The sequence below is a fragment of the Melospiza georgiana genome, chromosome 15 (assembly GCF_028018845.1).
Source record: "Melospiza georgiana isolate bMelGeo1 chromosome 15, bMelGeo1.pri, whole genome shotgun sequence".
Classification (NCBI taxonomy): domain Eukaryota; kingdom Metazoa; phylum Chordata; class Aves; order Passeriformes; family Passerellidae; genus Melospiza; species Melospiza georgiana.
In genome coordinates, this window is record NC_080444.1 from 1,834,858 (window position 1) to 1,964,515 (window position 129,658).

Here is a 129,658-nt window from a genome sequence, read left to right on the forward strand (position 1 = left end):
CCACATTTCCTTGGGAAGCCTCTCGGAGGAGAACACCCTTGATGTTTGGAGCAGTTTTCCTGCTGGTTTTCAGCCAGCTCCATCCAAAGCAGCGCTGGATGAAGCTCAGCTGGACATTCCCATCAGCATTACCTGACCTGGGCTGTCTTTAACTCAGGAACCATAAAATCCCTGCTGGAATTGCATGTGCTGACCACTGAGGCACACCCAGCTGGGAGCTCCCAAAACCCCTGGGAGAAGCTTCCAGAGGGTTATTTTCTCTGGATATGTCCTCCAGAGCCAGCTCCTGTGTCCCTGCTGCTGCTCAGGGTGCTGCTCCCCTATTTGGGAGCTTTGCCTTGTTTTTCCAATTCTGCAGCCCCACAGGGCTTGGGGGTTTTTGCCAGCCTGAGGAGCTGCTGGAGCTGGGGACAGCAGGGTTGGGGACAGCAGGGATGGGACAGCAGGGTTGGGGACAGCAGGGATGGGACAGCAGGGATGGGAGAGCAGGGATGGGAGAGCAGGGATGGGACAGCAGGGATGGGACATCAGGGATGGGGACAGCAGGGATGGGACAGCAGGGATGGGGACATCAGGAATGGGACAGCAGGGATGGGGACAGCAGGGATGGGGACAGCAGGGATGGGACAGCAGGGATGGGAGAGCAGGGATGGGAGAGCAGGGATGGGACAGCAGGGATGGGGACAGCAGGGATGGGAGAGCAGGGATGGGAGAGCAGGGTTGGGACAGCAGGGTTGGGACAGCAGAGTTGGGGACAGCAGGGTTGGGACAGCAGGGTTGGGACATCAGGGTTGGGGACAGCAGGGTTGGGGACAGCAGAGCTGGGGACAGCAGAGTTGGGGACAGGGTAGCTGGGACAGCAGGGTTAGGGACAGCAGGGATGGGACAGCAGGGATGGGGACAGCAGGGCTGCCATCGCGTTTCCCCGTGCTGCATGCAGCGGAGCGGTTCCTGCTGCCATCTAATGGCTCTGGCAATGAACACCCAGCAGGGAGGGCCCGGCTCAGGCGGCGCCGCTGCCTGGGGAGTCCCCGAGCTCTCCCGAGGGCTGCAGGAGGCCACACCGAGCCCACAACACCGCACGATGTCCCTGAGGGGACACTGGGCACGGGGAGAAGGGCAGGGACACACATTCCTATTGCAAAGCTCAGGACAAGCTCCTTTGGGATGATGCTTCTGGCACCAGCAGCTCTGCCCTTCCTGGGGCAGGGTGAATGCCCCTCACACCCTCAAATGCATGGAAATGGGAATATCCTGAGCTTCCAGGACCTGTAGGATCAGCAGTGCAACTCCTCACCCAAAATCCCACTGTGAGCATCCCTGGAGCTCTGTCCAAACCCTCCTGGAGCTCTGGCAGCCTCAGGCTGTGCCCATCCCTGGGGAGCCTGGGCAGTGCCAGCACCCTCCTCTGCTCCTCCCTTCCTCCTTCCATGTCCCGTGCACGGCCTCACTTCCCTGGCTGTGTCTGGGACAGTCTGAGGCTGCCTGGCTGTGGCACTGAGCTGCTGCCCTGCAGTGACGGTGACAGGAGCAGGGAGGGCTCCTGGATTCCCACCCCAGGGCCAGGGAGGAGACCTCAAACCACAGCTCCTGGTGTGGCAGAGGCTCCAGACCCACACGGATCCATCCAACACGCACTGAGCCAGTTTTCCCACTTTCCCAGTTTTCCCATTTTCCACTTCCCCAGTTTTCCTATTTTCCTGTTTTCCCATTTCCCACTTTCCCAGTTTTCCCATTTTCCACTTTCCCAGTTTCCCCTTTCCCAGTTTTCCCATTTTCCGTTTTCCCAGTTTTCCCATTTTCCTGTTTTCCCATTTTCCACTTTCCCAGTTTTGCAGTTTCCCAGTTTTGCAGTTTTCCAGGAGGGTTCATTTCCTCCCCTGGCTGAAAACAATGCGAGGGGAGTAGGACTCAGCATTTCTGAACACTGAAGCGCTGAGTTCAGCTCAGTTCAGCCCCAGAGCCCTCTTAACCCTTTCGCTGTGGGATGGAGCAGAATTCCCAGGGCAGCAGCAGCAGCTTTGGATTGAGCGAGTTCAGAAAGGGCTTGGAGGTGGAAGAAAATTCCTGAGGGAGGGCAATCAATGAGGAGAAAAGTCTCAAGGCCAGGCCAGTCTGGCTGCACTCAGGGACTGGCCACACCAGTTTGGCTGTGAAAGCCTTGAGATTTCCGTGTGTCCTGCATGACCCCCCCTTCCCCAGTGCCCCAAATGCCAAAAAAGCTGGGAAAATGCTGTCCCAAAGCCACCCAGGGATGGAGGGCATGAGGCAGGTTCTCCAGGCCAAGGGGTTTTGGATTCTGAGAGAACCTGGAGGCGCAGGTGCTTATCGCTGCTCTGGGCCATTCGCACAGGGTGACAGCAAAGGCAGAGCTGTGGAATGAGGAAATGTCCCTGAGGAATTGTCCCCTGTGCTCCTGCCAGCTCCCAGCCCTCCCCCACCGGGATTTCAGAGGGAGGGGAGGAAAGCTCTGCTCCATCTCACACCAAAGTGGCTACCAGAGGATCAAACCACGAACCAGGAGCTCCTTTGGCCTCAAACAAAACCTTTCATCTTTTTCTGTTTGCTTTTTCCTCCAGCGAAGCCGGCTCTGGGCTGACTTCCTTTGCTTTCAGCTCCAGTGTGGAATAACAAGCTGAAAAGCCACGAGGCTTCGTTTTTGAACCTGCCGAGGAATGGCCGACTTCAGAAGGAGCAGGAACGTCGGGAAAGCTCGGTGTTAACTGTTTCATGATTTCCACATCGAGAAATGTCGGTGTTAACTGTTCCATCCCCTGCACGTCAGGAAATCTCCGTGTTAAGTGTTTCAGGAATGCTCCGTGTTAACTGTTCCATCCCTTCCACGTCGGGAAATCTCGGTGTTAAGTGTTTCGTGATTTCCACACTGGGAAACCTCCGTGTTAACTGTTTCATGATTTCTACACTGGGAAACCTCCGTGTTAACTGTTTCATGGTTTCCGCGCTGGGAAATCTCGGTGTTAACTATTTTCATCGCTTCCAAGAGGAAAAACCTCCCCGTGATTGCCGTGCCGCGGACTTTAGCACCAATACTGCTGGGTGCACAGATCTCTTGTTCTGTGAGCCGGTATTTGCATTTTGCCAGGGGGGTCGGAGCTGGGATTCCCCAGGGAATGCCTCTCCCGGGACTCTGCTGCGAGCAGGGCACAGGTGAGGCCGGGAGAGGCTGCTCCTGCCCGGGAAGGGAGGTCCCAGCCCTTGGCACGGGCACACGGTGCCCATGGAGCCCCCCTGGAATTGTTTCCTGCCCGGCCGGGCGAAGGAGGCGCCTGGGAATTGCGGGAGCCGCGGTTCCTAACCCAGCCCCGGGTAACTCATTGACCTCTGCCGGGAAGCGGAGGTTCCCAGGATGATAAGGAGCTCTTGGAAGGAATTCCTCCCCTCGTGTGAGGGAGTGGCAGCGCTGGGCACGCTCGCAAACACGTCCGCAGCCCCGGCAGCTCCATCCCGGCAGCGCAGCAGCGTTCCCTGGGGCTCGGAGAGGCTGGAATTGGATGCGGGAGCTCCAGAGAGGCTGGAATTGGATGCGGGAGCTCCAGAGGGGCTGGAATTGGATGCGGGAGCTCTCCGGGAGGGAAGCGGAGCTGGGAGCAGGTCAGTGGAGCCGCTGTGTGTCTGTCCCGGGGCTGTCCCCTGCCCTCTGGCCCAGCTGGGCAAAGCCAGCCGGGAGCTGGTGCGGGTGGATGGAGCGATCCAGAGCCTCTGGAATTCCGGGTTGGAGCGATCCAGGGCCTCTGGAATTCCAGACTGGAGCGATCCAGAGCCTTTGGAATTCCCGGTTGGATCCAGCCCCTCTGGAATTCCAGGCTGGGGCGATCCACAGCCTCTGGAATTCCCGGCTGGAGTGATCCAGCGCCTCTGGAATTCCCGATGGAGCAATCCAGAGCCTCTGGAATTCCAGACTGGAGCAATCCAGCGCCTCTGGAATTCCAGGCTGGGGCAATCCAGAGCCTCTGGAATTCCCGGCTGGAGTGATCCAGCACCTCTGGAATTCCCGGTTGGATCCAGCCCCTCTGGAATTCCAGACTGGAGCAATCCAGCGCCTCTGGAATTCCAGGCTGGGGCAATCCAGAGCCTCTGGGATTCCCGATGGAGCAATCCAGAGCCTCTGGAATTCCCGGCTGGAGCACAGGGTTCGGGGCTTTGGCGCTGCCTGGGTCAGGGGCTCAGGAAGGGACAAGAGGGTTTGGGTACTTTGGCACCAGGGGCTCAGGGATGGGTCCGGAGGGAGGGACGGGAGGGTTTGGGTGCTTTGGGAACTGAGCAATGGCTTTGGGAAAGGGGCTTTGGCGCCAGGGTGTCAGCCCCTGCAGAGCTCTGGGGCTTGCGGCAGCTCTGTCCCCGAGCCGAGGGTGCCTGCACAGCCACTCTGACCCTGTTCTGTGCCCAGGGCAGGGAGCGGGGCTGGCACTGGGATTGCAGAGGGAGCAGCGCCCCTGGAGAGCGGGCACAGGCAGAGAACCCCTCTGGAACAGGCTGAGATCCCAGGAAATATTCCAGACTTGTCCCTGGCTTTTCCAGGGAGGCCAGGCTGCAGCAGCAGCAGCAATGGGGGCTCTCCAGGGCAGATCCAGCATTTATTTGTTGGGAAGCAGAAGGGTAGGAAGTGGAGTGAGAGGTTTTCAGCTTGCTGGCCAAAAGGCAAATTCCAGCTCAGGTCAAACAGGAGGTGACACCTTTGCTTGTACAGGGATGGGTTTGGTTGTTAAGTTGTCAAGGTAGACTTAAAAACAAAAAGACATTTCACAACCACAAAGGAAGACATTTGCGTTAAAAAAATTAAAATGTTAAATCCTCCCATTAAATCCCTTCCACTGCACCAGTGTACTCACAGCCTCATCCAGCCTGGCCTAATTATTCCCACCTATAATAATTAATGTAATAATTAATCCCTGGATTAATTATCCCCTGCTCTGGAGAAGTCCATGGCCTGGGATGCAGCCTGGGAGAGCCAGCAATGCTCCTGCAGCACCCCCAGCACACAGATCCCTGCAGTGGTGGCTCTGCCTGGTCGCTGCAGTACAAACCCATCCCTAAAACCCCTCCCAACCTGCAAGTTCTCTCCCTCAGCCCTTGTGGGTTTTATTTTGCAGGGGCTGTGTTGCTGTGGCCCAAAGATGCTCTGCAGACCCTGCTCAGCTCAGTGAGCCCTCCCAGGCACCCCAAATCCCGACCCTGAGGGCTGGGGAAGCTCTGAGGATGTGAGTGAGGGGGGAATGAGGCTCACCCTCATCCTGGGATGCCCAAGGGATCCTGCAGGGCAGCCAAGCCCTTCCTGCTGCTGTTGGAGCTGGGGTTTGCACAGCGCTGCCCCCGAGGTGCCCACGTTGCCGGGGCTGCAGGACTCACCTGGCTGTGGGTGCCAGAGATGCCCATGGTGCTGCCAGCTGCCCCCAGGGTGACACAGGAGAAGCATCAGGCAGGAAGGAGGAGCAGGATCACAGCCAGACCCGCATGGAGGAGCCTGGATGGGCCCCAGGTGGACACCCCCAAAGGTGAGGGAGCAGCTCTGCCTCTGGGAATGGGGGAGAGCAGCTGGGAGCTGGGGCAGGCTTGGCAGAGCGAGGGGAGGAATGGCAGGAATGTGCCATGTGGGACGGGCACTGCCCTCCTGGAGGCAGAGAGCAGGAAAGGAGGCTCAGGGGGCCCTGCTGGCTCTGCACAGCTGTGACAGGAGGGGACAGGGACAGGAGGAGAGGAAATGGTCCCAAATCGCACCAGGGTTGGATATCAGGGAGAGTTTCTCCATGGAAAGGCTCGACAAGTGCTGGCACAGCCCGTCCAGGGCATGGTGGAGTCCCCATTTAAGGGACATAGCTGTGGCACTTGGGGACACGGTTTAGTGGTGCCCTTGGCACTATTAGGTGTGTGGCCAGACCTGATGCCCTTAAAGCCCTTTCCAAAGCTCACTGATGCCCTAAAGGCCTTTCCAAAGCTCTCTGATGCCCTAAAGGTGTTTCCAAAGCTCACTGATGCCCTAAAGGTGTTTCCAAAGCTCACTGATGCCCTAAAGCCCTTTCCAAAGCTCTCTGATGCCCTTAAGGGCCTTTCCAAAGCTAACTGATGCCCTAAAGGTGTTACCAAAACTCTCTGATGCCCTAAAGCCCTTTCCAAAGCTCTCTGATGCCCTTAAGGGCCTTTCCAAAGCCAGCTGCTGCAGTGAGTCCCTCCTGTGCCCCCCCGAGCCCGTGCCCGCCGCCCCCGCGGTGGCAGTGCCCTCTCAAAGGGGACATTGTGCATTGTGGCCGTGCCCAGCCCCGTGCCGGGCGGGCAGCGAGCAGCCCTGCCCCTGCCAGCCCTGTGCCAGCCCTGTGCCAGCCCTGTGCTGCTGTCATTGCAGCCACACATGGGCTGCTGCCTGGGGACCCCCTGGCACCTGGAGCTGGCGCTGGGATGCACAGGTAAGGTGCCCGTGGGGCTGCAGGGCTCCTGCCATGGGCTAGGAGCCTTGGGGACACCTGGCACTGAGCACTGGCCCCTCTGCCACCTGCCTTTCCTCTGGGATGGCTCCTGTGCTCTCTCCTCTTGGATCGGGGTGTGTGGGGGGTGAGGCAGGACGGTTTGGCCAGGGAGGGGACAGGGTGACTCTGGGGCTGCTTTATTCCCATGTTGTTGGTGCTCCCCCTCGCTGCCCAGGAGCTCTCCAGGCACAGCCGGTGGGTGCTGGCATCCCCCAGGGCACCATTCCCATTCCAGGGTGCCCCAGTGAGCTGCAGGAGCCCTCCAAGCACAGCCCGTGGGTGCTGGCATCCCCAGGGCACCATTCCCATCCCAGGGTGCCCCAGTGAGCTGCAGGAGGGACATGGCTCAGGATCAGCCAGAAGGTGCCCTGAGCACCAGCCCTGGAGCCAGGAGTGCAGCCCTGAGTGCTGGGACCTGCCTGGGGTTGGAGCTGTTTGCTGCCCACTGGCACAGAATATTTTGGCACTGAGGAGGCCAGTGAGTCACTGGCACGGCTGGGAACAACTCCCCAGCTGCAGTTTCAATTGGTCTCTTGAAAAGAAAGCTCCCAGTTCCCTTTCTGAGCTGGCTCAAATGAAAATAAACACTGAAGCCGCGAGAGCAACCGGAGCGAGCCCCGGGGCCCATGGACGGGCTGTGTCCTGCTGCTGGCAGGGGTGGCACGAGCAGTGTGCCACCCGTCACACCCCAGGGACACCTCTCGGGCCGGGAGGCTCCTGCCAGGGGTGCGGACGCCTCTGCCCCCCCTGCAGGTGAGGAGTGTGAGTCCTGCTGGCCCCCCGAGCTCCTGCCCCGCGGGGACAGCCCGCACCGCCGGGGACAATGGTGGAGGGACACGGACACGGACACAGCACCAGGGACACGGCCCCGGGACATGGCACCAGGTACCCAACCCCATCCCGAGGGAATGGCATCAGGGACACGGCCCCGGGACATGGCAACAGGTACCCAACCCCATCCCGAGGGAATGGCATCAGGGACACGGCCCCGGGACATGGCACCAGGTACCCAACCCCATCCCCAGGGAATGGCATCAGGGACACGGCCCCGGGACATGGCAACAGGTACCCAGCCACAGGGAATGGCATCAGGGACACGGCCCCGGGACATGGCACCAGGTACCCAACCCCATCCCCAGGGAATGGCATCAGGGACACGGCCCCGGGACATGGCAACAGGTACCCAGCCACAGGGAATGGCATCAGGGACATGGCCCCGGGACATGGCACCAGGTACCCAACCTCATCCCCAGGGAATGGCATCAGGGACACAGCCCCGGGACATGGCACCAGGTACCCAACCCCATCCCCAGGGAATGGCATCAGGGACACGGCCCCGGGACATGGCAACAGGTACCCAACCCCATCCCGAGGGAATGGCATCAGGGACACGGCCCCGGGACATGGCAACAGGTACCCAACCCCATCCCCAGGGAATGGCATCAGGGACACGGCCCCGGGACATGGCAACAGGTACCCAGCCACAGGGAATGGCATCAGGGACACGGCCCCGGGACATGGCACCAGGTACCCCCCCAGGCCCTGCCAGGCTCGGTGGGCACAGAGAGGGGAGGAAGGCAGCCAGGAGTGGAGCAATGGCAGGAGCCAGCTCAGATCGAGTTCTGCCTCCCTTCACTTCCCCTTCTCCATTTCCTCACGTGGAGCTGCCACATGAAATGTTGAGACTTTGTTCAATGTAGACCCTTTTCTTTCAAAGCAAAACTCATTCATGGCCTGTCCAGCCTTGGGCTGTTCTTTTCTACTTGCTAGCTCTACATGAGAATTCTATTTCTTTAAATAAGAATTCTATTTCTGCATGCAAATACCAGTTTATTTGAGTGGCTGGCAAAGCTGGCTCAGTGAAAAGAACTGTAGGGCAGAGTTCTGGTCAAAGGAATGACTTTAAAAAGCTGCTGCACATTCCAGCTCCACATCTCCAGGTACATGTTTATCTTACAAATCCTGTCTGATTGCTGACAAAAATTGGGGTTTAATCTGGTTATCCCTCCGCTACCAATGCAGCTGTGGAGAGCAGGGCTGGAGCTGTGTGTGCCTCAGCTTTCATTAACATAATTAGCAGCTCACATAGCAGGCCCTGAATCCTTTATGGCAATAGCTGATGATGTGTGGAGCAGGGAGAATGCTGCTTGGGTTTTGGATACCCGGCAGAGCAGGCAGGGGAGAAAATCTCATTTTGATTTTTGAATTTTTGAACAAAGAGTTTTGCAAGGCCTTGGCTCTCCTGTGCTGGGGAGTGGAGGCCTCCTCCAAAAAAATTTCTGCTGGGGATTCACCCTTTTAACAGATCTGCTCATCTGAGGGTCTGGCCAGGAGAAAGAAGGGAAATCTCCTCACTCCAGAGCCTCTCCAGCACTGGAAAAAAAAAACAACATCAAGGGAATGATGGAGTTAGACCCCATCACTCCCATGGATCTCTCCAACCTTGAGCACGACTTGAGGCTGGTTCCAGAGTCACCCAGTCCCCAGCAGAGGTGCAGGGCTGTGCTCCCAGGAGCTCTCAGCTGAGGCAGGACATCCCAGAGCGTTTCCAGCAGCTCTGCTGTTCCCTCCTCTCCAGGTAAGGCTGGGCTGGCAGAGAGGAGCAGCCCCACTCCCGAGGCAGAACACGGCTCCCCGGAGCCCCCGGTGGCGCTGCTGGCTCTCAGGAACACTTGTCCCCCAGGTAAGGAGCTCCTGGGGCACCTCACAGATTCCCTGGCTCCCCACAGTGCCTTGGGTCTCACCTTGGTGCTGAGGGATGAGGATGGGCTGGGCTTGCGTTGTATGAGCATCACACCCAGGCTACATGTGCAAACCCAGGGCACACAGGGAATATTCCTCTGTCTGCTCTGGGTGCCCTGACCCCCAGGGCAGCCCTGACTCTGACCCTCATCCATGGAGAAAGTTTCCTAAACTCCAGAGTAGACTAGAACCCACAAAAGTGTGAAATAGGTGATAGAGAGCAGTGTAGGTGTGTCACTGGGTGAGAAATTGAGGTTTTGGGATTTTTAGTGTGTTGTGGATGGAAGCAAGATGGAGGGCACAGGGTGTCCTCCTGGGTTTCTTCTTCATGCTTTTTCTTCCTCCTTCTCCATGGGTTTGGGTAGCATTTTGTAATTGGGCAGAAAAGTCCCCATTGCAGCTCTTTGGGATCAGTTATTGGGTTAAAATGGAAACTAATCATGGTGTCAGTTCTTAATTGGATAGTTTAGTCTTAAAAGACCTTGGAACAAGAGATTGTTGGTAATGTTGTGCCTTCTAATGAAAAGCTGCAGAACTCACAGTGGTGAGACCGTTTTACTGATAAGAAATAATAAACACCTGAGTGTGAACATGAACTATCATCTCAAGTGCCTTCAATGCAGCCCCAGAGAAACCCCCAGCTGGAGGCTCTGGTGGCCCGGGCAGGGTGGCAGGGGTGGCTCTGGGTTGCACAGAGCTCCTCCTGCCCTTCCATCCCTCCTCTTTTCCCTTCCCAGAGCTCTCTCTCTCCTTCTCCGTGGAGAGCCGCTCCTGCGGGCGCTGCAATGCCCAGCTCCAGGAGGCTGCCAGGAGGAGGCTGTGGGCTCTGGACAGCGATGACAGAAGTGTCTGTGCCCTCTTCAAGGTACAAACCCCGTGCCAGCGTGCTGGCATGCTCCTGGAATGGTGGGAGGTGTGCTGGGGTGCCAAACCCAGCTGTGGAGTTCCTCCAAGGCCACTGCAGGGCACTCTGGAGGGGACTGGAATGATGGGGAATATGAACTGATGGCAAGGGAGGGGCAAATCTGAGCCTTGTGTTGTTTTGGGGATCTGAGCCTAAATAGGAATTCCCAGGGCTGGGATCACCAAAGCCATGTCCTGCTCTGGACAGGCACAGAGTTCCCAGGCTGGATTTTATACAAACAAATCCCAGCTGCAGAGAGGATGCCCGGACTGAACTCTCCTTCCCTGCTGGGTTTCAAGGCTCCAGGAGTGTCCCTTGATCTGCTTTGTCTCCCTGTGCAGGAGCTGTCCGCCAGGCTGGTCTGCACACAGGCACACGAGGATCGCTTCCTCCTCACCTTCAAAACCCCCGAGGAAGTCTGGAAGTTTTCCACCTATCTGACTTTAGGTAACGTTCCCAAGGTCTAAACAGACAGTGTGAGGAGGGTTTTTGGAGAAGGCATTGCCTGACACTACAGAATTGCAATGTTCAGGGTGGACAGTGAGAAATGAATTAGAAAACTTTGCAATCTGTTGTTAATGACATTGGGAAATTTTGGAAGCAAAATTAGAAACTTTTGCCTGACAATTGGAAATCCCCAAGACCCTTCCTGCTGCCCAGAGAGGGAGGTGCTGATGCTGATGCCCCTGTTGGCTTCTCAGGGTTCGTGGGGTCCTGCCTGGAGCAGCTGCTCCTTGCCCAGGAGTTCTGGCTGGACTGTGACCTGGTGGAGGACACCGAGCTCAGGGTCACCGTGGATGAGGAGCACCTGGCCGCCATCTACATGGATCTACTCCTCCAGGAAGGTGTGATGGGAATGCACGTGGGGGAATTCCTGCAAATCCCCCAGCAGGGCTGGGCTGGAGCCCCTGGCGCACTGATCCCACCTCTGACTCTCTCTCTGCAGGGAACTTTTTCTGCAGGGCAGTGCCTGGGGTCTGCAAGCTGGAGCAGGAGGGAGAGGAGGGTCTGCAGCTCTGCAGGAACGAGCTTGTCCATGTGAAGAGTGCTGGACAGGATTCCAGATGGGAAGGGATGTCCCTGCTGACGGGACAGCGAGGCGTGGTGCCCGTGACTGCTCTGGAGCCAATAGCTCAACCCTTTTACCAGTAAGTGCTGAATGAAAGGGCTCAGACCAGGATTCTTTCCTGATCCTGATCCATCACTGGCACCAAGGCTGGCTGGGAAGCTCCTCTTGCCTCTGGCAAAGGACAAGAGCCTCACAATTCTGTGACGATATTTCCAGGAGGGTCCACATTAGGCATAAAGACTGGAATTAATGCAGGTGCAGTCAATGGGACACAGCAAGGACACGCTCCTACTTCAGATGTGATTTTTGTAAGATATTGATTGAGGTCATACATGAGGTTATCTCTGATTAACAGATGAAGAAGTGGCAGAAAAAATTCAGGCAATGCCAGCCAAAGTGGGGCTTCACACTGGTCGCCAGGCTGAGCCTTTCACTTGGAGAAACCTTTCCTAAAGATGGCAAATTTACCCTGCTCCTCCCCTGTGGTGGGACACCATCCCTGGGCTGGCCTGAGCTCAGGAGCGCTCACCAGGACCACTGAGGTCCCCTTTGCCTTGCAGGTGGTTCCTGAGGAATTATGCTGTGAGCTTTGGCCTCTCCCGGGAGATCAGCGGGACGAGCTCTCGGGCCATTGGTGAGTGGCACCTGGGCACAAAAGCTGGGTTTGGCCACAAATGGCCACAGATCCATCTGTTCTTCTGGGACTGACCCCACCACAGGGGCTCTGAGGGAATGCTGCATCTCTGGGCCCTCTGGAATGCAGATCAGAACTTGCAAACCACATTCTGAGGAGCACAGAGAGCAGAGAGCTGCTGGTGACACCCCCTGCCACTGGCTTTTCCCTGTCCTACTTCAATTTTATGTTTCTTTTCATTCTTTCAAAGTGAGGTTTCAAATGATGAGGTTCCCACCCAGTGCTCACATGAAACCTGTGCCCTCCACTCAGCCCTTAACCCCAGTCCAGTCTGGTTCAGAGCAAGCTGGACACAGGAGGTCCCTGCAGCTGTGACTTTGTCATGTAGGGATGGACATTGGCACTGTCCAGGATTTGGCAGAATTGAGATAGGGCAGGGATTTTTCTGTGAAAATCTGTATTTCCAGCCACCTTCCAGGCTGCAGCTCGAGAAGGGTGGAGTTTATTCATCCCTCTTTTATTTTGTATTATAACCCACTTCTCAAGGAGAAAAGGCAGAGAGCTGGACCCAAGATCACAATAAATCTTAGGGGAGAGAGGGGCAGCCCTTTCCAGCTGGAATCATGGCCTCTCCCTGCCCAGGCCTTTTCCAGTGAGGAGGGTTTAGCAGGGATCCCACTGAAATTCCCTTTTTTGCCTTGGTTTCCCAGTCAGAGGCAGGTGCATCGCCACCAAGGACCACAGAGGAGCAGCGTGGGATGAGCTGAGCTTCTCCAAAGGAGATGCCATAGAAATCATTGGATTCTTCATCCCTGGGCTGCCATGGTTTGTGGGCAAATCTCTCAGCACCAGGAGCATCGGCTTCGTTCCCACCCGACACGTAAACCCCGAGCCTTGCGAACCCCTGTGAGTTTATTTAAATTAAATTCTGGAGAAAAGAGAAGGGGGGCTCAAATCCCACCTCAGGGCTGTGTGAGAGCCTAGGGCAGGTGATTCCCCTTGCAGGACCTTCACAGAGGGTGGGTTTGAGGTGTGAGCAGAAGCTTTGGCCAGGCTCTGCTGCAGCCCAGACACAAAAATTGCATTTCACCTGCCTCAGGTGGTTCTTGGAGAGGAACAGATCCAGCCCTGGGCTAATCTGGCTTCCCAGTTTGTCCTAGAAATGTTCAGTTTGTAGCTCTGAGGGGCTGGGAGCCTGGCAAGGGTGGGGAGAGCATTCCCTGCCCAGGAAACAAATCCTGCTCTCCTTCCTCCTGCCCTGGGTGTGGAGGCAGAACTGGCACAGAGCAGAACTGCACACCCACCACACAGAGACACAGAGAGAGCTGTCCAGGGAGGGAGGGTGCTAAATCCCACCCTGACTCTGCAGCTGGCTCTGGTGGTGGCTTCCATCGCAAAAGTATGGGTAGGAGGACAAGGTTTTAACCAGGGTCTGCTGGGCTTTCCCCTCTCAGAGTCTCTCCAGGTGAGTTCTAGCACTTTTCTCTGACACTCCAGAAGGGAAAGAGCAGATCAGGTGGTGTCCTGTGGATTCTGGATTCCAAAGCAGTCCAATAGGTCCTTTCCTCTGGTGCCTTTCTGTTCCTTCATGGAGAACCTTGATGGGGAAGGTGTCCAGAATCCTGTGTTCATCTGCAACACACCTTCTGTGGTGGGAGGAAGAGAAGGCATGGGAAAGCTTCCCATCCCATCCCATCCCATCCCATCCCATCCCATCCCATCCCATCCCATCCCATCCCATCCCATCCCATCCCACCCCAGCTGCAGTGTCAGGGGCTGGGGCTGGGCACACGCTGACTCTTTTCTCCTGCCCCACCCCAGGGGAAAGGGCTTTGTGTTTCTGAGTGAAGAGGAGAAGTCCCCAGTGCTGCACATCCCCTGCAATGGTGACGAGGAGCACTTTGCCGCCCTCCTGGGGGACCTGGCACACACTGACATTACCTCTGTGTACAGGCTGGGTGAGTGTCCCCTCTCTTTATATCCCAGTCCTGCATCCCCAGGGAGGGCTGGGCAGGCCTGGAGAGCCCCAAGACCGTGGGGATGCAGTGGAGGCACCTTCTGGGGTGGAGGCAGCACAAACCTGTGGGGTGGTGTTCACAGGGGTGCCAGGACGAGGGAAGAAACAAAGATCTGACTCCATGTTTCAGAAGGCTTGATTTATTATTTTATGATATATATTATATTAAAACTATACTAAAAGAATAGAAGAAAGGATTTCATCAGAAGGCTTGAAGGAAAGGAAAAAGAATGGAATGATAATAAAATCTTGTCACTGACTGAGACAGTCCATACATCCGGACTGTGATTGGCCATTAATTAAAAACAACCACATGAGACCAATCCCAGATGCACCTGTTGCATTCCACAGCAGCAGATAACCATTGTTTACATTTTGTTCCTGAGGCCTCTCAGCTTCTCAAGAGAAAAAGATCCTAAGGAAAGGATTTTCCATAAAAAGTGTCTGTGACACCTGTGCTTAGTCTGGTGACAGAGGCTGGAGGTGTCCTCAGGAGGTGACCCTGCCATGCTGGAGTCTGCAGGGCCCTTCTGTGCTGCCAGGGCAGCTCCTGGGCTGGGATTCACCCTGGCAGGTGCTGCTCTCCACTGAGCCTGGCCTGCAGCACCAGGGTTGGGGTTTCTGGGGGCTCTCACTTTCTCTGTTCTGGCTGGGTGGCTTTGGGACTTCAGCTGATTTCTGCACACTGACACTGACCAAGGATTTGGGGTTTGTTTTCTGTTTGTCTCTTTGTACAGCTGGGTTTGAACCCACAGCCGTGTTCCCACAAGTGCCAGCAGGTGAGTACGAGCAGGGGACAGAGGGGGAGGCTTTGGTGATGGCTGCTGAGGGTGAACTTGGACAGGAGGAAACATCAGAGAATGGTTTGGGTTGGGAGGAACATTAAAGGTCATCCTGCCATGGTCAGGAACACCTTCCACTATCCCAGATTTCTCCAAGCCCTGTCCAACCTGCCCTTGGACACTTCCAGGGGTGAGGCAGCCCCAGAGAAGAATTTCCTCCTGATCCCTCTGTGGTTTCCCTGTCCCTTCCAGAGGCTGCTCTCCATGGCAGTAAAGAAATCCAGGTGCTCCAGTCCTGGGAGGAGATCAATGACTGGGCCACCAGCAGCACCTCAGAGCTGTCCAGCCCAGGCAGTGAAACAGCCCCTGCCACTCTGGAAGATGTTCTCCTGGAGAAGCTGGATGACTTGGATTATCCCAAATTCTTCATCGACCTCAACGCTGGCCACATGGAGGATGCTGATGTCTTTGACCCCATACTGACCTTCCTCAACCAAGACAGTTTCGTGCCCGGTTTCCAAAGCTTTTATGATCTCAGCTTTTCCTTTCTCCACTCCACTTTTTATGGTTTCTCTGATGAGGATGAACTGGTCCTGTACCTCGAAACTTCCCGCAACTGGGCCAAGAGGACTCGCTCAGTTTGGGCTCATGTCAGGCTTTGTTTCCTCTTGGGAAAGCTCTGCATCAAAAAGCTCAAGCTCTCCCAGGCCCGGGTGTACTTTGAGGAAGCCATGAGTGTCCTTGACAGGGGCTTTGGGGACCTGCCCCTGCTGGCAGCGCTGCATGGGAGCCTCGCCTCCATCTACCTGAAGCAGAACATGAAGCACAAGTTCTCCTCCCTGCTGGGGAAGACGGTGACCCTGCTCGTGTGCCTGCCTGGCCGCTCCTTCAGCTCGGAGAACGAGCTGGAGCTCCTCACCTACATCCTGAGGGAATCCATCGCCGTGGGCAATGCCCCACTGGAGGCCCGGATCTGCTTCCTCATTGTCAAACTCTTCCTGCAGCTGGGCAGGACCGAGGAGGTGCTGCCCTTTCTGGAGCATCTCCAGTGCCTCAGCACCACCTGGCTCAGCCCAGGCAGCCGTGCTGGGCCCCTGGATGCCACTGCCACCCTGGGCTACCTCTATGACAAGAAGTGCCTGCCGAACATCGCGCTGGCCTCCGTCAGGTCCTTTGTTCCCAGCAGCACCAAGGGCACACCAACCCCCGTCTGGCGAGCCGGCTTCATCCTCCAAAACGCTTCCAAGCTCCTGGGGAGGCAGCAGCAGGACAGGAGCAGCATCCCAGCAGTGGCTTGTGTGTACCTCAGGCAGGCTCTGCAGTTCTGCTGCGAGAGCAGGGCCGTGCCCATGCAGAGGACGCTCTGCGCCGTGCTGTCCAGGATGTACCTCCAGCACGGCCTGCTGGATGGAGCCATCCCTTACGCAGCCAGAGCAGCAGATCTGGCCAGACTGCTGGGGGAGGAGGAGGCGTTTGAGTCCTCGCTGTGCCTGGCCTGGCTGTACGTGCTGCAGCGGCAGCCGGGCCCGGCGGGGCAGCTCCTGCGGCGGCTGCGGCGCGGCCTGTGCGGCGCGGCCTGCGAGACCCCGCATGGCGCCGTGCACAACCTGCTGGCCATGGCCCTCACCGCCCAGGGCCGCCTCCAGGAGGCCGCAGAGAACTTCCTGAGGGCCCTGCACAAGGCCAAGGAGGCGGGGAGCTGCAGGAACCAGGCGGTGGCCCTGGCTAACTTGGGCCAGCTGAGCCTGTCGTGCGGGGCGACCCAGCTGGCCGAGCTGTACCTGCTGTGGGCAGTGCGGCTCTACAGCGAGCTCCAGGGCCACCAAGAGATGGACACGGAGCTGGCACAGGTGCTGCTGTGGCTGGCACAGACCATGGTGGACAGGCAGAGGAGGGAAGATGCCAAACTGTGCTATGAGCTGGCGCTGGGCTTTGCCCTGAAGTGGCAGAACCTGAGGAGTGAGTATAGAGAGGAGCCAGGAAATGTTTGACCCTGCTAGGTCCCCAATGCGGTTCCCTGAGCTGTCCTTCTCCCTTTCCCTGTCCCACACAGGTCAGCTGTCCCCTGAGCTGTCCTTCTCCCTTTCCCTGTCCCACACAGGTCAGGTGTCCCCTGAGCTGTCCTTCTCCTTTTCCCTGTGCCACACAGGTCAGCTGTCCCCTGAGCTGTCCTTCTCCCTTTCCCTGTGCCACACAGGTCAGGTGTCCCCTGAGCTGTCCTTCTCCTTTTCCCTGTGCCACACAGGTCAGCTGTCCCCTGAGCTGTCCTTCTCCCTTTCCCTGTCCCACACAGGTCAGCTGCACGTCACGGAGCGTCTGTGCCATTTCTACAGCAGAGTGTGCCCTGACCTGCAGGCCTCCATCACCTACCACGAGCACTGGGCATCCCTGGCACGGCAGCTGCAGGACAGGGAGCTGGAGGCCAGTGCCAGGCAGGCCCTCAGCCAGCTCTACCAGGCTCTGGGCACACCTCAGTGAGTGCCTGGGCTGTGGGATGCTGCCAGAGTGTGCTGCCTTTCCTGGCGTGCCCCTCAAGCAGGGTGGTGGTGGCTCCACCTGCCCCACAGTTCAGATTCTGAGGTTTATGAGCTGTCACTGTGCTCTGAGAGGGAGCAGCTCAATGTCAACCAGAGCTGGGCAAACGTTGTCCCAGACAGAGCTGGAGTGTGGCCAAACACAGTTTTCCAGGACTCATCCAGGCTTCAGCAGAGTGACAGGGAATTCATTGCTTCCATTGGAAGCTTATCCCAGTGATTAATCACCACTCCCCAGCAAGAACAGGCTCCTTATCTGCTCTTTGAGTAAGTCTGGTTTCAGCCTCTAGCTGCCAGGGCTGCCCTTCCTACATCTGCTGTGATATTGTCCCCTGGGAGGGCCTAAAGACCCACAGGAGGTGCTTAAAACCAGTATCAGCTCACCTTTAATCCCTGCCCAACAGTGTGTGGGACTGGGAGAGGAGAGGAGAGGAGAGGAGAGGAGAGGAGAGGAGAGGAGAGGAGAGGAGAGGAGAGGAGAGGAGAGGAGAGGAGAGGAGAGGAGAGGAGAGGAGAGGAGAGGAGAGGAGAGGAGAGGAGAGGAGAGGAGAGGAGAGGAGAGGAGAGGAGAGGAGAGGAGAGGAGAGGAGAGGAGAGGAGAGGAGAGGAGAGGAGAGGAGAGGAGAGGAGAGGAGAGGAGAGGCTGGGACAGGCCACAGACCTTGAAGGCAATCAGATCAAAGAGTGGAGAGGCAGTTCCCAGTCCCAGAAGGAGAAATGGGCAGGGCTGTCCCCAGCTGGGATGTTCACCTCGCAGGCAGGTCAGGGTGAGTGCAGGGGGAAGGTATTCAGGGAGCAGATGCCTGTCATGTGAACGGTGCTATTTAGGATCACAAAGCACCCCATTGCCTGGGCTCCCAGGACAGCTGGGGCCTGCCTGCCAGCAAACAAACTGCCCTGGACACTGCTGGCTCTCCCTTCCCACAGCTGAGTCAATGTCCAGCCCTCTGGCTCATGCCACTGCCTGGCCCTGTGTCCTCCAGTGACCAGGGGCTGGGAAAGGGGCTTGGACATGTAGCCAGAGATCTCCCAAGGGACAAACACCAGGCAGAGGTGTGGGTTTGGGTGCCAGGTGCTGTCTGGGACATGTAGGTACAAGCCTTCCCTGCCTGTGCTCCCATGTGGAGCTGGGAGTCACTTTGGGACTCGGTTTAGGGAGGCAGGTTGGGTTTGGAGGTGACCTGGATGAAACTCTCAATCACCCAGGGATGAGGAGCAGCCTGAGTGGGACCACTGGTGTCCTGAATTGTGCTAAGGTGGCCAAGTGCCCATTAAACCTGACCATTAAAGCATGGAGGCATCCATGATCCTACCAGGACACCTTGCTCAGAGCTGACCATGTCCTTCTGTCCCCAGGCTTTGGTAACTCCAGGAGGAGAGGGCAGGGGGTCAGAGCCATGGGGAGGTGGCCTGGGGACAGCTCTGTGACTCCTCTGAGGTGGCTTTTTGCCTGTTGCCATCGCAGGGCTTTGAGACAATCCCTGGACTGCACCAAGCAGAGCCTGAGGATCTTCATCGACCTGCAGGAGGCTGTGAAGGCAGCAGAGGCCTGGCTGCAGGCAGGAAAACTCTATTACCTCCTGCAGGAGGATGAGCTGGTGGAAATGTACTTCCAGGTATGGGGGAGGTGGCTGGAGCTGTGCCTTGCATTCCCATCACAGCCTTTTGGGGCTGGGAAACCTGGAAGGGAAAGTTCTGAGCACTGTGAACCTGCGGCTGGAAGGAAGGAGGAGCTCTTGCCTTGCCCTCAGGCACTGAATTTCCTCTCTCTCTTTCCATCCACTGAGTTTACAGGATTTGGGGGTGAAAAGAAGTGAGTTCATTGAGTCAGAAAGTGATGGGAGAGTGCCAAAAGAAGCTGGAGGTGCCAAGTGAGCAGTTCCCATTGAAATATCCATAAATAAGGGACAAAAGCCAGGGAAGTCCTTGGGGTTGAAGACTTCTGACACCTCTCCATCCCCAGCGTTATTTTATCAGCTGAGCTGCAAAGTGGAAGAGCAGCTCCTTAAATCTGAGGTTTATTTAATCACACCAATGTCTCCGCCTTTCCAAATGTCACCCCAGCCCCTTTTTCCTTGCAGGCAGCCATCCAGACTGCTCTGAAAGGGGACAACTTCTCCTTGGCCATGGACCTCTATGAGAAAGCAGGTGACACCTTCTTCAATGGCAGCCGGAACAGGGCCCGGGCAGTGGAGTTTTACAGGGTATGGAGTCCCCTGAGCATTCTGTCCCTTTGTCCCCCTGTGGTGGCTGGGGGGGCTTTGCCCCAAGGATGGAGGGTGCAGAGGGATGGGGCCATCCCAAGGGTGCCAGAGTGGGAGGCTTGGAGCACAAATTTGCAAAGAAACCCCAAAATTATTTGGGATTGGGAATGGGCTCCTTCCATTACAAATCCTGGTGGTGTTAAGTGTGAGCTGGTCACTCCTGGGTACACCCAGTCAGAATTCCAGACACCCAAGGAGGGGCAGGGATGTAAGGGTCAGGCTTTGAGAACCACTGGGATTTAAAACTCATGTTCAAGGGACTAAAACCCAAACCTGCAGCGCCCATCCCCAGCCTTGGTCCCTGTCCTGCTGCTCTGTCACCCCTCTCAGGCAGTGCTGATCCTCCAGGAACATCCTGAGCTCACCATTCTCTCTCCTTAGGGAGGAGCTGTGCCCTTGGCCAGGAAACTCAAGGCCACCCAGACAGAGCTGAGGCTGTTCAACAAGCTGGCAGAGCTGCAGATCAGCCTGCAGGGCTATGAGAAGGCTCTGGAGTTTGCCACGCTGGCAGCCAGGCTCAGCCTCAGGGTCGGTGAGTGATTTACACCCTAAAGTTACTGGCAGTTACTGGGAAGTTGATGATTTATTGGGGAGCCGCTGAATCTTGTGGATGAGAACCAGATCCATGTGAAAAGGGGATCTCCTGCTTTCCTAACACTGCTGGACCTGTTCTTACCAAAAATCATGGCAGCTTTTTGAGGCCACTTCCTCTTTTTTCAGCTGTGTGAGAGCAGAGGGTTTGTGTTACCCCAGAGCACAGGAAGTCTGGTGAAAGCACACACTCAGCAGTTCCTCTCTGCCCTGCTGCTAAAAACCTCACCCCTTCCCATTACATAAATAGTTTGGATGGGCAAAATGCCAGCTAAAATGTCTGGGATAGGACCAGTCTTGTACCAGCCCCTTCCAGTACCCTAAGCAATCCCCTGGCTGGATGATACTCCTGGGCCAATCCGTCCAGCTGTGGCATCAACCACCCCGCCCATGGCTCTGCTTTCTCTCAGAGGTATCCATGCCCCAGGCTGCGGAGAAAATGCATCCAGAGTGGCTCAGCAGGGCTGGCGATGGATTGAGCTGGATCAGCAACTTTTCCAGGAGATCCGTGGCAGGAGCTGGTTGATCCCACACCTCTCTTTTGCAGGAGATCCAATGGCAGGAGCTAGTTAGTCCCTCCGCTTTTCCAGGGGATCAGCTGCAGGAGCTGGTTGATCCCACACCTCTATTTTCCCAAGGGATCAGATCCCATCCCTCTCTTTCCCAGGGGATCAGCTGCAGGAGCTGGCTGATCTCACCTCTCTTTCAGCTGCAGGAGCTGGTTGATCCCATCTCTCTCTCCCAGGGGATCAGCTGCAGGAGCTGGTTGATCCCATCTCTCTCTCCCAGGGGATCAGCTGCAGGAGCTGGTTGCCTTCCACCGCCTGGCCACAGCCTATGACCTGCTGTGCATGCACGAGATGGCCGAGGATTGCTACCTGAAGACCCTGGCCATGCGTCCCCCCGTGCTGCAGAGCTCAGCAGAGGCCCTGTACTACTGCAAGGTCTACTGGCACCTGGGCAACCTGGCCCTGCACAAGCTGAAGGTAAGAAAGGAGCCCTCCCGTGCCTTGCATGGAGGGCTGAGGGTGGAGATCACACCTGGTTTTGAAGGGAGGAAGGGAATTTGGAAATAAGTGCTGGCACTTAGCACCATTCCATGAAATCAGGTGTTTCTGGGTCCTGCTGGACCCCCAGGCTCTGCTCCAGCTCCAGTGAAGTGTTGTTATAGAGCACAACAAGGCACAAAGTACCACAGCTCCATCAGAAGGGTGCAAGAGAGATTTATTACAGTAATAAAGTTGCTTTAATACTTATTCAAGATATTTACATTCATCCAACATACACATTCACTGCCCATTGGTTATAGGAAAGAAACAAAGTACTCAGTGGGTGACTAAGGAGCCACATCATTCTGTCAGCCAGCTGGAGTCTGCATCTCTTAACTTTCTCTCCTTCATCACATCTCCATGGTGACAACCTTGGTGTCTTTCTCCGGAGAGATCTGGGGCTTTCCCTTCTCTTTAGGAGGCCTTTGCTGGCCCACAAGAACAGCACAAAATGTCTTTCCTACAGTGAAGCCCCTTCCTAACTCCTGTCCTGTGTTTTCTCTCAGGATGAACAGGATGCAGCCTCCTACTTCCTGCTGGCCCTGGCTGCAGCCACCGAGCTGGGGGACCAGGAGCTGCAGGCCCTGCTCCGTGCCAAGCTGGGTGCCATCCCCGGAGCCCCAGGGGGACCTGAGGGCACCCCAGGCTGTGCCACAGACCGGCCCCGGTGGCTGAGCCAAGGTGGCCACGTGGTGTGACCCGTGTGCCACCCTGGGGACACCAGTGGAGCCATCCAGCAGCACCATGCAAGGTCTGTGTGCCCACCAGGACCAGCCCAGGAGAGTCCTGCACCACGTCCTGAGGGGCTGGAGGGGTTTGGGCTCCTCCTCCCAAGCACTGGGACCCTGCCCTTGTTTGCCAGGAGCAGGGCTGTGCCCAGAGCAGAGGTGGCACAGCCAGGGCAGGTGGCACAGCAGTGGTGCCGGAGCTGAGGGTGTAGCAGAGCTGAGCTCCTGGGGGGTTCAGGAGTGCCCTGCCCAGGATGGGGACTGGGGGGTGCTGCCATGTGCCTGAACCCACACCTTACAGCAGCTCAGCCCGGCCCAAACTTGTTTGGAACAGCAACTCCTTTATTTACACCTGGATTTATCCTCATCTGCTCCACGAGGTCTGGGCTGGCATCTCTGCCAAGCCCCTCTCCTGTAAAAGGCACCACCAAAGCTTTTGGCAGTGAGGGACAGAATCAGGGAAGTGAGGAGGAATAAAGGGGCTGGTCCAGCCTCATCTGGGGGCAGAAACAAACTGCTCAGGGGGAGGCAGAGCCACCCTGACCCCAGCCCTGCCACCCAACCTCCGGGTGCAGAGCAGGAGCTCAGGAACGGGGAGCTGCTGGCGTCCCCATCCCTGGAAGTGTCCAAACACGGATGTGGCATTTGGGGACACGGGTTAGTGCTGGGGAAGGGTCGGGCTCGATGATCCTAGAGGGATTTCCCGACCTTGGAGGGGTTTCCCGAGCCGAGCAGATGCCAGGCGCAGGAGGATGCAGAGCTCTGCCGCTCAGCCCGGCTCGCCAGCAGAGAGCAATAAATGCCCATTTTTGCAGCGGGAGCGGCTTCCCCGCACAGCCCGAGCGCGGCTCTGGAGCTCAGGGAAGAGGGAGAGCTTTTCCCAGCGGATCTCTTTGCTTTGGCAACCAGCGGCCATCTGGGCTTCACAGCCGGACCCTGCCCGTGCTGCCCTGCTCGGATTGTTAAATACAGAATATTTATTTCCTCCCTCGCCGCTCTCTACAAACGCCGGGTTCAGCTGCCTCCCGCAGTCCCTTCGAGGCGTTTGTCACCGGGGCAATGGTTATTTACCTCCTGTTTACCGAGCATTGCTGCGGGGCTGCGGGGCAGCCTCACACCCAGCCCCGAGCAGCGGAATCTCCATCCTGGGTGAGATCCAGCCGGCTCAGGGCTCCCCAAACCTCCCTGCCCACCCCACTGATGGGCTGCCTGGTCTCACTGCAGCTGCTTGGGGCTCGCCATGCCAGGGCAAGATGTTTTCTGCAGTTTTTCAGTCAGTTCTCCTTTTTCTTTTGGACCATTCCAACCCCTCAGCATCCTCTGGATGTTTTCACATGCGGGGAAAAGCAGGGTGTCACACCTTTGTGCCAGGAGAAGATGGACAGGTGGAAATCAGGGTGTGGAGAGGAGCTGGAATGGCTCTGGAAGCACTGAGGGTTTTATTTAAACTCTCAAGCTCAGTGTCTGAGCTGGCCTGACTCAGCTGAGCTCCAGGAGTCAAACAGAGACTCTGGAGCAGCTTTGGAACAAAATGTGTCCTCCTTAAATCACAGCAAAACAAATTTGTGGTGCCTGTGGGGGGAAAAAAGTCTTTGTCCTTGGGAGCATCCTGTAAAATATCATTTTCCCTGTCCCTCACCTGCCTGCCTGCTCCCACATGCAGTGGGATGAGAGCTCAGGGGGGCCAGGGCTAATTAAAATTCACAGTTCAGTGAAATTAAAAGCTGCTGTTCATGTGCACCAAGTCCAGGGTCGGTGCCCAAGGAAAGATGAGGATATTCCATCCCTCCAGCCACCAGTTTTGTGGGCAGAGAATTTGGGGACGTTGTGCCAGAGGAGGTCACCAGTGGTGGCTCAGCTCCTGCAGCTCCTGTCCTCCTGCAGCCTGCCCAGGATGGGGATGTTGTCCTCCAGCCTGGGGCATTCTGTGGGACCCTGCAGGAGGGGTGCAGAGCCTGCCCGGGGCTGTGCTGCTGCTCCAGGAGAAGGCTCTGGAAGGAAGAGAAGGAATGTGGGAACACAGAATTGTCCTGCAGAAAGCATCGACCGCAGCGTCCTGCCCCGACACCGCGGAAATAGGGGAAAGGGAAGGGATGGATCAAATCTCCTGTGACACCAGCGGGGCCGTGGCTCGTGACTCCTGCCCCAGCCACATGTGACTGCCTGCTCCATGCCCAGGCCAGGAGTTTTCCTTCCTCCCTGCAGCCAGACAGGCTGGAAATAGGCCTGGAGGGAGCCACGTGCAGCAGCACGAGCTGCTCGGAGCAGCACCTTCCTTCCCAGAGCTTCCAGAGGGTGCTGGGACATCCCTGCCTTGGATTTGGTGCTCCACTCCTTCCCCAGTTTGGCCTTCCAGCATCCCAGCCCTGGCACTGTGATCCCCTGTTTGTTTGATGCCTCAGGAGGCCATTTAAGGCCTGGAGCGACCAGGGGCTGGATTTCTCTCCCATATGTTCATTCTTGGACAGTGGAAATACCGCGACAGGAATAATTCTTGCATCATCTGAGCTCTGCTGTGAGCCTCCCGTGGAATGGGCAGAAAGGAAATGCTGATAAATGGAAATGCAGATATGGACACAGAGCTGGGTTTATTTGGATTTTCATGGAAATTACTCGTTTGTGCAGAAATACAGCACCCAACAACAACAGCTGTTATCAGCAGACATTTTTTCGTCATTCCTTCATGGCACACCGGTGCAAGCTGGGCTGGATGAGAGACCTGGAGTGGAGGAGCAGCGAGGCTGAGGCAGAGATAAGCCCTGAGCTCAGCTTATCTCAGAGGTGGCTGCTCCTCTCTGGGCAGCATCTCCTGCTGTTGCCTGGCTCAGTAATGAGGAGTTGGTAAACACCAGCTGTTCTGCTAAGCAGAGCTGGGGGGAGTGTGTAAACTGGGTAATTTAGATTAAAAATCATTTATTTGCATAGCAACCTGCTTGTTCAGTGATAATTGGGCTCATAAATATGGATGGGGGAGGAGGAGCAGGGGCTGAGGCTGAGCCAGAGCCAGGAGTCACCAACTGTGGCTGCAGGGGCTTGAATAAACTCTCCATCTGTGCATTGGGATGAAAACACCTGGAACAGGCCTGGAATTCCTGCAGTGCTGCTGGGCTGCCCTGAGAGCTCACCTTGTCCTGGGGCAGGGCAGAAGGGGCAAGGAAGTGACTCTGGATGGGGAATAGACGTAAAAGCAATTCCCAGCAGGGATTTGAAACTCCTTGTGCTGAGGTGGCATCAGGCAGGGGGCACTCCTGGAGCTGTCACCTCTCCTGGCACTGCTCTGTCACCTCAGTGTCCCTGGCACTCCCCACCTGGGATGGGCATTTCAGGGAGAGCATCCCTGTGGGCATGGAGAGGGCAGGGAGAGTGAACTGGGAAAATGGGGCAGAAAACACAACCCAAGCATGCAGCTGGTAAAACCTCAGTGCCAGGGACGTGTGGATGTGGCTCTGCTGGGTGCCAGGGATGGGGACAGATCCCTGCTCCTGCCTTGTCCTGGGTCAGGAGGTGTCAGGGGGAAATGGGGACCCAGGGAGCTGCTCAGAGCTCCTGGGGGCTGTGCCAAGAGTGACAGCTCCAAACAGAGGGAAACGGGCAGGGAACAGGCAGGAAAAGTGGCAGGAAAGAAGGAGGAAAGATGCAGGAAAAAGGCAGGAAAACTGGGACAAAAGAGGCAGAAAAACTGGCAGGAAAAGAGGATGGAAAGAGGTAGGAAAAAGGTAGGAAATCTGGCAGGAAATAAGCAGGAAAACTGGGAGGAAAGAGGGAGGGAAAAGGCAGGAAAGAGGTGGGAAAGTGGGAGGAAACTGGCAGGAAAACTGGCAGGAAAGAAGGAGGAAAGAGGCAGGAAAACTGTGAGAAAACTCTCAGGAAAACTGGGAGGAAACAAGTGGGAAACAAGTACGAAATAGGCAGGAAACAGCTAGGAAAACTGGGAGGAAAACTGGCAGGAAATAGGCAGGAAAGAGAGAGGAAATAGGCAGGAAGACTGGCAGAAAAGAGGCAGGAAAAAGGTAGGAAAGAGGCAGGAAAACTGGGAAGAAACTGGCAGGAAAACTGGGAAGAAATAGACAGGAAAAAGGCAGAAAAACTGGCAGGAAATAGGCAGGAAATCTGGGAGGAGAGAGGTAGAAAAGAGGCAGGAAAACTGTCAAGAAACTGGCAGGAAAACTGGCATAGGAGTCTGTTCTCCCCACAGCACTGGGGCCAAGTGTAGGATGCAGCACAAGTGCCAGCAATTCCTGTCACACTGCAGGAGAGGGAGGGAAATTAAAAAGATTCCACATTTGGCCGTGGAGACTCTTGGAATGCAGTCCAGGAATCTGGATGAATTCACAGAAATGAGCTCCTGAGCAGCAGATGGGTTTTGAGGAAGGAAGAATGAATTCTTACATAACCAAACTCCCTCTGTGCTCTGGTTATGGGCTGCTTGTTTTCTTTTGCTGTTTTCTTTGGGTTTTTTTCTTTCTTTTGCACCTGCTCTGACCGTGGCACTGGGGCCACACAAGAGCACAAACCCACACTGGTTATAAATTCTATGTCTGCAGGATTTATGGGCTGGTTGTGGGGTTTAATCCTCTCTGGAACACCCTCAGCTCCTTGCAGCTGATTGTTTAATGGCAGCACGATTTTTCCTTCCCCTGTCTGAGATTTAAGCCAGGCTTGATCCCAAAGTATTCCTACAATATAAATCAGGTTTAAAAAAAACCTTTGGGAAGGATTTCATGAATTCCTACATGACTCCAGAGCATCAGGAGTCTCTCCCAGGTTTCCCTGACCCATCAGGTGGGTTTTGCTGTTTTTATCTCATGGTGTGGCAGAAGGATGAGCTGTGAGCTCTGTGCTGGGGCAGAGCACTGAGGGGCAGGGGGGCACCCAAAGGAAGCCAAACCTGGCACCTTCAGAGCCATCTCTGTCTCCTGTGTCTGTACAAACCTCATTTTGGGAGTTATTTGGTACCCCAGAAGATTTGGGGGGTGTCCCTGTCCTGCTTTCTCTCAGTCCTTTTTTCCTGCATCACCTGAACTCCTCTTTACAGATCCTCTGCTGGCCTTGACAGATTTTCTTCTGAAATCTTCTTGCTGCTCTTTTGATAAACTCCCAGCCACGAGCTGCTTTGTTCTCAAATCCTTTCCAAGCCTGCCCTAAAAACTGACACAAATTTTTGTGATGCATCCCTCTTCTCCCTCTGAATTCACCTCCAGCTGGAAACCCCTTGATCTTCTTGTATTTCCACCTGGAAAGATACAACAGCCTGAGGGACACTGAGGAAAGGCTCCGTTGGACACTCTGCGAATCCTACCGGAGCTCTGGTGGTTTATTTTTGGGCAGGAAGGTTCTTGCCTGTGGAATTCAGCAGGTGACGCCACAGCAGCTGGAAATCCCACCCAATTTTTGCCCTGCTCAGGCTTTTTATTTTTGGGTGGCCGAGGTGCTGCCAACACCCTCTGGCCCGACCCCGTGCAGGAGCGCAGGGTATGGGTGTGAGAGGAACCCGGCGCTAATGAACAGCTCGTTAACATTTCCTGCTCTCCGGGCCCAAGGTCTGGAGCCCGAGCATCCTCCCAGGCCCCGCAGCTCTGAGCGTTCCCTGCCAAACCGCAGCTCCTGTGGCACTCAGCGAAACCAGCCCTTTCCTTTTCCCTGCCCTCAAACAAGGCAGAGAGGCTTGGCTGGGAGAAAAAATAAACACGAACCACGATGGGGACGTGGATGCCGTGGGAGTGCCTCCCCAATGAGAGGAATGGTGGATTTGTCTTTCCAAACAAACTCTGGGTCTGCTGGTGGATAAAACCAGCTCTGGGAGAGAAAAGAAACAATGGGAAGGATTCCACTGATTGATGAATGGAAAAAGATATTTGCTTTCACAAATAAACTTTAGGTTTGCTGATAAACGAAATTAGACATTGAGAGATGAAAGGAACGATGAAGAAGAAAAACATCTAGATTCTGTAAGAATTAAAAATGAGAAGGGAGGTTTATACATTAGTCAGGATTTGAGGAAGAGATCTCCACCCCTGGGCAGCGAAGAAGGGGTTGATGGGCAGAACTTTGGACGAGATTAAAGGGTTAAAAAAGGAAAAACCTCCACTGTGAGGGGCTGAGCACATGGTGGGGAAAATATTTTGCTCCCAGCACTGTAACTTTTTTATTTATTCAGTCTTCTGTTGTATTTTTGATAAGGTTTAATAAACCTTCCTAAACTATGAAAAGTGAGGAGCATTTCTCACCCTGGGCATGCCAGGAGCAGAGCCCAGCTGCAGGGTGGTGATTTATTGATTCATTTTTTGGCAGGGAAGGGCAGCCCGGGCTGCTCAGCTCACTGGAGCCCGTTCCCTGCTGCCAGCATCTCCAAAACCCAGAACCTGCCTGAGAGAAACAAAGCACAGCCAGGATGGGCAGGGGTTACCATGACAAGGAGCTGCTCCCGGTCCTGCATCCCTCCCAGCCCGAGCTGGAGCCTGCTGAAATCCTGCAGAAATCACCCCCAGCAGCCAGAGATGCTGCACACCCCGGCACACACGAGCTGAACCTGTTCATTCAGCTTTAGTTACACAGAAATCACATTTGTAAAAAAAAACAACAGATTTTAAAAAATCTGATATTCAATGACTGCCCAGGAAACAGGGATCGATTTCCTGCTCATTAGACAATTATTATTATTGTTATTATGCATCGTTGGATTGAGTTTCGCATACAAAAAGTGATGAAACCCAAAGGGATGAACATGAGATGCCTGTAACTTAATTTATGTGGGAGAGCTTTATTAGCTCTCAAACCTGGAACATTCCAGGAGAGCTTTAGCCACATCCCCCCCAAAAAAAGGGTTTAAAAAAGGCCGTGTCTCACTGCCCTGATGGGGGGACACACTCCCAGAAAAGCAGCATCTCCTTCCAGCTGCGGCCACTTGGGAATGCAGGAGAACCCCGGGGGTTAAAGAATTTTATGGTTTCTGTGCAATTCTCACTTTCCAGGTGCTCCCATTCCAGTGTTTGTCGCCGCATCCCCTCCGGAATGCTGCCAGGGAAACGCCACACTCGGCGGCCCCGTCCCTCCCTGTGGTGTCACAGCCTCATCACGTCTCATTAGTTAATTAGTTAATTAGTTAATTAGAGCACGCAGGAAGAAGCCGGAGCAGCCCCACAGAAGGTGTGAAAATGTTCAGAGAGCTCAGGCAGCGGTGCCAGAGGTGCCACGCCTGGGGCAGCTTGTCCCTGTCACCGGGCATCGGCAGGGAGGGACCAAAGGTGGCCCTGGGGACATTCCGGGACAGCCCCGGTGGGAAAAGCAACGGGAAAAACCACTCAGTGCAATGGTGTAAAATAAAAAATAAAATAAAGTAAAATAAAATAAAATAAAATAAAATAAAATAAAATAAAATAAAATAAAATAAAATAAAATAAAATAAAATAAAATAAAATAGTAGCTCAGGGGCAGGAGAGAAAAGAGAAAATTCACATTTTTCCTTCCAGCAGGTGGAAGGAAGGGAACATCTCCAAAGCCTCTTGTGCCACAGCCCCCTTGCCCAGGGCAGCATTCCCAGGTTATTCCCAGCTTTTCCAGCCCTAGGGATGCTGCCTGAAGTGCTGTGATTCCTGCAGACTGGGTGCCCAGTGCCCAGGGCACATTCCCAGGTAATTCCCGACTTTTCCAGCCGAGGTGCTGGGATTCCTGCTGCCTCCTCTGTCCCCTTTTTGCCCAGGGCTCCAATTCTTCCTTTCATTTATTTGCCAAACGCAGCAGTTCCCAATCTCTGCAGGCAACCACAACCGGTCCCACCTCTCAGCCTCACAGCACTGGAGGGGAACATGAGGAAATCTGAATTTCTCTGCCCAAAGCAGCTGGAAAAGTGGAAGATTTGAATTTCCAGCAGCACTCTCCTCCTGCAGCCCCACCACGGGCAGGGAAGAAAGGCAGGAGCGACTCCTCCATGGCAAATCCCCAAAATTTGCTTTTCCAGGTTGATTTTTAAAACCCCTCTGCCGGTTATTTACTGCTGAGCTCTACATTTAGGGAGTAAATTGTACCTGACTCATTTTATGGCCTGCCTTGCCTTTTATCTTGCCTGGCTATTAATTTAAGCCAGCAAATCTCTGTGTTTGTCAGCTCTGATTCCTGGGGTACCACAGGACTTTGTTTGGAAATTGATTTGTGCTTCCTGATGCTTCAATAAAGCCATTTGGAATAAACACAGCTCTTCATTTCCCTGGCAGTACGTGGGGAACAGGCAGGAGCTGAGCACAAAAATAGACATTTATTTCACAAGTGGAGCAAGGGGAGGCCAACAGGGACGGGGCTGCCTCTAAATAAGGTGAAGATTGCAGGGCAAACCAACCTGGATTTATCCAGCAGGACCTGCTGGGTGCAATATTCTGATTTTTTCCTGTCTGCTGTGCCCAGGGAAGGAGTTCTGGTTCCTGCTTGTCCTGGTATTTCCCACAGCAGGGAGGGGGACAGGGAGGCTCCATCAGGAATGCAGGGGAAACAAGGCAGAACTGGGAATGGGGTTGGTCCCTCACCTTTGGAGAGATCCCAGACTCCCTGCTGCTGCTCCCCACTGCCCGAATCCCAATTTTCCACGTCCTTTCTCTCCATTCCCTTCTCACACCTGATTTCTCACCAGTCAGGAGCCCTCAGCGTGTCAGGAGAGGACAGGAGGGGTTAATTTGAAAGGGGTTAATTTGAAAGGGATTAATTTGAAAGGGGCTAATTTGAATTCCTCTTTTTTCCTTTCCCTCGGTGTTATCCTGCAGGATGCCAGGGCTGCAGCTGGCAGAGCTCCTCATTCCCACCCTGCCCACGTTTCCAGGGGGATGGGGAGGTTTGGCCAGGCTGGAAGGGACCAAAACCATCCTAAACTTCCACCAGCCTTCAAACGAGAGGGGAAATTTTATCACGAAGCCAAAGAGAAGCTGAACAGAGAAAGGAACTCAAGTGGCTGCTTTACCAAAATGCTTCATTTTTCTCTGAAATTAATTAGCTGAACCCTGACAAAACCTGTTATTAAAAGAGCACCCTTGTCTTTTTAATCATCTGAGCTGTTTATAAAGTGCAGCCAGAGGCTGGAAATCAAACCCTCTCCTCCAGCTCTTTTGTTCATCTCTATCTGGGGGGGGAAATTCATTAAAAAATTGCTGGCAGCCCTGAGCCAACGGCAACAGGCATCTCAAAAAGTCCTGTAATGAACAACTCTGTCAAATGGCCAAATGAAAGGGAAAATAGGACAGCAAACAACAACTCGGGCAGTTGGCTGCCAGCGGGGGCTGCAATTAGGAGCAGTGTGATTCACACCCCACTCTCGCCCACCACTGCTCTTTAGAGGATGATTCAAGGATTGCATCACTCCAATTCCCCGGGACCTTCCTCTTGGCACTGGGAAAAAGGCAGAAGGCAGCTGGGCTGCTCTAAAAAAAAAAGTGGAAAAGTGGAGTTGTGCTGCCCCTTGCACGGTCCCAGGACAGCCCAGAGCTCTGGATGGGGTGGGCAGGGGTCCAGGGGAGGGGACTGAGCCTGACCCTGGGCATGGAGGGGGCAGAGGGATGGGGGAGCATCCTCTGGTCCTGGGTGAGGAGGCACCGGGGGATCAGGGGATGGAGCAGCTCTGCTGGGAGGAGAGGCTGGGATTGCTCACATGGACAGGAGAGGCTTTGGGGTGACACAATTGTGGCCTTGCAGGGCCTGAAGGGGCTGCAGGAAACAGAGAGAGAGAGGATTTACAGGGGATGGAAGGACAGGACACAGGGAATGGCTCCCAGTGCCAGAGGGCAGCGTCAGGTGGAAGTTGTGGCTGCCCCTGGATCCCTGCAAGTGTCCAAGGATGGGGCTTGGAGCCACCTGGGACAATGGAAGGTGTCCCTGCCATGGCAGGGGTGGCACTGGATGATCTCTGAGGTCCCTCCCAGCCCATCCCAGCCAGGGACCCTCTGGTGCTGTGGTTTCTGTTAGCAGCCCTGAACCTGTGGGTTGTGCCCTGTGCCACCTCAGGGCCCCACACCTACCCAGAACAGCCTCGTTCACGTTTCCAGGGCATTTTTCCACAGCTGCCCCTGCCCTGGTGGCCCAGGGCCTGTGTCACCCCCCGTGTGGTGACATGGCAGGAGCGGGCACTGCACCAGCATTCACCTCTCTGCGAGCACACACTACTGCTGGGGCTCACTCCAGATGATTCCCATCGATCCAGCCCTGTAAATGACTCAATCCAATGTTCTCCAAACCTGTACTTAACACGAAAACTTGATTGGATTTGCTGCTGGAGATTGGCCTGGTTTCAGTTACGCTCCTGGGGATATTTTCCTTTTCCCCTGTGGAACACAGTGTGGTTTTACAGATGAGGAATTCCCCCGTGGCCTTTGCATGGAGCCCTGCAGCTCTGGAGGACTCACACCTCATGTGACCACACAGCTGAGACACCACCTGTGTCACTGTCACCTCTGGTGTCCCCAGAGCCACCATGGGCAGAGCAGCTCCTGCACCCCTGCAGTTCCTGTAGCTCCTGCAGTTCCTGCAGCTCGGGCTGGCCCTGCCCAGGAAGGCCAGGCTGGAGCAGAGGGGACAGGACAGGTCCAGTGAAGGCAGAGGATCCCAAAATCCCTCTCTGCCTGTGGTTGGCATCCCTAGGGACAATAACAGTGCTTGTCCTAAGAGAGCTTCCTGCCTTTACAGGGGAATTCAGGAGACAAAATGCAGGAGGGGATGGAGTTGATGTTTCAAATTTCCTCCGGGCAGTGCTGGGAAGAAATCCCAAAACCCCAGTGCAATGCAGTGCTCTGCCTTCCCATTGGGAATCCATCCATCCATCCATGCATGGATCCATCCATCCATCCATCCATCCATCCATCCATCCATCCATCCATCATCCATCCATCCATCCATCCATCCATCCATCCATCATCCATCCATCCATCCATCCATCCATCCATCCATCCATCCATGCATGGATCCATCCATCCATCCATCCATCCATCCATCCATCCATCCATCCATCCATGCATGGATCCATCCATCCATCATCCATCCATCCATCCATCCATCCATCCATCCATCCATCCATCCATCATCCATCCATCCATCCATCCATCCATCCATCCATCCATCCATCCATCATCCATCCATCCATCCATCCATCCATCCATCCATCCATCCATCCATCATCCATCCATCCATCCATCCATCCATCCATCCATCCATCATCCATCATCCATCATCCATCCATCATCCATCCATCCATCCATCCATCCATCCATCCATCCATCCATCCATCCATCCATCTATCCATCATCCATCCATCCATCCACCATCCATCCATCCATCATCCATCCATCTATCCATCATCCATCCATCCATCCATCCATCCATCCATCCATCCATCCATCCATCATCCATCCATCATCCATCATCCATCCATCATCCATCCATCCATCATCCACCATCTATCCATCCATCCATCCATCCATCCATCCATCCATCCATCCATCCATCCATCGATCCATCCATCCATCCATCATCCATCCATCCATCCATCCATCCATCCATCATCCATCCATCCATCCATCCATCCATCCATCCATCCATCATCCATCCATCCATCCATCCATCCATCCATCCATCCATCCATCCATCATCCATCCATCCATCCATCATCCATCCATCCATCCATCCATCCATCCATCCATCCATCCATCATCCATCCATCCATCCATCCATCCATCCATCCATCCATCCATCCATCATCCATCCACCATCCATCCATCCATCCATCCATCCATCCATCCATCCATCCATCCATCCATCATCCATCCATCCATCCATCCATCATCCATCCATCCATCGTCCATCCATCCATCATCCATCCAACATTGCCCATCCCTGTGTTCCTCACATTTGCTGTTAAATAAACATCTCCACTACTGACTTTGGGTTTGTTTGCACCTTAATAAGGGCAGAGAAACTTCTCTAATTATTTTAATGACCACATTTTGGCAGTGGGGAGCCAGAGCCTGCCCCAGCCTGAGCTCTGTGCCGGGGAGCATGGAGATGTTCCTGCTCTCCTGTGCCTGAGAGAAGCTGGACAAATCAAACTGACCTGCAGGTCCAGGCTTGCATCTGGTTGGACTCAAAGAGGTGGAATCCATTTTGGGATCTCTCTCAGCGGTGTCACTCTGCTGCCAGGATTTTAAGGGCACCTGTCAGGGATATTTTGGGAAGCAGAGGCTCCTGCCTGCTGCCCCTGTGCTCGGAATTCCAGCCAAACGAGGTCTGCAGGAGCAGGGCTCAGGGCAAGCTGTGGTTTAGTGTGAAACCAGGATGAGAAAGTGGTTTCTGAGCCCCCTTCCACACACAGGGCCAGCCTGGGCTCTGTGGGTTGGGGTTTGGTCTCTTCTGTGCAGCTCCCACCACTGTGGGGTCACCAGGGACAGGGAAAGGGCTTTCCCCAGGGATCTGCCAGGCTGGGAAGGGAAAGGAGCCCACCATCTGCCCCTCACACACTGCACAGCCCCTGGGTGCTGCGGGGTTTTAGTGCTGGGCAAGGCAGAACATCCCCACTAAAGTTCCCACCTGAGCACTGGCATTTCAGGGGTGTTTTTGGTGTCAAACCACAGAGAGAACGAAACCCCTGCATGGCCTGGGGGGTCCAGCCAGGGGCTGCCCACCCACCAGAGCTACTTTGGCAACAAACTCATTTTTTATCTCCTTAATTAGGTCACAACTCCCCTGATTTTTGAGTGGCAGCACCCAAACTGACCACGGGCACCTTGCCATGGGCAGCGGGGCTGTGGCTCCATGATTTGCTTGGATCATGCTCAGGAAAACACGGAAAAAGCACTCACCAGAGGGACAGTGAGTGTGCTAAAGCAGAAAGCACAGCAGAGGATGCAGCAGCAGGAGGAATTCTGGAGCTGCTGTGCTTTCTGTGAGCACTGAGCTCCTGGGGAGGGATGTGGGAGTGCTCTGCTGTGCTGTGAGCAAATCTGGCAGCCAGGAACGCGTTTGCAGGATTGTGTTGCAATTAATGTCATTTAATGGCAGAGCCTCCTTATTGTTCTTGTCCCACTCTCTCCCTACAAGGATTCATCAGAGGAAAACTTTCTCTTCAGGAATCACAGAATTATGGGATGGTTTGGGTTGGAAACTTCAAAAACCATCTCATTCTGAGGGCAGGGACACCTTTCCCTTCACCTTTTATTATCCCAGGTTATTCCAAGTCCAACCTGGCCTTGGGCACCCAGGGATTCCCTGAGTGGGAATGATCACTTCCATTAATTCCATTTATTTATGGCAGGATTGAAAGAACTGTTATTCAGTCCCACATGCAGCAAATGATCATTTTGCTTGTAAATCCTCTGCATCAGCAGAAGCATTTGGTGCTGCTGAAGGCTGCATTAATCACCAAAAGACAGGAATCCATCTCCCACTGGGATTCATCCCTGTGCCTGGGCAGGGAATGCACACACAGCTCTCTGGAAGGAGATTTCCCACTCGGAGCTGCTGGTGATTTTCCATGGTTTGGTTGAAACCCCCGAGGATGGAGGGAACTGGGGAGAGCAGGGGTGTCAGCGAGGGTGGAGCTGCCCAGGTGCAGGTGAGGGTCACAGGCCAGGTGTGAGGGACACTTCTGTCACCACAGACACGCCTGGCCAGGACAGGAGGGACTCAGGGCACTGCCCTGGGGGTTAATCCTGAAAAGCAGATGGAAAATCAGCCCTGCAGTGATCCTGGAGGGAATTCCAGCTGCAGGTGAGTCAGGCTCTTTATCTGCCCTCTGATAATCCCCTGAGAAGGGGCTCTGGGAGGTGTTGGGAGAGGATTCCAGGGAAAAGCAGAGCTTTGGGGTCTCTGGAGAGCCTGGCTGTGTGTGAGCCCTGCAGGGCTGGAGCTATGTGGGATTTACAGCATTTAAATGAGAAGGGAGAGCCAGTTTAGATTCAAGAATCCCCCCCCCCAGAAAAACAGGCAGAAGGGAGATGGCCCAGGCACAAAAATCCCACCTCAGAGTCTTTCTGCTCCAGAAGAAAAGCCAGGCAGTAAATATGGGGAAAAGCCATGAATAATAAATGTCATTATTGTCCCCAGGGCTGCCAGCCATGAGCATCCTGCTCTGGACCTGCTCCATCCCATCCAGCCTGGCCTTGGGCGCTGCCAGGGATGCAGGGGCAGCCACAGCTTCTCTAGACACCCTCTACCAGGGCCTCACACCCTCACAGGGAAGGATTTTAACTTAAATCTCCCAAGGGCTCCAGCCTGGCCCTTCATTTCCCAGCTGGATTTGTGGCTGAGCAGATCCCAGCCCTCTCTTGTGCCTTTGGGGCTCCTTAATCCTCCCTGCCCTGGGGCAGCTCCAGGAACAGCTCTGAGCTCCCTCCAAGGCAGCCTCAGCACAGGTGATGCCCTGCAGGGGCTGCCTGGGGCCTCTGGAATTTCCGGGCTCCTTTCCCACAGCAGCACCTGGGATGCAGCAGAGCCTGGGATGGAGGTGGGAGGATGGGAGAGCAAGGAGGGGTTTCCCCTCTCACACCTGTCTTGCCAAAATCTTGTCAAAATCTTGTCAAAATCTTGCCAAAATCCTGCCAAAATCTTGTCAAAATCCTAAAAAATCTGACAAAATCCTGCCAAAATCTTGTCAAAATCCGAAAAAAATCTGACAAAATCCTGCCCAAATCTTGTCAAAATCCTGCCAAAATCTTGTCAAAATCCTGCCAAAATCCTGCCAAAATCTTGTCAAAATCCTGGCAAAATCTTGTCAAAATCCTGCCAAAATCTTGTCAAAATCTTGTCCAAATCCTGGCAAAATCCTGCCAAAATCTTGTCAAAATCCTGCCAAAAATTATTTCAAAATCCTAACTAACAAAATTCTGACAAAAACCTGACAAAATCTTGTCCAAATCCTACCAAAATCTTGTCAGAATCTTGCCATAGTCCTGCCAAAATCTCATCAAAATCTTGTCAAAATCCTGCCAAAATCCCAACAAAATCCTGCCAAAATCTTGTCTAAATCCTATCAAAATCCTGCCAAAATCCTGTCAAAATCTTTTCAAAATCTTGTCAAAATCCTGGCAAAATCCTGACAAATCCTGACCAAATCCTGCCAAAATCTGTCCTGTTCCCAGCTTTCCATGGGGTGTGGGATGTCTGCGGCTTGACCCAAGCTGGGATTCTCCCCCTTTTACCAAAACCATCCAATTTTGCCCAAGGACCAGCAGGAAAGTCCCAACTGCAGCCACAGCATGGAAGGGCCACCCCACCCTGCTCAGCCACAACCTGGGGATCAAAGGGCCTGATTCCATCATATCCATCTCTTTTCTCCAAAAAAAAAAAAAAAAAAAAATTCTGATTACACCTTTTGGGAGAGGCTTCTTAAACATAGAAAATTTAATTTTGGATTGACGCTTTCATTTCGCTCTGCTTTGGGTGATAAAAGAAAATTGGAAAATTTAATTTCCTCTTTGTTTGCCATGCCCTTGTGGAGATGATGCCCAGGTTGTTCTCATTTCTCTCATTTCTCTCCCAGCCCCCTCCTTTGCTGTTTAAACCCATCAAAATCCCAAAACCTCTGCGGCTGAGGAGGGTGGAAGGGAACCCTCAGCTCTGCAAAGGGAACAAAGCCACCAAGGAGCTGGGGCTGCTCTGTTCTCAGAGGTGACGGCGCCTGGAGGAACAAACGGGACAGAAAACGAGCGCCAGGAGCGGATCTGGGGGTGGCAAAGGGGTCGCTGGATTCCTGGATTCCTGGAAGGATTAAAGTGCCTCGTTAAACAGCCTCACTCAGGCGGGAGCGCTGACACCCCGGCTTAACAACGCCTTTAGCGGCGTTTGGGAAAGGTTTAAAGCTGCCATAACTCATGTCCGTCCCCCGGACCATGAAAGGATGAAGAGAGGGTTTATGGCAGCCATCGCCTCACAGCCCTTGGCTCTCAGGATTTAGGAGCTTCAGGAAGGTGTCTGGACACTTGTCTGGGCTTGTGTGGGCTCCTGGCAAACAAAGCTCACATTGCTCCAGGCCCAAACCCAGGGCTGAGGACAGAGATCTGCAAATCCAGAGGGAAAGGTCGGGAGATGGAGGAAATCCATCCAGGGGGAAATCCATCCTGAGGGAAATCCATCCAGGGGGAAATCCATCCAGGGGGAAATCCATCCTGGAGGAAAATCCACCCTGGGGGAAATCTATCCTGGGGGAAATCCATGCTGGGGGAAATCCATCCTGAGGGAAATCCATCCTGAGGGAAATCCACCCTGAGGGAAATCCATGCTGGAGGGAAATCCATCCTGAGGGAAATCCACCCTGAGGGAAATCCATGCTGGAGGGAAATCCACCCTGAGGGAAATCCACCCTGAGGGAAATCCATGCTGGAGGAAATCCATCCTGGAGGGAAATCCATCCTGGAGGGAAATCCATCCTGGGGGAAAATCCATCCCAAATGCTCCTTTTCAGTCTGGCCTGTGATAAAATTCCCAATTTCTCCTTTTCAGGTTGTCCTGTGATGAAATCCCCAAATTTCCCTTTTTAAGCTGGCATGGGATAAAATTCCCAAATTCTCCTTTCAGTCTGTCCTGTGATGAAATTCCCAACTTCTCCTTTTCAGGCTCTCCTATGATAAAATTCCCAAATTCCCCTGGCAGTGCTGCCTGCAGCTTCTGCCAGGGCAGTGTGAAGCCCCAGGGTGCTGCTGCCTGCAGCATCTTTATGGATTAGGGCTCTCCAGGTTCTCCACTGCTTTTAATTGGGATGATTAATTGTCTCGCCATCAATTCAGTTGGAAATGTGTCATTTTGATTCTTTCCTTGTTTGGGGACCGATTTTTCCCCTGCCAAATTTTTCCCCTCCAGTGCCGTCACTGCCACCCTGCCCTGGCTCAGGGGCAGAACGGCAGGGATGGAATTAAGGGGATGATCTGGAGATTAAAAGGAGATTTGGGTGAAGAACCAGCCCAGGGGACAGCACAATGCCACAGCACTGCAGATTCCTCTGCTGCCATCCTGTGAAACCCTTGGGATTCTCAGCACCTTCTTCATCACCCTCTTTTCTCCTCCTCCTGGGTTGGTTTTGCTTTCAGCACCTTCATCACCCTCTTTTCTCCTCCTCCTGGGTTGGTTTGGTGCCTCCTGCTCCTGCAGCCCCACAGCCAGGGCCCTGCTGCTGCTCAGCCGGGTCCCACAGCCCATTTTTGCTGGAGTTATTGGCACCCATCACCCACCAGCACCACCAGGAATCCCCGCAGGGCTCTGCCCCTGGTTGAACCCCCCTGGATTTCCTGCCTGCATCCAGCCCTCCCACACTGCCCTGGCATTCCTGTGTGCCCACAGCCAGGGGCAGCTGGGATAAAGAAGAGTGGGAAGAGCAGCACTTTCCATTCTTTATTTGTGGGAGCAGTTTGTTCAGTGACAGGAGCAGAGCTGGGACCCTCCCCTGGTGCTCCAGCTGCACCCAGAGCCCCCCATGCCAGCCCCCCGTGTGCCCCCAGCCCCTGGCTGGGATGCCAGGCAGGGCAGAGCTCAGTTCCCCATTCCCCACACGTTCCCAGTACAATTCCACAGCAATACTGGAGCATCCCCACTGCCAGAGTAAGCTGGGCTTGGCTGAGCTGAGCACTTGTCCTTGCCAGGGATTGCTCCCCATGGAATCACAGAGTCCCAGAATGGTTTGGGTTGGGAGGGACATTAAAGATCATTCAATTCATTAAAGACCATTCAATTCAATAAAGATCATTAAATTAATGAAAGATCATTCAATTCATTAAAGACCATTCAATTCATTAAAGATCATTTAATTCCCATCCTGCCATGGCCAGGGACACCTTCCACTGTCCCAGGTGGCTCCAAGCCCTGCCCAGCCTGGCCTTGCAGGGGGCTCCTTTAGCAGCTTCACAATAAATAAATAAATAGGATTGCACTGGAGGGAAAGTTCTGCAGCTGGAAGCCCGAGGGGAAGGTCTGAGATGGGGCTCCCACAGTTCAGTACCAGCTCAGTGACCACAGAGCTGCAGCTGGGCCACCACCTGCCAGTCCAAGGTGCATGTTTTTATGGTTTCCAGCCAGTTTTTCCTGCTGTTTTCTGCCTGAGGCCACAAGTCACTCCATCTCTTCATCTGCTTAGTGAGTTTTCCACAATCCAAAGTCAAGAGTTTGGTGTGCTCCTTCCCACAGCTGCAGGAGAGGGATGGATGCTCTGCCATGGATGTTGTGCCATGGATGCTCTGCCATGGATGCTCTGCCATGGATGTTGTGCCATGGATGTTCTACCATGGATGTTGTGCCATGGATGTTCTACCATGGATTTTGTGCCATGGTTGTGCCATGGATGTTGTGTCATGGATGTTGTGCCATGGATGCTGTGCCATGGGTGTTGTGCCATGGATGTTGTGCCATGGATGTTGTGAAATGGATGTTCTTCCATGGATGCTCTGCCATGGATGCTCTGTCTCATTCTGAGCCTCAGGTGGGAAATCCTGGCTCCCAAGGGTGGCTGGTCCTGCTGAAATGGGACTTCCTGCAAGGAGAAGGATTGCCAGGTCCCAGCCTTGCCAAGGCAGGGCAGTTGGAGATTTTTTTGGAGCAAGGAGAGAAGAAAGGCCCCATTCCTGCCCTGCGCCAATCCTGCTGTTCCTTGGGGACAGTCAGGGCCCTCCATGCTCTTAGAGGAGAAGAGGTAGACAGAGAAGACACCAGAAGGAGAAACAAGCACAGAATAAATCGAAGGAATCTTCCATGCTCCTGTCTCTTGGTCTTGGACAGATTCTGCTGCACCTGGATCCCCACCCAGCAGAGGACAGGCTGCCATGACCCTGCTGGGCTCCTGACCTGCTGTGAGACCTGGCTGTGCCTCTTCCAATCCAGCTGGAGCCCACACTGCGCCTGGTGCTCCCATCTGCAAAGGCTTTTCCAAGGGGAAAACCCCTCAGCACGTTTGTCATGGTTTGGATAAATGTCCAAACCACCTCCTTCAGTTCCTGTGGCTTCCTGGTGTCCTCCAAGGCTCTCAGAGCCTCTCCTGGTCCCGTGGTGGTCCTTGCCCAGCTTCTCCTGGAGGTGCTGCGTGGTGGGTGATGGGTTGGGATGAGGACCTTGCCAAGGCAGTCACTTCCCACAGCATCCCCTGGCTCAGGGAGGAGAAGCTGTGCCCCCACTCCATCTCTGCGGAGCCCTCACAGCTCAGGGCGGTGAGGAACAGAGGTTGGTTCAGCTCTCCACCATTCCTGGGCATCCGGGGATCTCTGTGGGGAACAGAGAGAAAGGAAAACAGCATTAATTTAGCACAGAGAGGTTGGGAAAGAGGGAGGAAATGGAAATGGAAACGGAAATGGAAATGGGAAAGGAAACGGAAACGGAAATGGAAGCGGGAAAGGAAAGGAAAGGAAAGGAAAGGAAAGGAAAGGAAAGGAAAGGAAAGGAAAGGAAAGGAAAGGAAAGGAAAAGGAAAGGAAGGAAAGGAAAGGAAAGGAAAAGGAAAGGAAAGGAAAGGAAAGGAAAGGAAAGGAAAGGAAAGGAAAGGAAAGGAAAGGAAAGGAAAGGAAAGGAAAGGAAAGGAAAGGAAAGGAAAGGAAAGGAAAGGAAAGGAAAGGAAAGGAAAGGAAAGGAAAGGAAAGGAAAGGAAAGGAAAGGAAAGGAAAGGAAAGGAAAGGAAAGGAAAGGAAAGGAAAGGAAAGGAAAGGAAAGGAAAGGAAAGGAAAGGAAAGGAAAGGAAAGGAAAGGAAAGGAAAGGAAAGGAAAGGAAAGGAAAGGAAAGGAAAGGAAAGGCAGCATTAATTTAGCACAGAGAGGCTGGGAAAGAGGAGGGATTCGGATGCCAAAGCCAGGAGAGAGATTAAACCTCTTTCCTTGATTGTGGAGATAGGAAATGACTGACAAGGCAGATGAAAAAATGGGAAATTAATTCGGAGATAGAGAAAGGAACAAGTACAGAATATGCCAGTGTTTTTATTTTCTGGAAGTGATATTTTTTTAATAAGGACATGTAAAAGATTATCATCTGTGTGTGTAGGAGAAGAAAACAGCTTTAAAGCCAAAATGGATCTGCAGAGAGGGAAAAAAACCCATATCTGTTCTTTGGGAACACAATGCCTCTCTCGGAAGAATTCTGGGTATCCAAACTGGAGCTGTATTTCTTGTGCAATTCAAGGATGAAGTTCCAACATGACAGGGATGATTTGCACCAGTGTCCCTCGCCAGCATCTCTTTAAAAGCATTATTTGTACTCCATCTGCCCTGAAAGTGTGTTTACCCCTCCTTTTTTCCTTCCTTGCTCCCTTCTTCCCCTTCTTCCTTCCCAACCTGTGTCAGGGCCTCCCCACCCTCTCAGGGAACGATTTATTCCCAATATTTCCCCTCTGCTGATTTGAAGCCATTCCCCCTTGTCCTGTCCTTACAATTCCCGAGGAAAACTGGAAATCTTGCAGATTATGAGCCCTTTAGGAAATCCCTGTGTGAAACAATCCCAGCTCTGCAATTCCAGCAATTCCACAGGCAGCATTCCCCCAGGGGACCAAGGAGCTGCAGCTCATCCAGGGTGGGCAATGCCCCAGCCATGGAGGATGGATGAGGGCAGCTGTGGCTTTGGGCACACTGGGGTTTCTCCAGAACAAATCTGGAAATTCAGGGGCAGCCCGAGGCCTCTTCTGCAGCAATCCTATAGATGGTGCTTGTCAGCTTCCAAGGAAACCTGAGCCTCTCCCACAGCTCCCAGGGCAGAGCACTGGTGGAGATTAAATGGGAAGATCCAAAATAATTCCATAATCCCATTTCTGTGCTCAGGAAATGGAGCCACGGAGCTCAGCAAGGCTCTGCATCCCTCACCACTGGGGTTTAATTGCTGCTGCTGTAATTGGGGAGTTTTGCTTGTTATGGTGGTGCTGCTCATCACCCCCATCCCTGCAGGGCTGAGATCCTGGTTTGGCTTTTCCTGGGAAAACAAAGGAAGTTCCTGGATATCTCACCACAAGATGGTCACAATAATGACTTTGTGGTGCTCCAAATCCAGGCCACACAGTCTATAGGAGTTCTGGAATGTTCTGCCCAGGAAGGTGAATGGATCCACCATCCCTGGGTGTTTAACAAAGCCTGGATGTGGCACTGGGTGCCAGGGTTTGGGTGAGGTGTTGGGGATGGGTTGGACTCGATGATCTTGAAGGTCCCTTCCAACCCAGTGATTCTGTGAATTCTGTGATTCTGTGTGATTTTGTGAGATTCTGTGAATTCTGAGAGTGATTCTGTGAATTCTGTGTGTGATTCTGTGAATTCTGTGATTCTGTGTGATTTTGTGAACTCTGTGAATTCTGTGTGATTCTGTGAATTCTGTGATTGTGTGTGATTCTGTGAATTCTGTGAATTCTGTACATTCTCTGTGTGGTTTTGTGGATTCTGTGATTCTGTGAATTCTGTGTGTGTTTCTGTGAATTCTGTGATTCTGTGTGATTTTGTGAATTCTGTGATTGTGTCATTCTGCGAATTCTGTGAATCAATTCCAGCAAAACCCATGGAACTGCTCTGCCATCAGCTCTGCACCCCAGAGCAAGCCCTGACTTGCTGCTGAGTCCCAGGACACGCTGAGCCCGAGCTCTGAGTCCCAGGACACGCTGAGCCCGAGCTACTTTGCAGTGAATCAGCAGCAGAACTCTGCAATGAAGGAACCAAACTCCTTTGCGGGAAATCAGCAGCAGAACTCTGCAATGAAGGAATCAAACCCCCCTTCACAATTCCATCGCGGCGCCGACGTCAGCGCGGCCATTCCGGATTTATCCTCGTGTCTCTCAGAGAGGATTTAGCCCTCACTGATTTATTCCCCTGTAAAAGTGAGGTGCAGGGGGAGGGGGTTTGCAGCAGGCCCTGATGGAAGGCAGGGCTGCCCAAATGGTGGCAAAATCCCAAGGATTTTTATTTATGGGCTGCTCTGTGCGGAGGGAGCGGGGCTGGGAGATGGCAGCTGGAATAAACAGCACAGCCCTTCTCCCAAACATCTGCCTCGTAAAAGCACAAAATCAGATGTTGTCCTGGAATGCTGCTGGCTGCTCCCAGTGACACGGACAGAGCACAGCCCGCCTGACCCCTTCCAACATTTCCTCTGCCCTGGGAGCCCAGTTCCTCAAGGTTCACAAGGCAAAGCTTAATACTGAAAACAGAAGTTGGCAGAGGAAACCTTGCAGGCTCTGGTAATGAGCAGTGCCTGGTCACCTGTGGGAATCCTGGATTCAGCAGGATGGATCATCCACATCCCACAAAGCAACTTCCCAGATGGAATCCTCTCCTTTACATTCCCTGTTTTGGTTCAGACACTCCTAGGAGAGGTGGAAGCCTGATGATGATGATGACGTTATTGGTCATTAGTCCTAATTAATCCCAGGCTCAAGGACAGCCATTGCACAGGGTGAGGAGCTGATGAGAAAGTCAGAATTCCCTTCCCAGTCAATGGAATGGATTGCTGCCCACAGAGTCACGGCAGGAGCTTGAAATGGCTCCCAGGGACGTTTCCCAGGGGGTCAAGGAGAGGATGAAGAGGAAAACAAGTCCCTGTGGGTTGTCTCAGTGCTTTGCACTAAGCGGTTTTGCAAATCAGCAGGAACAGCAGTGACAGGACATGGGGAATGGCTTCAGACTGCAAGGGAGCAGGGGTTAGGTGGGATGTTGGGTAGAAATCCTTCCCTGGGAGGGTGGGCAGGCCCTGGGAGTGCCCAGAGCAGCTGTGGCTGCCCCTGGATCGCTGGCAGTGCCCGAGGCCAGGCTGGATGAGACCTGGAACACCCTGGGACAGTGGGAGCTGTCCCTGCCCATGGCAGGGGTGGAATGAGATGATTTTTAAGTCCCTTCCAACCCAGACCATTCTGGGAATCTCTGATTCCATACATGTTAGATTTGCTTCACTCCATTTGAGCCCTGTGCCCTGTGAAATCTCCATGGGAGCTGGATGTCCATGGACATGGAGCTCTCCGCAAGGCACTGAGCAGCTCCTCCCCAGGCAATCCAAGGATTCAGGGTGGAATGAGGGCAGAGCAAGGCAGAATTTCCTGCCCCAGCCCTCCAGGAGCCAGGAAAATCTGCCAGCCTTGCCCTGCACCGCCTGCAGCTCCACAGGGGCCTCACAACCCAGCCAGGCCTGGCACAGCCCCTCCCAGACTGTGCCCCCTTCCTTTCCTGCCTCTCCAAGCTTTCCCTGGAAACTCCTGCTATTTTATCCTGTTTCTGCAACCTGTCATCCCCCATTTGCCAACAGCTCCTCCTGGAACGTTTAAACAGCATCTGCTGCGAGTGCAGGGTGTGAGAGGGGCCCCGGGGCTCAGCAACAGGAGAGGAACCATCAGGTGCTCCTGCACAGCTCAAGGGGAGAGAAAAACCTGTGAATGCCTGACAGGAAGCCAAGGTGTAGCACAAAAAACAACCCCAGAGTGCCCCAGTTCCAGGTTTAGTCTGGTTTATGGTGACTTTTACCTAGGAAAGGAAAAACTCCAGCTCATCCCTTCCAGTTTGCTGTGCCAAGCCCGGCACAGCCCGGCTGGGCTCTTGGTCCAGCAGCCACAAAGCCAGACTGGGACACAAATTCCCAGGTAGTTCTTAGCACAGCTTTCCCCATGAACAAGCACCAAATAACCTCCATATATCTACTGCTGGCTGTGGTGTCAAACTGCTCTGGAGAGCCAAGTCCTCTGTGCCCTTCACTCCCACCAGCACTGGGATATCACTCAAATCCACCTGAGGGAAGATCCCTGGCTCCACACTGGTGCAGCTCCATTCCTAAACCCCAAACCCATATTTTAATCTCCTTTGATGAGGAATAATGTCCCCATCCAGTGATGGGTTTGAAGGACTCCTTTTTTTCCAGTTAGAGATAATCCAAGTCCCTCTGGAGAGCAGCCAGGGTGGGAACAGCTGCAAAGCAGCAGGATTTTAAAAGCTCTGTTACCCCATTTCCCTCTCCTTCCCCTGCCCCAGCTTTTCGGAGGGGTTTTTTCCTCTGTTCAGTTTTGGGAAATGGAAGGGTGTTGTTTGCTTTGGGTCTTGTGTGGTTTTTAATCACTGAGCAGATTGGATGTTGATCCCAACAGAGGGAGCAGGGATAGAACCGTGGAATGACTGGGGATGCAAGGGACCTTAAAATCACCCAGTGCCACCCCTGCCACGGCAGGGACACCTCCCACTGTCCCAGGTGGCTCCAAACCCTTCCCTGGACACTCACATGGAAGGATTTAATCCTAATATCCCACCTAAACCAATGCAGGCAACACTTTCCCTTGCTTTGTGGCACTGTAATTTCCTTTTCTTGGTGTGATGCCAGCAGAGTGTAGATGTGTCCCTAAGCCTGGCTCACACCCAATTTCCTCTGCAGATATTCCAACTAACACAGGACTTAAACCCAAGCCAAACAAGTTAACAATGAGCAGAACAACCTTCTCCCTGGAGGAACAACAGATCCCCTCCTCCACCTGCCTTTGGGCTGCTCACAAAGGAAAATCTGAGATGGAATTTGGAATTCTCTTCTCCACCTGCCTTTGGACTGCACACAAAGGAAGATCTGAGATGGAATTTGGAATTCTCTTCTCCGCCTGCCTTTGGACTGCTCGCAAAGGGAGATTTGGGATGGAATCTTGAATTCTCTACCTGCCTTGACTCCTCACAAAGGAAGACCTGGGATGGAATTTTGAATTCTCTCCTCCATCTGCTTTTGGGCTCCTCACAAAGAAAAATTTGAGATGGAATTTTGAATTCTCTTCTCCACCTGCCTTTGAGCTTATCACAAAGGAAGATCTGAGATGGAATTTGGAATTCTCCACCTGCCTTTGGGCTGCACACAAAGGAAGATCTGAGATGGAATTTTGAATTCTCCACCTGCCTTTGGGCTCCTCACAAAGAAGATCTGGGATGGAATTTTGAATTCTCTCCTCCATCTGCCTTGACTCCACACAAAGGAAGATCTGGGGTGGGATTTCAGCTCCCTCCTGCCCCATCCCAAGCACAAAGCTCTGCCAGGCTGCTCTCCCTGTCCCTGCTGTGGGCAGGGGGTTCTGGTGGGATGCTGGGATGATCTCCAGGGTTCCCTCCCAGTTCCTGCAGCCCTGTGACACACAGAGGCTGGAGCGCTGCTGTGTGCCAAGCTCAGGAATGTCAAAAACATGGGGACACCACCAAATCCTCACAAGAAAATAGCAAACAATGATCCTCCAGGTGGGAGAGAGCCAGGGATCTGACAGAAATGGGATTATCAGCAGGTGCCTGTGAATGCTTGGAGGGGATCCACACCAGAAACATCCCACATTGTAAGAAATCAGCGTTTGTGGACATTTGGATTCCAGCAGTGAAAATCCCTCCCCAGGCTCGGCGTCATCGCTTGTGGAATTCAGCTCTGGGCTCTGATTTCCTCTGACTGCCCCGAGGAGTTCCTGGAAAACTTGTAAATGGACGTGGGGTGGTCAGCTTGATTGTTTTATGTGAAATATCTCAGTGTCAGGGCGAAATGCAGAAGGATTTTTATTCTAGGAATTCCAACAGTGCCTGGAAAATCAGTGCTCAGCCAGGGCTTTGCTTCTCAGCACAAAAACCAGGGATATGCTCTCCATCTGCTCATGCTGCTGTCTCCCACCTGGGGACAAGGAGAAAATCTTCCTTTGCAGCCTGAGCAGTGTGTCCTGCCCCTCAGAAATTCCCTGTCCAGGGTGGAGCATCCATCAGCTCCTTCCATCCCCTCCTCAGGGAACTTCAGGGATTCAAACTGCCCCTGTTCCTCACTTCCCACAGGAGCAATCCCAGAAAAAACACATTTATTTCATCCTGGAGGAGGGAAAATTTCTGCAATTCCTGCAATTCCTGGCAATTCCTGGCAATTCCAACTCACGGTTCAATCACCGGATTTTGGAGGATGCTGCTCCTGGGGAGTTTCATGGATCTTCCATCCATTAAATCAGGGACAAGCAGGTCAGAAATGCACAATTACAGGGGCTGGGAGAGGGACAGAGCCCCAGCTGGCCCCTTGTGCACCACATCCCCACTAACAGTTTCCAACGCTGCTCCAGAGCTCAAACCCCATTCCTAAAACCTCCTTGGGCAATCACTCATGGCAGCAGCTGCTCCTGGCTGAGAGAAAATCCTGATTTTTCTCCCTGATCCTTCTCACCCACATCAAAGGGTGGAGCACAGGAGCTGTGCCAAAGCCTGGTAACACTCCCAGGGCTGAACATGGGTGGGAAAGGCTCCAACATGGTTGGGTTCACACAAAGCTTTGGTTTGACTGGGGTCACATCAAGCTCTGGTTTGGCTGGGGTTACCCCAAGCTTTGGTTTGGTTGGGCTTACATCAAGTTTTGGTTTGACTGGGCTCACCCCAAGCTTTGGTTTGGTTTGGCTGGGCTCACCCCAAGCTTTGGTTTGGTTTGGCTGGGGTCACATCAAGCTCTGGTTTGGTTGGGCTCACCCCGAGCTCTGGTTTGGTTTGGTTGGGCTCACCCCAAGCTTTGGTTTGCTTGGGTTCACACCAAGCTTTGGTTTTGCTGGGCTCACCCCGAGCTTTGGTTTGGTTTTGCTGGGTTCACCCCAAGCTCTGGTTTGGTTTGGTTGGACTCACCCCAAGCTCTGGTTTGGTTGGGCTTACCACAAGCTTTGGTTTGGTTTGGTTTGGTTTGGTTTGGTTTGGTTTGGTTTGGTTTGGTTTGGTTTGGTTTGGTTTGGTTTGGTTTGGTTGGGCTCACACCAAGCTCTGGTTTATTTGGGCTTACATCAAGCTCTGGTTTGTTTGGGCTCACCCCAAGCTCTGGTTTGCTTGGGTTCACACCAAGCTTTGGTTTGGCTGGGCTCACCCCAGGCTTTGGTTTGGTTTTGCTGGGTTCACACCAAGCTCTGGTTTGGTTTGGTTGGGCTCACCCCAAGCTCTGGTTTGCTTGGGTTCACACCAAGCTTTGGTTTGGCTGGGCTCACCCCGGGCTTTGTCTCAGCACAGCCCAGCTGGGCTGGCAGAAGGTGCTGATGCTATCACAGGCAGACACAACAGGCAGCAGCCAGGCAGGGCCAGGCACCCAGGGCTGTTTACCCATCACACCTGGACAAACACAGCCTGTTTTCACAGCACCAGGGCTGGGCTCTCCTGCCCTGCTCCCTGCCAAGCCCCTGCTGCAGGCACTGAGCAAATGGTTGGCATCTGCCAGGAGATATAAAAAGATTTCCCTGCGGGGTGGAGCCTGTGGTGGTGATCTCATGGTTCCAGTCACGGTGACCTGCTGCACTTGATGGATGCAGCCCTTGCTCTGTGCCCCTGCCAGCAGCAGCACTGCTGGAGCCTGGGCTTGCCTTGTCCCCCTGTGAAAAATGCCTATTTTATGATTGGATTTCCATATTATTAAGTAATAATAATAATAATAATAATAATAATAATAATAATAATAATAATAATAATAATAATAATAATAATAATAATAATATTGCAATAATATTAAAATAATTAAATGAAACATTGAACAGCTGCTGGCTGTTGTGTTACAAAGTTATTGTTAAAATGAAGCTAATATTAAAATTAATAATATTATATGTATTGTGTTAGAAAGTTATGCTGTATTAATTTTCCTAAGTAGTGTGTTAAATATAGTTTTAGGTTATAACAAAATGTTAAAATAGAAACGATGCTATGTAAGACATTTTTTTAAAGCAAGGACTAGCACTGAGATAGCAGCCACAGGACACCTGAATCTTTCAGAGAAAGAGAATTTATTACCCCATTATCAGGAGAAATGAACTTCTTCCCACTTCATTCTGCAGAACGATGCTGTCAGGATTCAGTGGAAGAAGCTGACACTGCCCAGACAGAATTCTGTGTTTGAATGGAATTTATGCATCATGGATGAATATACAACAGGTTCTTGCTTTTAAGGGTTAATCCTCTGTTAACGTGAGTCCTTTTTAGGGCTCCTTTTTCCCAGAAAGAGGTACCTGGACTGTCCTTAACTGTTTGTTTTTATTGTCTCATATTGTCCTAATCCAAATGGTCCAAATTATTATTACTCTAATTATATTATTATTTTTATAACCATTTTATTACTATTAAACTTCTAAAGTTTAAAAAACAAGATGTTGGCGTTTTTCACAGCCCCTTTCAGGGCAAACCCAGCTCTGAGCACAGCAGCAGGGCCAGCAAATCCTGACCCCAGAGATGGGGCTGACAGTGACACAGACACTCCCTGCAGGAGGAAAAGTGCAGGAACGTGCCCAAATGGCAGGGGCAGGATGCTAGGGGCACACAAAGTTCTCATTTTGGTTATTTATTTACTGCGATTTCCCTCCTGTTTAGGGAGGTTGAGGAGCCCAGCTGTCACCTGAAACCTCACTTGGGAATGGGGGGTGCCAAGACTGGTGCAGGAATGGGAGGAGAGTTCAAGGAGCTCACTACAGCCCTCTGAGGGTCCGATATGGGAGATTTTCAGGCGTGTTTTATTTTAAATCAGATTCATAGTTACGACAGCACTGAAATCTGAAGGAGCCCAGAGCTGGGGGAATCCTCTGGTTCCTCCACACCTGGCCCTGGGCTCACTGCAAAGGCAGGAGGGCAGAGCAGGGCTCAGGATCACATAAAGTGGCCCAAAAACCCCTGTGCTGTGCAATGAGAGAGGTTTCTGTGCACAGAAATCAGCAAGAGGGGTGTGGGAATGATAACTGAGCCTCCCATAAATGACTGCAAGCCGAACTTCAGTGAACTCCATGTAAGGAAGATGAAAGGAGGAGCGGGTGGGATTTATTCCGCTCCACACATTTATTCAGCTCCATTATTCTCACCCCCAAAACCAGTCCAGCAGCCCTGTAATCCCTCAGCAGCTCCTCTCCAGATTGTCTCTATTATTAACAACAAAGGCCTCGTTATTGCCATCACCATCCTTTGAAGGTGCCGTGGATGGGGTGAGGATTCCTGTGGGGTGGGGCAGGAGACACTGATGGAGGAGGTGAATCCCTCTGCCTTGGCAGGACACACAGATTTAGGAAATTATGGTTTGTCCCAGATTCTTTTATCCAGGGGAGAAGTGGACACCCCTTCCTTCTGCAAAGACACAGCCTGAAAAACTTCCAGGCCACTTCTGAGCAGGATAAACCATCTCTGGGTCTGCACTAGAGCAGAGAAACCCTTCATAAATCCACAAGTTTCTCTCATTAATTGTAACAAAAATGAATTGGAACTCCTGGCTAAACCCACAGGGATTTATTTCCTCGAGGAGCAAAGCCCCAGAGGACCTGGCTTGGCTGTTCCTGGAATTAGCATCTGTACAGAAATTGCCATTATCAGCCTGGGACCTGGCTTGGCTGTTCCTGGAATGAGCATTTGTACAGAAATTGCCATTTTCAGCCCTATTTGCATTATGCAATGCCTTCTCCGCTGCCCGAGGAATGAATCACCCAGGGGAGGGGAGGGGAGGGAGGAAAGCTGCTGCAAACACAACCTGGGCCATCAGGCAGGAGGAGAATTCAGCAGGTACTCAGGGTCCATGGAACAAGCTGGCAGGGGCTGCCTGCACTTTTAAAGTCTGAAAAAATACAACATATAATGGATTTCTACTATTTCCAGGCACGGATTGCACATTTGGGAGTGAAGGATTTTGGGGGTCCAGCTCTCATCCCCTCTGTGATCTGGAAGATCTCATTGTCTCACAGCCACCCCCAGAAGCAGCAAAGGAAGAGAAGGGTTTCATCCTAAAAAGTACAACATAAAATGGATTTCTGCTGCTGCCAGGCATGGATTGCATGGCAGGTCCTGGCAGGGAGCAGTGGCAGGTCCTGGCAGGTGCAGTGGCAGGTGGCACCGGGCTGGGCTGTGACTCACCAGGGCTCAGGCTGGTTTCTAATCTGGGCCCTGCTGTTTGTCACCGCCAGCAGGGTGACACCTTCACGCTGCCTTTCGCTCTTCCTGCCACTGACAAGGCTCAGACAGGGCTGAGGAGGTTCTGAGGAGTCACACCCAAGCCTGGAGGGACAGTTTGGCCTTTCCAAGTCCTGTGTGTGTGTGTCAGCAGCAGCACAATCCCTGCCCAGGGACTGCACAACCCAGGCAGCTGCTCTCAGGGTGGACGTGGCCCCGGACAGACATCCCCATGCTCCAAGGGCTCCTGCTAGTGATGGCACTCAAAACTTCCTCACCCAGCATGGGTTTTCCTCTAAAACTTCATTTTCCTTGCAATAATTCATGGGCTGGGTAATGAATAGAACAAACACCTGAAAAATTTAACAATGCATGTTGCAAAGCATCTGAATTTTGCAATGCCTAATCAAGGTAGTATTTTTAGAAAAATCCTATTCCATTATTAGAAAATAGAAAAAATCCTATTCCATTTTTAGGAAAGGATCTCTTTCAGAAGTGTCCCATTGAAAAAATGGACATTTGGACCATGGTTTGCATCCCTATTACAGCCAGGGTCCCTCCCATGCCCCCATCCTGTGGGTTGCCATGTTCCTGTGGGAAGCCTGGAATTCCCTGGGGCACAGTGAGCTGGGGAAAGGAGAAACCTCAAAACCTCCACTCATCCTCTGAGGCTGCCCATCGATCAGCCACCTCAGCAAAGGGACAGTGGCAGTGGCAGTGACAGTGACAGCTCGTGTTCCAGGGGCACTGGAAACAGCAGGGCCACAGCGCTGGTCACACAGGGAGATCTGCATGCTGGACACACCAGCAGAGGTGACAACGCTGACCTGTCCCCTCCCAAACACACCACAGCTCCTGGCTGGCATTGTGGAGACCCCAAGATGACAAACAAAAAGCAAATTAAGACCAGCAAAACTCCTGGGAGTGACGCTGATGCCAAAGCCCAGCAGCATCCCAGGTACCCACAGCCCTTCCACAGGGAAAATCCCATTTCCCCTCCAACTCTCCTGGCTGGCAAAGTGTCAGAGGCTGAGCTGGGTTCTCTGAGAGGTCTTTCCCATCTCAGTGTCTCTGTGATTCCCCATTCCCACCTCTCTATCCCCAGGGCCAGGCGGCTGTCCTGGTTTGTCTCCGTACCTGTCACACACTCATCCCAAAGGCATCCCCGGCCCCAGCATGGCAGGAACGCCTGCCCCACGCCCTCCTGCCATGCCTTGGCAGGCAGCAGGGCAGCCCAGAGAAGGAAGCAAAGCTGCTGCTCATTCCAGAGGCAGCCATCATCCCCCAGAGCTCTGGGGCACAGAGGGGAACGTGGGAGGGCACAGGCACCAGCCAGGCTGCCTGGACTGAAAGGCAGATCCTGAACTGAAACACAGATCCTGCCCTGAAATGTGGATCCTGAACTGAAATGCAGATCCTGAACTGAAATACAGATCCACAGAAACACAGATCCTGTCCTTAAACACAGATCCTGCACACAAACACAGATCCTGCCCTGAAATGTGGATCCTGCACTGAAACACAGATCCCGCACAGAAATACAGATCCACAGAAACACAGATCCTGCTCTGAAATGTGGATCCTGCACACAAACACAGATCCTGCCCTGAAGTGCAGGTCCTGCTCTCACAGCATTTCCCAGCCCTGCTTCCTCTTCTGCAATCCATTCCTTCCTTCTCCCTCCCTTTCAGGGGATCCAGCCTCTTGAGTTTCCTGCTGGTGCTTGAGTCATTTTCCCTCCTAGGACTGATTTCTCATCTTTAATTGTTTCTCCATCTCTTTACACTCTCCTTGGGCTGTATTTTACTTTGTCTCTCTTACTTGGTTGCATCCATCTTTCCATGTAACAATCCTCCATAGATTCCTTCTCTTCCCACCACCAGTCTGTGCTGGATGTATGACTTACTTTCCTGGCAGAGCTGATGGGAGCCTCGTTGGACATCCCAACCTGTCTTAAAGAGTTGTGCAGTTCTATCATTATCAGTCCTTATTTCCCCTGAGGATGCAGCAGGCCCTCCTGGCTCTGATCCCCCAGGAATGCCAAGGGAAAGGCCTTGTGGAGCCACACTGGCAGAGCCTGGGGGCTCACAAACACAACCCCACTGGTTTTAGGGATTCCAGCCCAAAAACATCCCCCAGTGGCTCAGGGAGGCTCAGGCTCTGCAGCCTCAGCCCAGGCCTGAGAAATGCATAAACAGCAAATGGCCTCTGGGGAGCCCCTGCCAAGTCCTTTCTCCCTCATGTAAATATTTTTTCCTCTCAAGTGTATGCGAGTGTGAAAAATCTCTCCTTAATCTTCTTTTTTTTCTGCCTGGCTGAAGGAAATGCTTGTTCATCCCCGGGTGGGAACAGCTTCATCTTGATATCTTGCAGCTGAAGCAAGAACCACGCTGCTGAAAACATTTCTTATCACCCCCAAAGCCACAGAGGAATCAGATTAATGGTGCCTGTCAGGACATGACCTCCTTGGTGGCTCTTGGATGCAGGTCCCACGGGACAGCACATTGTGAGGCAGCCTTGAAGACTTCAGAAGCAGTGCAAAATATCCCTGGGGTTTCAGGATTCCAGAGGCTGAGAGTCCCGCCCTGTTGTGTTTGACACGTGAGTGGAAATGTGTGGCTTTTTCTTCTGAGAAAAACTGGAGACCTAAATAAGTTTCTTGCAGTCTGGCCTTCAGATCAAATGTCTCAGTGGGAGCTGTGTGTGTTTTCTGCTGGTGGTAGTGAGAGGAAGTGTGTCTGCACACAGCAGAGCTGGTGGCAGCCCCAAAATATCTGTGGGGGAATTGGGTCAGTTCACAGGGGAATCTGTTCTTGCTGCTCAGAGCTTTCCTCCCTCTCTGTTCACCTGCTGGGGAAGGCTGGGATCAGGCTGCCACCCTCTGCTCCAGCCCTCAGAGCTGAGCTCTGCCTCTTAAGCATCAGTTGTTGTTGCTGGTGGTGGTTTTGGAGAGGAGCAGTGTCAGCAGCACAGCCAGCCCTGCGATGCTGAGATAAACCTGAACCAGCCTGGCCTGGTGCTGAGGCCTCAGCGGGGCCCAAATCCTGCTCTGAGCCCTGCCCTGGCACCAGAGGGGCACCTGAGCTCCTCCAGAGAGCCAGGCCAGGCTCAGAGCTGGCTTCAGATGCACCAACAGCTTCACAGAGAGAAAAATCCCTTTGGCACAGCACTGAGGCAGGGGGAGTTCTGAGAGCAGGGAAAGCACAACCCCAGGGAGGAGGTTTGGAACTCACAACCCCAGGGAGAAGGTTTGGGATTCACAACCCCGGGGAGGAGGTTTGGGATTCACAACCCCAGGGAAAAGGTTTGGGATTCACAACCCCGGGGAGGAGGTTTGGGATTCACAACCCCGGGGAGGAGGTTTGGGATTCACAACCCCAGGGAGGAGGTTTGGAACTCACAACCCCAGGGAGGAGGTTTGGGCCTCACAACCCTGGGGAGAAGGGAAAGCACAACCCCAGTGTGATTGTGTTTGTGAGCCCCCAGGCTCTGCCACTGTGGCTCCCCAAGGCCTTTCCCTTGGCATTCCTGGGGGATCAGAGCCAGGAGAGGTTGCTGCATCCTCAGGGGAAATAAGGGCTGGATTTAAGCACCTTTTAGGCCCAAGCACCTTTCCAGGTGGGATGTTCCCTGTCAGGAATGTCCTGTTGTAACGGGGACAGGGAAAGGTGGGTGGCAGCTGCTGCTCCCCCACGGATGCTGAAGATCTGGCTGATCTTTTCCTCCTGCAGTCAGCCAGGGCTGGGGCTCTCCATCCCTTGAAAGCACAAATTATTGTAATTTGGCAGGAAGTGCCGGCTGCAATCTCCCTGTCTGAGCTGCACAACAATTCCCTGCTGTTGTTTCTGGAAAGGAGAAGCCTCAAAATGTGCAGGGCACAGTGTCCTGTGCTGCCAAGGCTTCATCCTGGGCTTAAGTGGCACAGAGGACACAAAATCCTGGTCATTGCAACATTCTGGGCTGGCATCCTGCTTTGTGTCACTCCTGCTCTGTCCTCACCCTCACCTGAACCAGGAGGGACACCAGGACACCAGGTAGCAGAGAACAGGAGTTGGTACCTGTCCAGAGAAACACCTCCAGGAGCTTCTCCAAGGTGAAGCAACCTGGGGCAGGCAGGAGTGCTGCTGCCACCCCCTTCCTGCAGGACAGGTCACCTCCTCACCTTCTCCCAGCCCAAATTCCAAACCCCCAACAGATGGGGAAGCTGCAGCTCTCTCCCAGCCCTCCCAAATTCCAAACCCTGCCAGCTGCTGGGAGTGCTGCCACGGGGGCACGGGAGTGCTGCCAGCCCAAACAGAGATGCAGGGGGGTTTGAAACCCCTGTCTGCAGATCCTGGTGGGAGAGGGGAAAACCAGAGAGTGCTGAGCACCCACAGCCTCCTCCCCTGCCAGGGCTCAAAGCACTGGAATAATAAATAAAATAGTAAATAATTTAAATTAACATTAAAATGAAAATTAAAATTTAAAAAGATAAAAATAAAAATAAAGATAAAAATAAAAATAAATTAAATTAAATAATAATAAATTAAGGAAGTTTTTGTCCACACTGTGTTTCCTCCCTGCTCCTCGAGGTGTTGGTTTTCTTTAATAAAACCTGAAGGATTCACTGGGAAAATGCTGGGAAATATGGGAGAAACGGCTTTAAGCAAGGACACTTGACTACAGCATAAATCCCATAAATCCTCTTTATTTTAACATGTCAGTCAGTAGGACCTGCAGTAAATACTTGGAGTTTTGAACATACAGATCTTCATCTCTGTACTTATCTGGCACAGCAAACCCTTTCCATTTCCTTGTTTATGTAAGCTCTGAGTATTGCTGTATAGAGATAATGGATATATACACACAGACACATATCTGTATGTGCACTTGTGCAAAAATGTCCTTACAAAGGACAGGAAACAAGTGAATATTTCCCAATCCACTCTCCCTGGCACTGGAAATACTGCACAGAAATTCAGCTGGATGCTCCTGCCATAGGGAAAATGGCAAAACTGAAATTGCATGCATGGAGAAGCAGCAAATCCACTTTTTTTCATGATGGAGAAAGTTTAAAAAATCTCAGTGTCCCCTCTGTGTCCCCTCCTCTGTGGCAGGGGCACAGGGTACAGCCAGCAGCACAGTGTTTGCTTCAGCCTGCTCTGTTTGCTGGAAGAATTTAATGTTTGTCACTGATTTCCCTCAAATGAAGTCACCACCGTGTGTTTTATCAGATGTGCTTAACCTGAGCCAACTCTGCCAGTGTAAAATCCTAAAATCCAATTTAAACAGCGACTCCTGACTCCAATGCTCCATTTTTAATATGTCTATGAAACTTTTTAATATAAAATATTTTAACAGGGCTAAGTTGTTTGTTTTTTTTTCCCCAGCCATGGAAAGGTTTGGCTTTGACGATGCCATAATATTTTTCCCTCCACTATTTCTCTCTTTTGATTCCAGCTGCCCCCAGAACTTTACAGTTTATATTTCACCAGTTTTACTAATGTTGCCTTAGAGAAAAGAAATCAGTTCCTCAACACCCAGACTCCCATGCAAGCTTGAGGTTTCCTGGCAGCACTGAGGTCATTTGTCCAGTGCAAACAGCCCAAAATTCCCTGTCCCTTCCACAGCCACGTGCTCTGGGTGCTGGAGTGCTTCTGCAAATAAACACTCGCTCATCTCTCAGCTTTGGCTACCCACAGCCACAATATTTGAAGTAAGAAGAGGAAGCCAAAAAAAGAGAACAATTATTTGGACAACAAATAATAGGGATTATTTGTTGCTCCGCCAGCGCTACCGAAATGCAAATAATTCATCACAGTGAAAACACAAACCACAACAGAGATGTGGGCACGGGAATTCCCTGTGCCACGGGGTTCTGGCTCAAACTGGGGAGGTTGGAGCCTGCTGGGGCCGGCCTGACCCCCAGCACTGTGGGACACCTCAGTTCCTCTGTGCCCCCTCAAACCCACAGTGCCCTGGGCATTGCAGAGCAGCAGGGACTGGCAGCAGATAAAGGGATAGAGGAGAGAAAGCAGGGCAGAGATATTGATCTCTGCAATCGAGAGGTTAATTCTCATTTCCCTGAGTGTTGTTTGGTAATCACAGCCTGCACGGAGCTAAATTGCATCTGCAGCAAAAGAGCGAGTGCCTACACAGAGTGTGCACCTGCGCCAAGTGTTTACCTGCACCAAATGTGTGCCTGCACCGAGTGTGTACCTACACTGAGTGTGTATCTGCACCGAGTGTGTTTCTACACTGAATCCATTCTTACATTGTCTGTGTTCCTATACTGTGTTCCTACACCCTGTACCTGCACTGAGTGTGTACCTGCACCGAGGGTGATTCCACACCAAGTGTGTTCCTACACTGTGTACCTGCACCATGTTCCTACACTGAGTGTGCACCTACGCTGAGTGTTTTCCTACACCAAGTGTTTTCCTGCATCAATTGTACTCCTACACTGGGTGTGTACCTGCACTGAGTGTGCACCTACACCGTGTGCACCTACACTGAGTATGTTCCTACACCGAGTGTGACCTGCACCAGCTCCCCACCCCGGCACGTTCTCCGAGCCCCCTCTCAGTGCAAATGCAGCCTCTGAGCTCTCTCTCAGTGCCAGTGCAGCACGGAGGGAGCAGTGCCCGACTGCCAGCCCTGCTCCTGCCCTTCCAGCCCCTCTCCTGCCCTTCTCCTGTCCGTGTTTATCCCAGGGGCTGCCCGCAGCCTCTCACCCCACAAAGTGTCACCGTGTCACCGCACCCTTCCTTGGCACTCCGAGCACCTGGGGCACTGCTGGCACCACTCCCCGGGCAGCAGAGAGGGCACGGGCGGGCAGAGGGCAGGGAAGGGCTCCGGGCACATCCCCTGTCCCTGCTGCGGTGCTGGGACGCGCAGGGGACAAGAGGAGCGCAGTCAGTCACAGGGCTTGGGGAGCACAGGGCTCTCGGAGCTGCTCCTCCTCCCCAGGCAGGATCAGCCGCACTTTGGGAAGGAGGAAAAGGAGCAGCAGGAGCTCCCAGAGCGCCGCGTTTTGCCCTGACAGCCACAGCAGTTTGTCGCCACACCTGGAGCAGCGATGTCCCCTCCTGGGGGGGGATTCCCTCCAGCCCTGCCGGCACCAGCGCTCGGGGCGAGCCCTCAGAGCAGCCAGGGACTGCCGGGGGTGTCGGTACCACCAACCCCCATCTACCCCCGGCTCCTGCGGGACGGGCACGGCTGCCCCAAAGCCGCTCTGCCTCCGCCTGCACCGGGACTCAGCCACCATCCACGTCTCCCGGGCATCCAGGGAGCCCCGCTTCCCCAAACGACAATGCCACCAACACCCCCGTGATGCGACAACGCCACCAACATCCCCAGCGCGTGGAAATGCGGGGGGCCCGCACGCCCGAGCATGCCCCGAGAAGCCCCCGGGACACCGCGGCCCGAGAGGTGCCGGGAGCAGCTTTTCCTGCCCCTTTCCCGAGAATTCCTGAAAGAACCCCGCACTGCACACCCTCCCGGCGCTGCACACCCTCCCTGCCCCGGGTCCAGCCTGTCACACCGGGGTGAGCCCCCAGCCCAAATCGCTGTTACTTTCCAGCCAGGGACTGTCCTGTCCTGTCTTATCCTATCCTATCCTATCCTATCCTATCCTATCCTATCCTATCCTATCCTATCCTATCCTATCCTATCCTATCCTATCCTATCCTATCCTATCCTATCCTATCCTATCCTATCCTATCCTATCCTATCCTATCCTATCCTATCCTATCCTATCCTATCCTATCCTATCCTATCCGTTCCTGTCCCGCAGCCCACCCTGCCCGGGCACCCCTGGCACAGCCTGGCACACGGGACAAACCCCGCTCCACACCAGTCCCAGGGTCCTGCAGCCGTGCCGCGGTCGGAGCGGCGTTTCCAGGGTGCCCCGGACAATCCGAGCCTCGTCCCGTCCCAGCTGGCCCGGCTCGCTGTCATCCGAGCCCTGCAGTTAAACAAACCGGGCGCTTTACGAGCTTTTGGCTGGGCTGTGACTGCAGCCGCGTGTCACCCGACTTCCCAGTGCCACATTCCTGAGTCCCACAGTCACAGGCTCACATTCTAGGCAGACGCTCCGTTTATTTCTATCGTTATTTTTCTTTTTTTTTGCCCCCTACAGAAAGTCCTGTAGCACTTGGCAAAGCAAAACCCCACAGAGCATTCTCAGTTTCTGGGCTGTGATCAAACTGTCCCGGAGCCGGCAGCCCCGGTCTGCCCCGCTGCCTGCATCCCTCCCCGCCGGCTTGTCGCAGATCAAATCCAGGGCTCTCCGCAAAGTGCCCCGGGCTGGACAGTCCTGCCACCCCCGCCCCAGGTGCCCTCCTGGCCTGGAGGGCTCCCGCAGCCACCAGCGGGGTGGTGACAAGGGGACAGGCAGCAGTCCCACCGGGGCAAGGGGGGCCTGCTCCCATCAAGGTCATGAGGTAGCTCAGTCCCAGGCCAGTTCAGTCCCGGCCACGGCCAGATAGTCCCCCCGAGGACGAGCATTCTGCACAGCCTGGCATCCCCCTCCCTGCTAAGAGACCCCCGGATTGTGCCCCAAACCTGGGGAGCTGCCAGCAGCCCCTCTGCCCTGCCAGGGCCAGCCCCGCTTGGCAGAGTTTGGGGTTTCTCCCAGCTGTTAGGTTTTAGTCGCTCTCCATAAAAGAATCACTATTATTATGAAAGAAGGGTGATTTTCCTTGCAAAATCTCCTCTGTGCCACCCCCTCCCGAGCCCCCAGCACCCTCCCCTCCATGCACAGTACCTTTGCCGTGCAAAAAGTGCTCGGGGCGAGGGAAGGAGCCCTCCTCGCAGAGCAGCTGGCAGGTTTTATCCGGGGCCAGGGGGTAGCCGGTGTCCTCCTCGTTGTAGTCGCTGCGGCCGTTGCTGTTGGAGTAGCCGTTGGCGTACATCTTGAGGGCGGACCTGCGCAGGCACAGCAGCTCCTGGAAGGCGTACCTGAAGTCGGGGCTCCGGCAGTAGATCAGGGGGTTGAAGGCGGAGTTGACGTAGCCCAGCCAGTTCAAGAGGATGTACAGGTACTTGGGAATGACGTTGTCCTGGATGACGTGCACGATGTTGACGATGAAGAAGGGCAGCCAGCACAGCGTGAAGGTGCCCATGATGATGCCCAGGGTTTTGAGGGCCTTGTGCTCCTTCAAGAAGAACTTGGAGGAGCGGCGGTGCCCGGCTCCCCCTTTCTGCTCCTGCTCCTTGTTCTGGGTGTGGAACCTCCCCTCGCTCCTGTCGATCTTCTGCAGCTGCTTCTTGGCCACCTGGAAGACCCTGGCGTACACGAAGACCATGACCACGAGGGGCACGTAGAAGGAGATGATGGAGGAGGCGATGGCGTAGGCTTGGTTGGTGAAGAAGTCGCAGCACATCTCGTCCTGGTAGCAGCGGATGGCGTCCTCGTGGTCTGCCCGGTACCAGTGCATCTGGATGGGCAGGAAGGAGGTCAGGCCCGACACCACCCACACCACCAAGATGACCACACGTGCCTTGCCCTTGGTCAGCAGGCTCTGGTACTTGAACGGGGAGGTGATGGCGAAGTACCGGTCCACAGCAATGACACACAGGGTCTCGATGCTGGCCGTGACGCACAGCACGTCCAGAGAGGTCCAGAACTCGCACCAGAAGTTCCCAAACTTCCACATCTCCATGATGATGTGGCAGGCGCCGAAGGGCACCACGGCCAGCCCCATGACCAGGTCGGCACAGGCCAGCGAGGTGATGAAGTAGTTGGTGACGGTCTGCAGGCGCTGGAAGCGGGCGATGGCCGTGATCACCAGCACGTTGCCGAAGACGATGGCCAGCACGATCAGCGACATCAGGATGCCCATGCCCACCATCCACACGTCCCGCGACACCGTGGGCTCGGCGGCGCTCTGGTTGGCGCTGGCGTTGCCGCCGGGCAGCTCCGTCCCCGCCGCGGCCATGGCCCCGCGACAGCCCCGGGGCGGCGGGGGCGGCTCGGCTGCGCTCAGGGCTCCGCTCAGGGCTCCGCTCGGGGCTCCGCTCGGGGCTCCGCGGCCGCGGCGCCGCTCCGGGAGCCGCTCATACGGGACAGGTGCGGGGCAGGTGCGGGGCCGCTCGGCTGGGGCACCGGGCACCGCTCCGCTCCCGTCCCGGCCGTGTCCCGGCTCTGTCCCAGCCCGTGTCCCAGCCCGTTAGGCGCCGCGGAGCTTTTTAAGTGACAGCAGCCCGTGACATCAGCCCGGCGCAGCCAATGGCAGCCGGCACCGCACCCCGACCCCCCCGCACCCCGCGGCCACCCCCGCCTGCCCCACGCGTGTCCCCGCCCCGTGCGCTGCATCCCCGCCGTGTCCCCGCCGCCGCTCCGGGTGCGCTCCCCTTGCTCTCGGTGCTCTCCTGTCCCCAGCCCCAGAGTGTCCCTGTGCGCTCCTTTCAGCGCTGTGTCCCCACAGCCGCTCCGGGTGCGCTCCCGTCCCTCGCCGTGCCCTCCTGTCCCTGGCCCCAGGGTGTCCCTGTGCGCTCCCCTTCCCCTCTGTGTCCCCGCAGCCGCTCCGTGTGTGCCCCCTGTTCCTCTCCGTGCTCTCCTGTCCCCCCCGCCCAGGGTGTCCCCGTGTGCTCCTTTCCCCGCCTTGTACCCGCGCCTCCTGCCCGCAGCGTCACCGATGTCCCCACGCTCTCCGCCCCGAGGAGTCCCCACCCCACCCGTGCCCCCTGTGTGCTCACCAGCATGCACAGCACCAGGAAAACCCCGATTGCTCTGGGGCTCCTGGCGCTGAGGACCTCTGGCACCCCATCGTTGTTGGTGACAGGATGTCACCCAGGTCCCCATCCCTGCCAGCCCCCAGCTCAGTGCTCTGGCTGCACCCCAGTTGTGGGGGGCATCCAAGTGGAGCAGCCACAGAAATGCCAGAGCTGGTCAAGGGTAGAGACACCCCCTAACTGTCCTGGGGGCACTGACCAGGCAGGGACTGACCATGGTCACCGTGGCCAGCCAGCCATGTGGTCACAAGCATTCCCCTCCAAAACAAACAAATTGGCTAAAGAAGGGCTAAGGAATCCTGGAAACTTCCTCTCAGCCTGACAGGAGATAACCCTGCCTCTGGAGTTTCATTTCTGCCATCCCCCTGAGCAGCACTGCTCTCCAGAGACACATCTCACTGCTGGCCCTGGCTGCTTTAGAGGTGACAGCTGAAAGCTGTGGTTCTAAAACTGCCCTGTGCCAGAGAAAGGGAGAAAATAAAGAATTCTTTTCACCCAGATTACCCCAGTGCCCCCAGCAGCAGCTGCAGGTCAGTCCTGGCTGGATGCAGCTCTGTGACCCTCCCATGGCACAGGCAGTGCCAGACTCCTGCCTTTGTCAGCAATTAAACCCTTATCAATGTTGAATCTTACCTGAAACTCATCAGCTCTTGTGCTCTGATGCATTTTCATGTTTCTGCCTCATTTTTCCTGCAGTTCTGGGGTGCCAGGGCCAGGCTCCCCCCTTTTTGCTGCCTTTGCCCCAGTGCCCCACACCACAGCCTGCTGGGTGCCCATGTCATGCCCCAGCTGTGCTGGGGATATTTATTTATGGGGAAAGGAGGAAGTTTTGTGGTTTAAAGCAGAGGGGCAGATGAGGTACTGGAATCAGGAAATGAGATTAAAGGCAGTTAGGAAGTGTCTGTCCTGCCCTGAACCAGCGGCTTCCCTGCCCTTCCCACACTCCATCCACACACTTCAGAGGTTTAAAAATGAAGATACAAGGAACAGAAGATCCAGAATCACCCGCCACAATCAGAAATTGTGGGAACTGCACCTCACCCTCAGCTCCCTGCTCCCCCTTTATTGGTAAGAGCTGATGTGGCAGCTCTAGGAAGCACTCCAGGTGTCAGACACAGACCAGGTGGGTTTGCTGGGCTGTTCCTGAGAGTTCTCATTCCAAATCCAAGCATTCCTAAAGAATTAAGTCCTCTATCCTAATAAACATACAGATGTTCATCCTACAGATGTTCATCCTTGTAGGCAGCACTGGGCCCTGGAGGAACAGAAGCAGATTTGGGGATGTGGTGGGAGAAAGACACAAAGGCTTCAGCAAACTCTTGTTTAAAAGCAGAGTTCTCTGCTTGGCGGCCAGTGTTTTAGCCAAGGCAGCCCTGTCTCTGGCAATCCCCCTCCAGAGGCAGCTCAGGGCTCTGTAATTCTGTGCCCAGGGATCAGTTTCCAGCCCAGTTTCCAGCTCAATATTTTGAGGCTTTTGTGCTCTGTTCAAAGAAATCTCAGCCTGGGCTCTGGTCAAGAGGCTGTGCTAGAGGAAGCAGGGCAAGGCTGATTTTTGTTCTTTGGTTTTCTCCCTTGGTTTCCTCTTTGGCAATCTTTTCTCACATTTTAGGGTGGCCACAGGGCTTGAGATGATTTTTGTCTTTGAGTCCCTCAGTGAGTTGGACACAGGTACAGAAAAAAGGCAGAAATTTGCCTGACATAAAAATAAATTCCATCACCCCAGCTCCCACTGGCTTTTGAGGTCTGCATGACTTCACTTTTACTTTTGAGTAATTATTAGATTTCCATCAGGTTCAAGGCTTCATATTGGAACAAATGCAACACCAAACCTCAGAGATGTTCTGAACACAGTTCAGTTTGAATTTTTGGGGGGGAAGAGCCCCAAAATGCCTCCTTCTGGGTTCCTTGGACTTGTAGGGTGTCAAACCAGACAGATCTCACTTATTTCATGGCCCACTGGCCCTGGTGCTTTGTCATCACGCTGATCTTTTCCCTTTTCATAATTGGATGTGCTCTCCCTCCTCACTGAGTGACATTTGAAGAGGAGCCTGTGGGATCAATGAGAAAGCAGGGCTGGCAGAGAGAAATAATCACTTTTATCAGCCCAACTGACATAATTGGAATAAACAGCCGGGCTTTGGGCATGGAAGGCTTTGCTGAGGACTGTGAGGAGCTGTGCCTGCCCAGATGTCTATCACAAACTGCAATGGAGTGGCCTGCCCAGATCAGGCTCTTTTATCTATAGCCTATCATAACTACAATAACTACCACGTTCATGTTACTATTCTCCAATCACTAAAAGTTAGCACATTACAGTTTAAGCTAGAAGTTGTGTTTCACTTTTCTTGCAGTGGAAAATTCTGAGACCTTTTTTTTTACTTGCAACTTTTGCTGACTTGTTTGCCTGTGCTATCTTTCTGCTTGGTTAAAACATCTTCTTGTTTGAGGTGGGTTTATCCTTTGCTCTAAGTCATAAAACTTTTTCTAACTATCATATCTTTTCTAACTATCATAGCTTTTCTAACTATCAAACCTTTTCTAACTATCATACATTTTGGTTCTTTGGTTATCCAGTAAGACTGGCTCAGTAATTATTTTCTTTTACATCAAAACTTGCTTCTCTCTCTATTATTTCTTCATATTCTACATTTAAAAATCTTTCTGCTAAGTATACATATCTCTGAGACTTTCTTGTCAGACTTTTATCTTTCCTAACCCCCAGCTTTTAACCCCTGCAATGCCAGCACTCTCAGGGAAGCAATTGCTGTGTTTCAGAGCAGACCAAGGCAAAGGAAATTGTTGGACGCAACGAGCCTGGTGCAAAGTGAGGCTTTGTGTGGAACCTGACCCTGCTGGAGCACTGAGCACCCGGGATTCATTGTCTCTGAGCTGCTCAGCCATCAGTCAGCGCTGCTGTGGATGCGGGTGACAGAGTGACACAAGTGAGGGCAGCAGAGGAAACCGGGGTGGGGAGAGCAGGGCAGCGACAGCCGCAGATAAAAGACGCTTATCGCTGCCTTTTCTTCCCCCTGCTGCTTTTCCCACAGCTGAGCTTGGTTTCCAGAGCACAGGAGATGCTGCGTCCAAGCCACTCCTCCCTAACTCTGGGCAGGTCCCTTCAGTGCCCCCTGAGCCCTGCTGGTGCCAGCAGTGTCCCTTGTCTGTCCCCAGCGATGTCCCTTGTCTGTCCCCAGCGGTGTCCCTTGTCTGTCCCCAGCAGTGTCCCTTGTCTGTCCCCAGCCGTGTCCCTTGTGCTGTCCCCAGCGATGTCCTTTGTCTGTCCCCAGCAGTGTCCCTTGTCTGTCCCCAGCGATGTCCCTTGTCTGTCCCCAGCCGTGTCCCTTGTCTGTCCCCAGATCTGCTGTCCTGGCAGGCTGTGAGCCTGCACAAGGGGAATTTGACACACCTGGGGGGGTTTTGGGGTGCTTTCTGCTCCATCACCAGCTTGGAGGGGACCCCAGCCAGGTGCAGGGGGGTCACATTAATGCAGCCATGAATTCCCCATGCTGGGCTGGAGTTACGTACTGGTGGTGTGAGGCCAAGGCTGATTCCAAGACAAATGCACCAAATTGAAGGGTCCTTCTGATTTAAAACCTTTTCACTGCCTTTCTGAGCTGCCCAGACAATTCTCATCAAGCAGGAGGCAAATGATGGGGCACCTCCCCTGGTGTAAAACTCTGGCTCCCATAAATGGCCATAGGATACAGGAGCTATTCCATGAGAACAGCCCAGGGACCTCTGCCCCGTCCCCCTGTCCATCCAGCAGGATCTGCTGTGTCCCCAGGTGAGCCCTGGGGCTGAGCACACAGGTCCCTGTGTGCAGGGAGGACAGACCTCCACCTCACTCCTAATTTTAGAAGGTAGGAAAAGGAACTCCATGTGCTGGAATATGTGCAGAGTCCAAGAGGAAATTTGGTTTTTCCTGAGAGCTTTCTTATCAAATCTGCCTCGTATCAAACCCAAAATAGCTGAGTGGCTGCTGAGCTTTGCCTCAGCCCAGAGGAGATGGACTGAGGAGGAATTGCTGCAGGGTGGGATGTGCTTCATCGGGGGCAAACCCAAGAGGCTTTAATTTGCTTTAATCACCTTTTCCTCCTGGATCCCATTGACCTTTGCAGGCATTGTGCCCACGGTTTTCTGTTTTCCCTCAATGAAACACAATCAACAATTCCATATTTCTCCAGGAGTATTAAGAGGACATTCACTGTTTTCTGTTCTTTTGGAGCACCTTCACAAGATAATCCTAAAAAGTTTGGGTTTCAAAAAGTTTGGGTTTCTCTGTGGCTACAGCATAAAGGGTCCCACCATTTCCCTAAAAACCGTGCTGGAAAAAGAAAATAACAATTCAAAAGTGGCTAAGGTTAATTCTTGGAACTCTTTGTAAAGCCTCAGCCTATTCCAACAATTTCTCTTCACTGAGAAAAGCAAGGCACAACTTCCCAAGGATATTTCTGGGATTCACATTCTCTGGACTTCAGAGAAAGAAAAAACAATTTTTTATTTCATTTGCTGTTCCTGTCTTGTTCACAAGTAGAATGCATTGTAGAAGATTGTTTACTTGAAGAGAATTGCTAATTAGATTCTGGTGTGAGTGTTTTGATTTATTGACCACTTGAATCCAGGTGTGTGTGTTGAGACTGTCAGCTGAATCACAACATTCTGTGCAGTTTTGTGCTTGTGCACATTTCAGTTTAGATGTAGTTGTTAGGAAAATTAATCCACAAACACCAGAGGTTTCTGTCCAAAAAGGAGACAGAGGAGTCCTTTTACTTTGTTCAAATAAAGGGGCATTTATTAGAATAAAGTAAATATACGTTTTATATATTTATATATATATATATATATATATATATATAATATACTTTATTCAACGTGCCATGGGGCATTCCACTGGGGTCTCTCACATTTTTGGAAGACGCAGCCTCCTTTTTAATCCCAATTTCCCAGCCACATTTCCCTTCTCTCTTTCCCCATTTCTGAGGTACTTGAGAAGTTCAGTCTTCCCAAAACATCTGATACCAGAGATTCCCCTCTAATGTATATCCCACCCTTTTCATTTTTAATTCTAATGGAATTTTAGGTCTTTTTTTTCTTCTCCATTGTTCCTTTCATCTCTCAATGTCTAATTTCATGTATCAGCAAACCTAAAGTTTATTTGTAAAAGCAAATATCTTTTTCCATTCATCAATCAGTGGAATCCTTCTCATTGTTTCTTTTATCTCCCAGTGTTGGTTTTATCTCTCAGCAGCCCCACAGCTTGTTTGGAAAGACAAATCCACTATTCGTCTCATAATGTAATATAGTATAGAATAATACAGTATAATAAATAAATAAATATACATACATATATATATATACATATATATATATATATATAATATAATGTGATAAATATTATATATATAATATAATATAATATAATATAATATAATATAATATAATATAATATATATTATATATAATTATATAAAATTTTAATATATAATTATATATTTTATTTTATATATTTATTTTTATATCTTTATAAAATATAAGATATTTATATTTATATATTTTTATATATTTTATATATATATATATAATTAGCCCTCTGATAAGATAGAGTCCTCCTTGTCATTCCTCCCCCTTGTCGGGGCTGCCCTGCTTTTACCATATTCCATTACCATCCCTGTGTTTCACACAGACCCTGGACAGTTCCAGCAGGAATTGTCACAGGGATTTTCCTCTGAGCACAGAAGTGAATGGATGCTCTGAAAGGAACTCACTGGCTGAGTTCTGCAGGATTTGGGGACTGGAGGATCCTTAATAAAGTGACTGGGATTGAGGAAAAACACACTGAGAATCCTACACGAAACCACCCACAGACCATGCAAAGACAGGTGTTTAATTGGCTACCATCAAGTAATTTGCTTAATTGGGGGCTGAGTCTGGTGGTGAGAAGGGTGGGGTGAAAACAGACAGAATTCAGAATTCTCCCTCTGCTCACTCCCTTTCAGCCTGGCCATGCTGGGAACCCCATTAAACCATTCCCTTTCTCCAGGGGAATTCAGTCCATTCCCAGCTTTCCTCTCTCATCCCACCTTTTATTCTCCATTCTCATTTTCTCACTCGGGAGCTGAAGGCAGAGCAGGCCCTGGAAGCGAAAGGCACTGCCCTGGGAGGAATTTGGAAGGAATTACAGACATCACTTTAGATGATGTGATTTATTTTTCTTATCTTCTGCACAGGCAGGAAGGGTGAGCTCGGCTCACATCTTCACCACACGGCTCAGAAAGTCACAAGGCCCCTCATTACAAGATTTTTAAAGTATTTATTAACTAATAAACCACTGCTAACAAGGATATCTATGCTTTTGACTCAATCCTTAAATATTTCATCTCATGGACTCATGCTGCAGTGTGAGCTTTCTTAGCTAATCATGTTATGACACACAAACTTACAGTGCTGTACTCCACTCTGGAGGAAGCAGGAATTTTTGTCTGTCACCTGTTTATAAATCCCTTATTTTTTGAGGAAACAAGGACAGATCCTTGGTTTTGTCTCGTAATCTTTCTTCTACTTAGCTTATGTGCCTCTGCTTTAAACTATAAATCCACATTCTCGTTTCCAGCACCTCAATTTGGAGGCTTTTTCTAAGGTCTCAGATCAAATTCTGTGTTTGATTCTAAGGTCTTAGATGAAATTCTCTGTTTGATTTTAAGCTTTGGCTTCCAGGCCCAAAGTTCTGAGTTCTCTGCATTTCAGATTCCAGCACCACCCGGGCTCCTTCCCCACCTCAGCCCCTCTGGAATGTGAGACAAACCCAGTTTAATTCCTTAAACAAACCCTGTTTAACTCCTCAAACAAACCTTATTTAACTCCTTAAACAAACCCTGCTGAACTCCTCAAACAAACCTTATTTAACTCCTTAAACAATGGCAGTAATTGCTTTTAGATGGACTATTGTGTGCAGCACCCACCTCGGAGATGGTATCTGGGATCGGGCCTTTGTGTGGTGCAGAGATTTAACAGCACACCAGATTACATCTCTGACCAGTGTTTTTATTTGCTGCGTGACGGTAATTGGGTGATTTTAATCTGGGCTTGATTTTATTTTAATTTTTCTGGATGCTGCCAGCCCTGAGGGAAATGGTGTAAGGCTGTCTCGTGCTAAAATTAGCCCTGGCAAACTCGAATTCACCCCTTCCGCCAGCTCCCGGCAGAATATTTGGGATAAAAATCGGCTCCAAGCCTGACCAGAGAACCTGCAATTCCCACCTCACTATTACCCTTTCCATGGAGGCACCGACTCCATGGTTTTAGAACTTTGCGTCCTCCAAAATTCCTCCCCATTCCCCAGAGAACAGGAATTTTCTCCCTCAGCTCACCAGAAAGTATCAAAAGCTCAGCTTTTTGCCTTAAAAATCCACCCTTGTGCCTGTCTGAGGATTTCTTTTGTCGCATCCCTGGAGATGCTGCTGCAGAAGAGAAATTCTCCAGGAATCAACCCTTGTGCCTGCAGATTTCCCTCAGAGTCAACTGTGTCCATCTCTGAGTGCAAGAAATCCCTGAGAGAAGTTTTCTCCATTACATTTCCAGTTCTGGGAATATTAAAAAAGTATATTAAAAAAAAATTCCAAAAAATATTCAAAAAAATATTCAAAAAAATATTCCAAAAAATATTAAAAAAATATCTCTTGGCTCCACAGGGCAGAAGGCCAGGCCAGGTAAACCAAGATAATAATGAAGATTTGAGTGGTTGAGGAGAGCACAACACCGTGCTGGCTCCCTGCCTTTGCCTTCTCTCCAGAATGAAAGAAATTTGTGCAACTTTCCTGCTGTGCCCGTTAAATATTCCTGCAGGGAGCTGAGCCCTGCCCAGCCATTGATTCCCCAAAGGTCAAAGCCTTTATTTGGTTTCATAATCACTTGTGTAACCCCCTGGTGCAAGGGGGAGGTTGGGAAAGGGGTCCTGGAGGAGCAAGGATGGAGATGCTGCATTGCCCAAATGCAGGGCTGGGTGGAAATGTGGATCTGGGGTGGGATTGTGGGAGGGCAAAAGGCAGAAATGCCTTGGGAATGCTGAGCTAGAGCAGAGACCAGACAGAGCTAAAGAATAAAGCAGGGATTTATTAAAAGGATCCTCCATGGATGCACCTTGGGCAGCACCAGAGCCCAGCCAGGGTTGCACCCAAGATGAACCAAAATGGCCCCAAAATGCACGGCCGGGCACGGGCTCTGTCCCTGGGATCAGCTCTGCTCCATTTGCACCTTGCAGTTCATTGTCCCATTCCAGCTTTAGCCCAGGCACTCCCACCCTGCTTGTTTTTCTCTCTCCAGCCCACGGTGTTTGTGCTTTGGGGCTGTTTTTGATGCATTCCTGAGCTGTCCCAGCTCCATTTGGGGTGTCAGCAGTGGGATGTGTGAACTCTGTGACTGCAGGGTTGGGCGCTCCCCTGTGCACTCCAGTGGCTCCATTCCTGCAGGATTAGCCAGGAGAAGGTGGGACAGGACCCTGGGGACTTCCCAGGGCAGGTTTGTGTCCCTTCACCAGCTGCTGCTGTGGTTCTCAAGGCTCAGGTGTGCTCCAGCAGCAGCAGCTCCATCCTGGAGGTGACAGCTCAGGGACAGGGAGCAGGAATTTTTGTCTGCCACCTGTTTATAAATCCCTTGTTTTTCAAGGAAGCAAAGACAGATCCTTGGTTTTGTCTCCTAAACTGCTGAAAGAAAGAGATTGAGGAGGTGACAGCAACATAATGTCCCCATTAGGGCCGGGGGCACATCTTGTGGGTGACAGGACAGGGCAGGAGCTGTCAGCACCAAGAACTGATGGGAGCACCAGGCTTTGTCCCACAAAAACAAGGGGTGACTGCAGGGGAGGAACTCCTGTCCCTGTCATTTGAGAGCAACTCCCTCCTTCAGTTTCCACAACATCTTAAATTGCTTCCTGCGGGCCTGGCTGAGGTGATTTACAGGGATTTTACGGGCACAGGAGGGGCAGATCCAGTGTCTGATGCCAGGCAGGGCATCCCAGATTTTCATCTGGGAAAAAACCTTGGTCCTGTCCAGCCTGAGAGTTCCAGGGTGGCTGTGGCTGACAGACCCTGGTGAGGAACATTTTGTAGGAAGGCTTGCATTCCCTTTCCCTGGAAATCTCAGCTCATTCCTATTGCATGAGTTCAGGCAGCTGCCGAGTTCAAGTGGGTGCAGTTTTAAAAGGGAAAATCCTGCTCGAAGCCCAGAATAAATAATTATGGATACGGCCATATGAAAAATAATTATAAGGCTTTAAATAAGCTCAACTAAAATAAACAGCTTTACCTGCTGGCAGCCTGAGCCCAGAACTCCCAGCCATGAGTGTGGATGGATTTTTGGAGCAGGTAAAGGAGTTTGGAGGGGCTGCATCTCTCTGGAATCTGGTGCCAAGGGTAACAGAGCAAGAGTGGGAGCAGGAGCTCATGGGGCTGGCCCCAGCACTATCACCACCATGCCTTCCTTCCCCCAGGGATTCAAAGCTCATTAATTACCCAATCCTCACAGTCTGGTTATTGTTGGCATCGCACATGAAGCCAGTGGGAGATGTGGGAGACCCCAGCTCACAGGAATTTCGCTCTGGAGGGAGGAATTCCAGCATCTGGCAGAGCCAGCCCTCAGCTGTTTGATGTCTCTGCGGAGATAAAATCTTTCCAAATTTGTGCAGGGCCTGGAGCTGGGGGATTCAAATGCTGTCAGTGCCATGAGGGAGGGCAAGGAATAAAATATTCCTGCCTGGATGGAGCCTTCTGTGAGACACCAGCAAAACGGGGCAGGAACTTGGTTCTGCAAGGAGAGAGAACAGCTCTGGAGTGCAGGAGGGATCTGAGATCCATGACCTGTTCTCCTGGGTATCCCTTTCACAGGAAATGTCCCTTTAATCCCCAGATTCCTGCTCCTGAGCCACAAGCAGTGCCATCAGAGATGTTGTGGATGCACAGCCAGGGCAGGGAAAGGCCTGGAAGGCACCAGTGCCATCCTTTCTGCAGCTGAAAAATGGGGAAATCCTGGGGCTCTCCCTTCTAGCATTCAGCATTCCTGAATGCTCTGGGCTTTCCTGGTTCATTCACCCACTTTTGCACATTTTAATTCCTTAATGGCAGCCCATCTGTGCCTGCCTGCCCCCAAATTCACAAACCACACCTTGGCACCCTGCACCTCTCTCTGCTCCAGGCTCAGCAGAGTTGGGATACATTGATTAAAACCCCTTTTGCTCCTGCAGTTCAGGAGAGCAGAGAAATAAAAAGAGCGGCCTAAAGGGCCTTTCCTGGAAGGAGACACGAGATCTAAGAAAGTCAGGAATCCCCCAAAGGGTGAACATTTGATTATTGCAGAGCTGCAGGTGTTGGATCTATGGGAGGGCTGAGGGTGCTGAGCAGCCCAGGCTGGAGGAGCTGCTGTGGTTCCTAATGAACCTCCTGTGCTCCCCAGGGAAAACCTCTGAGCCTGGACATGACTCACAACTGCTGCTGGGAAGGCAAATTTGAATGCACTGTAAAAGATTTCTTTATTATCCCTGCAGCGCTTCAGGAGAGAAAGGAAAATTTGCCTTAGAATGGAGCAGAGACTGCCCTGAGCCCCTGTTAGAGCTTTGCTGACAACTGGCTCTGGAGCATTGTAATTAACTTTAAACCATGTTAATGAGGTAGAAAAAACAAAAGGGAAAGAAATTAAATGGCTGCTGCAAAAATGTTTTCACCTGCTTCCAAGAGAGGAGCAGCTCTTTCCTTATTGTTTTGGAAGGGATTCCTCCCTCTCAGATTAAAGGTTCATTTTCCAGCACACCAGGATGGGATGTGTGAGCCACAGAGGGAGAATTGTGAGGATAAATGTTCCCATGGCTGCAGCCAGAGGAAAAGGTGGAACGAGAGGGAAGAAGCAATGTGCAATTAGAGGGAATTTTTGCAGTATTGACAAGGCAGCGCTGCCTAATAATTAATTTAGGCAGCACCTAGAATGACAGGACATTGAAATGCGTTTGTTCCTGGTATTCCATGGGGATGAACCCTGCCTGGGAAAGGTGATTCCCCCCAGCTCCTGTTACAGAATTCACAGCTTCCTGTCAGGCAGCAGAGCAGGAGCCTTGCAGGGATCCCAGGAATGCCCATCCAGAGGGGCTGGGCTTGGCCCTGCGCTCAGGACAGCTCTGAGGGGTAAAATCCAGCCCATCCTCGTGGGTTTGCACCCTGCTCTCCATCCTCAGGGCCCTCAGCTGGCAGTGCCCCAGGCAGGGAATTGTCTTCATATCTCACCATGCGGGGAGTGAAGGTCCAGAGTCTGATGGGAAAAGAGTTTTAATGGAATAAAACCACAAAATCCTCATCCTGCATCCAGGGAAGGGAAATCCCTGTCCTGCACCCAGGGAGGGTTTGCATCTGTGGGCTCTGGGAAGAGCTCAGGGCTGATCAGTGCACTGAGAAATTGCTCTTTTTGGTTTTGCTCTTTTTGGTTTTGCTCCTTTTGTTTTTGCTCCTTTTATTTTACATCCTGCAGCATTTCAGAGCTACAGCTCAGAGAACTCCTGGAAATCCTAACTGGGATCTGAACTTACAGGTAATGAGGAATACCATTAAAAAATGTATGGAAAGGAATTTTTTGATGTGTCTCTGCTTTTCCTAAGGAGACAAAGCACTTAATGGGAAAGATAAACAAAACTCAGTTATGATAGGGGTGATATCTCTTCCTGTTTGCCTCAAGAAAACCAAAATCAATGGGTTTCTAAGGGCCAGGAGGAATATTTAATAACCTGAAAGGTAAATCCACAAAAACTGGGGATTTCTGACTTTAAACACAAAATATAAACTGTAGCACTAAGATAAATCTTTATGGAAAAAATAATTTTATTTTCTATATAAAGGCAAGATTTAGAAGGCATTTAGTGATTCCTGGTTATGATAAGACTGACAAATACAGAAAGATTTTTAGTGTCCAAAATTTAATTTAAAGGAGATGGAAACAATGTTTTTTTTTTGTGAAAAAAACCAAACAAGTCACAGAAAAAAAGACTTTTCCTCCTGTTCCAGGTGTGCAGAACACCTGGGAAAAATTTCCACACTTTCCATGGAGGTAAAATTTGGTCAGTGTTATAAAAAGCTCCCTGTTTCTTTCTGACATGTTTCTTTATGTCTCTTCTCTCTGCTGGGAGGTGTTTTCTGGAATTCTCCTTTTTCTTTCCTACTGAAGGCTGATTAGAAGAAGACAAGACAAGACTTGGTAACGTTTCAGATGATAAAAAAAAATAAATTAAAATGTCAGTCCAGTGTCAAGGGGCTTTACACTTTATATTTCTTCTTTTCCAGGCGGAGGGAGGTGGGAATGGGGATCAGAGTTATTAAAGCTGAAACCACAAGGAGCTTCTGGAAGTTTCCTCCTCTCTCATTTGGTGTTGCCAGCTGGGAATAAGAATGGAATTAGGAGCTCCTCGTGCAGGATGGGTGTTCCACTGATGGTACAGGACATCATCCATGGCTTATTCCCCTTTTTCCTCCACGTCTCCTCCATCCTGAACATCTTAAATTCATCTGGAGATGCCTGGAACGTGTGGGAATCTCTGGGATTTGTACAGCACGTTTGGCCAGGGCCCTGGACAGCATCAGCCTCATCCCAGGGCTTTGGGAGCTCCCCAGCCTGGTGCAGAAAGGCTGAAGAGTCTTTTTGACGTAAACAGAGCCTCCTCTCACCACGGAGAGAGGACCAAAGGGAATTTCTGGCACAATCCTGAGTGAGACATAATTTTGTGATGACCTCTCCCAGCTCCATCCCTTCGCTTGGCACCAGGTTCAGTGCCTGACACACGGATTTAAATTTCTATCCATCTACAGCACTTAAAGACCAAAAATCTCTCCAGGTCCTGGTCCTCGCTGCTCCCTGCAGAAGCAGAGGAACAGAATCAATACAATCTTTTTAAATCCAAGAGAAGGTGAAATATGGGAAGGTGAAATATGGAAGACGAAATATGGGAAGGTGAAATATGGAAGGTGAAATATGGAGAGGTTATGCCCAGGGGCACGCAGGAAATCAGCAGCAGAGCAATTCCCTTTTCCCAGATTCTCTCTGTGTGCTCTGCAAGGTTTTCTCCCGCTGCCACAGGACCTGGAGCAGTGAGGAAATTGCACCCCAACTCCAAGCTCTTCCAGCTGCAGCTCTGCTCTGTTGGTTCACTCGCTTTCCCAGGAAATAAAGCTCTGGAATTCAGCAGCAGCTGCCCTTCAGTGACAAGCAGAGCTCCCTCAGCAGCACACCAGGGCTTTGCCGGGGTTTCCATTTATTTTCTCCAGCTTCATGCAGAGTGAGGCCAGGATGGGGCAGGAAGGATCTCCTGGAGTCACCTGGAAGGGAGGTTTGGAACATCCTAGTCTGTCCTTCAAGGGGTTCCTGTTGGCTTGACCTTTTCTAGAGAGCTTTTCCTGCCAGGACCCATCACAGTTTGTACCCAGGAGAGCCCAAATGCCCAGGAGCCATCAGAGTTTGTACCCAGGAGCGCCCAGATCCAGCCCTGGGATGTCCCTGGAGGGCTCTGCAGCTGCAGGCCAGCACAGAGAGGCTCTGACAGCCCTGAGCCCCAGCCCAGCCTTATCAGCCTCTTCACCCAGATGACTCAAAGGAAATACCAGCAGCCTTTGAAGCTCTGGGGCAGGCAGGGAAGCGCTGCCAGCTGGGCACAGCTCCAATCCCGGCAGGAAAAGAGCAGGAGCACAGCTCTGTGCCCAGGGTGAAGCTTTTCCAGTCGTTACCCCAGGAATTTGGGATGGTTTGCTCTGGAAAGCCAGGACACCACAGGGAATATTCCTCTGTCTTCTCTGGGTGCCCTGACCCCCAGGGCAGCCCTGACTCTGACCCTCATCCATGGAGAAAGTTTCCTAAACTCCAGAGTAGAATAGAACCCACAAAAGTGTGCAATAGATTATAGAGAGCAGTGTAGGTGTGTCACTGGGTGAGAAATTGAGATTTTGGGATTTTTAGTGTGTTGTGGATGGAAGCAAGATGGAGGGCACAGGGTGTCATCCTGGGTTTCTTCTTCATGCTTTTTCTTCCTCCTTCTCCATGGGTTTGGGTAGCATTTTGTAATTGGGCAGAAAAGTTCACACTGGGGGCTCTTTGGGATCAGTTTTTGGGTTAAAAGGGAAAACAATCTAGGTGTCAGTTCTTAATTGGAGAGTTTGGATAATTTAAAAGACCTTTTGTGCCTTCTAATGAAAAGCTGCTGATCTCACAGTAGTGAGACTGTTTTACTGATCAGAAATAATAAACACCTGAGTCCAAACATGAAATATCATCTGTGCCTTCAATCCAGCCCCAGAGAAACCCACTGCTGGCACCCCCACAGCTGGGACCCCCCATTTTGCTGCTGTCAGGGCAGGCCAGCAGGATCTGGCTGTGTTCTCTGGGATTCCTGGTCTGTCCACAGCCTGCTGATGTCAGGAATCCATCGTGGCCTGGGCTGATCCCAGAGGGAAACCTCCAGCCATTCATCATCCCGGCCTGCAGCCTTATCAACCCCCTGCTGCCTTATCAACACCCTGCCCAGGTGGGGCAGTGACCAGGGAGTGTTTGGCAGTGGATTGTTTCACAGCAGGGTCTGTTGGAACTGCAGGAACAGCCCCAGAACACTTCACTGCCACGTCCCCACTGTGTGCCTGTGGGCTTGGAAAAGTCGGCAAGAAATTCCTTCGCTTTGAGAGGAATGGGGGATTTGTCTCTCCAAACAAGCTGTGGATCAAACCAGCACTGGGAGATAAATAAACAAGGGGAAGGATTCCGCTGATTGATGAATGGAAAAAGAGATTTGCTTTCACAAATAAACTTTAGGTTTGCTGATACACGAAATTAGACATTGAAAGATGAAAGAAACAACAGAAAAGAAAAACCCCTAAAATTCCATAAGAATTAAAAATGGAAAGGGAGGGTTATACATTAGAGGCAAATCTTTGGTATCAGGTGTTTTGGGAAGACTGAACCTCTCAAGTACCTCAGAAATGGGGAAAGACAGAAGGGAAATGTGGCTGGAAATTGGGATAAAAAGGAGGCTGCATCCTCCAAAAATGTGAGAGATCCCAGGGGAATGCCCCATGGCCTCTCCCTTTATTGGAATAAAGCCAAAGGACTCCTCTGTCTCCTTTTTGGAAACAAAACTCTGGTGTTTGTGGATTCATTTTCCTAACAGCATCTTTAAAGCAGAAACTTCTATAGATCCTGGAGACCAAGTAATGCAGGGATGAAGCAGAAATTTTTTAGTGTTTATTTTTAAATTTCAAATGGTTTGGGCAATATCCAGTGGGTTTTGGCATTAAAGGGAGAATGAACAGAAAGTCCATGCAAATAAAATTCATCCTGGCAGAGTCTTTTGGATTAGATGTGAATTAGAACTCATTAATTAGAATATGACACTGGTGTGTGTTGGCATGGAATGATGCCAAGGCTGTGCCCCCACATGTGCTGCCAGCTGTGGGTGACACACTCAGGCTGATATTCCTGACCAGAGCTGGTCACCCACAGCACGAGGATCTGCATCCACAGCCCAAACCTGCGAATCCCCATCAATTCCTGGGGGTTTCCCAGCACCCACAGGCCCAGCAGCACCAGCCCTGCACCCCTGGAGCTGGAGCCTGGCATGGCCCCCCTGCTCTGCAGCCCCAGGCCTGAGCCTCAGCCTCTGGCACCAACTCAGGGCAGATTCTGCAGCTCCTTCAGGCACTGGGGGGTCACAGTTGTGTCACCCCAAACTTCTCCTGTCCAGGTGAGCAACCCCAGCTCTGCCAGCCTTTCCTCCCAGCAGAGCTGCTCCAGCCCTCTGAGCATCCTGAACTCGCTCCAGTCCAGGAGGAATTCACCAGAGCACGAGCAGCTCACAAGTGATGTTTGCACCATCAGCCATGATGCTCTGGATGGACAATATTTGCCTAACTAGGCCTCTCAGAACCCAGGGAAAAAATAAAATAAAATAAAATAAAATAAAATAAAATAAAATAAAATAAAATAAAATAAAATAAAATAAAATAAAATAAAATAAAATAAAATAAAATAATAAAATAAAATAAAGTTTAAAAATATTTTAAAATAAAATAATAAAAAAATAAAATAAAAATAATATAGACTAGAACAAAATAATAAAATAAAATAAAGTAAAGTTTAAAAATATTGTTAAAATAAAATAATAAAATAAATAAAATAAAAATAATATAGATTAGAGTAAAATAATAAAATAAAATAAAGTAAAATAAAAAAATCGAAATAAAAGAAAATAAAACTTTTATTTTTTTAAATAAAATAACAAAATCTTAAAAATAAAAATTTAAAATAAATTTTAAAATTAAATAAAATATAAAATATAAATAAAATAAAAATAAAAATAAAATTTAAAATAATAAACAATTAAAAATAAATTAAAATATAAATTATAAAATCAAAATAAAATAAAGTTAAAAATGGCATTACCAGTGCTGAAACAAGGTGGAAATTGCAGACATTTTATTATTGCAGTGCCCTGAGCGTCAGCAAATCCCCATTCCTTGCTATTCACTGCCATCCTGCCCCTGCTGTGTGTCCCACGAGGTTTTTACCGAGTCCATCAGTACCAAAGTTCATCTGCAAGCAAAACCTGCAGCCCTAAAGGATCAGGGGTCTCCTGCAGGGCTGGAGCTGCGTGTGCAGGGTGTGAGCAATGTCAGCGGCTCCACGGCAGCATCACCCCGTGTTTGCAGCTCCTCGCTGTGAATGAGCCGCACAAAAACCTCTCAGGAGCCTCTCTGTTCCCAGGGCAGACTCTTGTTTTCATTAGAACATCTCGGACAGAATCTGGTCTCGTTTCCGTTGATAACAATGCTGTTGTGCTGCTGCAGACGGTGAGGGATTGAAGGCACAGCTGGTGTGGCCCAGCAGGGGCTGTCCCTGCGCTCAGGGGCTCTTGGGCAAGGGACAAACAGCAGCACAAGTCAGGCCATTCCCACGAACACACGGTGACAAGGTTAGGCAGAGCTGTTCCGCTTCATTTTGTGTTTCTCCTGCTCCTGAAGCTCTGTTTTGGCTGGGGAAGCAGGGCAGAAAAGGAGAGGGGATTCCAAGCCCAAAAGAACTGAGCAGCCACTTTTTCAGTTCTGGCCAGGGTTGGTAAAGGAGGTTCCTCACTGTGGCTTCAATTCATCTTTAGACAAGGAGCAGAGGCAAAGCAGCTGAAGGTTTGTGGATCTCACAGATGGGTACTGCTATCACCGCTTTGATCTTCTCCTGAGGGAAACCAGGTGAAAATTGAGGGATAAATCAGAGCTCAGCACAGGCTGAGTCTTCCCCTGAGCTTCGCTGCAAGTTCAGGGATGCTGGGACAAGCAGGAATTCAGAGGCACCAGCAGCCCATGTGGAATTTTGACCCTCATCCCTGGGAGCTGCAGGATCAGGAGCAGGGACCCTCTGAACTGCTGCGCTGTGTCCCTGAAGACACCTGAAGTAACGTCTGGATAAGGACAAGCTAAAAAAAGACAACAACTTCATTAAACAGAGGCAGTTCTGAGGTTCTGAAGAGCGTAGAGACCCCACAGCCTCCCCCTGCCCATCCCAGAGCTGTCACAGATCCGTGCTGGCAGCTCTGGTTTATTCCCTGAGGAACGGGGGGAGGTTTCCCCTGGGGAACTCTCTGGTTATCAGCTTCCATCACTCATGGTTTGTGCCCTGGGTGGTTCAGGACAGAGCTGCTCCCCCTCCATTCCCAGTGACCCCACCACCATCTCTTCCTGGACAAAATTCCCAGGGATTGCTCTCCTCTTCCTTCGTACCCACACTGTGAAAGAGCAGAGCTGGCGTCGTGCTGAGGACACAGAACTCAAGGCAAAAATAGCAGAGGGAAAATTCAGCCTTGATTTTCCTTTTCAGCAGATGGGGGCACTCCACAGATCCTCCCCATTATGGATTATCCTCCCCATCGTGGGGACAGCAGCTGGACACAGAGGGCAGCCAGCAGGGGCTGTGCTGAGTGCCCACAGGAGAGCTGGAAATCAGCCCCTCCAGGGGGATTCCACCTCTTTTCCCATCCCCATGGCACAGGAGGCTTTGAGAAAGGAATGGCAAGTGGAAATCAGCTCCAGCTGAGCTGGGAAACACCAGAGCACCCATCCAGGCAGGCAGCAGCTTCCTAGACAGGCAGCTCCAGGGACCAAGCTGGCACTGCTCACAGGAGTAAATGAATCAGAAAATGACTGCGCCTTCCAGGGAGGACAATAAAGATAAAAATCAGGATTTGAGGTTGTTTGGTTTTTTGTGAACTTCAGGAGAAGGAAGAGTTCGAGGCAAACACGCTCAATCAGTGTTGGAGATCTTTCCGTGGCTGTTTTATGCAACCAAAGGTCTGTGCCTGACCAGGGGTTTCAAGGAATGAAGGATTCCTGTGGTGAGGGCTGAGTGGAAATTTAGCTGTGTTTTATGGACTTGAACATCATTTTTGTTTTTCAAACAGCTGGGACAAGAGCGGAGGCTCCGATGGAAGCAGCTCAGGCTGGGCTCTTGCCAGGTCCGTGGTGGATTCTGTGTTTGACTCAGGGTTGAACAGCTCAGGAAATCTCATTTCAGGCTTGTTCCACAGCCCTGAGCTGCTCCCGCTTAGGAATTATTTCCTGACATTCAGCTGACACTTTCATTCAATTAGTCATTCCATTTCTCTTAACGATGCCCCTAATTGCTTTCCTTTCCTTGTTGGTGTGTGACCCTCCTTCTGTTTGCAGTGTCCTATTAGTCACTGCCTGATTTGTGCCACTTTCATCTCCCTTCATGTCTCAGCAGCTTGAGCCGTCCCCTTTATTTCCATTTACTCCCAATTATTGTGTTTCTCTGCCCTTCTTCTCATGGTGTCTCCAAGGTCTCACAGAACCTTCCAGTGTCTCACATCCCACTGTCAGCACAGGCTCAGTGACACCCAAAGGTGGCACTTCCCAGAATTCCAAAATCATTTAGGTTGGAAATGACCTCCAAGCTCATCAAATCCAAGCTGTGCCCAATGCCCACCCTGTCCCCAGCCCAGAGCACTGAGTGCCACCTCCAGGGATGGGGATCCAACCCTCCCTGGGCAGTTCCAGTGCCTGAGCCCCCTTTCCATGGGGCAATTCCTGCTGTGCCCACCCTGAGCCTGCCCTGAGCCCCCTTTCCATGGGGAAATTCCTGCTGTGCCCACCCTGAGCCTGCCCTGGCCCAGCCTGAGGCCGTTCCCTCTCATCCTGGGTGCCCACCTGGCTGTCCCCTCCTGTCAGGAGCTGTGCAGAGCCACAAGGGCCCCCCTGAGCCTCCTTCTCTCTGTTGTGCTCACCCACAGCCTTGGATAAAGGCATCTCAGGTGCTCCCAAGGCCATTCCCGTGCTCTGATTTGGATGACAAATGAGAGCTCTTGGTCTGGGTGGTGCCAGCCAGGGCTGCCCCAGGTGCCGGGGATGCCCCAGGTGCCAGGGCTGCCACCTCAGCTGGGCAGTTTTGCTTTCAGCCTCCAGCCCAGCACTGCAGGGATGTGAAGTGTGATGGCTCCAAAGGGATCCTGCCTGCCCGAGCCACTCCCAGCTGGTTCTCACAGGTCTCAGTCACAGAATCAGCTCCTGCTGCCCTGGAGTCACTGCTGGGGCTGATCTCAGCTAATCCCCAAGCCCAGCTCCACCCAGATACCAGTGCACAGCCTTTGCCTCTGTGCTCACACCTGGACTGGTTTCTGCCAGGCTGGATTTAGCTTGGATGGAGAGTCCTTGCTCTTGCTTTTGATGTTTCACACGTGAGGACTGCAGAACACACGAATTTCACCCTGGCAGCTGGCAAAGAGGTGTCGCTGCTGGGGGATTTGTTTGAGTATGAATCTGGTACCAGCCCTGGCACCAGGCACACCCAGCCTCTCTTGGGGGACATCAGGAACCCAAACTCCCTTTTGGAGCTGGTTTGGAGCCAGGGCTGAGGCACAGGCAGTGTTTTTCCAGGGACATCCTTTCCCAGGCTCTCTCCATCACCCCACTCCTGTTTTGTTGTGTTCTCCCTCAATCCCATGATAATTTCCCTCTTTTACAGACACATGTCCAGGAATATTTAGCTAAGATCTCTACAGCCTTTTTCTCTGAGCAGATGCTGCTTCAGGAACATTAATCTGCTTTTTTTCCTGAGCTCTGCCTTCCTCCCTCACTGAGCAAAGTGTGCAAGTGCAGCCACCCCATGTGAAAAACCTCAGATTCCGTGAAGAAAATTACCTTTATTCCCTCCCCTCCACCCAGATCTGCTCCATGGGCAAAGCTTCAGGAGACCAGAGGGGTGAGAGAGAGGTGGGAAGCACATGGGCAAATAAATTCCTCGGCTGTTGCTCATATTCTGCTCCTTTAGATTTTATTTTTTTTCCAGAATCACCTCTGAAGCGTGTGAAAGAGGGAGTGTTCCCGTCAGAGGAGCCGTGCTGCAGAGTGTTCTCACATTTACTCACACCTCTGAGTCACTGCAATCCAAGCTGGGCTCATCTCAGGGCTTGCCACCTCCCCTGGGGAAGCTGCACCTCAGAGCCTGGGCCCCAAATCCTCATCCTGCTGCTCTGGGGATAAATGGGGCTGGGCAGAGGGGGCTGCACTCGAGGCTGGCCTTTCAGCACCTGCACAAGCCTGTTTTGGACAGAAATACCTTGATAAACATTGATTTTGTGATTATATATACGTGTATTTTGTGATGCCCAAAGCTGCACAGAGCAGGAGGCAGAGCCAGCCCCACGCTGCCCACGCTGTCACAGCACTGGGTGACACAAACCCTGTGCAGGTGATGAATCCCAGCAGAAGAGGAGGCTGCATCAGCCCCAAACCACACAAAGGTGGGAGCTGGGAACAGCCCTGGCACAGACATATTTTATGAAAAATTGTTTTATTAAGATTTTTTTCTCCCGAGAAGCTGAGAGGCCTCAGGAACAAAAATGCAAACATTGATTATCTGCTGCTGTGGAATGCAACAGGTGCATCTGGGATTGGTCTCAGGAGGATGTTTTAATTCATGGCCAATCACAGTCAGCTGGCTCGGACTCTCTGAGAGTCACAAGACTTTATTATCATTCCTTTATATTCCTTGCAAGCCTTCTGATGAAATATTTTCTTCTATTCTTTTAGTGTAGTTTGAATATATAAACACGATACAATATGATACGATATAATACGATATACAACGATATAATACGATATAAAACGATATAAAACGATATAAAACGATATAAAATATATAACATATATAAAATATATAAAATATATAATATAATATAATATAATATAATATAATATAATATAATATAATATAATATAATATAATATAATATAATATAATATAATATAATATAATATAATATAATATAATATAATATAATATAATATAATATAATATAATATAATATAATATAATATAATATATAACATAACATAATATAATATATCATACAATAATAAATCAGCCTTCTGAAACATGGAGTCAAGGTTCTCATCTCTTCCCTTATCCTGGAACCCCTGTGAACTCCACCACACAGTCCCATCTCCCACTGCCCCCACAGCCCACAGTGAGGATTTAGGAGCCCCAGGGCACAAGGACAAGTCACAGCAGCCCAGCTGACATCCCACATGTGCCAAACTGCAGGGCCATGGCAAAAAGGGCTGGCTCCACTTCTGCTTGGCTCCTCTGCTGGCTGGTTCCTGGGATCCCACAATCCTGGGATGGTTTGGGTTGGAAGGGTCCTCAAAGATCAGCTCCTTCCAGCCCCCATCACAGGTACCTTCCACTGGAGCAGGGTGCTCCAAGCCCTGCCTGAAAACCCTGCAGCAGCTCCTGAGTGCTGCTCTGCAGGCACACATTTTAATACAATTAATAATTGATGCCGCCATTTAGAAGCTTTTCATTGCAGTTTTCCATGTGAGTCCCCTTGAGACTTCTGAGAATAATGTCAGCAGTTTAAATTTACTCATTTACGAACATGAGTCAGACTGTAATATTTTTTTAATATTTACCAAACTCTGGACTCCCAATTTCTCGGTCAACAAACTCCTTCTTCAAGAGCAGAATTCCAACTCTTCCCCTCCAAAAAATTCTTCCCTAAATTCATGTCCAGCCACGCCACAGGTTGGCTGTGAGGTGGAGTTTTCCCAGCAGCCTGGGAACTTGGAATTTTCATGAGTTTGGATGTCACTAAAAGACACGAAATAACATGACCTGGACACTCTGCTGTTTTTAAGGTAAAAAGGGAAGATTATTTTCTGACTCCAACATTTATAGATTTCTAGAAGTGACAGTGGATTGGAGGGTGACAGTGCCACCTCTCCAATGACACTGGACAAACCAACACCCCATCAAATTTCTCTTCCTCCATAAAAGAATGCAAAACAATGAGTTATTTACAGAAAATGTGTGACAAATTCATCACAAGAATGTCAACATCAGAGGGCTTAGAAAATCTTAAAAAATCATTTGGGTGCTAAATGCTGAGACATGGAGGTGGTGTAGGAGACAAATGTCACCTTTTAAGGCAGTCAGATGTCCCTGAGATGTGTTTGGAGGCACAGCTCTGAGTCTTTCTCTGAGGTGCTGGACTGGCAGGGCTGGCCCAGGCTTGGAGCAGAACACGACGAAGCAGCTTTTCTTTCCTTTTTATTTTTTTTTTAATTTTTCTTCGTTGCAGAGCTGGCTCCCAGCCCGAGCAGCAATACCGGCCGGGCGTGGCTCGGGGCTTTGAAGTGCCGAGGAATCCCGGTGACTTTGTTTTCTTTCCTTTGGTGTTCTCTTTGTTTTCTTCCCTTTGGTGTTCTCCTTTGTTTCCTTTCCCCTGGCGCTCTCGGGGGGCTGCCTGGGGCAGTGCAGTGCCCTTCACCCGCAGGGCTGGAGAGCTGCCCACATTCCTGGCAATGGGATGGACATTCCATCTCCCTCCTCTCTGCTGCATCCCTAACCCTGGGACCTGCCCTTCCCAAATCCCTGCTGGTCCTGGCAGTGTCCAGGGGGATTCTCATTCTCCCTCTCTTTCTCCAGGTGTTCCTTCCTTGGCTCTTCCACTGAGCATGTTGTTCATCTAATCGTGGTTTTGCTCTTTCCCTTCTTCCCTGCCAATCCAGCACCTCAGAGGTGGGGAGAGGAGAAAGACTCAGAGCTGTGTCTCCAAACACATCTCAGGGACATCAAACCACCTTAAAAGGTGACATTTGTCTCTTCATCACCTCCATGTCAGCATTTAGCACCCAAATGATTTTTTAAGATTTTCTAAGCCTTCTGATGTTTACATTCTTGTAACGAATTTCTCACACACTTTCTGTAAATAACTCATTGTTTTGCCTTCTTTTATGGTGGAGGAGAAATTTGATGAACTGTTGGTTTGCCCAGTGTCATTGGAGAGGTGGCACTGTCACCTTCCAATCCACTGTCACTTCTAGAAATCTATAAATGTTGGAATCAGAAAATAAACTTCCCTTTTTACCTTCAAAACAGCAGTGTGTCCAGGTTGTGTTATTTTGTGTCTTTTAGTTCCTCATTGTCCTTTTCCTGGAGAATTCTCCCTCTGGCTCATATTCCCTCTTTTTCCACTTTCCAACCCTTCCACAGCAGCTTCCCACATGGACTGTCCTCCCACCAGCCACTGCCAGTTTGTGTAGGTGGGAAAAACTCCCACAAATCCAAACTGGGGATTTCTCTGCACTCTTGGGGAGGATTTCTGGAGCCTTCTTTCCCTCTGTCCCAAGGGCTCAGGCCTCTCCTTCTCCCAGGAAATGGGATGCTCAACTGGGTCATCACTTCTCATGCCAGCAGCCAGAATTCTCCTCTTTGCCTCTCCTGATTATTTGATAGGCAGGCAGCTGATAAGAGCTCTGGGAACATTGGGCTCCAGGGAGAGGTTTGTGTCACTCCAAGGTAGTTCACAAACAAATTAGCAGGATGTATTTCCCCCGCTTCACCTCCCTGCATTTTTTGGGGATATCTGTGGGATAGAGGGCTTAAGAAGAAGTTTTTCTCCTCGGTAGCCTCTGGAATTTGAAGGAAGCAGAGTCTCCCAAATATTTCTGCTTGTCCCTGCCTATTTTCCTTTAAAACAAACCCTCTCCTCTCTGTGGGCATGGGCTGTAAATATCCCTGAATTGCTGGAGGAATGTCCCCATCCAGGGAAGGTGTCCACAGCCCCACTTGACCTCTGCAGTGAGTTCAGCCATGAGCAGGCACAAAAGAACAGGAGTTGTGCCGTGGTGTTTCTTCCTGGGGAAATGGGGATGTTTCATAAGCTCTCTGACACTGCTGGAAATGATCTTTTGACATCAGCAAGTGGCAGAGGACTGAATCATAACTCCAAGGGTACAAACCAGGCACGCACAGCCGTTTTCCAGGCTCTCCCATTGTTGTTATTCCACGTGGCCCTGGCACTGGAGCTGCAGCCCTTCATGGGGTCACTAACTCCAAATCCACAGCCTGGCATAAAACACCTTGGCTTTTCCCCTGCACACCTAATGAATTTCATCCAAATGAAGAAGCAGGGATAATTGGGAAGACATCTCCTGCGTGTTTCCCAGAATTTCTCCCCCCCTGTGGCACAGAGCAGCCCCATCCCAGTCCCTGTGCAGCCTTTTCCCTCTGCTCTCCCTCTGGAGGAGGGAACCGGGCAATAAAGGCCACCAAGGGCCACGTGGATTGCTCCCACACCCCACCATTCTTCAGCAGTTCTTGTTCTGCCCGACAAGAGCTCCCTGCTGTGCCGCAGAGCATTTCCCAAAGCCCATTAGAATGGATAGAAAAGCTCCTGGTGCTTTGGATAGGCTTGGCAGGAGGCCTTATTAGATGGGATTTCAAGTGAATCCTTGACATTTTGCTGTGTGTCTGACTCTCCAGGCAAGCTCCTTTCAAGCCCACTGAATCTCACAGTCCTAAATCCTGCACCTTTGTATTTCTGGGACAGGAAAAAGAAAAGGAATAGTGAGAATTAGACTGTAATATGTGTCTAAAGCAAGCCAGGGAAGGGGAGCAGGAAGGGAATTATCCTGCTGCAGCAGCTCTGACACTGAGCTCTGAGGACCTGCACAGAGTTCCCTATCCTAAATCCTCCCTTGTTCTTCCAGGAGCTGCACAGACCACGAGCTCCTGTTAAATACTCAGACAGGCTTTTCTGAAAGCCTCAGGAGCCTTTCCTGACAGTTTTACCTCCTGCACTGAATTAGCTTCCTTCAAAGCTATGGGGATTCAGCAAAAGCCTTGGAAGTGCACTGGTAGTTCCAGAAAGTTCCTGAAGAGCCAAGCCCTTCAGATGACTGCTCTGAATCCATCACGGGTGTCCCAGAAATGCCTCCAGACCATAATCTCATTTCTGATCACCCAAGGCATGAGTTATTTCATTCCTGAGCCTGGCTGTGTGGGTTTGGTGTAAATGCCTTTTCTCCCACAGCAATCCTGGGGTACAACACTACTTCAAGCTGGCAGAAGCTCCTCTGGCACCAGGCAAAGGAAATTCAAAACGCCAGGAAGGGAAGAAAAAGCCCCATGGAAAGTGCAAGGGCTGTGCCAGGGGCTGCCAGGAGCACACAAAGAGTCTCAGTTCCTCCACAGGGATGTTCCTTTGTGGGCAGCTCCCCTCGGTGCCAGGACACCTCTGTTCCCTGCTCAGGAAGTGCTGGTTGGAATGCCAGGACTCAGAGGCATCTGAACTTGCCCAGAAGTTACAAACAAGGGCATGGCCCTGAATAAACACCAAAAGTTACAAACGAGGGCATGGCCCTGAATGAACAGCCCTTTCCCAGGGGTTTCTCCTGCAGTTGGATGTTATCCCCGTGCTGGTGCTCCAGGACATCCTCCAAAAGCTTGGGGTTGCTCCAAGCAGGAGGGGGAACAGCCAAATATCCCTACAGGAAATGTGTGTTCATCCAGTATGGCCATGACCCGAAGGGGCTCATGTGACAGAGCCAAAACGTGACAGATTTTCCTGATTTCAGGTCTCCACCTTCGTCCCTGTGCTGAGTGCAGCATGATGCACACACTGGGAACGTGAATTCTGTCCCCGCAGGCTCTCAAAGCACCTCAGTGGGACTGTTGAATAACTTCTACTCTCTTCTTCATGAAGAATTTCTGTGATCTGACCCACAATTTTCCCTGCCAACAGCTCCCAGTGGCTCTGGTGATGAGAGGATGGCGATGGCACCCAGATCCTTCAGGATCTGCCTCTCCAGGCTCTCAAAGCACCTCAGTGGGGCTGTTGAATAACTTTTAATCTGTTTTTCCTGCAGAATTTCTGTGACCTGAGACACAGCTTTGCCTGCCAACAACTCCCAGTGACTCTGGTGACAAGAAGAGGGCAATGGCATCCGGATCCTGTGGTATCTGCCTCTCCAGGCTCTGATTCCATCACAAACCTGACCTGTGGCACAGCATCCTCTGTTCCTGCCCCGCCTGGGCACTGAGGGGATTCGGTCCCTGGCCAGATCAGGAGCAGTTCCTGCCTGGCAGGGGCTGAAGGGCAGAGCTGCTCCCAGAGCATCACTGGGCTGGCACTGCCAGGACAGGAACAGGCTCTGAATCACTGCAAAAAGGGACAAAACACTGCTGGCAGCAGGACAGAATGGAAACTTGGCTTTCCAAACATTTGCTGAAGGTTCAGGCCGTGTGGTTATGGTGTTAATGAAGGGATGCAGGCACAAATTGGGTGAAAGTCAATTAACGCTCACTGAAAGGTGATGTTATCCTAAAGACCCCTGGGAAATGGCTTTGTTTGTCCAATATTAAATAATAACACATTAAATAATAACACATTGTCCAATATTAAATAATAGCACTGTCCAGCCACTGCCAGCTCAGGATTCTGCAGCCAGCTCATTATCCCCTCAAAGAGAATTTAACATTCCTCTTTCCCCTTTTCCTGATGGGAACAGTGAAGCAAAGGCAGGGGAAATGACTTGCTTGGTGTTATCCACTTGCCCTGCCCTAGTTCCCTGTGTCCTGGCAGGAGCCAAGGAGACGTGGCCTGAAAAGCAGAACAAAAGGAGACTCAAAACTTTCAACTTCACCTTTTGTTTTTGCACACAAGTTAGCCAGAGGTAACCACAGCTTATATCTGATACCTGTATTTCCACTGGAAATTGTTGTCAGGGAAAATTGTGGGCCATGTTACATAAATTGTGCAGGAAAAAAAAAAATTAAATTAGTTAAATAAACTCAGGGGCTTTGAGAGCCTGCAGAGGCAGAGTTCACATTCCCAGTGTGTGCATCATGCTGCACTCAGCAGAGGGATGAAGGTGGAGACCTGAAATCAGGAAAATCTGTTACACTTTTTACCATAAAAGCCATGATTCTGAAAGAAATGCTCAAGGTTTAACAACCATGTCAAAACCTGAGGAGAAACTCTGGGTTACAGAGTTTTGACCTGAGCAATGAAGAGTTTCCTCCCCAAGTATCCCTTTCCATGGGATCCCCATCAGTGTCTAGTGATGGAGCTGAGCTGGGCACAGAGCTCTGGGTACAACTCAGATTTCTGCCCGTGAAAACTCTGATTTAGGGAGGGGAGAGGGTGTTGGGTGCTCCTGGGTGCTGGGAAAATCCTGGAGAACTTCCAAAGAGCAGCTGAGGTGCCACCACCCTTCTTTTCCCCTCAGATTGCCCCCGGATGGTGCCTTTGCTTTGTTGTTCCCAATTTTCATTTCTTCCTTATGCTGCTTTTCCCACTGCAATCCCATTTTCCTTGGAATCCTCCTGCCACCTTTGTGGAGAATGGCTGGAAAGGTTGAGTCTTCCTGTTTACAAGCAGAGAAAATCCCTTCCTGGCCAGCCCCTGTTGCACCTCCTGGGCAGTGCAATCAACATTCCTGATTGTTTTTCCAGGCAGAAATGTAAAGACAACATTTTCCCTACTGCTGAAGGCATGAAAGGCAGGATGCGGAATATGAAAACACATTTGGATTTCTTCCACTGCTTCAAGCACAAATCCTCCATCTCTGTGTTCATCACCATGTGCAGGGGCACTTTGTCCTGCTTTTCCCAGGCTTTTTCCCTAATCCTATTCATGGAGCAGAGACAAATAAATAAATTTACAGCTGCCCCTTCCTCCAGGGAGGATGGAGCTGGTGATGGATGCAGCTTGTTCTGGCAGCCCCATCCCACAAAGCTTCTCCCAGTTTCCATTCCCAGCCAAGAGAAAAGATCCTCATGAAGGAATTTTGTGGCTGGTTGCTTTTCCTTGGCTCTGCCTGGGCATCCAAAGGAGCCATCATGAGTTTGGCACCTATTGCTTTGCTCTGCAGAGTGCCAGAGGTGTTGGAGAGGGCTGAACATGCCAAACTCTGAGCAGAATGTGCAGCTTCTGTGCAAAATCCTCCTGCAGAGCTCTGCCAACCATCCCCACCCTGGCCTTCTGTCCCAGACTCATCCCTGCCCTGTCCAGACATCTCTGTGGAAGGGAGGATGATGATGAAGAGGCACAAAAGTCAATTTGGCACCGAATTCTTGAAATCCCAGTGGTCCCTGGTGTTATCACCTGGGTCCCTGATGTTATCACCAGGGTGTTATCACCCTGATGTTATTCACTTTGGTGAGTTCCATGTCAGAGGTTCTCCATGTGCATCCCTGGGCTGCTCCAGGAGCCCCTGAAACCAAACAAACTGCCCAGGGGTGCAGAGGCTGTGCACAAATGGAGACTCAAAACGTTCCTGAAAGAAACGCTCAAGGTTTAAAAACCATGTCCAAATCTGAGGAGAAACCATGGAAATTTTACAAAACAGGAGCAGCTGTCCATGGATGTGCCAGAGATCTGGGGCTGCATCCCTTCCTTCCAGCACTTGTGCTTGAAAAGGTGTCCCTGGATCCTTTGGGGTTTTGTTATCCCAGCTGGGAGATGAAAGCATCCGGGGGTGTCTTTAAGTGAGGGTGAGTTATCCTCTGACACACACACAGCCCTTACCTCAGCGTATCCCATCAAATCCTCCCAAGGGAAGCCAGCTCCCAATGGGAAAGGTGGCTCAGAACCTTCATTTACAGCTCCTCTCTGTTTTTTGGAGCACCCACCCAGAAACTCCTCATTTATTCAGAGAACTGAGCAGAATCTGAATTCCATCCCCTTCTGGTCACATCTGCCCTGAGGTATTTTGCTTCCAGTGCAAGCCCTGAATTGTTTCCAAGAATTTTGCACCTGGCTCAGCCACCCATTTTCCTTTGCTAACCAGCTCTCTGCTGATTAAACAATCTATTGTGGCTCATAGGGATTTTTTATTTATTTTTTAAATAAATTGAGTGGTGGTGAAGGAATAGAAAGAGTTTCAACAGTACCACACCCTCCCACACTGCAAAAATCCAACAGCCCCAGCAGGGCTGGATATCAGCTGCTCAAATTGAGAGATGGTCAGGATTGGGCAATTTTTTTCCCAAAAAATGGGAAAAAGGGAATGAACAGAGCTCAGCAGGGATTTGGAGGAGGTGGGCTGGCTGTTCCCACTGGGATGGGAAAGAGAAGGAGGAGCTGCTGCTGTGCTCTGTCCCTAAAGCACTGCTGGGTGCTGCAGACATCTTTTACAGAAAATCCTTTCCTTAGGATTATTCCTCCCAAGAAGATGAGAGGCCTCAGGAACAAAATGCAAACAATGGTTATCTGCTGCTGTGGAATGCAACAGGTGCATCTGTGATTGGTCTCATGTGGTTGTTTCTAATTAATGGCCACTCACAGTCAGCTGGCTCGGACAGAGAGCCCAAGCCACAAACCTTTGTGATCATTCCTTATTATTCTATTCTTAGCCAGCCTTGTGATGAAATCCTTTCTTCTATTCTTTTAGTACAGTTTTAATGTAATATATATCATAAAATAATAAATCAGCCTTCTGAAACATGGAGTCAGATCCTCGTTTCTCCCCTCATCCTCAGACCCCTGTGAACACTGCCACAGCTGGGAACAGCCACTTTGCTTTTCCAAACTCACCCAGGCTCCTTCCCCCTCATAGAAGCAGCTGAACAAGGTCCCTGCCTCCTCTCTGGTGGAGGATCTCATCCAAAATGATGCAACTCGAGAGGAAAAAAACATCATTTATGGAGGCAAATTAAGGACTAATTCCCTAAATTGGGATGTGAAGAGCAGAGTGTTCCGAGTCCCACAGATCCCAGAGATGAGCAGCAGCCCATTAAGGTGTCAGCACAATCTCCACACAAACACTGCTCTGCACTTTGGCAACAGGAACAGCTTTAAAACCTCTTTTTTTGGCTGGTAATGAATCTCTTGGGGAGGATAACTAACTTTGCAAAGATTTGCTTTGGTTCTCATGGAAGGGAAGGAGGTTTAGGCCTGGTGTGGGATGTTCCTGGGGATGTTCAGGCTCTTCAGCCCCTCTCCAAGAGGTGGCTCAGGAGCAGGGAGGTGGATGTCCCCTGCAAAAAGGGCTGGATTTGGCCCCCAGAACTGAGCCAAAACCCCATTTCACCTGTGAGCCAAAGAAACTTCCACATTTGGAATTATCAAAGCTGCCCCTGGCTCAAGATGAGTCCCCCAGTCTTTGCTGTTTGTACATTTTAAATACAATTCTGCATGATTGCCACTAATTAAAGAAACCAGCCAGGCTGCTTTCATCAAAATCATTTTGGAGAAGAAATTTTGATTCTCAATTAGTCAGGAAAATACAGGGTGTATGGAAATTTAAATGCTGCTGGGGGAAATTTATGCTCCTAGCTGATTGCAGGCATCAAATGAGAGCCTACTTATTATTTTTTGTTGTGGTATCCAAAAATTTCAGGGTTGAAAGACAGATGAATATACAGATAGAAAACTGCTCCCAGTAACAGGCTGGCAAACTGGTTTGACAGACTGGGATTGGGCTCTGGCCACCGGTGATGCCATTTTCCAGCAGGTTTTCCATTGGCAGCCAGCAGCACTGCAATGCCAAGAGGAATTAAAAATGTGATTTTCTCCCAGCTCATCCTCACTGGGATGTGTCCTTTGCCATGGGAATGTGTCACTAAGTTGAGTTTAAGTCAGAATGAAATTTCCTGCTGCCTCAACATCCATAAGTGCTTATGGTAAATTTTTATATTAATATTAAAGTTTGAAATGTCTCAAGGCTGCTGTAACACATTGGATTTGCTTTGACTCATTGGCCAATCAGCGCCAAGCTGTGTTGAGACTCTGGAAAGAGTCACAAGTTTTCATTATTATTTTTTTAGCCTTCTGTAAGTATCCTTTTTGTATTCTTTAGTATTTGTATTCTTTTTGTATTCTTTAGTATAGTATTTTGTATTCTTTACATTTGTATTATTTTGTGTTCTTTAGTATTATTTTTGTATTCTTTAGTATAGTATTTTTTAGTATTTTTTAATATAATATAGTATAATAAAATAATAAATGAGCCTTCTGAGAACATGGAATCAGATTCATCATTCCTTTGTTCCTTCCTTCATTGGGGCACCCCTCAAATACAATACCCAGGCACAGTTTTTAAATGGTTTTGAAGCCTCAGTGACTGGGTCTTGTGGTGTTGTTGTGGGTGCCAGGATGAGGTGAGAGATGAGAATTGACTCCAAGTTCTCAGAAGGCTGATTTATATTATATTATATTATATTATATTATATTATATTATATTATATTATATTATATTATATTATATTATATTATATTATATTATATTATATTATATTATATTATATTATATTACTATACTAAAGAATGAGAAAGGAGACATCAGAAGGCTTGAAAAGAATGAATAATAAAAACCCTGACACAGCTGGACTGGGATTGGCCATTATGTAAAAACAGTTCACATGGAATCAATCAAAGATGCACCTGTTGATAAGCAACCTCCAGACCACATTCCAAGCAATCAGATAATTCTGTTTACATTTATTTTCTGAGGCTTCTCAGGAGAAAAATCCCGGCGAAGTGATTTTTCAGAAAATATCCCAGTGACAATTAGGAGCAGATCAGGGAATCCCTCTCTGGGGAGCCCGTGCTGGAGCTCTCCCAGCAGCACAAATGAGCTGGGATGAGGCGGTAATTAGTGATTTACACCCTGCTCCTGACAGGGACAGCCCGGGAATGGGAGTGACAGCATGGGGACAAAGCCAGGCTGGCAGGGGCCGCAGCAGAGCCTGCAAACCCCGCCTGGGCTGTGCTGGAGCTCAGCTCCAACCCTGCCAGGCTTCCTCTCCTGGAAAACCTCTGTGTCCGAGCCCGGGACATTCCTCTGGCTGCCCTGGAGGACTCCAGACCCTGGCAGGGGGCTCAGAGACCTTGGCATGGAGTCAGAACCACCTGTGCCTTGGATTTTAGCTCATGGAAACAATTCCCAACTTTGTGTGGAGAGTTACAAGTCACAAGTTTGACTAGTAGAATTTTGGGGTTTTAGAATGGGGGTTCAAGGGGCAAGATGGAGGAATCTAGGCATTTCTTCTTCTTCTTCTTCTTCTTCTTCTTCTTCTTCTTCTTCTTCTTCTTCTTCTTCTTCTTCTTCTTCGTCTTCTTCTTCGTCTTCTTCTTCTTCTTCGTCTTACTCTCCATCGTCTTCTCCTTCTCCATTGTCTTCTCCTTCTCCTCCTCCTCCTCCTCCTCCTCCATCTTCTGCTGTGATGGTGACACCTCTGGATTGGTTTAGAGTAGAGACAGACTGTCTCTAGTGCATAGGTGATAGGTACTGGAGAATTATTGTAAATAAAGCACACGTAGTTCTTAGCATAAAAAGCCAACACCACCCCAAGGGTGGTCAGTGCGCCACAACCCAGCCTGCTGGACAGATCTCAGCAGGTCAGAGAAAGAATGTCACAGATAAGAGAAAATAAACAACCTTGAAAAGCAGAGCTGAGGAATCTCTACTTCTTCGAGTGTGGGGCTGGGAAAAAAGACTTTTAATACCTTGGAAGCCATTCCAGCAACACAAAACCCAAGACCTCTGGAGCCATTTGCCCCCTTCAGCCTCTGGAAACCTCTACAAGGTGTCCTCAGCAGAGCTTGCAGAGTTCTCCCTTCAAGGCAATAATGACATCACAAATATTTTGCTGCTTTATTTGTTTTGATGCAACCGAGGTTTGCTGGAGAGCACTCAGCGATGCCTCAAAATAGCCATCATTAAAGGCTTCACCAGCGGCTTTCCCAAGCATTTTCCAGCAGTCAGGCATCCAAAATCCAGGTGTGAAACATTTTATTGCTGCCTGAAACAGGCCATAAAAGTTCCCTGTTCCTCCTGGGGCGGGAGGCACTGCCAGGGCTGCCGAGGTCATTCCAGGCTGAGGAACGAGGCGTGGATGCTCCCCTCCCTCTGGGGCAGTCAGGGACTTTTTAAAGCATTAAAAATTCTTTTAAATTACAATTTTATGAGTGAAGAAGGGAGATAGTCTTGGTGAGAAACTCCTGTTGAGAGCACACTGCGAACTGCCTGATGTGACTCACAGGATTCCCATAGGGAAGAGCCCACAGGGTTCCCACAGGGAAGAACCCTCTGCTTGCCCGCTTTTACATTTTCCTTGCTGTCTCCTTGCTCCTTGCTTACTTTGGGAATGCCACCAGGGTTTTGTTGTGGTTTTGTTGTGTTTTCTACTCACCTGAACAGTAATTTTTCTCTTGCAGTTGATGGCAGTGCTGTCACAGCTTCAGCCTCTTTCAAACCCTGAGGAAGCTGCACTGGGAGCTTTGGTGGGCTCCACAAACAATTCTGCCCCTCCAAGCTGAGGTACATCAACATTTGCCCTCTCCAAAGACTGAGATCACCAGGACTGGCCAAATCTGAGTTTCTCTCTCTGGCCAGCTCCAGGGCTTGAACCGCATCCCACACTTTGTGTGTCTCTGAGTGTCTCCAGAATCCCTTTGTGTCCTTTTTGGGGGACAGGCACTGCTTTTCCCCAGCCCTGAAGCAGAAGAGTGGCCCATGGCACCAAGGCCTGCCCTGCTGGAGGTGTCAGCTGGCTCCCTCCTGCCCCAAAACATTGACTTTTCTGCCACTCCCCTGCCCAACGTCCTCCTCAGGCACAGTTTCCACAGCCAGGCAAACAGACTTTGCCCTGGGATTCCTTCCAACACAAAGATGAGATGCTTTTCTCTGGCTGGTTTGTTTGAGATGCAGGAACCAGCTCCACAGTGGGACTGGGCCCAGCTTGGCCCCGTTCCCATCTCCTCATAAATCACAGGCTGACTTCTGAGAGTGCTGGTGAAGCCCTGCTGCAAAAACCCGCTAGCCCAGGGACATTTCGCTGTCCCAACACCTCCACCCTCCTCTTTGGAGCCATGGCCACTCCAGGAACCTACAGATGGTTTTTTGGGATCCCCCGCTGCATCCAGGCAGGACAGCACCCACTCTGCTGCTCCGGCACCTTGAATGAAAGAGTCTTTAGCTCAGACAGAAGCTGGAGGTGCTTCCAAGTCTCCAAAATGCTCCCAAAGGTTTTCTTGCAGCCTCACTGCAGCATCCTGGGACACTTCCCATGTAGCAGCAACAGTTTGACTTTTCCTGGAAGGAGCAGAGTTGGATAAACCCATGCAGAAGCCAGAGCAAAGGAAAAGATTATTCCATAAGGACAGCAAGAATGTGGTCCTGACACTGTGAGATGCAACCCAGGGAAGAGATGAGCTGGAAAGAAGAAGTGTTGGAGATATTCCAAGGAGTATTTGAAAGGTCCTGACCTTTCCCTGTTTTTGAATCCCTTCCCCTTCCTCCCCCAGGTGAAGGTCCCCAAGCTGCCAACACCCAATGTCACTGCACAGGTCTGTGGCTGTGCAGCACTCGAGGGAAAGCTATTTTTAGGATCATTTTTCAACAGATGATGGAAACTCTTCTGTCACTTGCACAAACAGAAAATCGTTCTGGCCAATGCCCAGAAGTTTCTGGCTGCTTTTGAACTCTGTGCTCACCAGCAGCCCCTGGAGCTTCAGAGTCTCTTTGAGCTGGTGACTCCTTCAAAAGAGGCAGCAGGAAAGGAGGGGATTTCACTGAAAATGAAAGTGCAGGAGAATTTCACTGAAAAGGAGGGAATCTCACTGAAAATGAAAGTGCAGGAGAATTTCACTGAAAATAAAAAGCCTCAGGGCTCTGCTGGGAAGTGCAAGACAGAAAGTGGGAAGACAGAAGGTCAAGAACCAAGAAGGGTGAGCATTCCCTGCATGCTTCTTCTTCAAGGAGGATGAAGATGATGAGGGCAGAGGAGAAGCTCTGCCACATTCCAGGGAATCTGTGTGATGTTTCTGGATCACAGACACCCTGAGCCCTGCACCAAGTGCGTCAGGTCTGCTGGATATGATGCAAGAACACGGTGACGTTTGTTCTTTTCACTTTCCCCGGAGTTTATTTGCAGAGGTTTGGCCTTACAAGTCCATTTAAGACAGGCTCATTGAGAAATTATGCTCAAGTATTTATTCACACTGATAACTCGGAGCATTTGGCTCCAAGCCTAACAACACACTTGTTGGGAATTAATTCCTTGATAATCTTTATCAGTTTGTGGTAGACACAGCCATAAACCTCCTCTGTGGATAGATTAATAACTGGAGAGCTGGTGAGGCATTAAATCAACCTCAAAAAGCTGTTTATTGTGTGTATCCTCCCCTGCAGCATGGCTTACCCAGCCTGGGCAAAAAAAAGTCTGGAAAAAAGAGTTGGGAATGGAGAATTTGAGGCTTCTGATGCACAAACAGCTCAGGCAAGGGTGAGGGCTGAGTGTGCAGCACTCAGGGGCTCATCCCTGGAAATGAGCTGGAGCAGCTCCTTGTGCAGCCCACAGGGGGATGTTCTTCCCTCTTCCCACAGTGTGGGCTCCCAATGGGGATCCTAAATCCAGAATAAACGCCCAGCTTTAGTTCCCTCTCACACCCAGGAGGCCAAGAGGCTTCTCCATGAGTGTTCCCCATTTATTCACGGTTTCCTCAAGCATTGGAATTTGTTCTGGGCAATCTCAGCACTTTTGGGGTGGGATGGGAGCCAAACTGAGCCCATTGTGCTGCTTGGAGCCCCCAGTGGAGCAGGACAAGGAGTGTTTCCTCCTTCTCCAAAGCAGGACAGGTTGTCCTAGGGAATCAGATCCATGCTGCTGCTTCTGATCAAGCAAATTAAGAAGGCAATTATTTTAATGACTTTTCTCCCCCTTTATTTATTTAATTAATTTGTTTTTCAGGACACCAAGAACTTACATAACAATTATGTGGGGCCAGGATGGGTTGGTTTCCTAAGGGGGTTGTTTATCCTAATGATTCCCAACTTGTCAACAGGAATCAAATTCCCATGGTGAATAAAGAGGGAAATCTTGGCATCTTGAAATATTTCACCCAGCTCAAATCAAGCACATCTGGTAATAATACCAGGGGGGAAAGGCAAATTGAATAAAACTGCTGGAAAAACCAGGATTTATTCCCTGTCTCCTTTCCTTTCCATCAGCACTTGGATCAGTTGTTTAGGGAAGAGGCTCATCCTTCCACAGACCTTTGAGTTCAATTCAGATGCACCAGGACCAGCCCTTTTTTTTGTCATATATTTCTGATGGAACTCTTGGGATTTCTTTAAGGCTTGGGAACGTTTACAGTGGAAGAAGAGGTATAGGCCCCTGATGCTTTTTGAAATCTATTTTTATCTTTTAGAACAAAATATGATATTATTAAATAGCATATTAACATGATAACATTTTAAAAAGCAGCATGAACAATACCAGCAATACAATCATGAAGTCACCAAGAGAGTCATGTGAGTTTTGGCAGCTTCTCCCCAGAGAATTTTTCCCTAAAAAATCTGTTCAGTTTGTAGTCAATGGAATTTGTCAGGGATTTCTCATCAGGTGGAAGCTGTACACATTGTATCTGAGAATGTCAGCAGAAATATTTCATTGTTCCGTCTATTTTTGTTGATGTTGACAACAGTTGCCATCAATTGGGCAACACTTGCTGACCACTGAATGCAGGTGCTCTTTATAGAGGCACTGGAAAAGATCTGGGCTGTTTCCAGAGACAATTCTTGGGCTCTCTTGGCAGATGCTGAGGGGTTTATTTAATGCCATGTGCTATATATAAAATATAAAATAGCTCATGTATAATCTAAGACCTTAAAAAACTCAGTCCATACCTATCTGTGTTATAATATATGATATATATTCATTCTACTCACTGCTCACATCTAAAAATCACCAATTTAATGTTACTCAACCATTTCTCATGTCCCTGAAGGTTTTTGCCTTTCTGCCAGACCTGTTGGGGTTGAGTTGGCTTTGAAAAAATTTTTCTTTCCAGCCTTTATCTTTAATAAACATCCAGAGTTATGAGGACAAATATCCATGGTGTATTCTCCTTCTTGGAATCACAGAACCCCAGACTGGGTTGGGTTGGAAGGACCTTAAAGCTCTTCCTGTTCCAACCTTCTGCCATGGGCAGGGACATCTTCCTCTGGACCAGGTTGTTCCAAGGCTGTCCTCGAATATTTACAACCCAAATAATTGTATGATTCCATGATTCTATTAAAAATGGAAAAAAAAAAAATCTTTGGAACCAGCTCATTTTCCCTTTTCTTCCCAAGTAACAGCACTGGAGGGGTCTGCATTGCAAGTGAGCATCTCCAGCTGTTAGAAATTTTAAAATTTTTAATTAAAATTATTGCTTTTTATTAATGATGAGAAATGTCACATTCAGAAGATTCTTGTCACAGCAGGGACAAATTCCTGCTCCTGGCAATCCTGTTGCTGCCCACCACCTTGTGTCCAGGGTAAATTCCTTCCCTGATTTTCATTCCAACAACAAAACATAACTCTGAGAGCAGTCCCTGCTGGAGGCCATTCACATTTCTGGAGCATTTGCATGAGGGAAATATGAAATATCTGCCCACATTAAAGCTATCCCATGGATTAATGTCCCTTCTCCACTTCCCCTCTGCTGCAATTTCTCACCCTGGGGCCAGGGAGTTTCCTCCCCCAGAGTCCAGAGGGGAATTTCTGGCAAATCAGTGCCCTGGGAAAGCTGGTAATGGGTGGCAAAGGGATCTGATCCTGTGGGATGGGCAGTGCCAGGGGTCCCTTTTCCCTCCGTGGACCCTGAGGCAATGATGTGGTGTAGTTAACTCATTCTCTGTGAGTTAATTAGAACAATTAGAGGCACAGCTCTGAGCAGAGGCCAGCACTGGAACGAGAGAGGATGCTCAGACCTACAGGTCTAGAGAAAACTAAGGAATTATCCTCTTGCCCTAAAGCCTAAAATTCCTGGGAATTTATCTCCCTTATTCCAACTGCACTTTCTACCCACTGCAGCCCGGGTTGCTCTGCATATTTTCCATTCCTGCCAGATCCTCTCCTCACCCTGAGCTCTTCTGGATGAAACAGATCCAGAATCTGAGCAGCCCCAACATCCCTGTTTGGGGCTGGGGAGCTGGGAACCCATGGGAACTGAGTCCTTCTCACAAAGGGCCTTCCTCAGCCAGAGGATGAGCGTGGGGGAAGCAAAATGGACTTTGGAGGGATGAGCTTGAGACAGCAATCCTGATTGTTAAAAGTAGACTATTTCCCTTATCAGCATCCATTAATGGCAATGGTCATGGCATGGATTGATCTTCCTGGGTTTCCTTTCTCTGCTGACTTTTAGTTCTGTGGCCTGAACAGGGAGACTGGGCAGGTTCACCCTCATTTCTGGCCCATCCCCTTTTTTGGCTCAAGCTTTGTGAGGACAACAAACCCAACAGTGAAATTGCTGATTAAATAACCCTATGAGATAATGCTTTTAAAGACTTAAAAATGCTTATACAACCACCCTGCTGAGATCAGTCTGCAGCATGGGGCTGGAGCCAAGACTCCTCCTCTCCTCCCTGGCTGAGCAGTCGGTGCCACGCTGGGATGTTCAGGCAGGTGAGATCCCATCTCCTGCTGCCACACCTGGAAAGGCACTGGGCTGTGCCATGGGAGCAGGCTGCTGGCACTGCCAGGCAGTGATATCATGGTGCTGTCACCCACCACGCCCTGGAATTACACAGGGCTTCCATTCAGCTCCTTTTGGCTCGAGGAAGAGAAAAGCTGCTTCCTGTCATCATCAGGTGTTCAGGATGGGAACGTCCCAGAATCCCAGGTTGGAGAGGACCACAGTGGGACACTGGTGTCACCTCCCTGCTCCTGCTGGTGCCTGGGATTTCCTCCTGAGTGCAGGGCCTTTGTTCCCCAAAAATCACCCTATTTTCAGGAGGTCTGACCTCCTCTGATCATTCCATTTTCTCCCTCCTTTGTGTTCTAAAACACTTCATCAACTTCATCAACACTTAACTTCATCCTTATTTGCAGCCCAGGAACAGAGTTCTCCCTGGCCTTTCCAACAGGGAGAGATACAATCCATCCTGGACAGACTTCAAAAGGATGCCAGGCTGATTTAGGCTAATAAAGAGCATCATTGAGATAATGAGATTAAAGCTGCCTTGTTCATGGTGTCCCTGTTGGAAACTGCTCCAGGACAGGGCTTCCATGTTGTGGAACCTTGGGAATTAGAGAGGAATTTTGCTGTAGCCCAAAAAGCATTGACCTGGTTGTGCAGGCCTCCCACACCCAGAGCTTCTTTGGGAAAGATCAGGACACTGAAGTGTTCCCTGCTCATTTTCCCATCCCTAGACAGGCACAGGCAGCAATGCCCAGCCAGTGGGAACATCGTGTTCATCTTGTCCCTGGAGAGATCCAGGACACATTCCCAAGGGTGGGAGCTGGAACTGAGCTGGTGCTGAGGAAGAGAAGGGCACCACGTAGGTGAGTGGGACCAGTTCTCCCCCTTTACTGGTCCGGTTTATAATCATGGAATGAGTTGGGTGAGAAGGAACCTTAAGGATGATCTCATTCCACCCCGTCCATGGGCAGGGACATCTCCACTGTCCAGCCTGGCCTTGGGCACTGCCAGGGATCCAGGGACAGACACAGCTGCTCTGGACAGCCTGTGCCAGGGCCTGCCCACCCTGACAGGGAACAATTCATTCCGGACATCCCATCTAAATCTACTCATTTTCAGTGTGAAGCTGTTCCCTGTGTCCTGTCCCTCCAATTCCTGATGAAGTTCCCTCTCCAGCCTCCCTGCAGCCCCTCCAGACTCTGGAAGGTGCTGTGAGGTCTCCACACAACCTTCTCCTCTCCAGGCTGAGCATTCCCAGCTCTGCCAGCCCCTCCACAGGAGAAGTGCTCCTGTCCCTTTATCAACTCTGTGGCCTCCTCTGGAATTGCTCCAGCAGCTCCATGTCCTCATTCCGCTGGAATCAGCAGACCTGGGCCCAGTATTCCACATCCACTGGCAGTATCCAGCTTCAGGACTTGCCCAGCCACCTCCATTCTCCCCCTCCTGCAGCACCATTTCCAAACTACCAAAACCTCCCACGAGTTCAGCGCCCCAAGAGTTAAATGAAGTCAGAACAACAGAGGAAAAGATTCATTTATTCCAGGCTTTCGGTGGAATTGCTCTGGAATACACTCAGCAATCCAGGAAAAAGCAAAGGGCTCCTTTGGGAAGCGGTCTGGGAATGTGAGAGTCCCCTGGGAGGATGCAGACAGACCCTGCTGTGGCTTTGGGGAGGCTGCTGGAGCTTTTGGAAGGATCAGTCGGGGCTGTGGGGTTGGCAGTGCCCATCAGGGACACTGGGGACTGTCCCCTGTCCCTGTAGGGGACACTGGCACAGCAGCAGGAGCATGGCAGGCCTTGCCACAGGTCCTGCAGCCCCCCCAGGCCTGGCAGGTGACCACAGGAAGCACCGAGCTCCTGAGCTCATTTCCACCAGCCCAGGGCTCCGTTAGGAGCAAAAATAACTCGGGCAAACAGAGCCAAAGGCGTGTTTGGAGTGCCTCGGTCACTCAGGGCCTGGTGCCTCCCTTCCGCCATGGCTCCTCCTGCCTCAGCAGCCACCTCTGGCACCTGGGATTGTTTCCATCACCCTGCTCCTTAAAAAGCAGCCATCACCCTCACTAATTCCCACAAATTCTGTTTCTCTCCTGCAGAAGGTGGGGTTTTGCACCAAAGAACAGGAGGAATGCTCCTCAGCCAAGTGCTGTCCCCGGTGTTATTCCTCCTGAGATCCCCCTGGCATTTCCTACAGTCTGACTCTTTGAACAAGGAGCTTTCCCAGCCCATTTCCAAATAAAGCTGTAGGAACAGCCAGTTTTTCAGCTTGGTGGGTGAACAAAGAAAGCAGAGGAAAATTAATTAGCTGAGCCCAAGCAGAGCTGCATTTCCACCTCTGTTGTTTAGTAAAACAGCAGCGACAATGAAGATGAAGTAGACCAAAACCAAGAGATTTATTTTGTCTGGGGACCACTGGTTCTTCTTTTTAACTTCTTTTCTAAAATATAGGTCACATTTCAAAAGGAAAAAACCAAGCACTGATTCTGAAAGATGAGGCTGAAAGGCTTCTTTCAAGCTGTCAAAATGAAAAACTTCAGCACATTTGGGGGACGGGAAATCCTTGTGGGACACACAAACACACACACACAAAACCTGGCCCAAAAATGTGTAAATAATTTCCTTCTTCCATAAACAGCATTTTCCCCCAAATTTTCAATCTACTGAGGACAAAATTCCACAGATCTCCTTGGCAGCATTCCCCTGGATAAGGGCTAAATCTGAACAGAGGATTGATAGAAAGACAAGGAGATCCACGGACAAAGATTCCATGCATGGAAGAACTCATGGCAGGAAACGAGTTTGCTTCAAAGTCAGGCACTACTGAACTCTGGGGCACAGCAAACATCCTTTGATCCAGCTCCAGCAGTCACTGATAAGCAGAGAGGGTTATTTCTCACTCTAAGTTTGATAAGAAATGTCCACATGCTCCCCCCAGAGGAATTAAAACACAAGAAACCCAAATCTGGCAGGGCTTAGTTCCACTCTGCTGTGCTTGGGGAAAAATGGAGCAATTGAGCTCAGTCTGTATGCAGCAATTTATTAAGTTGTGCATAATTAATGAGCAGCGACGTGCTCCATGTGTTTTCTGATGTGATTCCATTTCCTGGGGATGAACTCACAACAGACTGTGCATTGCTCCTTCTTCTGGCTCCCATTAAATATGAAATATTCATGGAAATACCAACTTTGCAGGGTTCTTCACACTGAAGTGATGGTTTAGAGCTGGAGGACCCCACCACTATCCAAGAAATCTTCAAAAAAGGTGATTCAGCTCATGTTCCTCACTCAGGCTGAGGAAAACCTCAGATGTCCTCATTTCCCTCACACCCAACATCCTCAAACTTTCCTGCTTTCACAGTAACCATCCTGATTATCTTCTGAAAGGCAGATTTTATCAGAAATCCATCCAAGCCGGGGACAGCATTCCCAGGTGACAAATTCCCTTTTTTCCACCTCACAATCCTTGCAAACACAGCGGCTCCTTGGGAGAAGTGCCTTGAATATGATGTAGAATGTAAGGCTTAGAAAATAATAAATATTAGTGTGCAATGCATGGAGAGAAAAGCCTTGCTCTGACCACTTCCTCCAGCTAGAAGAACAAACACAGCTCCTCAGGATGTGAAAACACAACCCCCAAAGATGTGAAAACACATCCTCCAAACATGTGAACACACATCCCCAGAGCTGTGAACACACATCCCCCCAAGATGTGAAAACTCATCCACCCAAGATGTGGCTGTGAAGGAGCTGTGCCCCTTTTAAGCCAACCTTGGTGTTCCAGAAGCCCTGAGGTGACTGCAGGGTGAGTCCTCAGTGCCACCTTCTCCCACCACGCTCCCAGCACCTGGATTTGGCTCCTCAGATGGGCCAGGCAGCTTTGGGGGATGCAGGAAACACTCTGAGGGCCAAGTGTTGGGGACTGGAACAGTCACACACGGGGGACATTTGCTGTCAGGTCCAAGCAAACTGGAAGCTCAGCACTGCAGTCATTTTGGAGCATTCCCACATTCCCACAGCTTTGCCCCAAACCTCTTGGTCCCGGTTCCTGCCTGTTGGATCAGCAGCACCAGTTTGCTCCCTGTCAGACCTTTCACATCCAAGTCACTGTGCCAGTTTTTCTGGGCTGGCCAGATTTCAGCTGTTTGCACCTCTCATTGCTGAGCTATTGTTTATCCATCCAGAATTTATCCTTCAGCAGCCACACTGCCAACCAGCAGGGATTTTGTGCCATGCCAGGTGAAGCTCCCAGCTATTCCCTGGGAATTGGTGGTTCTGGAGTGCTGGCCTCAGGAGGAGCCCAAGGCAGCCTCCACATCCCTCTGTGAGCCCTGATGAAGTTAAAGAATAAAATAAATAGAATTAAAGAAATAATTCAAATGGCCAATGAAACATTCCCCTGGCACAGAGCTGTGGGAGGACCCTGATCCATCTCCATTGCTTCCTGCTTCTAAACATTCCCTCTGTTCCATCAAGCCACTGTAGGATCAAAGCCAAAGTGACCTCCAAGGCTGTGGCCAGTGACCTGTGCCCTCCTCAGCTGTCCCACAGCTGTCCCACAGGTTTTGGGTTTACACAGAAAGGAGCTCAGCAGCACAAGCAGGGGATGGTGCAGGGCACATTTCCCCCAAACTGGGTCAATGAAGGTGTTTTCCCCTCCTGACTTCAGGACTGACCACCCTGATGTGGAAATCTTTGTGGTTTTGCTGTCATTCCTGCCTTAAAAGGTGTCCTGTGGCCAGGAGGGATCAGTGTCAGGATGCCCAGACCCTGCTGAGGTGCAGTGCAGGGACAGGGCTGGAACAAACCCCAGTGCCAGAGCTCAGCTGCTCTTACAACCTCCCTGCTGCACAGCAGGGAAAGACAAGCTCAGCTTAATTATTCCATGGACAATTAAACTATGCAAAGGCACATCGAGGCTGTAGCACATCAAGGCAGAGCAGGTGGATTTGTTGCAGAGCTGAGAACAAATGTAGGGCACGTGAAGAGCAGGGTAAAAGTTAAATGGATCTGAGAAGATGATTATCAAAAACAGGGAAAAGAAGGAATTTCAGGAAGAATTTCTTCATGGAAAGCATGGTCAGGGATTGGAAGGGATGCTCAGGAGGGTGGTGGAGGTGTCCAAGGAATGCATGGAGGTGGCGCTCAGTACTCTGGGCTGGTGAGAAGGTGGGCATTGGGCACAGCTTGAATTCGATGATCCTGGAGGGATTTTCCAACCTCAAGGATTCTGGGATTCTGGGATTCACCAGCCCTCACAGCAGCATCTTCCAGGGGGTGTGGGGATGCACAGGATGGGGAGAAGCAAACCTGAGGGACCTGAGTCCAGTGAGAAGCTGCAGTGATGCTGTGGGTGAGGCTCTTCCAGCAATGGAGCCAGTCCAAAATTGCTTCAGCCTGGAAGGGCAGGGCAGGGCAGGGGGAACGCTGTGAAATGGGAGCAGGGACTGGCAGCACATCCCTTCGTGGGGACAGAAACTCCCTTCCCCTCCCACAACAGCCCAGGGCTCCTGGGGAGGCTGTTGGGAAAGGATGTGACCTTTGGGAAAGCACATGTGAGCAGGGAAGCTTTATTATTCCACAGCAGCTACAGCCTGAAGGAAGATTAAGTTGTCCCAGGGACAAAGCTGAGCTCTGCAGTCTCGCTGCCAGTGCTTTGTCAGGGCAGGGCTGGATTTAATGAGGGCTGACGAATAGCAATGGAATCAAGGGGCCAAAACCATCTCTGAGCACATCTGCACCAGCCAAACGTGTCCCATCAGATAGATCTGACACATCAGCCACTCCTGTGTCCCCCAGGTGGGATTCCTCCTTGGAATGGCTCTCCAGGGAGGGGAGAGTTGGCTTAGAGATGTAAATGGGGATCACTGGGCTGTGCAGGACATGGATCCAGCTCATGGATCCCTTGGCTGAGAGCCTGGTGTGACTCAGGCATGGTCACACATGCCCTGAGGGATCCTGCAGGCCAGAGCCTTCCACACAAACTGGTGTTGGAAAACTGCTCCTTCCTGGGAGAAATGCTGCTCGCATCCAAAAATTTAGAAGGTTTGTTAAAACCTTATCAAAAATACAACAGAAGAATGAATAGGGAAATCTTTCCCACCATGTGCTCACCAACATAATGGAGGTTTCACCTTTTAACCCTTTACCTCTCCCAAAGTTCTGTCCATGTCTCCTTCTTCACTGTCCAGTGGTGGAGATCACTGCCTTAAATCTCAGTTAGGGGTCAGCTGTTCCCATATTAACAATCCCACCCTCCAAAATGTCCCAAACACAGGCCACCCCTGATAACAAAACAAGGGGTGTAAAAAATAAATATAAATCTACAAAATTTCTCTTAACATATATAAGATTATATATATATATATAAAATCTTATATATATTATATATATAAGATTGTATATATAAAATATATATTTATACATATAAAAATATATAATATATAATATATAATATATAATATATAATATATAATATATAATATATAATATATAATATATAATATATTATATATAATATAGAATATATAATGTATAACATAGAATATAGAATATATATTTTATATTATATATAAATATCTAATATATATAAATATATATATCATATATATATACAATTTGTAATACATCTCATATGAATATGATATTTGTCTTTTACTTGTAGGAGTCAGCCATGGCATTACTCATCAGTCACATTCCCCGCCACAGGTCTGGAGATGCCACCTGCCCACCTCTGCAGTGCCACCACGTGTCCCTGTCCAGCAGGGCCATGGCCCAGCCCTCCACAAACCAAGATTCCCCACGTTTGCTTTCTTTATTCATGCTCTGCAGCCTTGTTTCCTCCCCTTTTGTTTCCAGGATCCACTTGTGATGCTAGGGAGAAAAAGAGGGAAAAAGCAAACTCATTTCATCTTTTTGGGATATTTCCATCTTCCCACAGCCACCTCCTGGCACCACTGTGGTGTCTGTGAGAGTGATCTGAGCTCTGCAGGGAAAGGAAGAGGAGTCTGAAGTCTTCAAGAAGGAAGAAATTCTTCCCTATGAGGGTGGGGAGGCCCTGAGAGCAGCTGTGGTTGCCCCTGGATCCCTGGCAGTGTCCAAGGCCAGGTTGGACATTGGGGCTTGAGCACCCTGAGGGAGTGGAAGGTGTCCCTGCCATGGCAGGGGTGGCACTGGATGAGCTTTAACGCCAAAATTCAAATTCTGTTCCACTGGTCTTCCCCAATCAACCAAAATTAACCAGAATTCTCCCTGCAAGTCTCGGGCTCACTGCACCTCTGTCCCCACGCGCAGGAGAGCCAGCTGTCTCAGGAGAATTCCCTGCAAAACCCACTGGAAATGGCCCCATTTTGCCCTTTTCACTGGCAGAGCGCCATCCTTGCCAGGCCAGTGGCACCAGAACAGATTCATCTGCCCCAGCTGTGGCACACACCCCTCCCTCAGCCCCCTGCTCTCTGCTGGACGCCCCAGGGCTCTCAGCAAAGCTCAGTTTGGTTTTGGGGCGCTTGCAGAGCTCACAGCCCTCACAGTGCCAGCCTCCCTGGTGAAGATAAACAATTTCTGTGACACTTTCCTAATTATGGAGAAGGGTTTCCTAAAGGGGACTGAACTCTCTGCTCTGCCCTGATGGGAAAAGGAATAACTGACATAGTTGCAGCATTTTTCATGCTGGAAGATCCAAAATCCTGCTGTAAACACAAGCTGTGAGTGGGGATTGCTTTGCTCAGCACTGAAACACAACTTTGAAAGTGAAAAGGAACAAGGTAAAGATTGTTTGGGGGGTTTAGGTCAGGAATTGGGAGGTTTCATAAAAAGGACATTATAATTTGGGGGAAGAATAACAGATTTTAGGGGTTTATTTAATGCCACGTGCTATATATACAATATAAAATAACTCATGTATAAAATGATTCGAGCAGGTTGTGTTTGGGTTGGATGCAGTTGGATGAACAGCCTGTTTAGGACCAGGATTTTCCCTCTCTGACAAACCATCAGAGCTCTTCCAAAATGGATCCAACCTCGTCCTTCCCAAATCCCTCTGTAAATTCCTTGAGGATTAGAAAGACAATCATTGGGAATGGCATTGCTGAGAAATGCTCTGCTTCAGGGAAATGATCTCCTTGTCATGGAAGAGGAGCTCAGAGCCAGCCAGGAGAGCTCCTGATTCCCAAAATTTGCCAAAATCTGTGCCACCTAAACCAGGCAAGAGCTGCCAACAGACCCAGCCCAGGGAGGGATCTCAGTGCAGCTTTTTGGGCTGGGTTTTATAGGATTTGGGTTGCCTAGAGCAGAGTTACAAATGCCAGCATCTGTCCTTCCCTCTCCAAGGATCAATATTGCCTGGCTGGCTCCCAGGATGTGCAATAAGGACAAAAAGGACTCACTGCAGGTGCCACCAGTGGCCACAGCCCCTTGTCCTGCCCTCCCTGCTTGGGGACATGGACAGTGACACACTGGGGGTGGCTGGGCCACTTCCCACCTGCCCTCAGACCAAGCTGGCACCACTGTGCTGCCACTTGGCACCAAGCTCTGAGTGGGAAGAAAGGGAAAATGTTGGCAAATGTTCACCTGCTCATCCTGACTGTCACAGCTCCTGCAGGTGACATTCCTGTCCCTGCTCAAGGCAAATCCAGGAGGGTTTTCCTGTCCCACATTCCTGCTGGGATGTCCACAAGCCCCTCCATGGAAGAGGAAGGGAAGCAGAGATGCCTCTTGCAGGACTCTTGTCCCCACCTCAGCCATGGTGGCTGTCCCCTTGTCTGGACAGTGACAGGGACCCCCTGCTCTGCCTGGGCTGTTTTTTCCCAGCTCTCCCCCTTTCCCCAGCTCTGTCCTGGAGCCTTGCACTGGGTTGGAGCTGTTTTTCAGGGGAGAAGCATAAACAGAGCTCTGAGGGACACTCATGACTGTTTATTTGCCTGGTGCTCTTGCCTCCTTTCTTGGTCATGGTTGTAAGAAAACTTTTTTTTTTCCCAAACTTTAACAGAAAAACAAATTAATGGTTTCCTCCAGCCACGCTCTGTTGGCCAGCAAGAGCAGCTGTCACCCACAAAGGCTGGGAATTGTGACTCTGAAAAGACTGGGAACAGGTCCCTGGCTTTGGAGAGAGGCTGGGATCAAAGAGAAGGAATTTCATCTCCAGGGTGGCTGCACAGCCAGGAGTGCCATCTTCTGGTGCTCACCCCAGTGATGGGCACAGTCACAGAATCCCAATGAGGTTGGAAAAGTTCTCCAAGTCCATCAAATCCAGGCTGTGCCCCATCCCCACCTTGTCCCCAGCCCAGAGCACTGAGTGCCACCTCCAGGGATGGGGATCCAACCCTCCCTGGGCAGTTCCAGTGCCTGAGCCCCCTTTCCATGGGGAAATTCCTGCTGTGCCCACCCTGAGCCTGCCCTGAGCCCCCTTTCCATGGGGAAATTCCTGCTGTGCCCACCCTGAGCCTGCCCTGAGCCCCCTTTCCATGGGGAAATTCCTGCTGTGCCCACCCTGAGCCTGCCCTGGCCCAGCCTGAGGCCGTTCCCTCTCATCCTGGATGCCCACCTGGCTGTGCCCTCCTGTCAGGAGCTGTGCAGAGCCACAAGGGCCCCCCTGAGCCCCTTTTCTGCAGCCCAAAGCCCCCACTCAGTGCAGAAGGAGGGACACACTCCAGGCAGTTCCTCTCCAGCCCCTCTCCTCCAGCTGCTCCCCTGCTGGATTTCCTGGCCCATCCCTGCAGGCTGTCAGCACTGGATGTCTTTTCTTCTGCCACCCCTGACCCTCTTTCCCTGGATCCCTGCTCCTGGCTCATCCTGGGAGAACAAGTTCTTCCAGCCAGGAGCTGCAGGGAGCAACCTCTGTGCTGAGCTGTGTCCTGAACCTTCTCCTCTGACAGATGTCCCCTGGCTGCTCCTTCCTGCTCACCTCTGGGGCCAGGAGCAGCTGTCCACTCCCTCACACGTACTGGGATTGACTCCATGAAGAATGGAAAAACCCTGGATCAGGAGCAGATAGCTGAGCTGAGGGGAAGCAAAAATACAAACCCAAAAGTGTCCCTTGAGCTGCTGGTCTGGGATTTGGGGATATTTAACAATGAAGGAGATGGAAAGGAGGAGCTTTGGGCAGGTCTGGGGGTGCTGGTGGGGAAATGAGGCCAGGGCTGGATGAGGGAATAGCAGAGAGGCAGAGAACTTGTGCTGAGGCTCCAGTGTGGTCACCCTGGCTCTCCAGCAGGGCTGTGTGTTCATCTGGCCCTAAATGTGCCTGTGTGACAGTGTTCACAGGGGTCTCAGGTCGAGGGAAGAGATGAGGCTCTGACTCCATGTTTCAGAAGGCTTATTTATTATTTTATGATATATATTACATTAAAACTATACTAAAAGAATAGAAGAAAGGATTTCATCAGAAGGCTGGCTAAGAATAGAGAAGAATGATACAGGTTTGCAGCTTGGGCTCTGTGTCCGAGACAGCTGAGTGTGATTGGCCATTAATTACAAAAAACTACATGAGACCAATCACAGATCTATTCACCTGTCGCATATCACAGCAGCAGATAACCAATGTTTACATTTTGTTCCTGAGGCTTCTCAGCTTCTCCGGAGGAAAAATCCTGAGGAAAGGATTTTCCATAAAAGATGTCTGTGACATGCCTGGGAACAGGACATTGTACACGGGTGCATCTCAGCCCTGCTCCTCTGGCCTGTGCAGGATTTCAGCTGGGAGAGCTTTGTCTCTGTGTTCTGCAAAGGACTGAGCCCAGCCCAGGCTCCCTAGCCCCCAGAAGCCATTCAGGCCCCTCCATGCCCCCCTCCATTTGCAGGATAACAAACTGAGTGCAGAACAAGCCTCTGAGGGTGTGTTGTGCAGGGCAGCCAGAGCTGGCAGTGCCAGCGCCTTCAGAACCTCAGGCTGCTCCACTGGAGCAATCTGCAGATGAAAACTGCAGATAGGGAAATGAGCTGCCAGGCCAGGATCCAGAAGGACATCTGAGAAATCAGGCAATTCTATTCCAAAGGCATAACTTTTTGTGTTCTCACAGCTACAAATATAGCTCCCAGAACAGGCTCTTCTCTGGCAGGGCTTGTCTATTTGGCTCATCAGAGTAGTAGCCAGGCAGAGGATAAAGATCTTTGCTATCAACCCTTTTAGCTAAGAAATGGAGTTTAAATGAACCTTTTATAGACAAACATCTGGAGAAGGGTGGATGGAGTGAAACTGTGCTGGGAATTCACTCCAGCACTTCAGCAATTCTCTCTCCAAGCATTCACAGTTCTCTTGCTCTTCTTCAGGGGACATCGTTTACAGTTTCTCCCCTGAATTTCCCCAAATTTTTTTGAATGATTTCTCTGTAATAGGGCCACGAGGTTGATAAGGGGACTGGAGCACATTCCCAATGGAGACAGGCTGAAAAAGTTGGGGATATTGAGGAAGAGAAGAGGAGAGAGAAGAGGAGAGAGAAGAGGAGAGAGAAGACACCCCTCAGTCTCTTCCAGTACCTGAAGGGGTTCCAAAGAAGCTGGAGAGGGACAATTCATCAGGAACTGGAGGAACAGGACAAGGGGAATGGTTTCACACTGAGAGAGGGGGAATTTAGGTTGGATATGTGGAAGAAATTCTTTACTGTGGGCTTGGAGAGGCACATCTGATCAGGATTAACAGGATCTTTGTTGTTTGTCAAGCAATTTATCTCCCTGATTTATTTCCTAGGTCCAGTGCAATGCAAGGTAAGCCAGATCTTGCACCAGGAGGTCCCTCAGCTGTCCAGACCCTCTGTTGTGACTTCCTTGTGCAGTAAAAGCAGAGCCTGTTTGCACATTTGAAATGTGCTGCTGCCTAGAACATCTAAATGCAGCCTTGGGATTGCACTCCTCCCCTGTTCATCTGTTTTCCCTTTAAACATGCCATGCCTGAAACCCCCTCAGAGTGGAACCTTTTGTGAGCTCCCAGCCTGAAGAAGCTGCTCTGTCCATCTGAAGCCATTCCACCTTGTCCTGTCACTCCAGGCCCTTGGAAATTACCTCTCTCCATCTTCCCTGTAGCCCCCTCAGGCCACAGTTAAGTCACCTCAAAGCTCCTTTCCTCCAGGCTGAACAATCCCAACTCTCCCAGGTCTAATCCCCAGTTTCATCTCAGGCAAATTTTAGGGCCAAAGCTTTTGATTTTGCCACCCTGAGTTTCTCTGAGCCAATTTAGTGGCAGTCCTTGTCTGTGGCTTGGCTCCTTCACCCTTTATAGCTACAAAGCAAACTGTCCTTTCTTGGCCTTTAGCCCAAACTTTGATGCCTTTCCAAGAGCTTTTCAACTGTGTTTTCATTTATGGGCAGCTAAAACTTTCCCAGTGAAGATAAAGGGGGTTTTTTGCCAGTGTCACATCTGTGGTTTGCTGTGAGGAATGTGTGAAAGTGCTTTCTCAGCAACCTTTGTGGGTCCCAGGGATCTGCAGGCATCGCTCTGAAAGCTTCCCCTGCTGCATAAACAGAGCAGGAGAGACCAGGACTGGAGGTGGCACATGAAACGTCTTCCCTTGCACTGAAAATCAAATGATAACCATGGTTTCTTCCCATGTTAAATCTGCAAAGTTGTGAATTGATTTAACACCCCATGGATGTCCAGGGAAATGCTGTCAGCTCATCAACCCAGCCTGGCCAGCCACTGAACCAAGGCTTGAACTGTTCACAGCACTTCTTCCTTGGGTCACTTCAGTTTGGGACAGTTTCTTCATCTTTATGGCTTGCAAAGAATATCCTGAAAAGTCCAATTTGGTGCCAAATAAACAATCTCATTTTTGGTTACTATTCGAGTTGCCAGTGTGATTTCCTGAGATCTGGCTGTGCTTGGGCTGGATTTCATGTTTAACATGATGTTTGATCTTAACATATTCTTAAACCTTGCCAGCTCTTCACTGTTTATTTTCTTTTTTTTTGCCCTTCTTGCCTCCCATTCCCCCATAGATGGAATTCCATGAGAACATCTTGCCTCCTCCACTTGGATTTTGGGAGCTTTGGATTTTGTGTTTAAAAAAAGACTAGACATGGCACTTGGTGCTATAGTCTGGGTGAGGTGTTAGGTCATAGGTTGGACTCGATGATTTTAGAGGTCTCTTCCAACCTCATTATTCTGTAATTCTGTGATTCTCCCCTATCATCATTGTGACCTCTCCTTTGAAGGCAGAACTATTCCTGGGAAAGGACCTTTGCATGACAATGGATGTGACTGAGCCATGAAGCAGCACAGGGCAAAGGAAGATCAGGAATTATTTTGATGTATAAATAATGTACTTTTTAGGGTGTTCTAAGGTAAACAGACCGAGCTGAGCCCCATGGGGAGGGTCCTGAGGTGGGGAGAGGAGAGGGAGCAGTGCTCCCATAAGGTCACTGACATTTCCAGGACATTTTGCTGATATTCCACCTCCTTGCTCTGTGGGAGCAGGGCAGGTTGGCACCTGCAAGGAATATTTTGCTCTGCTTTTCCATTTATCTGCCAGATAAAGCCCAAATCCCTTTCTCTACCTTTAATCACAGCATTTGGAGAGAATTTCCCAGTGAATACACACAGCACTTATTGGCTCTGTCTGCTCCTCAGCTGGAGTTAATTCAGAGAATAATGGAGGAACTTTATCTATTAATTAAAAATAATGACTTTATAAACTGGCAGATGTGTTAAACTTCAAAAGACCTGCATTGAAGGCCAATAGGAACAGGCAATTTACAAGCTGGGATAATAAAGGAAATTGCCTTGGAATGGGTTTATCCTGCAAGATGAAATCCTCTCCAGCCATTAGAAACTGCAAAGGGAATTACTGTGCCTGGTAGCCCTTAGATTAACCACCTTTACCACCCTATTTCAGAGCTGTGGACACTTCTCTTGTACCAGGAAAAGCTGGGAAAGGACATTTTCCCCTCCAAGGTAAATTCACAAAGAAGCCATTGCAGGGACTCCCATTTGTTTTCCTCCCAATTGTTTCCAGATTGTGCCTGCTCATTTTGCAAACAGAAGGAGTCCAGCTGGATGTTTCATGCTCCTCACATCCCCAAGAGCAGTAAAAGCTCTGCTACCCTTAATGTCACAGCAGAGAGCCAGCAAAGCCACACTTGGCTGCCCAGAGTGGTCATGAGTGGTTGCACAGCCCCAGCAGAGATCTGGAGATGCTCAAAACCTGGGAATGGGCACTAAATCCTGGAAAGGTTTGCTTTAAGTATCTAAAATATCTAAAAGCATTGGAGAGCACCCAAAGGAGGGACATGAGAGTGTGGAAGGGTCTGGAGGAGCAGCTGAGGGCACTGGGATTGTGCAGCTGTAGGAGGCTGAGGGGTGGTGTCATCTTATCACAGGGGCTCCATACTGTTGTCTCCTTATCACAAAACTTTCATATTTTTTTGGTGCTTTCCCATGGGCAGTTCCTCAGAGCACCAACTCATTCTTCCTCACATAGCAGCCACTGACACCACCCCACTCTTTTATAGCATCTTCTTCTCATTGCTCACAGCTGTGGCCTGTTAAAGTCAGGCCTGCTCCTAATCTTTGATAATTGGCCCAGCTGCAGCTCCTTAGGGGTGAGATTACTTTCTACACCATCTTTTTTTTCTCATGTTCTATCCCCCTACAGAGGGGAGACTTCTTGGGGGCTGCAGCTCCTCCTGAGGGACAGCTCTGATCTCTGGGACAGGACACAGGGAAGGGCTGGGGCCAGGGGAGTTCAGGATGAATTTTGGGAAAGGTTCTTCCCCAGGGATGGGCACAGCCTGAGACTGCCAGAGCTCCAGGAGGGTTTGGACACCCAGACTGGGATTTTGGGGCTGTGCAGGTTCAGGAGCTGGGCTGGATGATCCTGCGGGTCCCTTCCAGCTCAGGATATTGTGGGATTCTCTGATTTTCACATGGGTGACACAGACAAGCCCCAGAGCTGCCTGCAGCCCTCCAGGTGTCCCTTCCCCATGGGGAATAGAGAGGACACCCCAAGGTTTGGGGTTTGGAGGGACAGCACAGCTGCACTGGGCAGAGCTCTCACTCTCACTGTCTCTTGTTAAAACGGAAGCATTTACACACATTAGACAGCAAAACCATGGGGTGAGGTGTTTCCTTCCCACTCCCAAGCACAAGGGGTGGCCAATATTGACTCCAGACTCATCAGGGCTCCAGCAATGGAGACAAAAGTGCAGCCTGTGCTCTGGGGCCTGCAGGATGACAGCCTCAGTGACTGTGCCCCAGGCTGGTGGCTGTGAGGACACAGAGTGTTCACAGACCCTGGATGCTGTGGCGGCTCTCAGAGCTGCCCAAAACTTGTCCCAGGTGCCAGGGACTCATTCTGGATGCCCAGGGACCCATCCTGGATGCCCAGGTGTCCATGGAAGCTGCTGCACACCTGTGAGGAGCTGGCTGGCCACGTGTTCCTGGCTCTCCTGCTTTCCAGCTGCCACTGAAATTAAAAGGAGCTAAAAATACCCAAATACTCTCCCGATAGCATTCTCCATAGAAGCAGGAGGACAGGGATGCTCTGCAGGCATGAATGAGTTTGTATTTAGGTTGTGTTTATTTGGGCAATGAGGGAAATCTGAAATTCTTGCCCCTGCAAGGATGAGTTCAGGAAGCTCTTTGAGGATTTTTTCAGCTGGGGATGCATCAGGCATCCAAACAAATAAATGTCAGAGCATGGAGAGCCCAGGCAGGCCCTGTCCCCACCCTGGCAGGGACACCAGGACAGCACAGGAGCCTGGCCAGTGTGGTGGAGCAAGGCCTGACTGCTCAGATCTGCGTGTTCCACCCTCCTGACAGCTTTACAACACAGACTCCCTCCATAAACCTGGGAAAGAACTCAGCTGGTGTTTGCTGCATCCTCTGCACCTCCTGCTCTCATGATTGTAGGAGTGTGAGTTCACAGCAGGGAGGATCAAGCCTAGAGATGGGAGCCAGCTCAGGAAAAAGCATCAGCATCTTTGCAAATCTGTCAAAATTGAGAACAGTGGAGTGGAAAGAAACACCAGGCACCTCCCACACCCCTACAGGAGGCACCTTTCCCCTCTCCAAACACAGAGAAATCTGTATTTGTCTGGGGTTGCCTAAAGGGGTTTTGTGCTGCCCACCTGCCCTGGGCAGAGCTCACTGCTCCCAGGTTGGAAATACTTGTGTGAAGGAACAAAACCAGCTGGAATGTCCCCCCAGGATTTGTGACAGGTTCCCTGTGGCACCTTTGCATCAGCCCTGCTGTGAAATCCATCTTCTGCACATGGAAACCCCAGCCAAAGCCCCTGGCTGGTATAAACCTGTGTGGGTGACTTAGGTGTGATTTGGTGGGAGAATAAAGCAGATGCTCAAAGCATTTTGTTCTTCTGAGAGCAAAAATCTCTCACAAAGCCACAGATGTTAGGTGGAAAGAGGAGGTACAAGAATTCCTCCTCAGAAAAGCAGCAGTTCAGAATAGAAATGGGGAAGCCTTGCTCTTGAGGGTCCCACAGATTGTGACAGAAAAATCCCAAAGAAGATGGGGAAAATTTGGCTATCTGTCACCCTCAGCCTCCCAACACCTTCCCGCCAAGGCCTTGGTCCTGCCCCAGTGCAACCCAGTGGATCCAGTTGGGAAGTTTGTTTGTGTGCCTGGAGGAGGGCACAGCACCTTTAGGAATGGTCAGGGAATGGAAAGATATCAAATACCCCCCCAAAAATAGCAGCTATTCCACAGCCCAGGGCTTGGAGGTCCTGTGTGGATAACAGCAGGAGGGCACAGCAGCATATGGCGAGGTGCCTGATGCCAAGTGGAATTTTTCCAGGCATGTTTGAGGACCTCAGGTTGAAGTGCTGCTCCCCAGGCCTCCCTCAGAGCCTAAATTTAACCAGGCTGGATTTGCTGGCAGCCAGGGTGGGGTGGGCAGCACCCAGCACATCACCCCTCTCCCAGAAAAGGCTCTTTAAAGGGCTGCAAGGGGATGGTGGTGCAAAGGCAAGAAATGGTAAGGAAAAAGGAATGCTCAAACATGCTTTCCTTCTTACAGAGGATGTCACACCCCAGGCAGTGCAGGGAGCTTCAGCAGCCCTCACAGACATCCACAAGCTATTCCTTGGTAAATCTAAAATATTTTTTCTGTTTCTTTCCCCTCTGAGCCCTTCCCCAGAGCAGGAATCCCATGGAGGGCATAGCCCTGGCTGATCACCTCAGTCCCAGCTGGAAGAGCACCCAGCTCATCCTGGGAGCATCCCTGAGCTCCCAGCCCCATCCCAGCCCTGCAGGGAGATCCCTGCCATCCCCCTGGCCTGCCAGGAGGCTTTGGGGTGTGTGCAGAGCCGGCAAAGGGCTGGGAAGGGCTGCCTGCATTGCCAGGCTTTGAGCACCATCTCCTGTCCTGCTGGCTCGGCTCCATGCAGGTGCAGGGACAAACTCTGAGGAGCAGATTGCTCTGCTGGCCATAAATCCCACAGCCATGGGGCACACCATGCTCTCCAGGCCTGGATAAAGAGCCTTTGGGGCTTCTGAACTCCTCAGCCTCTTCACAGTGGCTCTGTGAGGCCAGGGAGGCCGATGGAGCCCAGGGTTCAATTGGGAGCTGCTCACTTCACCCAGCTCAGGAGTTTTCTCTTGTCTCTCCTCCGAAGGAGCTCTGAGCTGTTTTCCTTTCAGCTCTCTGGAGTGATCCAGTCCCCAGGAGCCCTGGCATGTTTGGCAGCAGCGAGAGCTTCAGCAGGGAGGCATTTTCCTGGAGCTAAAAGCTCCTCCTGTAAGGGGACACTGGGCGCTGCCGGGGTCACTCTTGACGTCAATGGCACTCGTTGGCTGCTGGCCTGGGGGATATCGATGCACAGGCACCCCTTGCCCTCACTTCCCCCCTGCCTGGGAGCAGGAGGCACCTCCCTGCAGGCCCATGTGCCATCTGCCAGCACCCTGGGTCCTGCTCAGGCTCCATGTGCCATCTGCCACCACCCTGGGTCCTGCTCAGGCTCCCCAGGGACACCCAGCTGGTGAATATTCCCAATTTCACATCCCTGCCCATCTCCACCACCACCAGGATCTGCCCCCAATAAAACCATCCCAAGAGCTCAGCTTTGGCCACTCTGATCAAACCCCACAAGGTTTGGGGACTCCAACAGCAAATTCTGTCCCTAGAGGTGCCCTTCAATGCCTGGCAGCAACGCCAGCACTGGAACCACAGAGCTGCTGGGCACAGCTGGATGGGACAGGGCACAGCTGGATGGGACAGGAGACAGCTGGATGGGAGAGGGCACAGCTGGATGGGAAGCAGGGCTGGAGCTGGAGCTCCAGCTGCAGCAGAGCATGGGCAGGGTGCTGGGATACCCCTGCTGAACATTTATTTTAGTGCTTCCCTCACTCCCTCAGGCAGAAAAACCCATCCCACGGTGCTTTTACACCATCACACCTTGCTGAGACACCGAGTTCCCCTGCACTGGGGTTGTTTCCAGCCTCCCAAATCGGGAATAACGGTGCAATTGTCCCCACGGTTCCATGTGGTCTTGTACTCCTTTCCATAAATATTTTTCTGCTTGTCCAAGACTGTGAAAGCTGGGACTGTTTGGTGATGTTGAAAGGGATCAGAGCTAAACATGTTGATAGGGGTGATGTGTGTTGGGAAGCACACATTCCCTGGAGAAGCCCACTCTAATCCTGGGGAAAACCACTTAGCAGTGCTATAAATGAAGCAAAATCTGTTGCTGTTTTTATTTTGAAAAGAAAAAAAAAATTACAGCTCACACAGCAAATTATTTCGGGGAGTAATAATTGCATAATCAGGGCTAAAAGTGGATATTCTAAAAAGAAATGCGTGGGGTAATGTTGATCATTACTGGAAAAAAATAGCAGCACATGCTTGGGGAGCTCAAGCAGGGGAAAACAGAGAGCCCCCAGAATAGCAGCTATGAAGCAGGTTGTATTTTAAACCTCCTGGGAGGCAGAGCAGAGGGCCAGGAGCCAGGGCCACGTGGGATGTGCACTCTGCAGGTCTGTGCTGAGCTCCCAGCAGCCCGGGCTGGCAGCAGATGTTGTCCCTGGCAGGGCTGCTGAGCCAGCAGAGCTCTCTCTGTGCCCACTTTAGCCCTGTTTACCAGCAGGGAGCCAGGCAGGGTCAGCACCATGGGACAGAGGACACCTGGCCTGAGACAGGGAAAAAAAGGGGAGAAATATGAGCCAGGGATTTTTCACCCCCTCCTGATTTGGAAACACCACATGATTCTCAATGGCCCACTGGAAGTTATTCCCAATCCCCTCAGCAGGCAGAGGGGGAATGGGGAGCAAGGGGATCAGTTTTACTTCACTTTAAGGACCTAAAGCTCATCCTGTTCCACCCCTGCCATGGACAGGGACACTTTGCACTGTCCCAGGCTGCTCCAGCCCCATCCAGCCTGGCCTTGGCACTGCCAGGGATCCAGGGGCAGCCACAGCTGCTCTGGGCACCTGTGCCAGGGCCTGCCACCATCCCAGGGGGGAATTTATTCCCAATATTCCATCTAAACCCCACTTTCTGTCAGTTTGAATCCATTTCCCCCTGTGCTGTCACTCCAGGCTCAGCCCAGCTGTGCTGTGGGGGAATAAACTGCAGAACTTTGGGCATCAAATTGCAGAACATTGGGCACCACCTGGAGCCAGCCCTGGTGCCAGAGAGGGTTTGGTGGCTGCACAGGGTGCCAGCTCTGTCCCTGGGCACAGCACAGCCACGGGGACATGGGGACAGTCATTTCTGAGCCCAGACACTCACCGGAGCAGTGAGCTGGAGCTGGCCACAGCCTCTGTGTCCTGGCCATGAAATAAAAGCCTGGCTGTGTCCCTGTCCTTCCCTCTCAGAGGAGAGCATTGACAGCCCAGCAGGAGCAGTGCCAGCCCTGCCCCTGGCACGGGCACAAGGAGCTCTCCCTGCCATGGAGGGATGGATGGAAAAGCAGCAGGAGCAAGGTGGAAGTGCAGCCCCAGAGCTGGTGGCACATGTCCAGGCCTGGTACACTGCCTGGTTTGTTCAGTGCCCTGCATGGGGCAGCCTGGTGAATAGGCACAGTCAGGCTGCTGCCCTGGCACCTGGGGTGGCTCCTGGGCAGGACAGGGACAGATCCTGCCTAGCAGGACCCTCAGGAGACAGGGCTTGTTGTGAGTTGGGTAATCACAGGGGGTTCTGCCCATCTCCCCTGAAGAAAGGCCCTTGCTCAGGCCCAGCTCTGGCTCACTCAGGAGCTGGGTCCCTCTCTCATTTCACATTCAGGCCCTGGAATAAATTCATGAGGCAGGAATGAAATGCCAGCTTGTTTTCTGTGGGTCCAGCCTGGCTTGCCCTCATCCTGCTGTTTACACTGACTGCAGCACCAGGCCCAGCTCAGGCCCTGGAAAGTAAAACACAGCCAGGGCTGCCTGGTTCATTCCCCATTCCCCATTCCCCATTCCCCATCCTCAGCTCAGGCCCTGGAATGTAAAACAGCCCCAGCCAGGGCTGCCTGCCCCATTCCCTTGCCTTGCTCCACGTGCTTGACCTGACAGCAAATTTCCAAGCTGAATTTGACTGGGCAAAGGGGAATGGCCTCAAACTGACAGAGGGCAGAGTTAGATTGGGAATTAGGAGGAATTTTTTTCCTGTGAGGGTGAGTGAGAAGCTGTGGCTGCCCCTGGTTCTGTGAAAATGCCCAAGGCCAGCTTGGACATTGGGACTTGCAGTCACTTGGAATAGTGGGAGGTGTCCCTGCCACGGCCGGGGTGGCACTGGTTGAGTTTTAGGTCCCTTCCAACCCAAACCATTCTGATTCTGTGAAGAGGAGGTATTTTCACCTGTGTGAATTTTCATCTGTGTGAAGGAGCCTCTCCTGCAGGGCTCACCCCATTCCCTGTCTCTGTTGATTATTTCAGCTTTTCCCTCAGCTCCATCCCCGTGCTCACCTGCAGTGGGAGGGAATCAGGGAGCAGTGGGACACAGACACATCCTCAGCACTGCTGCAGGGCCCCACAAATGCTCATTTGTGCCTCCACTCCTCCACCTGCACAGAGCCCCAGGGGAGGGAGCAAGGCCAGCACCCAAACCCAAATCACAGCTCAGTGCTGTGCTCATTAATGGCAGGAATGACCTGCAGGGCTCCATCTCAAGGCTGACTCTGGGGTAAGATTAAATAGGGAAATCAGCTTTTATTTTCTAGTTGGAGAAAAAGATCCTCTGGCCCTGCTTTGAGAATGATCAAAACCCTGCAGTGTTCATTTGCACACCCCTTCCCCTCGTGGTGAGTTGAGTGAGAGGAGCTTAACGATCCTTCCTCAAAGTGCAGGAATTTATTTTACACATCCCATGGAGCAGGAAGGCAGAGCAGCTCACACTGTGGGGGCTCAAAGGGTCTTAGAGACCAGCTGGGGAGGGACAGCCCTTCCAATCTGCTCCAGCTCTTGGGAATGTGGGATCTCCTGGAGCCCAGAGTGTCAGAGTGGCTCTAAATGAGCAATTCTGCAAGTGCAAATATTCAGTGGTGAGAAGCAGCTGGTGAATTACCAACCCTGCTCCCCACGGCCCAAGGGAAGCTGGGCAGGACAGAACGTTCATTTATTGGCACAGCCCTGCTGTTTGCCTTTCATTCCATCCCCCTTTCACAAGCAGCCCTGTCTGAGGGTCACTGGGGGTGCCACATGCCCCTAAAATGCCACCACACTTCATTAAAAGCTGAGTGGAAGAGGGAGAAGCCAGCTGCCAGCTCCCTGGGGGTGAGAGGGCTCTCGTTTGCACAGAGCCAAATGCTCTCAATTTGCACAGAGTGAAAATTCAATATTGGGCTCTTGGGATTGTTTATTTTGTGGCTTGGGAGGTGCCAAAAAAGTCTCCGGCTTTCAGCAAGGGATGTCAGGGCACAGAGGGATGAAGGAGGTGCAGTGCTCTGACCCTGGCTCTGTTGGACTAGAACATTACCCCTCTTACTCCCTCTGAGAATAAAGCTGGGCTCCCAAATTCAATAAAAGCAGAGAAATAAAGCTTAATTTCACAAAAAGAGGTGCAAATAGGCACATGTGAAGCTGTGCTCTGCTGGGGTTACGTTCAGGCACTGCTCAGTAGGACTCTGCACTTCTGGGCTTGGCTCTGGTGTTAATTTGCCACTAATCAGCAGCTCCTGCCCATTTCCCATCAGCAGCAGCAAAATAACAGCCTGGAGCACTGAGAGCTTCTTTGTTAACTCACAGACTTTTCTGGGATGCAGTTTCCCTGCCTGTTTATCACAGAATGATGGAATGACCTGGGCTGGAAGGGATGCCCCAGTGCCAGCCCTGCCACCTCCCTCTGTCCCAGCCTGGCCTTGGGCAATGCCAGGATCCAGGGGCAGCTGCTGGGGAAGGATGGAAAGGAACCCAAAGGCAAAGCTGCCCTCCCTGTCAGGAATGCTGGGAAGGTGTTTCAGGGTATTCCAAGGAGGATTTTGTTCCCAGAAGAGTTTCCAGAGAAGGGAACCCATCCTGCAAACCGCTCTGGCAGGAATCTGCTCAGTTTCACTGTCAGGACCCAGGACATCAGAGACCCCAGAATGCCCCTGTGGCTTTGATTATGACCCATGGAGCAAGTTACCAGCCTGAGATGAGGATCTACAAGCCATGACAAATTAAGTAGAATGAGAGTGAATTTATCACAGGGTGGAAAAGTAGATTTTGGGGTTTTTAGAATGGGAGTTCAGGGGCCAAGATGGAGGGATCTGGGCGTGTCCAGCCTTTCTCCTTCTTCTTCTTGGCCTCCATCTTCTGGGTGATGGTGGCACTTACAGATTGGTTTAGAGTAGAAGCTCGCTGTCTAACATAGGTGATAGGTGTTGGGAAGTTATTGTAAATATTGTACATGTAATTTTTAATATAAAGACATAACACTGCCCCAGGGGCAGGCAGAGTGCCTGGAACTGACCTGCTGAATGGACCTTGGCAGGACAGGAGAAAGAATTTTATAGGTAAGGAACAATAAACAACCTTGAGAACGAGAAATGAAGAGCCCTGACTCCTTCTTTGACTGCCAGGCTGGGAAAAGAGACTTTCTGACACATCTTGGGGTCACTCTGACCAGCTAGACATTCCGACATTTCACCAGCCCAGCCCATCTGTAACCACCCCTGCACTGACAAAAGTGTATTTATCCCACAGATTCCCTATAAAAGAAATATTCCAGAGCCTGGTATTTATTTATTTATTGGGTGCAGGGAGTCACTGATGTCCCCAAACCCAGCTCAGCCTGGCACAGAGGGGTCCCCCCTTGTCCTCTGTCCTTGTTTCTGCAGGAGGATCACTGGGAATGCTCTAAAACTCAAAGTGGACAGCAGGAAAACCCCAGAGAGAGGAGGAGGAGGAGGAGGAGGAGGAGGAGGAGGAGGAAGGAGCAGAGAGCCCATCAGTGGCGAGCACAGAGAGGACAATGCTGACCTGATAAATAAAATCATTTCCAGCTCATTTCAAGAGGCAGCAAAGAGGGAGAAATTACAGAAGGGGTTGGGAGGTTTCCACCTCTGTCCTGCAGGGAATGAGGAGAGGATAAACAGAGGACAAACCTGACCCCTCATCACAGTTCTCTGCAGGAGGAGGTGAGATCAGGTCCACAGTGGGATGGGTCCCATCTGAAGCTTTGCATTCTGCCATGTCCTGTATGTTCCTGACCCAAATCCATGAGAATTTGTTGAATTTCCATAATAAAAATCCCTTCTCTGCTGAAAATACTGAGAGGAACTGAATAAATGAAGGGGATTTATTGAGTCAGGGGATGCAGAGGAGCTCCTCCTTTTTCCTTTTTCCTTTTTCCTTTTTCCTTTTTCATTTTTCCTTCCCATCTTTTCCTGGCAGAGCTGCCCCATCCCAGACCCCTGCAGGGACCAAGGCTGGGAAACAGCTCTTGGTGATGCTTTTAATTTTTTTTTTTTTGGGGGGGAAGCTTTTTTCCCCTTTTGGAAGGAACTTTCTGATGGTTGAATTTTTTTCCCCAACAATTTCTGAGCTTCTCACGAGCCACGTGGGCCAGGCGGGTTTGGTATCCTGGGAACTCCTGGCAGTTATTGACAGAAAATGCTGCTCCAGCAGAGGCTGCTGATAAAGCACAGATGGGAGCAGGTAGAAGCTGTCTGTAAACAATTATTGGGTGAAAAGCCTGTGATTACAGCAGAATCACAGCTGAGAATTGTGAAAGGTTTAGGAACTGGAAGAGGATGCTGTGGGAATTGTTTCTCAGGAATCCATTTCTCCCAAAAAGGCTGAATTCTTCAAATCCTTCTACTCACAGAAGCTGAGATGGGGGGGATAAAAAAGCATTTTTATGAAGTCACATTGCTTCAATATTTTTAAAAGCAGATGGTCGGTTTAGGAGCTAGAACCAAAGTAATTTTAAATTTGATATGATAAAATTTAAATATTTAAATATCATTTGTTTTTGCAGTCAACCTGTTCTTTAAAAATATAAAGCAAAATCAGAGTTTGTATATTTTTTTACAAAAGAGGTTTGAAGGTGTTAAATCATCCAAAATTTGATATCAGGTCCACAATGGGATGGGTGCCACCTGAAGCTTTGCATTCTGCCATGTGCTGGAGGTTCCCAACACCAATCCATGAGAATTTATTGAATTGCCATAATAGAAATCCCTTTGCTGAAAATACTGAGAGGAACTGAATAAACCTCTTGCTAAAGGGGATTTATTGAGGCAGGGGATCCAGAGGGAGATGTCTGAAGGTGTTAAATTATCGAAATTTGAAGCCATTAAATTATCCAAAACTGAAGCAAAATGAGAGGGTTTGAGCTGAACTAGAATAATCTTTTTTTTCAGGCTGAGATCCTGGACATGTTAGGACCATTCCAGGGTGGGGTTTGGCCAGGTCTTCTCCATGACCCAAGAATGGTTTGGGGTTTGGGGTTTGGGTTGGGAGGGCCTTTAACACTCATCCCATTTTCCTCTTGCTGTGTCAGGGCCCCTTCCCCAGCCCAGGTGCCTCGAGCTCCAGCCAAGCCTGCTGGTTCTTGGCTTCTTTTCTGCCTCTGTCACGGTCAGAATTGAAGCACCACTGATGGTATTCTGTGTTCAGGCTCAAATGTTTATTATTTCTCATCCAGACTGCAGTTTTACAAGTCATGAGTTCTGCAGTATTCTACTAACAAGCTACAAAATGCCCAATTATCTTCTCTACAAAGTCTTTTAAAGCATCCAACTAAGAAATGACATTTCTTAAAAAATTTTTTTTTTTTAACTTTTAACCCAATAATTAATCACTCATGTCCCAGAATTCTGTCCAATTACAAAACACCACCAAACCCATGAATGAGAAGGTGAAGAAGAACAACCAGCACCACCCTAAAACCTCCATTTTGTCCCATATTTATTGCTATATTCTAAAACATTAAACTCTCATTTTTTGGCCTCAGGTCAAATGCAATGTTCTCCTGTGGGTTTGTGCCTTTCAGCACAGAAAGGTTAAAATTCTCAAAGTTGAGAATTCTCAGCATCCAGGGCTCCACCATCAACCCTGATGCTTTGCAAGCTCCCCAAGGACACCTCGTGTGAGATCCAGCCCGTGCAGGAGATGGAGCCCGGCCTGAGAGCCCCAGGGTGCTGGACACAAACACAGACCCCTCCTTGGCAGGAGCTGAAATCATCCCTGAGCTCTCCACAGCTTGGATGAGGAGCTTTTTATGCTTTTAACCCAATAATTAATACTCATGTCCCACAATTCTGTACAATTACAAAACACCACCCAAACCCATGAAGAAGAAGGTGAAGAAGAACAACCAGCACTGCCCCAAACCTCCATCTTGCCCCATATTGGGCACTCCCTGCCCTGGGATGCTCCATCCCCAGCAAAACTGAGATTTTCCCACTCTGGCAGCTGCAGGATGGAGCTGTGCTCCCTGGGAAACCACGTGGATTCAATGGGTGAAAATAAATTGGGTGACTGGGATGGGACCTACTTTGGGTTCTCCTCTTTCACTGGGGGAATATTGGGGACATACTGAGCTGGCTTTGGGGGCTTTGGCTCTGCTGAGGATTGGGTTTTCCTCAGCTTCTCTCCCTAGAAATATCCCAGGACCTCAATTCCCCAGGAAATCCATTTTTGTGGGTTCTTGAGCAGCAGGGCTGGCCCAGGTGGAATCTTGTTCAGGATCCCACAGGCTGAGGTGGCCCGGGAGAGTCCCCACTTCCTTCCAGAGAGTTTGGAACAGGTTTTGGAAAATAAACAAAGCCCAGAAAAGAGCCATAGAGCCCAGCAGGAGCAGGGCTGGCTGCTGACTCTGCAGGTGCTATTTTTACACCTTAAGTGTTCCCAAGCTCCCAAGAGCAGCTCCAGAGGAGACGTTCCCTGGGAAGGGCTCTGCTGAGCAGGAGAGGTTTTTTCCTGTTTATTCACTGCTGACATTGTGTTTAAAAGCAGGAGGGAGTGACTTTGTGTCAGCCTGCAGAGCATTTCCCTTGCCTGGCTTAGTGGCCAGGGAAAACAATTGCAAAAATAAAACCAAAAAATAAACAACAAAAAAAGCAGATTTCTGCCCTAGGGTTTGGCTGAGGGGAGGAAAGAGAAGAACCCAAAGTAGGTCCCATCCCAGTCACCCAATTTATTTTCACCCATTGAATCCATGTGGTTTCCCAGGGAGCAGAGCTCCACCCTGCAGCTCCCAGAGTGGGAAAAGCTCAGTTTTGCTGGGGATGGAGCATCCCAGGGCAGGGAGTGCAGGGAGCCCTCACCACACACCCATGAACCTCTCCAGGTCTGCATGCTGACAGTGAGAAAAGAACAGTCAGTTCTTCAGTGTTGTTTTAATATATCATTTACTTTTAATATAATCATAAAATAATTTTTAAAATTATATCATAAAATAATAAAATAAGATTTTATTTAAAATGATATAGTAAAATAATAAATCAGCCTTCTGAAACATGGAGTCAAGATTGTCATCTCTCCCCTCGTCCTGGAAGCCCTGTGAACACCCCCACACTGAGCACATCCTCCAGCCTGATTTGGGGCTGAACACTGCAATTTCCCTGCTGCTGTCAGAGAGAGGACATGCCCTGGGATGAGCTCCCATTGCCATGCCAACAACCCCAGCAGCACAAAGGACATTTCCCCTCCTGGCCAGGTTTTAGCAGAGCCTTGCTAAGCCCTGGGGTTGGTTTTGGGGACAGGCAGCGCTCCTGAAGAGGGGGAGAGGCTGGAATCTGTGACACAAAAGCACAAAGACAGCGTGAAACAAGCCCAGCTGAGGTGGCACAGCCTGTCAGTCCCTTATCTAAGGCAGCCCTTCTATTTTTGGCTCTTTGCTGTACCATGTTTAGTCTGTGCCTATTGTACTTTTTGGCAGCAGTTCTCCAGCACCAGCTCAGCTCCTTTCCTAAAGATGCTGGAGCAGAACACATTCCCCATCTCTGCCACCTGGGCAGGTTGGGTGTTCCTAAATCCAGGAATAACATGCTGAGAGGATGGAATGCAAAGTCCCGTGCTCAGGAGGGAAGGCAGTGGCGAGTTTTGAAGCCTCAATTTGAGCTTTGAAGCATCAATTCTCTGCCACAAAGTCTGGAGCAGGCAGTGCCACAAAGTGCTCAGAAAATCTGACCAAATCTGACCAGAACATGCTCAGAAAATCAGACAAAAATCTGTCCTTGTATCCCCATCATGTCCATCAACTCCAGCTCCTTTCCTAAAGATGCTGGAGCAGAACACATTCCCCATCTCTGCCACCTGGGCAGGTTGGGTGTTCCTAAATCCAGGAATCAAATGCTGAGAGGATGGAATGCAAAGTCCTGTGTTCAGTGGTGAGTTTTGATGCCTCAATTCTCCTACACAAGAAGGAGACTCTTTCAGTTTGAATCCATTCCCCCTTGTCCTGGCACTCCATCCCTTGTCAAGCCTCTCCCCAGCTTTCCTGCAGCTCCTTCTCCTCCTCCTCAACTCTCCTCTGGCACAGGAAGCACCAGAACAGCTCAGAAAACCAGACAAAATCTCTCCTTGCATCCCTTCTTCCCAGAGCCATCCCTTCCTGGTGACACAGGGATCTGCAAGGGCTCCCACAGACCCAGACATGAGCAGAGAATCATTATTCCTGTTTAAACCAACGTGGTTTTACCATAGCAACTCCCCAAGAAGGAATCAACAGCTTCTGAGCAAACAAACACTGATTAAAGCGCCCTTGTGAAATATTTATGCTTTGTTCCCCCAAGCCCACTAAGTGCCGGGCCCTGCCTGGCTCCAGGAGTGGCAGGAGAGCCTTTTTTCCGCTGCCTGGCAAAGTGGAAAAACCATTCTTCAGCAGAGTGTTTGTCAGGGCCACAGCAGCTCCTCAACGTGACTGCAAGGAGCTGCAGCAGAGGGAACAGCGTGGCCTGGGGCCTGCACGGCAGGGCAGAAATGCAGCAGCTTGAGGGGTGCTGGGCAGAGGAAACACGAATTTACACAGCGCTGGAAATGCCAGTGTAGCTGTTGGGTTTTGCTGTTATATATTGGCTTTTGCAAATTATTATTAATAATACATAACAATTTTAATGTAATATAAAATATAGGAATGCTAATATAATAGAAATAATTAGTAGAAAATTAATATAATGAATAAATGAGGTAAAATATAAAATATATAAATAAAAATAATATATAAATAATATAAATAATATATAATTAATATAAAATAATATAAAACAAAAACACTATATAAATATTATAATATTATAA

At 50.8% G+C, this 129,658-nt stretch overlaps 2 protein-coding genes across 2 annotated transcripts; one reads left to right on the forward strand and one right to left on the reverse strand.

Annotated features, from left to right (window-relative positions):
* The first annotated feature begins 7,105 nt into the window (after positions 1–7,105).
* Positions 7,106–22,572, forward strand: SH3TC2 (SH3 domain and tetratricopeptide repeats 2). Its single transcript, XM_058034875.1, has 17 exons — positions 7,106–7,364; positions 9,058–9,162; positions 9,959–10,086; positions 10,467–10,572; positions 10,827–10,970; positions 11,072–11,273; positions 11,755–11,828; positions 12,539–12,734; positions 13,650–13,786; positions 14,583–14,624; positions 14,880–16,586; positions 16,921–17,101; positions 18,627–18,777; positions 19,243–19,365; positions 19,807–19,957; positions 20,806–21,002; positions 21,572–22,572. Exons 1-17 carry the CDS (start codon positions 7,106–7,108, stop codon positions 21,761–21,763), a joined length of 4,095 nt encoding a protein of 1,364 aa, XP_057890858.1. The 3' UTR covers positions 21,764–22,572.
* Positions 22,573–39,222: 16,650 nt separating this feature from the next.
* Positions 39,223–61,509, reverse strand: ADRB2 (adrenoceptor beta 2). Its single transcript, XM_058034719.1, has 2 exons — positions 60,336–61,509; positions 39,223–40,995 (listed from the first exon to the last, which is right to left on the reverse strand). Exons 1-2 carry the CDS (start codon positions 61,507–61,509, stop codon positions 40,961–40,963), a joined length of 1,209 nt encoding a protein of 402 aa, XP_057890702.1. The 3' UTR covers positions 39,223–40,960.
* Positions 61,510–129,658: the final 68,149 nt, after the last annotated feature.

What these genes read in the sequence shown, in the direction of transcription:
- ADRB2 (XM_058034719.1), bottom strand. Translation starts at nt 61,509, where the DNA reads ATGGCCGCGGCGGGGACGGAGCTGCCCGGCGGCAACGCCAGCGCCAAC. An exon ending in GCACTTTTTGCACGGCAAAG is followed by an intron (nt 40,996 to 60,335) that starts GTACTGTGCATG and finishes TGTTCCCCACAG; the next exon opens with AGATCCCCGGATGCCCAGGA.
- SH3TC2 (XM_058034875.1), top strand. Translation starts at nt 7,106, where the DNA reads ATGGACGGGCTGTGTCCTGCTGCTGGCAGGGGTGGCACGAGCAGTGTG. An exon ending in TACCTCTGTGTACAGGCTGG is followed by an intron (nt 13,787 to 14,582) that starts GTGAGTGTCCCC and finishes CTCTTTGTACAG; the next exon opens with CTGGGTTTGAACCCACAGCC. An exon ending in CAGGCTCAGCCTCAGGGTCG is followed by an intron (nt 19,958 to 20,805) that starts GTGAGTGATTTA and finishes TCTCTCTCCCAG; the next exon opens with GGGATCAGCTGCAGGAGCTG.